The sequence below is a fragment of the Impatiens glandulifera genome, chromosome 6 (assembly GCF_907164915.1).
Source record: "Impatiens glandulifera chromosome 6, dImpGla2.1, whole genome shotgun sequence".
Lineage (NCBI taxonomy): Eukaryota > Viridiplantae > Streptophyta > Magnoliopsida > Ericales > Balsaminaceae > Impatiens > Impatiens glandulifera.
In genome coordinates this window covers 50,230,000-50,334,884 of record NC_061867.1, presented here as the reverse complement: position 1 = coordinate 50,334,884, position 104,885 = coordinate 50,230,000, and the positions used below count along the sequence as shown (strand labels likewise).

General features: G+C 29.9%; 10 protein-coding genes and 3 non-coding genes across 14 annotated transcripts; 7 read left to right on the top strand and 6 right to left on the bottom strand.

The window, feature by feature from the left end:
- Positions 1-10,333: 10,333 nt before the first annotated feature.
- Positions 10,334-12,341, bottom strand: LOC124942480. The gene is made up of 3 exons (XM_047482999.1): positions 12,123-12,341; positions 11,892-12,043; positions 10,334-10,650 (listed from the first exon to the last, which is right to left on the bottom strand). The coding sequence occupies exons 1-2, from the start codon at positions 12,272-12,274 to the stop codon at positions 11,902-11,904; spliced, it is 294 nt and encodes a 97-aa protein (XP_047338955.1). The 5' UTR covers positions 12,275-12,341; the 3' UTR covers positions 10,334-10,650; positions 11,892-11,901.
- Positions 12,342-13,245: 904 nt separating this feature from the next.
- LOC124942203 (ribosome production factor 2 homolog) lies at positions 13,246-15,363 on the bottom strand. The gene is made up of 6 exons (XM_047482663.1): positions 15,263-15,363; positions 14,971-15,174; positions 14,020-14,265; positions 13,686-13,931; positions 13,544-13,609; positions 13,246-13,462 (listed from the first exon to the last, which is right to left on the bottom strand). Exons 1-6 carry the CDS (start codon positions 15,329-15,331, stop codon positions 13,352-13,354), a joined length of 942 nt encoding a protein of 313 aa, XP_047338619.1. The 5' UTR covers positions 15,332-15,363; the 3' UTR covers positions 13,246-13,351.
- Positions 15,364-24,179: 8,816 nt separating this feature from the next.
- On the top strand, positions 24,180-24,524 carry LOC124943788. The gene has a single exon (XM_047484260.1). It carries the CDS (start codon positions 24,180-24,182, stop codon positions 24,522-24,524), a length of 345 nt encoding a protein of 114 aa, XP_047340216.1.
- Positions 24,525-26,338: 1,814 nt separating this feature from the next.
- LOC124942272 (probable E3 ubiquitin-protein ligase ARI2) lies at positions 26,339-33,273 on the bottom strand. 2 transcript variants are annotated; one of them, XM_047482739.1, is made up of 7 exons: positions 32,909-33,273; positions 32,722-32,754; positions 32,362-32,641; positions 30,968-31,448; positions 30,175-30,723; positions 29,930-30,097; positions 26,339-26,827 (listed from the first exon to the last, which is right to left on the bottom strand). In XM_047482739.1, exons 1-7 carry the CDS (start codon positions 33,029-33,031, stop codon positions 26,680-26,682), a joined length of 1,782 nt encoding a protein of 593 aa, XP_047338695.1. In that variant the 5' UTR covers positions 33,032-33,273; the 3' UTR covers positions 26,339-26,679. The 2 variants fall into 2 exon arrangements, with proteins under 2 accessions (XP_047338695.1, XP_047338694.1); XM_047482738.1 differs by lacking the exons at positions 32,362-32,641; positions 32,722-32,754; positions 32,909-33,273 and having other exon boundaries at positions 26,339-26,825; positions 29,931-30,097; positions 30,968-31,459.
- Positions 33,274-37,140: 3,867 nt separating this feature from the next.
- TRNAN-GUU lies at positions 37,141-37,214 on the top strand. Its single transcript has one exon. It is a non-coding gene; the product is annotated as a tRNA-Asn (tRNA).
- Positions 37,215-42,577: 5,363 nt separating this feature from the next.
- On the top strand, positions 42,578-50,606 carry LOC124943787 (mannose-6-phosphate isomerase 2-like). Its single transcript, XM_047484259.1, has 9 exons — positions 42,578-42,943; positions 43,138-43,305; positions 43,445-43,663; positions 45,573-45,839; positions 45,901-46,213; positions 47,625-47,698; positions 47,768-47,833; positions 50,338-50,427; positions 50,499-50,606. The coding sequence occupies exons 1-9, from the start codon at positions 42,578-42,580 to the stop codon at positions 50,604-50,606; spliced, it is 1,671 nt and encodes a 556-aa protein (XP_047340215.1).
- A 1,053-nt stretch (positions 50,607-51,659) lies between these two features.
- LOC124942605 lies at positions 51,660-54,034 on the top strand. The gene is made up of 3 exons (XM_047483138.1): positions 51,660-51,935; positions 53,117-53,186; positions 53,264-54,034. The coding sequence occupies exons 1-3, from the start codon at positions 51,886-51,888 to the stop codon at positions 53,834-53,836; spliced, it is 693 nt and encodes a 230-aa protein (XP_047339094.1). The 5' UTR covers positions 51,660-51,885; the 3' UTR covers positions 53,837-54,034.
- A 228-nt stretch (positions 54,035-54,262) lies between these two features.
- Positions 54,263-55,838, bottom strand: LOC124942613 (UPF0496 protein At4g34320-like). Its single transcript, XM_047483145.1, has 2 exons — positions 55,604-55,838; positions 54,263-55,511 (listed from the first exon to the last, which is right to left on the bottom strand). Exons 1-2 carry the CDS (start codon positions 55,755-55,757, stop codon positions 54,379-54,381), a joined length of 1,287 nt encoding a protein of 428 aa, XP_047339101.1. The 5' UTR covers positions 55,758-55,838; the 3' UTR covers positions 54,263-54,378.
- Positions 55,839-63,109: 7,271 nt separating this feature from the next.
- Positions 63,110-66,673, bottom strand: LOC124942162 (60S ribosomal protein L3-2-like). The gene is made up of 6 exons (XM_047482594.1): positions 66,547-66,673; positions 65,710-65,818; positions 64,530-64,640; positions 63,972-64,276; positions 63,460-63,869; positions 63,110-63,373 (listed from the first exon to the last, which is right to left on the bottom strand). Exons 2-6 carry the CDS (start codon positions 65,792-65,794, stop codon positions 63,115-63,117), a joined length of 1,170 nt encoding a protein of 389 aa, XP_047338550.1. The 5' UTR covers positions 65,795-65,818; positions 66,547-66,673; the 3' UTR covers positions 63,110-63,114.
- Positions 66,674-67,370: 697 nt separating this feature from the next.
- On the top strand, positions 67,371-67,454 carry TRNAL-UAA. The gene has a single exon. It is a non-coding gene; the product is annotated as a tRNA-Leu (tRNA).
- Positions 67,455-68,531: 1,077 nt separating this feature from the next.
- On the top strand, positions 68,532-68,613 carry TRNAS-AGA. Its single transcript has one exon. It is a non-coding gene; the product is annotated as a tRNA-Ser (tRNA).
- Positions 68,614-87,367: 18,754 nt separating this feature from the next.
- LOC124941890 (NEDD8-conjugating enzyme Ubc12-like) lies at positions 87,368-90,696 on the top strand. The gene is made up of 6 exons (XM_047482259.1): positions 87,368-87,493; positions 88,438-88,541; positions 89,131-89,239; positions 89,895-89,973; positions 90,204-90,320; positions 90,412-90,696. The coding sequence occupies exons 2-6, from the start codon at positions 88,439-88,441 to the stop codon at positions 90,547-90,549; spliced, it is 546 nt and encodes a 181-aa protein (XP_047338215.1). The 5' UTR covers positions 87,368-87,493; position 88,438; the 3' UTR covers positions 90,550-90,696.
- Positions 90,697-96,415: 5,719 nt separating this feature from the next.
- LOC124942086 (HVA22-like protein k) lies at positions 96,416-102,422 on the bottom strand. Its single transcript, XM_047482501.1, has 8 exons — positions 102,276-102,422; positions 101,814-101,872; positions 100,958-101,055; positions 99,815-99,866; positions 99,254-99,317; positions 98,629-98,724; positions 97,980-98,052; positions 96,416-96,733 (listed from the first exon to the last, which is right to left on the bottom strand). Exons 1-8 carry the CDS (start codon positions 102,294-102,296, stop codon positions 96,591-96,593), a joined length of 606 nt encoding a protein of 201 aa, XP_047338457.1. The 5' UTR covers positions 102,297-102,422; the 3' UTR covers positions 96,416-96,590.
- Between the last annotated feature and the right edge of the window lie 2,463 nt (positions 102,423-104,885).

Here is a 104,885-nt window from a genome sequence, read left to right as displayed (position 1 = left end):
GACTCACATATTTGGGTGTTTAATATTTGGTTTGAACTAAATATTTGGTTTGAACTAAATATTTGATCGAATATGAATTCACTAAATTCGAATTTTATTTTCGATTTTCGAATCGATTTTAAATTAATTTGAATTCAAATACGGTTTTCGATTAGATTTTTGAGTTGGAGTTTTAACTTGAAAACTAAATTGAAAACTAAATTCATTTTTTATGGATTGTGGTCAAAAAAAATTAATTGGGAATTTTTTTTTGACCACAATGGGTTTAAACACGCATATCCTAATAATAGGCTTAACCATTTAACAAACGCAGAATTTATCGACTTACGTGCTCGAACACAGGAAAAAATTATTATTTATTATTTATTTTAGTTGTATATTTTTGATAATCATTTTTTATTATTTATTTCAGTTGTATATTTTTGATATAATTGATTACATATAATTAAATAATTATATATAATATATAATATATTTACAAAATCAAATTCGGTTATGTTTTATTAGAATTTATTATAATTTAGTTCGGTTATCGAATTGGTTAAAAATAAAAATTCAAAAAGCTCGAACCGATAAACTCTAATAACCCGAAAATTGAATAGATGAACACCCTTAGTGGATTATCTAGTTTGAGAGAAATCGACGAATTTTCATTCATCGTAGTTGTTTGATGCGTATAATTAAGAAAAGTGATAATAGAGTGATTTGGGGAGAGAATGAGAGAAAAAATGACATTGCATCATTTAATTGGTCGAAAAAAAAATTGGTAGAAAAGAGAGAAAAGAGATGAATTGCATCATGTCATCTAAGAATTACAATTTGAAACCGTCAGGCGATAATCGAACTCAATTGCCCTGTTTGGAGCAGTTTTTCCGCAAAACCGAATGAGGATGGGGCGGAGATGATATTTGTGTCCCCACCCCGACCCGATTTCATCCCGATTTTATCTTGAACACTATAAACAGAATTAAATATATAAAATTATCAATATATTTATTTATTCATTATATTTTATAAGAGTGGTAATTTATTTCTTTATAATAATATAAAATTTTAATATATTACAATATATATATATATATATTAAAAAATTAATTTATATAATTTTATTGTATAATTTTTTTTTTAAATTATAAACGGTGTCTTGAGGGGATTCTTCGAAACCGAACGAGACGGGGATGATATTAAAAAAATCCCCGAAATAAAACGGGGCATGAATGCATCACCCTTAACTGCGCCCCCATTGCCATTCCTAACATCGTTCCCTCCCACAATCCCTTACCCAAATTTCCTCCCCAATCATTTCTCATATAATTAATAATGTTATAAACTATTATTACGACGTTTTCTGATATTTATTCTGAAAAAACGATGTAGTAAGTGAGAGTGTTATTCGTTCTTTTTAGATAATCTATAAACTCGATAATCGGTTACGTAACGTGTTTTTATTTATTTATTTTTTATTTTGTTAGGTAATATTTTGTTGTTTGATTAAATTAATTTCATCATTTTTAAAGTAATAATAATTTGATTAATAAAGATATTTGTTGAAATAATAATGATTGAAAATTAATAAATAAGCTTTCCCATACATAAAAGACTAATTTTATAAGTGATTGAAAATTGATGTTTGTCAACACCTTGTCTAATTTTGAAATCAAAAGGTAGTAATTTTATATTTGCGTTATAAAATTCAGTATTTTGTTGATTTTATAGTTATAGTATATTTAATATAGCTTACTAAAAGAACTTGGGTTAATTTTTTTCTTATATTTGTACTCTATTTAGGAAGGTAATAATATTCATTTCAAACTCAAATGTTCTAAAAATATTTTAGTTTTAGATTATTGTTATTTAAATTATCTTAGTAAATTATAATAAATAGAAATAAGAGTTGCAAATAAAATTGTGTTGTTAATTAAGTAGGATTCTAATTTAAGAAATAATATATTTTTTATATAAATAAATCTAGCTATTTTTTTGGTTGGCCTATATTTATTTATAAATAAATAAGAAAAAGTGAATTTAGAAAGAGGAGGCAGGCAGATATCACGTGGGCAATAGTGTAAAACCACATCATGTAAGAAATGAGCATGTCATGGTGGGGTCCACAGGCGAAGGAAGAGAGAAAGAGAGGAGAGAGAGACAAAGCTTTTATTTGTTGGTGGGCTGTGTAAGCCAAACAAGGAACAACATGGGGCCCACTACACGTGTCTTTTTGTTGGTTAGTTGGGCCCACATCTCGACACGTCAGCTTCTACAGCCTGGTTACGCGTTTTTATTTATTTATTTGGTATAGTAAATTTTAATTTTACTGTGGTAAGTTCTTCACATGTGATTATTGACTACCAAGATGCCAAAAAAGTAAAAGATAAAACTTTTGATTTCGATTTATTTGTGAATTCAGTTTGCTTAATTAGTTTAGTTTATTAGATTGGTTTCATTTTGTTCGATTTGATCGGTTTTGTTTACAATTTAAAAAAATTATTAAAGTCCTTCAAGTAAACCATTTTAAGAAATTCAGTTAAATTTAAGTTAAAATATTTGAAAAGATTTTAACCTTATATAAAAGAAATTATAAAAAGAAATAGTAGAATTGCGGGGGAAAATAAAATATATAAAATACATAACAAATGTGAATTATGGTCGAAAAAAGAGAGATCTACACAAAAAAAAAATGATGATTACACTCATAAATCACAATTGTTTTGAGTACATTAATTTTAATATTACTATTAATGATTTTAGGATCACAAATGTTAAGGTGGTTTTTGATTTTTTTGAAATATAACTAGATATTTAATTAATCTTTTCATATGATTTTAATACTTTTGTGTACATGGTGAAGTATATCATTGACAGAGAGTGATTTATATTAAAAATTAAACCAATTGTGATATATATCCACTTCACAAATCTCGGGGTAACTATCAAGATTTTGCAAAAACGCAAAAACACTAGTTTTACTTGCTTTTTTTTTTTTTTTACTTTAATACAAAATGCTCATTTTACTTCACTAGAAAAATCGAAGGCCAGAGTTGATTTCAAGAGTTTGTTGTTTGATTTGTTTCGACTAACACATTGTTGAATTGGTGTGCTGGCCTCGGAATTGAGATGAATTCTTAGAGTCATACCTTCTACAAGAGTCTCTATTCATTTAGAGGTCATGACACAACCGGATGTTTTTGAGACTATTCAATCCCCTTTTCTTGAGCTTGATCCGACAATTTGTTTAATGTCTGTTTTGACCGTGTTTCCTTCTATAATCGTTAAAGGTTTAAAATAGAGCGATGATTATTAGGTCGCATTTGTCTACACTATACTTGTGATTTTTTTGTTAATTGAAAACACACCTTTTATTGTTCTTATGCTTAACTTTTAACTAACTATACCTAACTTATTCATTTGTTTTATACATAATTAATGATTATTTTGAAAATATTATAAAATATTCTAAACAAAAGGGTAAAAAAAGATAGGGACAAATGCATGCATTATTGGAGAGTACCAAAGAAATAATTAATAATGTTTTTTTTAGTTGTACCTCTCTATGTACCAATATACTTCCGTGCAGTGGCGTGTACGTATGTAATATAATCAATTTCAAATACAATTTATTTAGAATAAAACTATATATTCATTTAATAAAATATTAAAGTTGACCTTTTAAAAAAAAAAATTATATATAATAATCCCTTCATATCTAATTTAAAGAGTTTGAAGATATAATCAAAATATTTTGATTTTTAAAATTTTATTGGGTTATCTTAGTAGGTTAAAAATATTATTAATATGAATATATATATATATATATATATATATAAATATATATATAAAATGTATTTTTATAAAATTATTTCAGTTATATAAAAGATTTGGACGAGATATTTTCCAAAAGGGTTTATAAATGTTTTTAAAATTTTTGCTATAGATGTTTCCAAACAAACCAATTTTGTGTTTGAAGAATTTTGAAAACTAACTTTTAGAATTTAAATTTATTCAATGTAAAATAAAAATAAGAAAAAGAATTATGGCTTTATAATTAATAAAAGACATACTTGTAAATATTAAAATCTCTAAGTTCAATTTTCCTAAAAATGAAATGACTTAAATTGAATTGAGTATGTAATTATAAAGCGCGTTGAAAAATGTATTAATAATGGTTGTGGCATATTTTCAGTTTGATATTTTTAAATTACTAAACCTCATATTGAAATTTTGAATTAGCTGAAAACTCCAAAGGATTAAAATATAAAAAGATTCCAATTAGTTGTTTCAAGTTTCAACTATATATGATTCAAGCTTATAAAATTGGGTAATCAATAAAATATTATTTAACCACTAATATAATGACAATTAATTATATATTGACACATGAATATGTCTTAAATTTTTAATAACCGTCCCAATAATACAACCTACTTAGGGCGAAAAATAATTTATTTTTTTTATTCTTTTACCGTACAAATGTAATATTATCTCATAATTTCTTAATTTTTTTTAATTTAATATACTATTTATTTATCTAATATTTTATTTTAATAAAAGATAATTTATTTTTATCCACCTCCCTTTTATCATAATTTTCTCGTGTTTTCTGTGTCAAACTTTTTTTTAAGTCCCATTCCAACTGAATTCTGAATCTGAACCTATCCAACATGTTTAAAAATTAAAACATACAAAGTGATTAAGATCAATAGTTAAAGTCTAGACCGAATAAATTTTATAAATATATTTTTGCTTACAATTTTATAATAAATTTTAAAATAAACAAATTCATATTTACATTTTTTTAATATCATTTTTTAAGTTAATTTTATACTTAGTTATATATATACAAATAATAATAAGTTCTAAAATCCTTATTTTCATGAACCCACCAGTGTAGTATAGAGGTAAGAGTCGACTTAAGAGACCAAAATATTACGGGTTAACAAAAAAAACGTTTTGCGTTGAAGCTGTTCGATTTCAACAAAAAAACAAAAAAACGCTTTGAGTTGAAACGGAAGGTTACGACTGTGGGGGTAATATCTCCTTATTTAAAAAAATAAAAATACATAATTAGATGCATTTTTGACATTAACTTCTATTTGAATTATTTTCTTAAATGAATTAGTTTTTAATCTGGTCAGCCATTGGCCCATGTGTATGAAACAATTTTATAATTTCTGTTTAATTCAGGTTTTTATTTTAATTTATTTATTTTGCTTAGAATTGTGGAAAGACTTCAAAAACTAATTATTGGCAACACAACCCATTTAAATTAAACTGACAACACTGCAGAAATATTATTTAGTTATTTAACTATTTAAATTGCATTATAATCTAGTGGAATTATTTTATTTTATAAGGGAAATCTAATAAGTATAAATTTAATCCAGGTATTGATAATGATGGGTCAATTGTTGCATGTGCAGAGGTGGGCTAAGTTTTATTTAATTAGACCTGAAGCAATTAATTTATATTTTATTTTGGGTAAATAATAGTTTATTTTTTATTATTTTACAAATGTTATAAAAAAATCACTAAAGATTGCCGACAATTGAAGCTTTGAAATTCACCTATTTATCATCTTTAATAGGTGTATAAATAAATAAATAAATTTAGAGGCCAAACTTATTTTTTTTTTCTTTCAATATTTTATTCTGTATAGAATACAAAAAAGTTTTTTTTGTCTATGAAAAGAAAATGAAATTCTAAGTTATTTCCTACAAAATAAATCAATTAAAAACTAAATTGGCATACTCATATCAATATTCGAAATCAACTAACATAAGGGCAACAAAGGATAAATATATATTAAATTATTTTAAATTATTTGGGCTTGTTCAATAATTATTCCTCAAATTCTTAAAAAAGTTTTTTTTTAAAAAAAAATAACAAAAAATCTCAAATTAAACCCAAATTGAACCAATCCTAAGGGCTTGTTTAATGTTAGTATTTGAGGGTTTTTAAGTTTTGTCAAAAAAAAAAAAACTTTGTTTGATGAAAAATAAGTAGTTGAATTACTATAACATCCCTTTCAATTTAAATTTTATATTTTACAAAAATAAAGTAAAGTATCTTAGTTGATAAAATGTTTTAGAGAAGAAGACCTTAACATGTCAAATATGTCGATGAATACCTTCGGCTTCCCCGAGGTCCTAGATTCAAGCATGTTGGACGATGCGCGTCTTGTTAAATTAGTTGAGTGTGATTATAGATTACGTGCTTAACTCGCGGAGATTAATCATATTCAGAAATAAAGAAGTGAATCTGATCGTTCTAAAAAATAAAATAAGTCAAATACTAATCTAAAATAGTTTTTGTAAATTGAGTATATATATCCACTTTCATGCATGATTAGAGGCTGTTTGGATAATTAATTATTAATGAAAGTTGAACATGATCATGTGTTGTAAAAAATAAGTGTTTTGGTGTTGGAATTAATTAGTTGATGATCATTGGCAACTAATATTGTGCTGTCATTAACACTAAATACTATAATTTTTAATTTATATTATTAATTATTGACCATACACAATATTAATTACTACTAGACCCCTCACATGTCTTAATCACTGTTCATCTAAAACATCTCAATTTTACTCATAATCAACCCCATGTGCTAGCTTTTAAAATTTTTGAATTGAAATTGATAAAAAAAAAGAATAAAATAATCCCTATATGTATTTTCGACTCAGAAGGATATCGGGTAACAATGAAAGAAATTCATAATTTTAAGTTAAAAATATGAAGAAATCGATAAAAAAAAATTAGAAACAATATCTTGCAATTAAATTAATACGCTTGAAACAAAAACCAAATGGACTTGAGCGAATGATTCATAAACGATGAGCGAAGGATAAATTGGGGTGCACCATTAGGTCTCGGGTATTCAACTTTTGCTCTAAATTCTTTATGTTGAAGATTTTTTTTCATCTACTTTTAAGGTCAATTGACTTTATTAAAGGCGACCATACGAAACTCAATCATATAAGAACTAAAGAAAGCGATAAATCAACTTCGAGATAAACCAACTTCATAATGAATACAAGATCTATCGAGGAACAAAAACATCAACTCCGCTTTCGGTTAAGACATAAGTAATGGTGATTTCAACAACACCTAAAACACCGAAAGAAAAAAATAAAGCAAGGAGAAAAAAAATCTAGGAAAAGACAATTGCACCCCTTTCAACTATGAAGAAAATTGTTCTTTAAATATAAAAAGACATGTTTGATAAATAATATATCTAAATTGGTTGAGACAAGAAAGATAACGTTATAAAGTTTTGTTAATAATGCATGTTTTTTGTTGGTTCATTAAAGAGATTGGGCATAGGCCAATAAAAGTGTTATTTATTATGGCCATTTTACATAAATCATATTAATAATGTTGTCTGCCAAATTGTCACACATAATTAGATCTAAGTTTATAAAAGTTCTTCGACTAGATTGGGCCGAACTCATCTAGCAATAAAAACATTCCAAATTTGATCAACCAAATGATTAACATGAAGCGCGAACCTAAAACGCAATCATCAACAAAAGGCAATTTTATTGAAATAATGAGAAAATTAAACAAAACTTTAATAATATTATGTTTTTAAGCCGACAATTTGGTTCTCAATTAAAAAATAAAAAATTGTTCAAAATCTATTAACAAACAGCTGAAAATTACATGATTTTTCCGGGATTGAAATTACATGATTTTTCCGGGATTGGGGAGTGAAAATGGAATCTTTGTCGGGTGGAGGTATGGACGGGTTAGTTGTCAAAACCCAACTCCAAAACTTATATAAAATTTCAAAACATAAATATATTTTTAGTATATTATTATTTATTTAGTTTGTAAGTGTCCAATATTTATAAATAAATTAAATAATGTTGAATGAAGTATACATGGAATATGTAAAGTGCTTTTAATCAAGGAAAAAAAGGAAACCAGTAATAAATATTCTTGTTTATAGCAAGGAAATAATATTCTCTTTTTTTAACATAAAATTTAAATAAATAAATATCTCATCATTAAAAAATAATGGATTATTCTTATTAATAAATGTAATAAAAAAATCTTTTCCATAACAAGAGTCAAAAGTGAACAAAGAAATAAACAACAAAAAGAAATATCCCTCAAAAGTGATCATGAGAATGTAAATCTTCCTCTATCTTTATCTTCATATTAATAATAATATATTTATTCCCAATTTATCATAAAAAATAATTAGGGCTTTAGTTAATTTTTCAAATTTATATATATTTGTTGACAACACTTCATAAAATTTTCTTTGTAAATAATGTTAATTTTTTAAAAAAAAAAGAATATCGTATCATTGTTATTATAATTATCAAATCATGAATTTAACAAAAGTGTTAAAATATTTCTACTATACATTTATTAAATTTAAAATTATTTTTTAACCCACTAATTAATTTAAGTAGTAAATATATCTAAAAATTAACATAGATTTTATAATTTTACAGTATGAACCAAAATTTTAAATCTACAAAATAATTTTTTAAGTAAAAAAAATGTAAAGTTTTTGAAAGAATTCAATATTAATATTGTCTGCCTAACAAACTGCATTTTGACCAATATATTCTCCATTAGAAATATTAAGCTACGGGTCAAAATGAAAAAGAATAAAATGTGTTCAATCTTTTTAAATACAACAATTATCCAAAAGAATAAGAATCCTAATTTGTTTATTTTTCTTTTTTAGTTACTAAGAAGCAATGAAAATTTATATTAAAGTAAACAAGAAAAAATAACTTATATCATTAACAAAATAATTAGAATCCGAAATTCAAACCCAAAAAAATTAGAATTAGTAATTTGGGCAAGTTATAAAATTTAAATTTTATAAAAATAACTTTTCATAGTATTCAAAAAAAAAAAAAAACTCATCTGGTAAAATTTTCTGGTGAAATTTATTCAAAATTCTTAGATCACCACATTGACGGAGATTTAGAGTGATAAACCGACTGTTTAACTATGTTGCATCGTTCAGTTTTGGACAATCTTCAGAAGAGATAATATGTAAACATTTACGGGAGAGTTAGTATTTAATATCATTTGTTTTTGATACATTTATTTCACTTTGTTGTCATTTTTTTTCAAGTTTCTTTTTTTTTGTTATATTGTTGTTGATATTATTAGGTTCTTTTCTCTTGGTCACTTTTATCTTTCATAAGAAAAGAAAACAAATTAAAAATTCATCATTTTTTTTTTATCAAAAATATAATTATTTACTTAATTGACTACAAACTCTATCATCGAATCGCACGTGACCAGTGAGTAAATTTCTTCAATGTCAGTTTCACGTGCAAATATATTTTTCTAGATTTTCTTGTCCCCGTTTTTAGTCTTGATCGTTGAAGTTATATATATATATGTTATTATACAAATTAAGAGATAAACTAATCATACTAAGTGAGTTTAATCATTTCATTCATTACTTTATAATAACAATATGTTAGATTCTTTAATGTTATACTTATAAATAATGACTAAAGAGTCTTATTCGAAAACATGTTATTTAAAAAATTAAGAGAGATAAAATAATAAAGAATGAGTGTTAAGAGATAATAATTTTTTGGTAAAAATACTTAAAAGATATTAATATATAAATAAAATAAATAATAATAATTTAAAATTTAAAGTATTTTAGTTAATGAATTGAGTGATTTGATTGATGAGAGGAAAGTGATATTATATTTGATTTATACGAGGTTATTTGAAAAACTCATACTAAAGTATATAAAAATTAAAGTTGTTATATATTTACAATAAAAAAAAGTTTTTTTTTTTTGTTAAATTATCTCTAGACACTTATTTTTTACTACCTAATTTTAGAACTCATATTTTTTATTTCAAAAATAATTAATTTTGAGTTATAAAATAAAAATAAAATAAAATAAAATAAAATGATAAATATGTTAAAATAATTTAATCTAATAATTATTTTGTATTTTATTAAAATATAATTATTTGTCTATATGATGAATGATAAGCTAATATATATATATATATATATATATATATATATATATATATATGATAAATTTTAAATAAATTTAATTGTTATTAATGTGTTATAATTTGTTTTTCTAGATATTTTGACAAAACAAATGGTTGGAAAGTAAACAAAAAAAGTGATCGGTCGGTTAGGACTCCGGGTAGGATTGTCAACACCCAGACAGGAGACTCAACTGAGCTCAGAACCTTGGCCCAGGCCCATGCGGACACTAGATGAATGCAAATGAAATTTGATTGTTTAAATTTGATAATTAACAAATTTCCTGCAATTTTTATGAACAAGATAAAATAAACCAAAAAATGACATTGGATATCGAAAAAATAAAAACAAAGCTTTTAAATTTAATCGAATTTCCAATGGAATTGCGATTGTATCACAGTTAGAACAAACAATGTTTATAACTTCCTCTGCTTGAATCAATAAAACAAAATCCCCAGAAGGATACTAGCAGTAATATATGCTTATTATGAAATATGCAGACACGAAGAAAACTAAACTGTCAATAATGTCGATAAAACCAACCAAACGATATTACTAACTTTTTTTCACGAGATTCCCCCCTTCATCACCTGCTAATGACCCACTGTAACATAGTAAATTTTTAATCCAGCCGCATGCTCATTAAGTACCTGCAAAGGGGAATAGCAGTAGTAGTGTAACTATCAAGAACAAAGAAACTGGTCACTGGTTAAAACTAATCAACCTCGATCAACTTGATGATGGTTTTAAAGGTCATAAACCGTTTATTTAAGATGATAATGTGTAATACAAATAAAAATCTAGATACTGAAAAGCAAAGTATTCAATGAAGTTATAATCAAGTTGCATTTCTGAAAAGTAAGAAATTGATTTAATAAGAAGAAGAATTAGGATTTCTTGAATCTTAACATGTTATTTTCTAGTATCGAAAAATTCATTTTCAAAAAAATCTAGAAGAGAAGCATGCGTGAGAAGAGCTCTTATGTTACTACAACAACCAAAAGTGACATACTATCAAAAATGCAAAAGTTATATTACCAATCTTAAATCAGCTATCATCGAATACAAGCCAAGATGTCCGCAAGGATGCTGTCATAAGAAAATTGGGGAAGGCTTGGTTTCAGCATTTTTGTCGTATAATACTAGGATTTTTATGCAAAATTGCTCTATTCAAGCATAAAAAATCCAAACCCATTTGGAAACACTTTCTAGTGCTAGAGTTGAACATGAGTTTGGACTGAGAAAATGTCAACAAATTTTCGAGAACATTATTTCATCTAATCAACATCCAAATGAGATACTTGACAAGAAAAGGTCTTTCCAAAGATATTTACTAGCGTTCTATTCTCTCTTCCAAGCTAGACTCAACTACAGTTCTAGAAAGTGTTTCCTTACTGACTAAATTTAGTTTTCAAACATTTGTTATGTATCCAGATACAGAAACAAAATTACTAAAGTTCGTTTCCAAACCGATATATATTCATTAGATAAACAAAACAAAACAAAAAAGTCATTCCAAATGTGGACATTGTCATACATTATATAACAGCTTCAAGGTCTCTAACGATTTGTTTTCATAGTTTCAATCTTCGTATTCAAATTGCTTAATTCTAAAATTCAACTAACAGTATGAAATAGCAGTAATAAAAGGGTCCATATTGCAATCAGTATGTAGTAATTAGTAGCTTATTAATAGTAAAAGTAAGTATTGTTTGAAGAAATGAATGAAATAGCTTTAAAATCTATCTCCTCAAAAACCCTAGAATTTTTCTTAGAACCAAATCAACAAACAAATAAAATCAATTTGAATTCTATACTGCCCATAGAACTACTAAATAACAGGTCAATCCTATCATTCATTGTTCATGTCCTAGAAACAGTAAAGACTCACAAATATAATACTAGCGATCCTGACAAGTGCGGAAGAAGGTACCATGTGACAGCTCGCAGAAAGCTCGCACGTTAGAAGATAGATGCGAAGTGAGACCCGTTCCAGCACAAAGCGGCATCAGAGATTGCGCGCATCCTAATTGCCCCAAATTCCTACGCCAAGAAATCAAAGACAAATTCAAAGCAGCGTAGACAGTGACTGAATGTGTTGGTTTGAGAGAGTAATACGTACCTGAGATTGGAAAATGAAAGGCGGCGGGATTGAAGTCCGGGAGTGGGAAGAGACGGTGGTCGTAGACGGGGAGCGGCGGCCGGAGATGATCGGATTGTAGAAGACCTAGCGGTTGAGAGTAGCGATCGGGAAAGAGAACCACGCCAAGCCATTGGATTAGACTGTAGACGATAGGCGAGCAAGAGGAGAGAAAGATTTGGGTGTTTTGTCTGTCTGTGATTAGGGTTTTGGGAGATGCATATTTTGGGATTCTTCTACTTGTTAAACTAAGCCCTTTATTTATTTCATGTTGAAGATTAGGCTCAATTTGTTTATTTTCTTTTAAATATATCCTATAACTTAATCCAATCAACAAATCTTTCCTTATTTAAATTAGAAGTTCTAAATTAAGACTCAATTTCTCCATTTAACTATCGAATTACAACCAAAATAAATAGGGTATGACTATCGAATTTCAATAAAACTCTTAATTTGCTAAAATTGGTGGCATGGATCTATTATTTATTTATAAGTGTCACTTAAATGTTAAGAATAAGAAACCTCAAAATTGTGAAATTTGAAAAGAGTTTTAAAATCTCTGTTGACCTAATAGAGCCTCAATTTAATAATTTAGCCAATATAAGCGTGTAAGTGATTCGGTTTGATCGATTTATTTACCGAAATGAACATCCAACCCATTGACGTCGGTTTATTAAATATCAAACCGTCAATTTGTCAATTTCATTGGTTTGGTTTGAACAGTTAGAAGACCGAATTGGTCGATTTAATGTTAAACTAAATTCAATATATATCAATCTATGCATATTTTGATGTAAACAAACAAATACAAATATATTATGAATAAAATCCAGTAACAAAACTAGTCTACTACGATGTTGAACAGAACCTGGTCGGTTCAATTTGATATTCAATTTAGTTAACAGTTTTAGTTCGATTTGGTCGTATATAGTTTTAGTTCGATTTGGTCGTATATACGTACACCTAATAACTATATTAATCTAATTTTTTTAACCGTAATTTGAGTTCCAATTAATGATGAAATAAAGAGTTATTTCATGTTTGAACAAAAACAACTAAAGAGTTCTAGTCAAAATCTTACTCAGAAAATAGAAAAATGGTTCAATCAAGTGTATATGTCATATACTATCTTAGACCTACCTGCCTATTCTTATAACCTAACTAAGAAATAATTATAGTTCAAGAAAAATCCTCAAAATTTATCGGTTTAGTCAGTAGGAGGCAAGTTTAAGCTTCTTATTCTTCAACTCTTCCTTCGTTTTACCTTCTCTTCGCTCCCGTTTCATTCCCTTTGCTTTATAAGGTAAAGTCTTCTCTCCAACCTAAAATAACAAAACCATTATTAACCAAACGAAAAACACTTTGAGAAGTGGGTCAAGTCTCAGGTCAGGGTCAGGTCTTACCTTTTGATCCGGAATATAAATCTTCCCAAACTTCCCTTGAATAGCATCCCCGGTCACATTTTTCACCTGTCCGACACAAAAATTTATAATATATCTACATAAGTAAATAAAGCAAATGGCTAAACACACAAAAAAGACAGACCTTTCTCTTCTTGTTTACTTCAGAAGGTTTCTTCATAGATTCTTTCCTTAAACCTTCATCAGGAAATCGGTTTCTTCTCATCACAAAATCCATTGAAGGCCCAACTTCCACAAGTTCCATCCTCGGGACTATGCTGCCCGATTTTTTTAACCGAATTGCACAATGAGACATGAATACTTTGTTTGGAGATACAGCAGTGCATACGTAAACGCGATCTAATCCAGCAAGATTTAAGTTTGACACAACCTGAAAGAATGAATGAAAACTATATCTCAGCACATTTGAACAGAGAACTTGAAAAAGTAAAAGTAAAAGTAAAAAGAAAAAGACAAACCTCGCCTCGGAAAAGATCAAGCAAAACCTCCTTCAAATGTTTCAATTCTTCGACATTCTCAAATCCTTCTCCGATAAAAGCAAAGAACGGTTTGGAACCTGTTTTGGGAGCTATTTTCCTATCGTACGAGAACGACTCCATGCTTTTGAAATTTTCCACCCCAACTTCAACTAGATTGTATATTTGGTGATCATATGTACGTCCTATGATGAGATTGTTCGGTCGCTTCTTAGAATGAGAACCAAACTGCAAGGACAACCATAAGAATATATCTAAGACAACCGAGTTCCATTGACTGATGTTTCCATTTTTTGTTTCAAGATTAAAATATCACATATATCAAATTCAAAGCTGACTATCAGGAAATGGCATGATGACTTATTTTGAAATAATCTGATTTCTTTCAACAAGAAAAAAAAACTTGTTTGATGTAAAAATTGATTTATTTGGGTTATTCCAATCAAATGACCAAAATATCATTGATATGCTATATTTTAAAATGTTATAATGAATAGAGTAAGGGTATTTTGGTATTTTAGTTGATGATTTGATTTCATTGATGTAAAAAGTTATTCATTATGTGATATTGATTTATTTGATTAATCCAAAAGGAACACATCAAACAAGGCCTTAGCTATCAGGAAAAGTGGATGCTAAGAAATGTGTTTCTGATGATCATTTCTTAAATACAAAACATGCAAAAACTAATCATTAGAAAACTTAGGGCCTCAGGGGAGATAAACATAATTTCAAAGGCAATATTGACCAATTAGGTATACTCCAGTAATTTCAGTTAGTTACTATCTTTCTTGCCTTTCGTCTAAGTACCTCACCCGTAGAGGGAAAAAAGTAAATAGCTCAAATATGGATTTGGATGTCAACTGATAAACGAGGAACTAAGATAGCTACAAGATCCTATCGAAGGCATAATTTCGAGATAAATCAGCATACCACAATAAGGCTGCAGTCAGTTTTCAGAGAGAAAAATGCCAAAGAAGTTTCACCACCAATCTCAAATGGTCTGATATTATCATTCCTTCTCGAGTACTTGATTGCATTACCCTTCTTAAGATGATAAATATCAGTCAACAATGCATTAATAACATTGCTCGTTTTCGTTCCATGTAGAATAAGAGTCTTCTTTCCATTTTCCTCCTGCAAAAGAACAGTAGCCCAACATTGAAAATCACGGTTGAGTATCAATCGAATCATGTATTTATATTTCCTACTATAAAACACTCACGAGTTTTGGGGCACGTTTCTCAACCTCCCTTTTGCCTCTTGCAGTTTTCGGAGTTTTTATGTCCATCATGATTAACTGCAACAAGGTCAACCAACCAGTATATGATTAGCTAAGATATTTAGACCCATTTCTTATCTATCCAAACTCTAACTAACAATCTTAGTAAGCACAAACAATCACATTAATTACTAAATTAAACAATAATTTTCAGTTAACAAAAAATTACTCTCAATTGGAGAAAAAAAACTAGGGTGACGGCCCTCACGGGGCTTACATCAGGAAAGAACCTGATTCACTCGTTTAGCTGTTTCATTTGTCTTGGTGCTGTTGTCAAAAATTGAGAAAGAAAAATGGAAGTGTAAAGGAAATTCTAGTTTACTGGGTCAGAATCCCATATATTTGGAAACATTTTTGTTTCTTGATTATGAACTAGATGAAAAACAGCCAATAACTTTTCTTTTAAATCGCGATATGATTCCATCTACCTCAACAACTCGATGAGAAATCAAATGGTGTTTCTAAATAAATCCATATGCGAGTTACTATCTTCGAGAAAACCTAATATTCTCTTTTAAAATCACTTAAAGGAAAAATGAATACAATGTTATCACTTACTCTCAACACCAAAACTAAAGTTTTAGCAGAGAAAGTATGTCAAGAACTATATGATTTGTCAAGGTATAAATATGCTAATCACCTTAATATTATTCCAAGAACAGATAAATTAATATATCACAATTTGAATAACTTATTTGTTGAAGAAGATTAATTCAATGTTCAATATATATTTCCGTAGAGAATCCATCTCTTAGACAAATCCAAACATAGGTAACAATATTTATTTTTCACCTCTTTCTATCCAATGAACATCATCAAGCTTAATATAATTTCAAATAAAATGCAACAAGCAAAATAATATTTCCGTCAAATCACATAATCAAACAAATATGTTACAAAGTAGAAAGCTAAGAATTCACAATTCTATACACTGCGTAAGCAATTCAATATTCAAGCTAGAATTCAATCCTATTAAAAACATAACGAATTAGAGAATTCGTATGAGAAGAAAGAATTCATCGTAGATAATTCCTGGAAACACAATACTAGGTTTCCGTAACTGTTGAGATAGAGTACCTGATAATGGAAATGAAGGCGCCGGAATTGGATTCCCGGAGAGGGACGGTGGACGGAATCGGAATGCCGACGGCGATGATCGGAGAATGCGGTGGAGAATGGCGAGATAGAGAAATAAAGATTTGTATAGGGTTTAAGGACAGAGAAACGTTTGTATATTTTTTGTTTACTTGTTAAATTAAGCCCTCAAATTTATTTGGTATGAGTATTTTGGTCACTTCTTTTATTTTATTTCCAATTTTGTAATTGGCTGATGTAAATTATGTTACTTTTACTATTATACTTTACTATCTCAAATTCATCATTAGTTTTTGTTTTTTACTTATTTATCTATTGTAAAGTTTATGATCCAATGCTATATTTTTGTTTTTAATTAGGACTTGTAATTTCTGACATGATAGGATTGGATATATATATATATATATATATATATATATATATATATATATATATATATATATATATATATATATATATATATATATATAAGTTTGGAACAAAATTAGATTCGTTTAACCTAATTAATAAATAGACTCTTAAAATAAGAGTTTAAACTAACTAATAAATAGACTCTCAAAGTAGACATGTGATCCCATTATAAGTATTTTGTATTTGTCATTTTATATTCAATCATTTTCTTTTAAACAAATTTGTGATTTAACTTTATTTATTTACTTGTGTTTATGTCATTTTTATTTGGAAAAGAGAGAAATAATATTAATAAGATCATTGGGTTGACTTTAGGTCAATTACATATACACGTGTCATGTTCATATTGAAAATTTTGATCCAAATTATAAAACAGATCAGATTTAGGCCATTAACGTTCAACCCACTAACTTCTCAACCTGAACCCGACCTAAATTGACACCCTATTAAATTTTAATGAATTCAATACTAACTTCTCAATCTGGACCCGACCTAAATTGACACCCTATTGAGTTTTAATGAATTCAATAAACCAACTAAAATAAAAAAAATCTTAATTAAAAAAAAAATTCACTCTCTATATATATTTAATTTTCAATGAGAATACAAATTAAAAAAATGTAACTTTTTAATTAATATATATATATATATAAGTAAACAAACAAACCAGCTTTTTAATGACTTTAAAAATCAATCTAATTAATAGTCTTAAAAGAATTGAATTTAAAGGTTTTTCAATCCATACTTAAAATCAAAATATATATATATATATATATTTTTTAAATGAGATGGTCTAAAAAAATGCATATTTTTATTTTAAGATATATAACTTGCCGTTCGAACCTAAGAACTTAGGGTTAGTATCCACCTCTTTAGAAGAGGGAATATCATTATTCATTAAGAATTGTGTAATTTCAACACCACGAGTAGAATGATTTTTAAACAAACGTGGAACTTGTTCATTTAATAAATAATGATCCGTAAACGTTGTTAAACAAATTGCGACCAAATAGTTCACAAAATCATTATCAGATAAAATACACGTCAATTTTATCAAAATTGTTCATTCTTCAAATTTTGTAAAGAGCATAAAATAATAATAATTAAAACCACAAAATGTTTAATAGAAAGGTGTGTTATGATTTATAAAAATAAAATCAAGAAACAATCAAGAAAAAGATGTGTTATATATTATATGTTATATATTATATATTATAATATAATATATATATAACAAGCTACTCGAGCTTAATTTTATAATCGAGCTACTCGAACACGACTCGAGTCTTGAGCTCGGTCAAACCGAGTTTTGACCGAGCTACTCACGAGCAGTTTGACTCGTTTACACTCTTAGGTGTGACTAGGGTGTAAACGAGTCAAGTTGCTCACGAGTAGCTCGGTCAAAACTCAGCTCAAACTAGATTTGACAGAGTTCGAGTCGTATTCGAGTAGCTATATTATAAAATCGAGCTTGAGCTTTATATTTGTTGTTCAAATAACTCACGAGTAGCTCGTTATATACATATATTATATTATACAATATATATATATACAATATACATATATATAACGAATCAAACCTTAATTTATTTGGGTCACCCGCCAACCACCACTTTCATTCTCAAACCCTCTATCTCTCTTTTCATTCCATTCTCAAACATCCAAACTCTTATCTCTTTTTTTTCTCATTTCATTCCCGTTTTCTCCTCCTTCCATTTCCAGCCAAACTCATATTTATTCTCCTTCTATTCCCAAACGGCCAAACCCCTATCTCTTTGCCTTCCATTTTCAAACGTTCAAACTCCTTTCTCCTTTCTCTTTTCTCATTTATTCAATTTTAGATTATTTGTCCATCAAAAGACTTTGAAGTATTTATTTTTTAGATTCTACTATTAACGGAGCAGTTTGTTCATTGCCTTATTATATCATATTTCGAATCTTGTAAAATTTGAAAATCACTATATGACCGATTTATCATATTATCAAACTTTTAATATTTGTGATTGAATGATTATCTCTAAATTATATGATTTTATTTATATTTCTTATTCTTAAATAATGTTGTGATTATGTATGTGTAGTTTGTGAAATATATATTATATTGAGATATTACTTAGTAGTAAAATATAATTTTGATTTAATTTTCGAGTTCGAGTTCAAGTAGCTAGAATTATAATCGAATCGAGTTTGAGTATTAATTTTGGTACTCGATCAAGTTCGAGTTCAAATATTTATAATACAATTCGAGTCGAGTTGAGTAGTATGGTACTCAGCTCAACTCGACTTATTTACACCCCTAGCCCTTAGGTGTGACTAGGAGTATAAACGAGTCGAGTCGAGTACCATATTACTCGAACTCGACTATAATTGAATTTTAAATACTCAAACTCGGTCGAGTACCAAAATGTATACTCGAACTCGGCTCGATTACAATTCGAGCTACTTGAACTCGAAAATTAAATCAAAAATATATTTTACTACTAAATAATATTCCAAACATATATATTTCAAAAACTGCACATATATAATCACAATATTATTTAAGAATAAGAAATATAAATAACATCACATAATTTAAAGATAATTATTCAATCACAAACATCTCATTTAAAAATTACTAACGGAATATTCATCACAAATATTAAAAGTTTGACAATATGATGCATTTATCATATACTAATATTCAAATTCTACAATATTGGAAATATAAAATATTGAAGGGCGGAAGATAATAAAAAAATTGTTCCGCTAATAGTAGAATCCAAAAAATATATGTTTAAAGGTTTTTAATTGAGAAAAATATGAAAGATGCATGAAGAAAAGAGAAGAGAGGGAGGAGTTTGACTGTTTGAAAATGAAAGAAGAAGATAAAGAGATTTCACCGTTTGGAAATTAAAGGAGAAAAGAGTGATGAGTTTGACTGTTGTGAATGGAATGATAAGAAAACTAGAATGAAAGGAGAAGAGATAGATGATTTGAGAATGGAAGTTTTTGACAATACAAGAAAATTAGATTTTTTATATATATATTTATAGATATAATATATTATATATACAGTATATTATATTATATATAATATATAACGAGCTACTCGCGAACTACTCGAACCACAAATATAAAGCTTGAGTTCGAACTCGGTTTTATAATCGATCTACTCGACTCGAGCTCGGTCAAACTGAGTTCGAGTCAAGCTTTGACTAAGCTACTCACGAACAACTTGACTCATTTACATTCTTAGTGTGACCTTGATTTCGACTTTTGTAGGACTCAATTATTATTATTTTTTTAGAATCTAATTCTATTTTTTTTTAAATGAACTACACTCCACTAATATTTATTAATTAATATTTCACTATATACTAAAAGAAACTAAATTAGAAGTTAGCTAAACTGAATTAAGAGTTAACAGAAGGTAAACCCAATAAGCACATTAGTTAGAATAGACTTCAATATATTTGTTTCTTCTATCTTTCTCTCTTACTTTTTTTTTTCTTATTTTTCTTTTCCCTTTCTCTTTTTTCTTACTTTTTTTTTTCTTTTTTTTTATTTATTTATTTTTTTTTTAATTGTACTCCATTATATATATATATATATATATATATATATATTAAAAAAATTAAAAAATTAAAAAATTCAACTACACCCACCATTATTTATTAATTAATGTTTTACTATATATAAAAAGAAAAATTATAAACTCAACGAAAGATTTAACGAAACTAAGTTTACAAATCAACGTGGCATGACATGTGTGTAGGAGAGAGAAAATTTTCAAAATGTCCTGAAACGTTTATAATGTCCCGAAACGAACTTTTTCTCCCGAAATGAGTGATTTTGGGACCCGAAATAAGTAATCTTTATATCAAAATATTGAACTAAGCGTTGGTCCAAGGATAATCCCTGTGAAAAGATTTTTTTTTTTTTTAAAAATTCCTTTATATGTCTCACCTTCTTGTCCCACATATCAAACTTCCCCGTTTTGAGTTAATTAGAAAAATAAATCCTCCATCTAACCAAACTGAAAACATAAAATTATGTCTATACTCTGTCACTCCAGATCTCACTCCTCAAGTATCCCTTAAGCTAGTTCAGATCAGCATTGGTTCGAAATTGGACAGGTTTTGTGGTAATCTAAGAAAACAAGAAAAAAAATACATAGAGTAAGACGAAGACATATGTCCCTTATATATGTAAGTGTCATTTTTAACAATTATGAAGTTTCGAAGGTTTAGAAAATATGTTAGAATGTAAACCTTATTTCGTAAAAATATAATATTACACATTATAAACGATATTATAATGGATAATTTAAGTGATTATATTTTTGTTGAAGGATATTTCACACTAAAACGCATGTCTCTTTATTTTCTGTTTTGATTGGTTATTTAATTGAAAATTAATAAATTATAAACGGATTACTAAAATATCATGAATTTTTTGGTATTACCTTAAATGTTATTAAATTCATAACCATGATAATTAGTTTTTTCTACTGAATACATTTACTTTTTTTCTTTCTTTTTTAAATAACTCTTGATTACCCAAATAACTAACCATCAAGAGGCCCAAATTATTTAGGATTCTATTCTATCCTTTTTAATTTTGTTTTATTTTATTCTTTAAAAATAAATACTTAGAATAGTTGAGCTATTTAGGGCTTGTTTGATCTTTGGTTAATGAGATAAAACTATATTTTTATCTCAAAATTCAACCATCATATAAACTATTTAATCAATTATTTTATTAATTTAAATACAAAAATTATTATTTACTTTTTTTTAATATAAATTAGTTATTAAAATAAGAATATAAAGAGGAAGGGTAATTTGGTAAAAAAAATTAAAAACTATTTTTTTTCTTAATTTTATTTAAACAAAAGTTTTTGAGAAAAAACAAAAACAAAACTCCATTAACCACTTTCAAACGAGGCCTTAGGAAGATTGATGGAATATTTTTGCCTTAAATAACTCTTTGTTAGGGGAGGCTAAGGCCTTTAGGCCCATAGCATACCAATTGGATTTGGCCCATACCTCCACAAGATGGACCCCACGCGGTATTGGTTGGTCTATATTTTTCTAACATTTAAAAAAAAATACATTTTTATTTAAATTGAATTTATTATGACGACCGATATATATATATATATATATATATACTTAAAATAAATCAGCATTACACTAATCTAATTTAATTAGTTTTTTTTTATTTTTTAATTTTAAATTTTAAAGATTATAAATATATTTTTTCTTTTCTAATTATTTTTTCCCTAGTTAATTATATATATATTTATTCTTACTAATCATAAAATATATATTTTTTTATTAATAATTTATATATATATATAATATATATATATATATTAGATGTAGTTTACTTTTTTATATATATATATATATATATATATAATATTTTCTTTATTAACATAAATAATTTTTTTTGATTAATATAAAAATTAACTAATTGATAATAAATATTAAATACAAAATATATATACATACACAAAATAATAAAATTATATCAACACTTTCAGGTGCTCTAACGGTTAAAGTATTCACATTTTATGTTTGTGACTAGGGTTCGAATCTCAACTTTTAAACAAATGATACAAGACATCTAAAAGTGTGAGGTCGGAATTAGTGGTTGGTTTGGCGAGCATTTGAAAATGTGATGTCACGAGATAAAGGTCGGGTGGTAGGTGGTTTATCGAGTGTGAAATCAAAATTAGTGGTTTGTTTGACGATCATTTAAAAGTGTGAGGTCACAAGATGGAGGTCGGGTGGTAGGTGATTTGCCGAGTGTGAAGTCGGAATTAGTGGTTTGTTTGACGAGCATTTGAAAGTGTGATGTTAGGTGGTGGGTGGTTTGTCGAGTATGAGATCGGAATTAGTGGTTGGTTTGACGATCATTTAAAAGTGTGAGGTCACGAGATGGAGGTCGGGTGGTGAGTGGTTTGTCAAGTGTGAGGTCGGAATTAGTTGTTGGTTTGACGAGTATTTGAAAGTGAGATCACAAGATAGAGATCATGTGGGTGGTTTGTCGAGTGTGAGGTCGGAATTAAAATTGGTGGTTGAGTTTGACGGGAGATAAGAGATGTGTCATTAATTGAGGTCGACTAAGATTAGTGAGTGGATTCCCAAAGGGATAAAAAAAGATATATAAAAAAGTGAGTCGCAAGATAATGTTCAATTAAGAGGTTAAGTGGGGTGTCAAGGGGATAAAATATATGTTAACATTAAGTTTAAGATTAAACTTAATTTTACAAACTAAAATTAATTTTAAATTAATTAAATTTTAATAATATTAATTTTATATAAAATATTTATAAATAAATAATATTTTAAATATATTTTTATCTATATAAATTTATGCCAGCTCAATTAATTACTGTTCATATTGGATTCAGGTTAACTAACTTCATGTTAACTTTAACCTGACCTTATTATTTATTTGGATCAAATCTCTAAAAATAACAAATAATTTGTGTATATTATTTCAAAATAGATTCAACTCAACCATTTTGTAAATGCATAAATTTTAATTTATTTAAAAGTAATTGAATATGTAGTATATATTTAATCAATTATAGGATTTCCTTTTAATGACTATTTTTTTTATAGATTGATGAATTCAACTTTAAGAACAAATGTGTGGATAAGGTTGCTTAGACAATTAAGTGTGGAAGCTACTTTGAATTTTGTGATATAATAGTGTTAGGGTGTAATTGAATGGTTATTGGGTATGATTTAAGAAAAAAACAAAATTAATAAAAAGAAGTCAAATCGAAAACTTGATAAAGAAGCCAAAATTTAAACAAATAAAATAAAAAACACACACCCACACCCACATATTGATTAGAAAACCATGAAATGATGAGTAATTAACAATGTTTTCATCGTCTAACAATTTTAATATGTCCAGTTGTTTTTTATCCGAATTACTTTGTTATAGACATAATTTCCGGTTTGACTAGTAGACCGGGATGAAATTTGTGTCCTGTTTTCGATCTAACCCCGTATACTTAATATTAATAATATATTTATTTAATCTTTATAACGGTATTTTACAGAAATTCGTAATAATGATAATTACACCAAAAATTTTGAAGTAAAATGAGTTCCTTATCCCCAATTGGCTTATAGGGTTTGGGTTAATTTATTTGATATATTTAATAAGAGTATTTTCAACCATACATATTTATGAATAAAACTAATGGGTCAATACCTTTTGTCTAATGGGTCAATTGAAGAAGTAGTCTATCCCCATTGTCTTCTTTCTTCTATAAATGTCAACAATTGTGACAATTAGACCATTATTATTTTTACACACCACACAAAAACAAGACAAATAATTGATCATGGGTACATGTTCATCATCTTCATCATCATCTAAAGCTCCTATCATCAAATCAAAAGTAGTAAAAAACTACAACCAATCGGCTATGGTGATAGATCTCGACGGTTATGCCCAAGAGTTCAAACATCCAGTCATGGCGCGACAAGTCCTCTCCAAGAACATCGGTTGTCTAATCCTATGCAACTCGGAAACCTTAAACATCGGTTGTTGGGCGCAGGCCATGGCCGAGGAAGAAGAACTTATGTCGGGTCATATTTACTTTCTCATGCCAATGTTGAAATCACACTCACCGGTTTCTTTACATGAATTGTGTTCTATGGCCATTAAGGCTAGCAAAGTACTTTAAGATATGTTTTTTTTCTGAGTCTTGTAAGGTTATAATATATAATCCGATTTAGCGCGATAATATAATTTATAAGCATTGTTAATCAAAAAAATAAAAAATTAATATTTGTAAATCTTGGTGAATACCAAGTTTAACTTCTTCCATAAATTTATTTAATTTAAAAATGTTTTTGAAGATTGTGGTTCAAATTATTTTAATATTTTATACAATGTTAGGATTATATTAACTAAAATGTAAGGCATCAAGTATTTTTTTTTTTAATATCACAGTGAATTGAATATTTAATATTTTTTATCCCTTAAAAGTGAAGTAAAACTAGTTGAATCCACTATTCTATAGAACCACCTTCCATACTTACAAATTTAATTTTAAGAAAAAAAAAAAAATAGGGACAGATACAAGTAATAATGACAATCGAAACCAAATTATCCCATTTATGGCAGTTTTTTCACAATTTGACTAGTAGTTAGCCTGAGATATGATATTTGTATTATCTCGTACACTTAAAAACATAATTAAATATATAAAATCACCAATATATTTATTTATTTATTATATTTTATAAAAAAAATTAAATTTATTTCTTTATAATAATATAAAATTTTAATATATTACAACATATATTATATTAAAAAATTCGTTTATATAATTTGATTATCTAAAAATTATATTTACTTTTTAACATATTATATAAACGGTACCCCGCAGAAATTTTTAAATACATTCACCGCCCCAAACCATTTACCTTTGAATTTAGCCTGAATTTAAAAATATTTAAAGAAATAGATAATTAGTATATTAATAAAGAAAAGATTATTTTTCCTCAAATTTGTTTTATATATAACTTGAATAATGTTAGAGCGATGTGGTGTCAGCGACTCCCCACCTGACAGTCACGCGGAAAAAATAAGATACGATTTAAAAATAAAATAAAATGTATTACGTAAAAAGTTACATATAGAAAGTTTAGACGAAGAAAATTATATTTAAAATTTTTTACAGACTCAAAGTTAGTCACTATCATTACTCATATAACTTTTAAGTAAAATTAATATATTTAAAAAAAAAAAACATATTTTATTATCTGTCAATCTTTTTTCTTTTTGTTTTAGTTAGTACATAGGATTGATTCACAGGTGTATAAATTTATATTTCTAACTTGCCTTCTTCATAGACAAGGGGAGGATTGAGAATCACTTGAACCCATGTAAAAACAAGTTTGACTAGGGTTTTAGAAATTAATAGGACAATTAGCATCTTAGCGATAGAAGATTAAAAATAAGTTATCGTTGACAAAATAGCTCTAGTGTCAATAAATTTTAAGCGATAAATCAAAACCTGAGGTTTGATTCTATTATACAAATTTTACATAAATCCTTTGTTGAGTATATGTAAAAAAATTGTCCCCCAAAAAAACCTCAAACTGTTTCACCGAAATTGTGAAACAGTTTCAATTTCTCGACCAAACTAATAATTAGATCTGCTCAAAAGTCTCAATTCACCCTCTCTATAAAAATTTTCGGTATTTAAATAAATTAACCCACCAGAATAGTTTCAAGTTCAATTCTCACTGAAAACGTTCTGATTTAAAAAAGTAAAAAAAATACAAATAAAACCGTAACATCAAACAAGCATAAAGAGTGCATAAAAACAATTTAGTTGACTAACCAATCAACAAATTTTGTTTATCAATCACATCATTCAAATCATCAAATCCAATCCTATATCTTTTTTTTTTATCAGTAATCTAAGACAGAAACCTTAATCAAGAAAAGTTAACAATAGTTACTCAACACTTGATTCTGCTAAAAAACTAGCATCAGAAATATTCAACATTTCAATATAAAAAGAAGAGTATTAACTCAACTGATTATGCAAACCATCATCCTTTTGCCAGCAATTTTCCACCCTCTGAAATATTCACATTCTCTCCATTCCATGGAGACATTTATTGCCAAATCAGAAGGCCATACTGATATCTTGACTAGCAAATACTAAAACTTTTCTTATATGTTTTTTTAGGTATCTTCAAATCAAGTTCTAAAGAGACAAAATTGTTCTAAATGTTTTCCATGTAGAGATGAGAAAGTCACCTTTTAACGTCAAATCTGTACATTCTGGTCATCTCCTTCACACAGGAGGAAAAAAATTAGGTTTAATTCCCATCAACAATCTCCGATGGCAAGTTCAGATCTATCATGCTTCTTTTAATACTTTCCTTTCTATTCCTTTTCCTAGATGAGCATCCACCATCTCCCGAACTTGCAGAGACCAAAAGGCTGTCGGAATCTGTTGCCTCTCCTACCAGGAAAAAAAAACATTTCTTACTGTGTTATAAAATGAACTAAATTGGCATGGTATTTCTTAATTGAGTAGTAAAGAAAACAGGCAAAACCTATTTGGAAACACGTATAATTTATGTTTATATGCATCATAATCAAAATCAACCCGACAAACAACATATAAAGTTTTAAATATGTCTCCCACTAAGTTTAGTTTTCAAATATAATCTCGTCCAAATATGTTTCTAGATCCAAAATGTGTACATCCAAAATATGGTCGACTTGATCCAATAACAGACGCATTATAAGAGATTAATTAGTATGTGATTGACTTAGACCCATTTTACCATTTGAGGATGAGCAATATAACTCGTCTCAATATCCTGAAGCCACTAAATGTCATGAAGTGATAAAGTATTAACAAGTTGAGATGTAAGTGTCATTGTGTATATAGGGATGACAATGGGCGGTTCGGGACAGAGAATGCATTTACCATCCCCGTCCCGTTTTTACTTTGGCCCGCCCCATTCGGTTTGGGGAATGCCCGCGGAGCACCGTTTAAACTATATTCTTAAAAATAAATAAATATTTTATATATAAACAGATTTTTTAATATAATATAATATATATTGTAATATATTAAAAAAAATTATATTATTATAAAGAAATAAACTTAAAATTCTTATAAAATATAATTAATAAATAAATATATTTGTGATTTTATATATTTAATTGTGTTTCTAGTATTAGGGGCATAATCTAGGTAAAATTGGGTGAATAGGGAACACAAATATCATCCCTACCCCATCCCCAGTCAACTACCGGTCAAACTGGGAAAAACCGCCTCAAACGGGACAATTCAGTTTGGTTAACACGGCGGTTTCAAATTGCCATCATTAATTGTGTAGTAAAGACAGAACATTACCCTGGTGTTGACCTACTATTCCATAGCCTCTTAGACTTAGACTTACTTGCCTAAGGCAAAACCTATTATTTGGAAACACTTCTAATTTATGTTTATATGTATCCTAATCAAAATCAAGAAAAGTGGGCACATTAATTATTAAGTTTAAATTTATTTTATTATCTCCTATTAGTTAGCTTTAATTATTAAGTTTTAAATCTATTTTATTTCTCCTAGGCACTAGTTAAGTTAGACTTGTTATTATCTCCTATTAGTTAGGCTAGTTAGTAATGAACTTTTCAATTATTTTCCTATTAGTGAGCTTTTCAGTTAATTATTATAAACATTATCAATTCAATAAATCACATCGGTTTAATCTTTCTCTTTAAGAACTCATCAACTAGTATGTTCTTCTTAATGGATATTTTGATCTTTTGTATGTTTTCAAGGTTAGAGTCATTTTGATTTCTAGTTGTAGATAGAAAAGAAGACAAAAATTTCAGGGATGAAGAGAGAAAAGAAGCCTTTAGAGAAGAACATAATTCATTTTATTTATTCAACATATCTAAGATAAACAGATTAGAGTTTTATTAGTAGCAGAGTTATGTAGCAACGATTTGGTAAAGAGAAAAAGTAGCACAATTACAATTTAAGATAAATACACACTTAACTACCTATTCAAACAAGTACTAACTATTTAATAATAAAGTAAATATTATCCATCACGTGTTGACCCACCAAAAATTTTCATTAAAATATAATATATATTCTCTTCCCTGTGCCAACTACCCTACTTTACTACCCTTGCCTTTAAATTTGCATTGGAAACTACAATAGGCTTTAATTGCCTCTTTCAACTTGCATATAACACATAGCTAAGCAACATTTGCGTTTACTATGGTCAGAAAGGAAAAAGGATGGATGCTTAAGGAGCACAAGCTACACTTCAAGATAATGAGGTAAGTTTTGTTGTTAATAAATTGTTAGACAATAAAGGGTATAGTAGTAATTAGTCACATTGTGAATAATGTTAGTAGAGGAAGCTAGCTTTTAGGGGTGGCCTCTACCAAGGGTTAGTATTGTTAGTAGAGGAAGCTAGCTTTTAGGGGTGGCCTCTCCTAAGGGTTAGTAGTGTTAATAGAGGAAGGAAGCTAGCAGGGTGTGGTTCTCTTAAGAGTTGTTACAATTGTAAATAGAGCCAGTTCACTGCGCACTGTCAGCCCTGATGGGTTAGGTCTATTAATCTGTAGTATTTATACTTACCATATAAGTATATAACAAACCCTAATAACTAACTAAAGGGATATAGGGTTAGACCAATTGCACTCTTTGCCTGGGCTAAGAGGAATAGCACACAGTTAGCCCTCATGGGTGACCTATTATCTTATAGCATTTATAGAGACCATATAACAAACCCTGATAACTAACTAAAGGGATATAGGAATAGACCCATTACCTGTAGTATGAGATAAAAATGTAAATAATATAATACTTAAGGACTAATTTACTGTTGTTTTTTTCACTTACTTCCACTATGCTAGCTAGATTCACTCAAAGAGAAGCAAAACCAAGACCAAAATCAAACAACTCCATTGTCTTTCCAAAAGACATTAACTCCAGTAGTTAGAGTTGTGTCTTCTGAATAAAATGCTAATTTATGCCTATCTTGGAGTTGTTTATTTAATTAGTCTCTTTTACGTTACCTATAAATTATAGTCTCCTTTGTAATAGTAAAATCATTCCAAATACGCAAATATATGAAATCTCACTTCTCTTCAAGATTCTACATAGTAATATAGAGAGCTCTAGGTCTATTTTCGATAGTCTTTCACTGCCTCTACCAATAGTTGGTGGAGGTTCCATTGAAATTTATCTTTACACATCAAATCTATGCATTCTATCTTTTTTCCTACTGTTCCTCTTTTAATCCCTGGATGAAAAGAGGCTCCATTTTATTCCAAGTTTTGCCCAAAGAAGAAAAAACAATTTGGTATTTCAAGTACTCCCACAAAACCTGAAGAAGAAATCGAGACTACAAAAGAGGACCCTTTGGGCCATATCTCGTTCGGGTGTTCGGGTAATCTCATTTGGTGGTAGGTACTTAATTTTTCAGTTCTATCAAACACACCTTATGACTACTAATTATGTGATGAAAATGACACCAGCAATTGCTATTCAGTAACTATTGATAGTAGTAGACAGTAATTTAAACTAATTTACCAGGTGTGTTATCATCATGGGCTGGACGCTTCCCAGCTTTAATGTCAGTAGGATAATGACATACAGAGAGTTCTGCAGCCTTCACAATGCCTTTTGAAAGGTATGGAGATATACTATGAGTACCAAATTGAAGTGTACCAAGCAAATCAGTTTCAATGCATTCATACCTGCAAAAGGGTTAAGGAAAACACATAACTACTTCTGAGTATTTCAAGGATCTTCACAGGTATAGTGATGTACTCACATTTTCTTGCAGAGATTATCCACAATAACCGATAGGTTTATAATTTCCATCCTTGTCACCAAAATTGTCTTCTCATCCTGCTCAGCAATTGGCTCTTCTATAAATTTTGATAGCTTTTCAACATTTGCTTCAAGTTGTTGCTGCTGGACCTCAAATAAATTTTGCTTTATTTCTCTTGCATCTTTTGACATCTCGTCCTTAAACAAATCATCTCCAAACATATAAAATGCAAACGGGTAAGAATATGAAAGAATCCTCCTTGATCTGAAGAGTCGGTAAAGCCCATTTGTAATCCAGGTAAAATCTCTGAGCTTGGAGTCTTTACTCTCCAGAATTGAAACATTCTCTTTTACAGTCTCCTTCAATTTAGATTCAAGTTTGAAAGAATCTGCATGAGCTTTATACCGATTATGATAATGCATGTAGCGACATAGCTCATTCTTAGCGCGCTCCGAGTTCATCTTCTCATCTTCTTTGTAACGGCCACAACTATGACCATTAATATTTGACCAGGTATGATTTCGCCCAGTGGCACCACCACAGAGCCAACTGCAGTAAGTAAAGACAGTAAATTAGCACTCAACCTAATACCTATGATAAAAGGAAACTATAATTTATATATATATAAACGTATAAACTTTGTTGCGACATCTGATCATCTTTGTTGACTAGAAGGAAACAATTATCCGTTTATGAAAGAAAACAGTGAAAGGATAGACCGATATAATAATAATTATACGTCTCCCTGAAAAAAATACTAAAATAAAAGTATGGTTACAGAAAAATATCTCACCAAAATGCTTGCCCGCAAATACAGCTCACAAGATTGCACCCACCATTCTTTTCCACGGGTTTGTGGCACTTAGGACAAGGCTTAGTATGAACAGTAATCCAATTAACAGTTTCTGATTCATCACGACACTTCTTGGTCCATAGTTCCCACATCAAACACGAACAAGGTGAATGTGCTTCAGATAAGCAATGGAAACAAAACTGTAAACTGCATGAACATTCGACCTCACAGAACTCGTCATCATCAATGCGTATGGCATTTCCACAATGAGGTGTGCTAGGGCACCATTTAACCTTCTTGTTATCTTCAATATAGGACTCGAGAAGAAAGCGATCGAATTTCTCTGTCAAATCAGGGTGCTTTTTACTAACAAGTTTTCTGACAATAGCTTCATCACAAATGGCATTGCATTTGTGTGCCATGCACTTAATTCGTTTGCTCTGACCTTCATTTATCTTCACAATAAAATGCTCTGTCCAACCTGTAAATAAGAAGAAACTGATGAGCAACCTGTTGTGAGAACAATTAATGCTGCATAAAATGCACCAACATTTCAAACAAAAAAAACATGTACCTTAACCTCAAAATGTAACAGAATTTCAATTTATGGGTGAGCAGCTAACCGCCTACCCGATAGGGTATAAACCGTTATATTAGGACCAGATAAAGGGTCTAAAGTATAAACCAAATCGATCCGAGATCAACATAGTTTGTACTCAAAACTGATTGAGATGGACGAATAAACTTTTGGAGATATAAACCGACTTTAAACTATTGAAGCTTGTAACATTTGCTCATTTAATTTTTTAGATAATATTAATTAACAATAACAGGTTAATTATTGACTTCTTAATACTTCTTTTGTTTGTTTGTTTCAGACATGAAAATAAGCATGCCCATCAATAAGGGATTTAGGTTTGGTATTGTTATCATATATTGTAGTCTTCTTCTAACACTTCAACTGTCTTGTTCAATTGTTAGACTATAATTGTCTTCAGTTATTGTTTATCTATATCTATTATATTAGAAAATTTTCTAATATTACTTGAAGTAGTTATTTCGTTGGTGTATTTGTACTAGATTTCCTTTGTTTAATTGCTTTGAAGTTAGTTCACAAGCAGCATGTGGAATGTGAATTCATGCATGTATATGGTCAGATATCCAAAAAAGTTGACAAACCAACATCATATATTATACATTCGACATATATAAAGTATAACGTGATTTATTAGGGGCGGATCTATAGTTAGCCAAATAACACAAAACCAACCCTAAACAGTATCAAAGTGGAGCATGTAATGTCACACATATGCAGATCATATATTGGTGCAAAACCTGATTCAATTAAGCACCATGTATGTATGTTGAAAAGAAGCAAAAGGGAGAATTCTTACAAGTGTTGCAAAAGTCATGACCACAATCCATCTTTGTTACTTCACTCCCAGGCATATCCTCCATGCAGACACTGCACATTACGATGAAAGAAGCATCTAAAGAAACAATATCAACACTATCAACGACAGTAACACCCGCTTCAGCAAACAAGAGAGTTTCCCCCCTCTCAACAAGAACAGCAAGCAAATTCTCCACATCCCATCGGTAATGAATGAGGAGAGTCCTCGCATGTTGTTCCCTTATCGATAGCATATCCATTACTTGTCGCAAACTTTCCCTCTATAGAAACCACCCAAATCAATTGTAAATATCCATATCATTTTTGAAATTTAAAGTAACATGTTAGTTTTTTCCTTTACCTGTGCTGTCAAAAGAGACTCTTGCGTGATTACCTGCAAAAAAACAAAAACAAAAAAACCCTAAGAAGTATGAACAACAGTGGTTCAAATTTCAATTATGAGAAAGAGAATTCGAAACAAAAGTTATATATGATCCAATGAATCGAAAATGAAGAATCAAAATTGGGAAACAATAGAACATGATGACCTTGATGGAAGAGCAATTGGAAGTGGCCCACTGCGTATCGGATTCTTCTTCGTTCTCGAGTCCGTTGAGAGAGTCACGATCAGAGTAATAGTAATTATCATCACTACTCGTGCAATCCCCCATTGATTGATGTGAAATTAAGAAGGAGAAGACGCGATGGATCTTACAGCTAAGATAGATAGATAGACAGACAGACAAAGATACGAAATGAAATCAGCAATTTTATTTATTGAATGTATCAGCTGATTGATCGACAGACAAAAACCAAAACAATTTATTAAAGGAGAAGAGGAAAGAAGACTTCTTCCTCTTCTTCTTCTTCTTCTTCTTCTTCTTCTTCTTCTTGTGAGAACGACGATGATGGTTGCTTGTGGCCCTGTGAGAAGAAGAGAGTGGTCATGGCCATTGTGGGCCTTATCTCAAAATAAGGTCAATGACACGACGTCGTTTCACCAATCTAAACAATTTTAAATTCATATTTTGTCTTCTTATTTTATTTGACATTTTCTTTTAATTTTATTCAATTATTTACTTGTCCAAACTAAAAATATTTATTTTTATTTTTTTATAAAGATAAATTATTTTATAAATCAACTAGAAATATCATTAGAAATAAGGATCGAAAATAGAAATGTCAGAAAAAATAATTCAAAAAGATGACATCAGTTATATTTTTTGCGTTAGTTTCAACTAGAACTGTTTTAAGAGTTATCGATTTCGATTTAGAGAGTCTCTATGGATTATACTTACTTCTGTTTGTGCTGCCAAGAGGGTAATTGTTAATTGATCTGACTCCAGAATGGTTGCGGAGTTGAATCTCATGTTTGTTTGTCATGATCCTTGATTAAAACAATTGTTTGAGCAGAATCTCTCTTCCACGTATGAGATTCATTTTTTTTCCTAAACACAACTTCATTTCTTCGTTTTAAAGAGACCAACACAGATTTGCTATAAGATTGAATGCAAAAATTCCGTAAGGAGTAAGGTGATTAGTTTCAATGATATTTAGGAACTATGTGTCGAATCTAAAAATATTTAAGTTAGTCGAATCTATAAATATTTGAGTTAGTTTAAAATTTATAATTCCTACCAAATTCCATATTTTAATTATATTGTATAAAATAGTAAATATATAATTCAAATATATAAATCAATATTTTAAACAGGGTTATCATGTTTTGGGTTTGGATTTTTCAACCAAATATATATTTAAGAAAATAATTCAATTATATTAAATTCAATAATAATAATTAATTCTATGGATTGTTGATAGAAATATATGTTCAATTAGTGATATTTGGATACCTAAATATATATAAATATTTAAAGTAAAATAAATTTAATAACTTAGTAACTTGCATTGTATTTATGTGGTAGATGTTTGGATAGACGGGATTAAAATATGCAACTTCCTCCCACAATTTAGGAATGACAATGAGTCGGTAATGCAATTTCGATTTTGAACATTTTCGAAGGTATCTTTTATATCATATTTTATATAAAAAAAATATTTTTATGATAAAATTATATATATAAAAAATATTTTTATATAATATATTAAAAATTTATATTATTATAAGAAACAAATTTAAAATTCTTATAAAATATGAAAATATATTTGTTATATTATATTTAGAAGAGTGTTAGAGATAAGGCTGCAAATTAATCGAGTCGAGCTCTAGTCAGCTCGAGCTCGACTCGATCAAATATTTATTAACTCGACTCGAACTTGAGCTCGAACGCGTTTAGAAATTTGAGCTTGACTCAACTATTTATCTACATTTTTGGTTCGAAAACTTGAACTAAAATTAAAATTTTAAATATTTGTGAATAAAAAATATTTCTTTTAAATTTTAGGTTTTAATATTAAAATATATAAAAAAATATATTATTTATTATCAAGATCGAAAAAGCTCGACAAACCATCGATCAAGTATTATATGAGCTCGAACTCGACTCGAATATTAAACGAGCCAGCTCGAGCTCGACTCGAACTCGGTAAAAGTCAAACTCAAGTTGAGCTTTGACCGAGCGGCTCTTGCGGCTCACGAGTAACTTGACTCATTTACAGTCCTAGTCAGGGGAATTGAAGATGGAATGGCGTGACATCTCGTCATTGACCGAAAAAATTTAAAAGTGTGAGGAGAGAGAGAAAAAATATAATTTTGTTTATTTTTTCAGTCAATCAGATTGCGTTACGTTATTCTCTCTTCATATCATTTCTCTTATATTTAATTATGACGGATTAAGTATGTAGTCCGCAAACACACTTAATCATTTAACCTAATCATTTAACTGGCGCATAATTTGTTGTCTGACGGGCTCAAACCCAAGAATTTATGGTTGATATCCATATCTTATTGCCGCTAGACTAGAAGAGGGGATTACTTGTGTTTATTAGTGTTGTAAGTGCAATTATGGTATAATCGAGACCAGAGACACAAATATTATCACTAATTAACTTCTTGTCAAATTGAGGATTTTTTTCCCTAAACAGGACAATTCAGATAAATAAAATGCAAGGCGGGTTATAATTATTATTCTTGCCGCAAATGGTAACATAAGTCTATCGAAAACATTGTGTTTTCTTTAAATTAAATGTCAATTGCTGGAATAGTTTCGTTGGTTAGAGCGTGTGGCTGTTAACCATAAGGTTGAAGGTTTAACCCCTTTTTCTAGTGTGTTTTTTATTTTTCACACACACATTTTTTTTTTAATTTACGACCTCAAAGTTATGATACAAAACTTCAACTTAAGTTTTTTTTATTATTTACAAATTTACCACACACTATTTTTTAATTTAATAAGTTCTTACGATCCTCAAAGACATGACACCAACTTCAACTTAAGTTCTTTATTTTTCACAAATTTAGCACACACTTTTTTTTAATTTAATAAGTTCTTAATATCCTCAAAGTTATGACACCAACTTCAACTTAAGTTTTTTTATTATTCACAAATTTAGTACACATTTTTTTTTTTTAATTTAATAAATTCTTACAATCCTCAAAGTTATGACACCAATTTAAACTTAAGATGTTTTTAGTGAAAATTTTACTCATAATTTTTGTTTATGGTATAAAATAGTAACTATATAATTCAAATAATAAAATATTTGTCAAACCTTTCTTTTTACATGTTTTTTATTTTTCACAAATTTAGCACACCATTTTTTTATTTAAGAAGTTTGTACAATCCTCAAAGTTATAACATCAACTATAATTTAAAGATATTTTTAATGAAAATTTAACTTCTACTTTTGTTTATTGTTTAAAATAGTATCTATATAATTCAAATAATAAAATATCAAAGTAAATATTTTAAATAAGGTGATTCGGGTTTTCGATAAAAAATAATAATAATTCAGTTATACTAAATTCAATATTCATAATTAATTATACGTTTAAAATTGATTTATTAAGTGTGTCGATTTATTCGGATACTTATATATCTATATTTAAATTACAGAAATTAGCAATAAATTTAGTAACATTTCTCAAATTTAGTATTTCTCTAGTGGGTCTATGTAGAGGGGTGGATTAAACCCCAGCCAGAAAAAAAAAAATATATATATATATATATATTCGTTTCAAATTTGACTATACTCGTTAATTTCTTCAAAACTTTCAATATAATTTATGTTTTTTTATCTAATTATTAAAAAAACGGTAAAATTTATCTTTATTTCGTTTTATTCAGAATTTTCTCGTTATTTTTTCAAGCCCACCCTAGATTATTTTTAAGCCCATCCTAACCCTAAATTCTGGGTCCACCCCGCCTCTCGCAATCTACATATGACAACAATGACCGGTGAATTCATTACCATCCATTCTTCTTCTTTGGAGATTTTTTAAGTTATTCTCTCTCATTAAAAAATAATTTTTTTATGATAAAATTATAAGGAAAAATGTTTTATATATTGAAAATTTATATTATTATAAAGAAATAAATTTAAATTTTTTATAAAATAAGAAAATAATATATTTGTTAGGTTATATTTAAAAGTATTTATTAGTGTTTTTGGTGTAATCAATATAGAATCAGAACGGTAAACACAAATATAATATCCGATCAACAACTAGTTAAATCGAGAAAAAATTGTCATAAACGGGATAATTTGGATAGAAAATTATAAGGCGAATTATAATTGTCATACTTATCTCCACAAACGGTAACATAAATATATTAAACAAATTTTATTTTGCTTAAAATAAATATCAATTGCTGGAATTGCTGGAATAGCTCAGTTGGTTAGAGCGTGTGGCTGTTAACCACAAGGTCGAAGGTTCAACCCCTTCTTCTAGCGTGTTTTTTATTAGTCGCCTGCCTTCAACTCCTCACATTTGAACTCGTTATTTTTGTTTTTAGTCGTGTTTTTGTTATTTGAACTACCTAACATAAAATGTAAAACTAAATAAGAAAACACTCATTTTAGCGTGTTTTTTATTTTTCACAATTAGTGTATTTTTAATTTAAGAAGTTGTGAGTTATGACATTTATTTTTATTTAAGGTGTTTTTCAACTCATTCTTCTAGTTATGACATTTTGCACGTTTTGACACGTTTAACAAGTTTTTCACATATTTGGCACGTTTAACACGTTTTTGACAAATTTAACACATTTTTAACACATTAAACACGTTTATCATATTTTTGGCATGTTTAACACGTTTTCAACTCCTCACATTTATGACTGAAAATTGAACTCGTTATTTTTGTTTTTAGTTGTGTTTTTGTTATTTGAACTACCTAACATAAAATGCAAAACTAAATAAGAAAACACTCATTTTAGCGTGTTTTTATTTTTCACAATTAGTGTATTTTTAATTTAAGAAGTTGTGAGTTATGACATTTATTTTCATTTAAGGTGTTTTTCAACTCATTCTTCTAGTTATGACATTTTGCACGTTTTGACACGTTTAACAAATTTTCACATATTTGGCACGTTTAACACGTTTTTGACAAATTTAACACGTTTTTAACACATTAAACACGTTTATCATATTTTTGGCATGTTTAACACGTTTTCAACTCCTCACATTTATGACTGAAAATTGAACTCGTTATTTTTGTTTTTAGTCGTGTTTTTGTTATTTGAACTACCTAACATAAAATGCAAAACTAAATAAGAAAACACTCATTTTAGCGTGTTTTTTATTTTTCACAATTAGTGTATTTTTAATTTAAGAAGTTGTGAGTTATGACATTTATTTTCATTTAAGTGTTTTTCAACTCATTCTTCTAGTTATGACATTTTGCACGTTTTGACACGTTTAACAAGTTTTTCACATATTTAGCACGTTTAACACGTTTTTGACAAATATAACACGTTTTTAACACATGAAATACGTTTATCATATTTTTGGCATGTTTAACACATTTTTGACACGTTTAACACATTTTTTTACGTTTTTAACACGTTTACCACATTTTTGACATGTTCAACACTTTTTTCACATTTTGGTACGTTTAACAAGTTTTTCACATATTTGGTACGTTTAACACGTTTTTATGTTTTTAATACGTTTAAAACGTTTTTAACACATTAAACACGTTTAACACGTTGTTGACACATTTTTACGTTTTTGGCACGTTTAACACATTTTGGTATGTTTAACACATTTTTGGCACGTTTAACACGTTTGATAAATTTTGAACATTTACCACATTTTGACATATTTAATACGTTTTGACCCATTTAACACACTTGTGACATGTTTAAAACGTGTTAATTATGTCAAAAATATGTTAAACATGCCAAAACGTGAAAAACATGTTAAATGTGCCAAAAATGTGTTAAACTTGTCAAAATGTGTTAGACATACCAAAAACGTATTAAACATGTTAAAAACGCGTTAAACGTGCCAAAAATGTGTAAAACGTGCCAAAAACGTGTAAAACGTGCCAAAAATATGTCAAACGTGTGAAAAACATGTTAAACGTGTTAAATATGTCAAAACGTGTTAAACGTGCCAAAAACGTGTTAAACTTATCAAAACGTGTGAAAACATATTAAACGTATTAAAAATGTCAAAAACGTGTTAAACGTGAAAAACGTGAAAAATGTGTTAAACGTGAAAAACGTGTTAAACATGCCAAAACGTGAAAAACATTTTAAACGTGTCAAAAATGTGTAAAACGTGTGAAAATGTGTTAAACATGCCAAAAATGTGAAAAACATGTTAAACGTGTGAAAAACGTGTTAAACTTGTCAAAACGTGTGAAAACATGTTAAACGTATTAAAAATGTGAAAAATGTGAAAAACATGTTAAACATGTGAAAATGTGTTTTAAGTGTGAAAACATGTTAAACATGTCAAAAACGTGTTTAAACGTGTCAAAAACGTGTTAAGAATGTAAAAAACGTGTTAAACGTGTAAAAAAAACATGGTAAACGTGTTAAACATGTCCAAAACGTGTTAAACGTGTTAAACATGTCAAAAACGTGTTAAACATATCAAAAACGTGTTAAACGTGTTAAACATATCAAAAACATGTTAAATGTGTTAAACATGTCAAAAACGTAATAAACGTGAAAACATATTTAAGAAGTTAACATTTTTAACCGATATTTTATTTTACAAACATAGGAATTGGAATTGAATTACAATTCTATCATTTCCCCAAACATATGAATTGAAATTGAATTACAATTCTATAATTTTTCCAAACATAGGAATTGAATTGTAATCCCAATTCTAATTCCCCCTCATCAAACACACCCTTAAGGTGTTTTTCAACCCATTCTTCTCGTAATTTTGTTATTAGTTGCATTTTTGTTATTTGAACTACCTAACATAAAATACAGAACTTAATAAGAAACCCCTTTTTCTAGCGTGTTTTTTCTTAGTCGCGTTCAACTCCTCACAGTTATGACTGAAAATTGAACTCGTAATTTTTGTTCTTAGTCGCATTTTTGTTATTTGAACCAACTAAAATAAAATGCAAAACTAAATAAGAAACCCCTTGTTCTAGTATTTTTTTATTTTTCACAAAAAAAAAAATAATTTAAGAAGTATGATCCTCACAGTTATGAAATTTATTTTCATTTAAGGCGTTTTTAGTAAAAAATGAACTCGTAATCTTTGTTCTAGCGTGTTTTTTATTTTTCACAATTATTTTTTTTAATTTAAGTATGATCCTCATCGTTATGACATTTATTTTCATTTAAGGTGTTTTTATTAAAAAATTGAACTCGTAATTTTTGTTCTATCTCCTTCTAACTTGTTTTTTCTAATAAGGTGAATCTATTTATTCAATTATAATAATTAAGCTTAATGTATTTAATCATTATTCTAAAAAAATATTCATTGAGTTCATAGTAATAATTTATTATCACGTTTCAATTTAAGAGGTAATTAGTGTGAATTTTTTTTCAATAATTAGTAGTACCGGATGTATATGATTTAATATTAGAATCATTCATATATTTTAAATATATTTTTAATAACGTAATTCCTATTACTTTATCAATATAAATCTTAATATAATCATAATTTTTTTTATTTAAATATACATCCTTCTATAATTACTTTAAATAGATTGTTATTTATATTTAATTAAATGATAAATAAAACAAATAGTATATTTAATTTATTACAAAATAAAGATTTTATTGTAACATAATGCGATAGATGATGTGGTTCACCAAGATAAAACTTGGACGTGCACCAGAATAGGGGTGAGCATAATTTGGGTTTACCCAAATCCAAACCCAAAATATTAATTTCGATAAGTTAATTTGGATTGGGTTGAGTATGGATTGGGTTTAATTTGGGTTGGGTTAGGGTTATCCAAATTACTCAAATTATATAAATTTAATTTAATTCTCTATTATTAATCCAATATAAACTAATCATCTTTCAACTTTAAGTCGAACACGTCTTTAACATGTTTAACACATTTTTTACACGTTTTCACATGTTTAACACGTTTTGGCACGTTTAATACGTTTTGACATGTTAACATGTTTTCACACTTACAAGTTACAACACATTTTCACACGTTTAACACGTTTTTGGCACGTTTAACACGTTTTTAACACATTTAACACGTTTTTGACATGTTTAACACATTTTCACACTAATAACACGTTTTTTCACACGTTTAACATATTTTTCACATTTTTATCACGTTTAACACGTTTTTGACAGATTTAATATGTTTTTGACAAGTTTAACACGTTTTTCACGTTTTTGGCATGTTTAACAAGTTTTACACGTTTTTGACAAATTTAACACGGTTTTCACGTTTTTGGCATGTTTACACGTTTTTGATATTTTAACACGTTTTTAATATGTTTAACATATTTTTCACACATTAAACACATTTTTCACATGTTTAACATGTTTTTCACGTTTTTGGCATATTTAACACGTTTTTGATATGTTTAACACGTTTTTCACACGTTTGCACATTTTCACATGTTTTCCACACGTTTAACACATTTTACACAATTCACACTAATAATACGTTTTACACGTTTTTGGCACGTTTAACACATTTTCACGTTTTTGGCACGTTTAACAAGGTTTTCATGTTTTGGCACGTTAAACGTGTATGTATTAAACGTGTCAAAAATGTGAGGAACATGGTAAACGTGTCAAAACGTGGAAAACGTGTTAAACATATTAAAAACGTGTTAAACATGTCAAAACGTGTTAAACATACCAAAAACGTGAAAAACGTGCTAAACGTGTTAAAAACATAAAAAAACGTGAAACATATGTTAAACGTGTCAAAACGTGAAAAATGTGTCAAAATGTGTCGTAATCGTGAAAAACGTGTCAAATGTATCAAAAACGTGTTAAACATGTCAAAAATATGAAAAACGTGTTAAACGTGTCAAAAACGTGCTAAACGTCTCAAAAATTTTTTAAACATGTGAAAACGTGTTAAACATGTCAAAACGTACTAAAACCTTGAAAAACGTGTTAAACATGTTAAAACGTGTTAAAAATGTCAAGACGTGTTAAACGGGTGAAAATGTGTTAAATGAGTCAAATACATGTTAAATGAAAAAAATAAAAAATTAATATGGGTTACCCAACCCATATTAGTAAATAATATGGGTTGGGTTATGGGTTGAGTAAATTTAATTTGGGTTGAGTAATATAAGTTGTGTTTACCCGTTTGCTCACCCTACACCAGAAAGAGAGAATATTATTAAGGAGATCAATACATAAATTAAATTAGTAAAGAGTAGGGTTATGACACGAGTTTATATAATACTCAATCCTCTGAAACTCTAACAGATATAGAACTAAGACTAGAAACGATACTCTGAAGGCAAAGACTTCAGCTTTCTAAAGTGACCGACTGCACTTTTAAATAAATTTCAACTAGGTCAACACTAATATTTTGACAAAAAAATCTTTAAAGTATTATTAAAATACTTTCTTAGTTATATTATCACAATCACATCTCTTTTAATGTTAATCTTATTTCTTAAATCAAGATTACCCATCAAAAATATATACTCTATTTTTTCTTTTTTTTCTTTTTTTTATATGTTTTCTTTCCTTGCATCAAGTTATAAATAAAGAAATGTCATAAATGTAAATATAAACATTTCTCAAACAGAATATTTCAAACTTTCAGTTATAGTCTCCTTCATATTCTGAATCTCTCTTTTTCTCTCTCTTAAAACGGTTAAGTTGATAAATCTGAGATGACTGTAAATCATTCATATTTCTCTCTAATGGAGGTGAGTAACCGTTCGCCGGAGAAGACTGGTTACATCTGCAAACTAAGATGTGCAGTTAAGAACTATAATTGGGGTCGAATCGGTAGCGATTCACGAGTTTCCAGATTGTTCTCCAAGAATTCTGGCCTTTCCGTAGAAGATGACGAACCTTACGCCGAGTTCTGGATGGGAACACACGATTCTGGACCTGCGTTTGTAGTTGAAAGATCTACCAATGGTTCTAAGAACGACGAAGAAGAGACTTTGAAGTCTTATATATCTCGAAACCCTAGCGTGCTTGGAGATAAGGTTATACAGAAATGGGGAAATGATCTTCCATTCCTATTCAAGGTATGTTATCTCACGATTCATTGTATTTCAATTCCGAAAAACTTTAGTTCCATGATGATTCGATGAATGTATGTTCTTATTTGTGTTGTTATCTCACGATTCATTGTATTTCAATTCGGAAAAACTTTAGTTCCATGATGATTCGATGAATGTATGTTCTTATTTGTGTTGTGTTGTGTTGATATCTCGTTAAGGTACTTTCAGTAGCGAAAGCTTTATCGATTCAGGCACATCCAAATAAGGAATTAGCTAAGCAATTGCATAAGCAACAACCAAATATCTATAAGGATGATAATCATAAACCTGAGATGGCTCTGGCGATTACAGAGTTTGAGGCCTTATGTGGATTTGTTAGCATTGAGGTATGATAATCATTTCTCGTCTAGATTGTTAGAATTGTATTGATTGATTGAAGCTGATGATGTTGACTCGATCTACATCTTCATTTCCATGTTTGAATAGCAAGTTGTATTGAATAAGAGATTTAGTGTTGATTTGCAGGATCTTAAAGAGGTAATTCTGAATGTCCCTGAGATTGAAAAAGTGATTGGAAGTTCATATAAGAAGCTAATATTAAATATCAACAACCATGAAGATGTGGAAGAAGAGAATGTGAGATCGATTTTGCGTTCAGTGTTTACCCAACTTATGTCCGCTACTAAAGATGCAGTCTCCGCAGCATTGTTGGAGATGAGAAGTCGTCTAAACCAATCAAACAAGGTTCATTTTTTTACTAATTTATTTATACTCATATCTTGTTTTGTGTTTGAAATTAGTTCACTATTGATCACCATAGAACAAACTAGGCATTTGGACAATCGGGTCACCCTCGATCCGAGGAGTGGAACTAAGATTTGAAATCTAACCGAACTAAAAACTTTTCACAAATCTATCCGAGCCAAATCTACCTAAAGTCACCAAAAGGTTGAAGTCTCATTTTAATTCTCATTGAAAACATGTTTTGAAGTTGGAATCATGACATGCATAAAGTGTTGTGTTAGTCTCTTCACACAATAAAAAAAACTCTCCATAATACATGTACTATTTAACCCACTAACTTAATATACTAATTAACTTAGCGCTCTTGTACTACTATACTAATATATACTTTTGAAAAACTAAAATCATTTCAAAACTATTTTATTGATCCAAAATATTTTCAAAGATCGCAAAAGATGGTGAAAACCTGTAAAAATCGATGAAGTACAAAATAGGTAATATGGTTAAGTCTTAAAAAAATCACTAATATACACTAACTTTCTAAAACAGTGCAATTTCATGAATGATCGCAAGGAAAAGAAAAATGAATTTTGTTTCTTTTTCTAAGATGGGTGCACCTGAATTGTCCTAATCCATAGTCTCGCCTCTCAGTAGAATCTATATATATTACATTTTCAAAAGGGTGCAATCTTGTAAAAATTGAGCATTTTATTGTCATTGGAGGTGGGAGTGGAGGTGGAATTGGAGGTGGAGTTCCATTGGTTCTCCTCTGAGCCGACTTTATAGGTGGAGGTTCACTGGTTCTCCTCTGAGCCGATTTTGTAGGTGGAGGTGGTGGTCCATTGGTTCTGCTCTGAGCCAACTTTGTAGGTGGAGGTTTTTGTTCTAGTCCATGGGCTCGCCTTCCAAAACGGTTCAATTTTGTAAGTGGAGGCGGGAGTGGTGGTGGAGGTGCCAAATTTCCAAAACGATCTAATTTACTAGGTGGAAGTGGGGGTGGAGATGGAGGTGATCGCCCTACTCCATAATCTATCCTATGAGCCGACTTTGTATATATTACATTTCCAAAACGGTCAAATTTTTTAGGTTTAGGTGTAGGTGGAGGTGGTGGAGGTGGTGGAGGTGATCTCCCTACTCTATAAGCTAGCCTATGAGCCGACTTTGTATATATTACATTTCCAAAACGGTCGAATTTTGTAGGTGTAGGTGTAGGTGGAGGAGGTGGAGGTGGTGGAGGTGATCGCCCTACTCCATAAGCTAGCCTATGAGCCGACTTTGTATATATTACATTTCCAAAACGATCGAATTTTGTAGGTGTGGGTGTAGGTGGAGGAGGTGGAGGTGGTGGAGGTGGTGGAGGTGATCGTCCTACTCCATAAGCTAGCTTATGAGCCGACTTTGTATATATTACATTTCCAAAACGGTCAAATTTTGTAGGTGTAGGTGTAGGTGGAGGAGGTGGTGGTGGAGGTGATCGTGGAGGTGATCGCCCTACTCCATGAGCTAGCCTATGAGCCGACTTTGTATATATTACATTTCCAAAACGGTCGAATTTTGTAGGTGTTGGTGTAGGTGGAGGAGGTGGAGGTGGTGGAGGTGATCTGCCTACTCCATAAGCTAGTCTATGAGCTGACTTTGTATCTATTACATTTCCAAAACGGTAGAATTTTGTAGGTGTAGGTGGCGGAGGTGGTGGAGGTGGAGATTTAGGTGATAGCCCTACTCCATGAGCTAGTCTATGAGCCGACTTTGTATATATTACATTTCTAAAACGGTCGAATTTTGTAGCCGTGGTGGAATGTATTTGAATTTGTTTCCCAAAATTCATTGGATATTTAAGAGGATACTCAGACAATTTCTAAATTATTTATGAAAAAAAATCCTTAGATTATGTGTTTTGGTTTTACAGGATGGGCAATTGACAGAAAAGGAAAAACTAATTCTGAAATTAGAAAAACAATATCCAGAAGACGTGGGTATAATTGCAGCTTTCCTATTAAACCATGTACAACTCAAGCCAGGCGAAGCTCTTTACCTAGGAGCAAACGAACCTCACGCTTACTTATCCGGCGAATGTATAGAATGCATGGCAACATCCGACAATGTTGTAAGAGCCGGTCTCACACCAAAAACAAGAGACATCCAAGTCCTTTGTTCCATGCTCACATACAATCAGGTTCTTTCTTCTTTTTTCAAAAACATATATTACAAACCGAAATTAATTGGAAATTTTACAGGGATTTCCCAAGATCTTGGAAGGAATTGAAGTGAACCCATATACAAAGAAATATCTTCCACCATTTGATGAATTTGAGGTCGATCATTGCACACTTCCAATAGAGACATCCATGGTTTTTCCTATTGTTGATGGACCGTCCATTTTTGTGGTGACCGAGGGAGAGGGAATGTTTTGTGGGGCTTCGTTTGAAGAGATGGTTATGGAAGGTGATGTTTTGTTTGCAGGTGCTGGAACCGAGGTTTCTATAGCCACTAAATCGTCCCATATTAATCTTTATAGGGCTGGAGTTAGTAGTAGCTTTTTCAATTTGAGTAGTTAAGTTTAAAAAAAAATTAGATTATTTGATTTCTTAATTTATTTTTATTAAATTCTAAGTGATTTTGATGGTTATAATATAATGTTATGATAGGGTACCATTTAAAATATATATTAGAGTTTATGTTTTCTTAATTATTAAAATAATTTCGTAATATTTATTTCTTTATATATTTTAATAACATTTTGATGTTTTTAATAATTATATTTATAATATAATTATTAAAAAAAATATAATTATTTTTTATCATAATAAATTTATAATATTAAAAAAAGTAAAAATAAAATTATTATCTTGAAATATTTTTTATATTTAATTTAGTAAATATTTGAGTAGTTATTTTAAATAAATATAATATATATAAAAATTAAATTATTAATCTTATTAAAATTTAAAATAAATTTATAATTTCAAAATATTTTATTATTTATTATTGGAAATAAAATAATTAAGTGAATAGGAATAATGGGTTTAAAATATAAACTAATATATAATTTATAATTAGTTTTCATGCATTCTCAATATTTATTTTTGTTTCAAATTCTTATTTGTGTTTTTAAGGGAGATAAATATAGAGGACGAAAAAAAAGAGAAATTGATGTGGCATCACTTCATTGATTTGAAAAAAGGAAAAAAAAATATGAGGAGATAAAAGAAAAAATGTGAGTGAAAAAAAAAAGATAAATTATTTAATTTTTTCAGTCAAATTGCGCGTCATTTCCTCTTATTTTTCGGAAAATTTGATGAAATAACCCTGATAACTGGGTTATTTCAAAAAATAACAGGGAGTAATCTTTGAAAAACTAACATTTTACCCATGGTAAAAGATCTGGGTTATTTCAAAAAATAACAGGGAGTAATCTTTGAAAAACTAACATTTTGCCCATGGTAAAAGATCGTTATACCCCTAAATAAAAATATTCATATTTCCCTCATTTCTCTCCCTTTCCTCATTTCATTTTCCCTTTCTGTTCTTTCTCCCCCGACTGTCGATATCCTTTCTCTCTTCTTCTCCCCCCGACGAACCAAATGAACCAACGAAACAAAGCCGATCGATCAACTCCCCGAGGCAACGCAACGCCGTAACGCCTTCATCATTTCAGGTGAGTTTTTCCTATTTTTCCGTCATTTTCCTCTTGCATGCATGTTGAATGGAAGAAATGGTTTAGGGTTTTAGCATTTTAGAGTTTAGGTTTAGGGTTTTAGGGTGGCTGGATGGTTTGAAAGGGTTTTACGGTGGAAGATGCATTTTTGCATGCGAAAAATGCATTTTTGCATGCGAAAAATGCATTTTTGCATGCGAAAAATGCAATTTAAGCTTTGAACTGAACTAACTAGACTTATCCTATTATTTTATTATTCTCAAACTGGACTGATGAGAATTTTGAATTTTGTAAATTTGAAAGCCTTGATTTTAGTTAGTTGTGAGAGCTTGACAACTGATGGCATTGCTGCCATTGTTTCCAATTGCAGGTATATGGTTCTATAAACTTGATTTGTTTCTCTTTTTGTTGTTTTTGTATAAATTGTGATGTAATTATTGTTTCAGATTTCTCAAGCTCCACAACTTGACAAGATTGAATCATTCAGTGTCTTGATGCAAGCTCCACAACTGGTTGACCTATGACTGATGCCCCTAATTTTGTTTGGACGGTCCTGAATGATGAAGGCGTTTCAGCCTGCTTAGCCCACGATAACTAGTGTTTTTTTATTGTTTAAGTTTGTGGTTATTTAATGCTTTTAGGAGAAAAAATGTACCTTTGTATGTGAAATGTGAATGGATTTAGCTTGGAAACAGAGATGGTCTCATGGTTTCATCTTATTATAATCATTGTTTCAGTTCGGAAAATATGATTGTTTTAAATTTGATTGGTTCAATTAATTAAGTTATTTTACATGAACCATTACATAAATTAATTTAGAAACAATACCATTTCAAACCAAATTGTCCTAAGAAATAGGCATTTGATGGTTTATTAAACGGTTTAGGGTTGGTTGCAAAATTATATCTCAATCAATAATTTCTCAAAATACCTCAATCCATTTGGTTGTACAATTGTGTGCTAGAAATAAAACTCTAATGACGAAAATAAGTAATCATAATCATGTAAGTTATAACAACCCAAAATGAGTAAAATTGTGTTTTTTTAATTAGTTATAACTAAAACTTTAACCAAAACACATACAAAATGTTTAAACACAACACAAACATAAAAAAAGATCTAACATCTTGTTCAGCTTCCTCTGTTGGCTCAGCATCAACTGGAGGAGTCTCATCAACCTCAACTTGGGCATTTTCCACATCATTAGGCTGTGATTGTGGTGTACGAATCCTACCATTATCGGGCAATTCCTTCTCCATAAACTTTGGTTTTTCTTTTTTCCTCAAAATTTTTAATGGTCTGATCTTCAAAGAATATCACATCTCTGCTTCTAATGAGTTTCTTGTTAATTGGGTCCCAACATTGGTACCCAAATTCTCCGTGGCCATACCCAATAAAGATACATTGTCTCGTCTTGTTATCAAGCTTAACTTTCTCATCACAAGGAACATGAACAAACACTTTACAACCAAAAACTCTCAAGTGATCATAAAAGACGTTTTTACATCTCCAAACTCTTTCTGAAACGTCGACATCTAAAGGAGTTGAGGGTGAAAGGTTTATCAGATCAACCGATGTCTTCATTGTCTCTCCCCAAAAGGATTTTGGCAACTTAGTGTGAGACAACATACACAAAATTCTCTCATTGATAGACTTGTTCATCCTCTCTGCGACTTCATTCTGTTGAGGTGTTTTTTCCACAATTTTTAAAAGCTTGATCCCATGACTTCTATAGTATTTCACAAATGACCCTCTGTATTTGCCACCATTGTACGAACGAACACATTTCAACTTCTTCCCAGTTTTTTTCTCCACTTCAGCGTGAAACAACTTGAAGTAATACAATGTTTGATCCTTAATCTTCAAGCAACAGGCTCACACCTTCCTTGAGCAATCATCGATAAAAGTGATGTAATAATGAGCACCACCTAAAGTCAAGGAATCCATAGAATATATGTCTGTGTGAACCATATCTAGGATATTGTGCTTCCTAGATGGAGAGAAAATCTTGAAGAAAACTCTATGTTGCTTATCAACTAAGCACTTTGTGTATGTCTTCAAATCTGTGGACTTCAAGCCCTGAAGATCAATTGTTTTGGAGAGAACTCACATGTCATTCTAACTTAAGTGACCAAGTCACTTATGTCAAAGTAATGTTGAACAATCATTAATTGCATTTGTTTCTCCCCGTAAGACTTAGCCTCTGTCACATAAAGAGAACATATTTTCATTCCTTTAGCTACCACCAAAGACCCCTTAGTGAGTTTCCATTTTCCTTCACCAAAGTGACTATGATAGCCCTCATCATCAAAAATGCCAATGGAGATCAAATTCATCCGAATATTGGGAACATGTCGAACATTCTTCAAAAGTAGCTTGCACGAAGTGTTAGTATCCAAATAGACATCTCTTTTTCCAACACTATCGAATATTTTCATCTCCTTCAAACCTCAATATTATTTATCAGAGATAATTTTGAAAATGGAACAAAACAGATGTATCGAAATTGAAGAAGTTATCTAAAAACAATGATAAAAGGATCCCACAATAAACTTAGAAGAATATAATATAGATATACCATGTATATGTGAAATTTGAACATATTTTCAACACAAATTAACGGTGTTATAACATTTAAATTGTTTCAAACAAAAATAAAGAATGTAAATAAAACATTAGGTTCCAAAATGAATGTCTTGACATACTCTAGGTTGTATTTTAACCTTTCATTTCTTCCTATAATAGAATAGTTTGAAGTTAGTTTGCTTAGCAGGGTTTATATCGAATTCAGAGTTAAAGCTTCATTCAGACATTCATCCTTCAGACAAAATTCACGAAATCCTGCAGTTTCAGATCCTCATTCAGATCGAGTAGGTACGTTAATTCTATCTCAACTAAGGAGGAATCATCTGCTGTTTCCATCCATCCAATCTCTAGGTTTTTTCCTCTAGAAAGAGCGAATGAAAGCTGCGAAATGCTATAACTTGTTGAAACACGTAAATTAATTTCTATTTAGGGTTTTGGAAGGAAGGTGATTCAGTTGCACGAGTCAGTGGAGTTGGACAAATCCGGAAAAAGGAGGAAAGCTAAAGCTGTTTTGATAAAGGTTTGCTATTCTTGTTATGCTTTTTCTATTTCAGTTGAAATAGGTGGTAATCTATCATGTTTTCCATTTAGGCATTGTTCATTGTTGTAATACTGAAACTAGTCTGTGTTCATGTTCAATACAAATTGCTCATTCTGTTTTGGTTGAATACATTGGAATTTGGAAAAAGAGGAGGATGATAAACAAAATTTTAATTCTTCACAAATGGCACAAGACTGTATATTTATAAACTAACAATTTGGTCAATTTGTGGATCTGTGATTCTTTTCTCCACAGACAATTTTTTTTTTGTTTTAAATGTATGTATTCTCTTTTATCTGTTTTGCTGCATTTATTGGACATAATAATCAACATTTGTGTTATAGCTGTGGATTGAACTGATAATTGTTTTGGATTTTATAGCGGGTGAGCTTTACTACATTTGGATTAGCCAAACCCAACATTAATAACCTCAGTTATCATCAAAGGTTTTATTGTCATACTTTTGATGTTATTAGATTGATTAATGTTTAGTTGTCGTTATGACGACTTCTAATAATACAAAAAATGTCCATTGCAAAGTCATGAATACGCGACTTCAATGTTGTTAATACCTTAACCATCAAACCTCATTGAATTGGTTTGAAAATCAACTTCTAATGTTACATCTATATGGTAAGGATAAATTACATCTCAAAAGTATGTCATTAAGAAAGATCTTTCATTGAGCCTATTTAGAAATTGGTGTTTGTCACAATTTGTTGCACATTCACAGTTTTATTGAAAAATCGGATTGTTTTTTGGATCATAATTCAAATTATAGTGTTACTCTTGGTTTCATTTATATAAAAATTATTTTTGAATTCCCGGGTCTCCTGAATTCTGAGCTTCTAGTGTAACAAGTGATGATTCTTTTGTTGTGAGTTGTTTACATTTGGTCTCTTTAGGCTGATCACAAGTGTTGGTGATCTTTAGATGTTGTTTGAATATTGATAACTTTTGGCAAACTATGTCATAACTTGAGCTTAATTGTTTTTTATGGATTTCACCATATTTCGTGCAACTTTCGCGAAAATATTGATCAATTAAAATTGTTTTATCCTTTAATTTTTTTTAAGATCATGCTATTTTTGAATCATTGTGAATTTTGGCTAACATAACAAATATAGATTTTACAAGATCAATAAATATAACTGGGAATTTTTAATTTTGGTCTTAGAAAAACAATCTAACCTATGAATAGCTTTTGAGGAAATTTCCAAACGACAGATAGGGTCACTGTATTACCCAATTACCTCTCAGTTTTAGTATAGTGAATGAACACTGTAGAACAATTAAAAACATTGTATTCTACATCTATTTCAGTTGGCGGAGAACTTAGCAGCCTCCATCCATCAAACATCAAATTCCGATTGAAAACGACTCTTTACAGATTGAAATTGGTGATAAAACTGACAATAATACATTAGAATACAAACTATGGTGGCAACCACACGAAGCAAGAGGAATAAGCTCCAGCATTTGACGAGGTTAGTACACAGATAGCAACTTTTCTGTCTTCTGTTGTTTTTTTAGAAGAGACCTAATCTACTCTTTGTTTGAGTTTGAACTTTGAAGTAACCTGTTGTCTTTGCATATGATCAGGAGCTAGATAATAATTTGATGTAATTACTCTATTGCAAATCAAAACATTTAGCAAAAATAAACAAAGTTGGATTGTATATAGGGTAAGAGTAAAATGGCCTGAAAGCAACAAATGACTACTAAAAGGACTTTATGGAAAAATAAAATAGTAGGGAACTACAATAGGTTTGAATACTTTGTCCCTGGTGCACAGAATTAATTTTGATGAAGTACAGCACAGTACACTCCACTCAACAGACTTACTCAAATATGATGGAATCCTTTTGAAACGCTTTCGAAACTATCATGAAAAATCCCAATCTAAGAAACAAATGGGGTCACCTCATTTGGGGATCTCACTTGAGTTTGGAATCTATCTCCATATAGTCCAGTGTACTCTAATGCTATTTCGTGAGAATCTTGACACCAACCATATGTTTGTCAATTGTCCTTAAATTCACTAATCTTGAGTTGAATTAAATTCTACCAGCCTTTCTCATTTGGGCTGAAATATACTGCCTATATTGAGTGGGATTTTGGAAATAAAAATCTAAGTTAGTCCCACAATTTGAATATTATTAAGTCCCATAAGTTAAACTCATGGCATTTACCAAAAGTTTACTTGTTTTACTCTTATCAATGTTGCTTGTGTGGTTTTACATGTATTTATGTGGCTGTTTACCCAATCAAATATATAAGATGGATGAGAGAAAAAATAAAACTTGGGCTGAGAGGAAGCGTTCATAATACATAGTGAGATAAATTAGGTTCGTAAGAGAGGTGTAAAATTCATGGCTGTTTCGACGAAGGATATGGAGCTGGGTTAGTTTGTTTCTGCTTACTTTTAAGTTTTTTTTTTAATGCTACACTTGGTGTTGTCATGTATATGGCAATTGTTTAAATCTCAGTTTTTCAAAAAAAATCTCCCTCTTCTCAATTTTTTAAGATAATGAACACTCCGCTTAACAAATTTACAAGAATATGATGGAATCCTTTTGAATGCTTTCAAATTTATCATGAAAATTCCCAATTCAAGAATCAAATCGATACAAATGTAAAGTTTATCTAAGACAACCCAATGTGTTAGTGGTGTAGGGTGGAACGAGGAAAGAAACACGTCAGATGCTTCAAATAAGTGGTTGAAGAAAAGTTGTAAGGTATGTGATTCTTGTGTTAGTTGTATCTCTTCGATTTCCCTAACTTACACTTGATCTTGTTTAACATGTTTTTTCAGTTATTGAGTAAGTTGCAAAAGGTTTCGCACGAAGGCCTCACAAACGAACATGAAGAGTTGCATAAGAAGTTAAATAGTGTCAACATTGCCAATGACCAGAATGTTGGTACAAAAGGAGAAGATATTGATATGGAATTAGGCGAAGAGTTTGATGCTTCTATTAAGTCTTGTCTTGAGAAAGACATGTCATTTGGGACGGATATCCAAAGTAGTAGAAATAAACGACCATTACCTTATTCAAATGAGCGAAATACACGTAAGTGCCTAGATGTGAAACTATCAACTGGGACTATGACGTATGAATTTATTCGTGTGATCAAGGTTGCACATGTATCGTCGACACCAAATGTACAACAAGTATTGGAAATGGTAACCGCTAAGCTAGGTTTGCAAAGTGATAACCCTTTCTATGATGCGGTTGCCTTAGCCATGCGCGATGAACAAAGACGAATGATGTTCAATGTGTATGAGAGTGACCCTCTAAAATTGCACACATGGCTTTCCGAGATGGTTTCTCGGGACCAAATGAGAATCGCTGTAGGGAATTTGGGTACCGTTAATGGCTTACAGTAATATCACCGGACCCTCTTGTAGTTCTATCTTTAGGGGGCAGCCCTTTGTTGTTGTAGGTTTATTGATTTTTTTGGAAGATTAGTCACTCCTTATTTTAAGTGGCATTTTTTTTAAACTATTTGTTTGATTACTATCATGTCTATGTTTGTATGTGACTAAATTTTAGTGGACTTAATTGATGAAGTTGTTTGTTTGACATTTTTTTATGTTGTAATTTAGTTTTGATTCATTTTTTTTGTGTTATATAATTTAATTAAGACATACATGATACAACACAAACATAATCATAAATAGAAATTGAACCACATAAAAATAACATGTATTTGAAAAAGTAAAATAAAATACAATCTCTCTTTAAACAACATTCATATTATTCGAAACAAGTATTACCAATTTTAACATTACAATATTTAAAATTATTTTCAATGTGCTATGATCTTTTGAATTTGGTACATTATTAATGCAAATAAACATATTTCATATACAACAAGGATGAAAAACATCAAAACTTGATAGAATTCAATGCCTTCAACCCTTTTCAATCAATGATTTTGTGGTTTTATGATCCTTTGAAGAATGACAGTTCTCGCCCTTCGAACATCTCGACTACACATATCCGCATGCAATCCCAATTCCTCGACGTTCTTCATGAACTCATCGAGTTTCTTCCTTATCTCCTCAATTCCAATCCTCACTGCCTTTTCATTAATCGCGAAATCAGCCGCTCCCAATAGCGATCCAATCTGAATTTCCACCTTATCGATTAAAACCCGAATATTACTCAAATCCTTAATCGCGATATGAGTCCCAACTTGCATAGAACCGATAACTTCCTTCTCCCCTTTCACTGCATTCTCATAGTTCTTCAACAAAGAATTGATCCATTTCCCCATAGAACCAAACGGAACGGATGAGGCAGCCGCTAAAGCGGCTGCCACAGGAGGGGCAGCCACAGCAGCCGCCACAACCGATACAATCATGATGGCGGCGAATGTAGCCGCGAATATCATGCTCGAAACCTTCCTCCACGAATGAACATACTTAAGCTTCTTATCGAGTTTCATCTGTTTTAACCGCAGTTTTTCAAGCATCGCAGATTGATGCAGATAAACCGATTGAAAGATTTCAACAAGTTCTTCAGTAAATGGATCGCCAGCAGCCTTGAATGCCTTCAATTCGTTCAAAGTATCAACATACATATCGCCATCTTCGTGTTCATCACGCTTTTCATCGAACACCTGGAGTGCAATCGAAACTAACAATTGACTGTCTCTAGCATGTTTGAGACATCTCTCCAATGCAGTACAGAAATCCAACGTTTGAAGACTGTTTTCAAAATATTCCTCAACAAGTTCAAACAATTCACGGTTCTTCCATATATCTTTCTTACATTCCAATATAACTCTCACAACTTCTTGATTCATTTCCAGTAGACATTCGGTTACCTGTCTGAATGAATCGAAAGAAAGTGATCGAATTTCAGCTTCATCCGCCAGCGTGGTGATAACCCTGTTCGTTCGTGATTGAAGATTGTTATCGAAGGAAATCAGATCATTGTCTACTCTACATGCATCCTCGTATGAGTTTAGATCAACCATATAACGTTGTTTGTTATTGAAAACTGTCGTGATTGTTGAAGGTTCGGATTTCTTGCTCATGTTGTGTCCCATTTTGTCTATGAACAATTGAGAAGAACCCAAATCAGATCTAAAGGTTATTATGAAGAGAAGCGATGAAAAAATGAAAATCAAGGGTTTGGAACAATACCCAGAAAGGTAAAAAGCATTGTTCGTTCGATTTCTTCAAATCTGAAATCTTGGAGAGTATTTGTATGAAAAAAAATGGAGAATTTGAGAGCAGTAATGAAAAAAGATGAAGCTTGAAGGAGGTGGGTATAGAAAAGAGAAAGCTTGCACGCCATTTGAAATTCAGATTTGAGGTGGATAAAGCGGGAAGCAAATGGATTGCTTATTTCAAAGTTTAACGGCTTGTTTGATATTTTTTTTTTAATCTAATTACACTTTTTTTTTTATTTAGTATAAAATGTATAATTAAATTAAATAAAAACATTTTAAGTTAAAAGTGGATGAAAGTGATTTTTTTATAACTTTTTTTAATATTATTTTACATCAATTTACCAAATATGTTTTTATTTTTTGATTTATAATTGAAATGAAAATTTTGAGTTAGTACAAATAGGTTTATAATTTATATTAAAAAATTAAATATTAAAAGTATTTTGATAATAAAAAATTTTAATAGGATAATTCAAGTGGTAAAAATCGGTGCTTAAAAAAATAATGATCACGTTTTCAAAATTTTATAGATTATAACTCTCATTTTAAAGATTAGAACTCCATGCAAGGAATTGGATTGGAATGTTTTGCAAGTCCTATCCAAACCTTAGTTGTGTTGTTGGTGTGAATGTTAAGTGAATAAGTGTAGATATTTGTCAAGTTATGATTAAGGAATGTGAAATTCTCGTTGGTAAAGTTTTCGGTCTAAACACGTGAATACGACTTGATATGTTGCTCTTCAAACGATGGAGGAAGAATGTATTAAAAAGGATGTCATTGTGGTCATAGATAAACGTAAGAGGTCTCATCGTACCAAACAATACGTCGTATGGATTGGGAGCCTGTCACAATGGAGACCCTAGCCAACAATCCCATGATAGTCATGTGGAAGTAGAAACAACATATTATAAAATTCATGAGATGATAGTCGAGGAGATTTATATGAAGTTGGTATGTCTTTATTTAATATAAACAAATATATTTTTGTTGATGCTATTAAAGTTAATAAAGAATAATGTTACAACATTATTATTATTTATTCCTCTTATTCTTTTTCTTTATTGTGTAATTTTTGAAAGTTTAAAAGTAATAATAAAACATATTGAATTGTGCTTATAATTCTATTATTTGCTTATTAGATTTCAACAAGTATATACATTTCAAACAAGCCCTTGAAGCATAAGCTAAACGAATTCCACGTTAAGTAAAAAGACAAAAAACGGTAGGATTCTTTTGGTCACGTGTTCTATTGTTATTCCATTTTTTTTACAACAATCATCAATTAAATTAACGTGAATTGTCTATTTTAGAAGAAAAAAAAAAACTTGTATACATTTTTATTTTTCTAATCCTTATAAAACCATTTAAAAAACGGTTAAAATCATATAAAATAAAAATTAGTTCGATGTTTAAAATCGTAAAATATTAACTAATTTAAGATAATACACTTTAACCGATCTAAAATAGTAAAAAGTCACTAATTTTTCTTTTGTTTCATTATAAAGATTAATTTTACAATAATGTTTATATAGTTGTATAATTTTATTTGTTAGATTATAATTTATTGTCTTTTTAAGTGATTAATAATTATTTAAATAATAAAATGCCATAAAAATAGACTCATAATTTGATTTGGCAAATTGAAACTTGCACACTATATTTGCATTTGAACATCTATTTAGATTTGAATACAAATTAAGATATGTTTGGTAAAGAAGGTGTAACTAAGATAATTAATACACAATAAGTCATTTTCAAATGTCTCCACAATAATTATTATTGACAATTTGTAGATGCAATGAACACTATTTCGTCGCCGATATTACTTTTCTTGAAGATCAATTTTATCGTCGTTTTTTAAGCATATCCAAATATGACCATGACTTACATCAGAATACATCTCTTTAGAATTTATGCACTTAAAAATTTGGCCGAGTGTTCGAAACTTGCTATAATAATTGTTTGTATTATTTCACATCAACTTAATTAATACAAATCTCAACGAATTACAAAATATAAATATTATAAGATATTTCAAATGAAACATGAAAGTTCTTACAAGTTATAAGAGAAAAAATGTGATTCAATTCATTTATTTTTATTTTAGTAAAGTTTGATTATTTCGTGTTTGATTTGTTCTATTATTCAGTTAGCTTTTTATCTGTTTGGTCTTGTTGAGTTAGCTTTGTTTAGGATCTTTGATTCATGAACCGTTTTCATATAAGCAACCTTAGTTAAAAGTCATTGGCCAAGGTAAACGTATTGCTTTATGATGAACCGTTTAATGCAGATGTCAAACTCGATGAAGTTTTCACGCATTCTACATACGTTATCCCTAATTAGTGAAGCTTTTTCTCTTTCGGTTATATAAGTAAATATATTCAAAGGCATACATTTCTTTTTTTTATTATTTTATGACATTTGTATCCAATTTGGTATGTTGTTTTTAAGTTGAAAATGTATGAGTTTTTTAATTTGAAGTGTAATTTTGGTAGGGTGAAAAAGGATATATATAATATTAGTCTATTATTTTTTCAAAATAAATCAATAACATCTCTTTATACCTTGGTTGGATTATTAGAAGTTATTATCACATTAAGTCAACAACCCTACCAAAACCAACTAGGAGGTATTTTTTTAAGTTGTATATGAGTATTTGGGTACAATCTTTGTTTGATTTTTTTTTGAAAATTAGTTTTTTAATGTTTAATGATTATTCTATTTTCTAAATAGATGAGATAGAAAAATGAGAAGAAAAATATTAAATAAAAAGTATTTTGATAAGAAAAAAGAATAATAAAATAGATGAAATGAAAGAAGGAAATTATTAAGCCAATATAAGTGAAATACATATAATATTGATAGTACAAAATTTAAAACATGTCAAACTAATTACAATATTTTAATAAATAAATAAAATTATCAGCATATATATCGATTAAATAACTATTAAAAATTATAACCAACAATTTTAAATAATAAATTAAAAGAATAATATTTTAAATAAATTAACAAATATATATAATATTTCACTGCCATTCAATAAAATCAACTTTAATTAAATTAAATAAAACTTAAAAAAAAACAAATGAAAATGTTGACATACACTGCTCAAGTAACATAGACAAATCGAAATTAATGCTTTAGGGGAGTTATATCTTTCTATTAAAATAAATGAATAAATAATATTTTGAATATGTGTCATCATATAAATATAAATCTCTCATATTTGTACTTCAATTTTGAATATGTGTCATTTCTATAAATATAAATCTCTCATATTTATACTTCAATTTGGAATATGTGTCATTATATGATAAGAGGATTAATTATTGCTTTCCTATTCTAAAGAAATCCGAGTAAGTAGCTAACTACAACTAATTTGTTATAAAGATTAGTTTTGAGATCATATTTTAATTTTGTGATTTATGATTTTATTTTTTTGGATAATGATTCATATATATTATTTTTTTAATAATTGTGATTTTTTATAAATATAATAAATATTTATTTATTTTTAATATTGATAATTAATTCAAATCAAAATAGACTATTTGAATTGGTAATTTGAAACTTGCACACTATTTTTGCATTTGAATTTTTATTTAGATTTGAGAAATCAGTGAATAACTTTTTGGTTATAAATTGAGATATATTTGTTAAGGAAGGTATATATAATTGGTTAAATATACCTAAAATTACTTCAAGACAATTTTTTCTACTTATAATCTTAATCATTAAGGTCTTTAGGGTTTGTTAGGCATATCTTCTATATGAACATGACTTGAGTTTTAATATATCTCATTTTCAAACATGAACTCATCTAAATTAAACTAATAGATATCAAAATTTTGTCTCAATATCAAGTCATAGTTTACCTAACATTGTGTTCTTTGTAACAATATGAGACAAGACTATTAGTAATTATAAAATGACTATTATTATTTTCACAATGTTAAGTGAATAAAAATTAAACAGTCATGAAAAATTTAATATGCTTTAATAATTGTGTTGCTCTGTCAACTTTTATTTATGCGTTATACTATCGTACTATCCTGCGACTTTATAGTATGTATAATATGTTTCTTTGTTAACATGACTTATCTATTACTTTTATGTATGTCTAACTGTCTCTTCGAGACATCTATCTTGTTTGTAAGACTTGTCCAATTCCCAAATTTGGTTTTGCATTTTGAGAATCATGGTTGAGGTATTATGTGACATTTTTCATATCTTCAACTTACTTTAAGTAGAATGCTTTGGTTGAGTTTTTGTGTTGTTTGATGATTGGATGATTGTTTTGCATGTCTATGTCCTATTGAAGCTGATTTATGATGTTTGTCATGGAACCGTTTTCGTAGAAGCTACCTTAGTTGAAAATTGGCATAATTTTGGCACATTCGTCGGCCAAGGAAGACTTATTGATTTTGTTTATGGAGACGACGGTTTTTTCCTTGTTTAATGCAGATTCCAAGCAAGATTGATTACGTTTTCACGCGTTCTACAATACGTTGTCCTTAAATTAGTGAAGTATTTTCTCTATCGGCTATATTAGTAAATGTCTACAAAATCCATACATTTGATCTTCTTCTTGTTTTCTTTTTTGGTTTTTCTATGACATGTGTGCCCAATTGGGTATATTGTTTTTTAGTTGAGAGCCCCCTTACTTGAAATGTAATATTAGTCTTTTAAAAGTCCTAATGTAGTGTGTAATTGATTAATCTGGTAAAAAAAGGATATATATCTAGTATTAGTGTTTTGTTTTAAATTTACTTATAATACTCAACTCAAATAAAAATATATAGTTCTTATGATTTTTTTTTTCATGTCTATCTTTGTATATGATTGATGGTGCCTTCTCTAGGTTTTCAAATCTTATCTTGAATAGAAATGCATTTCTAGAGTCACCTTATTTGGAAACAATTTTTAAAGTTAGATTTGAATTTAAATGAGAAAATATGAATAATTATTTTTTAAAATAATATTCTTTAGTCATATATTTTATTCCAATGATTAGATAATATTTTAAATATAATATATATTTAATAAAAATTAATTATATAGTTTAAAAAAAAAATCAAATTAAAAATCTTTAAAATAAAATAATAAAAATATTTAACTAACTTTCAAAATTATATTTAAGAGAAATCTTTCAAATTTATTTGTTATATGTTGCAAAATTATACATTATATACTTTAAATATTGTCCTGATTGCTATTTGAAGTTTGAATCTTAGTTGTTTCTTTTTATGAATTGAGACTTGAATTTTGAATTATGTTATATTGTGCTCGAATTATCATAATTTTAATTATTTCGTCTTAATATGATGTATTATTTGTGTGTGTTTTTTAATTTAAGTTGTCACATTTTTAAAGTATACGTGATAAAAACAACACAGTTGGTTCTTGAAGCTTATACTATTTATATTTGCTTTGTGTTTTGATTTTGTGAGGGAAAATAATTTTTACGTGATATCGAAAATTAAGTGTCAAAAGAGAGACTTTATAGGTAATTCCATAATTTACCATTTCGTCAAATCTGTGAGAGATTGAGATTTTAATGGTAAGTTACCATAGATCTTTTTAGATTTTTCTATTACAACTTCACAATTAGTGTGTCGCCACCTAATTTTTCTAAATTAGAAAATAATCTAGGCGTATGCACGCCACAATTAGAGATTCTTTCTGAGTTCGACACTTGTATATGTGCGGGAAAATGGTCTAATGAATGACAACTATGTCTCACAACGTCCGTAGGTCTTTACTAAATCAATTTTTGCCTTTAAAATATGTTTTACGCTTTATATTTAATTTTTTTTATTTAACCTAGAGCTAAGGGTGATTGTCATCTTTGTGTGAATCTTTTGATTTTTTTTATTGTTTACAAGTCTACAAATATACCTACCGAGTATTAAATGAAAAGAAAGGGCTTAAGGCTGGTTGGGTCAAGTTTAGGGTCGACCTTGGTCGACAGCATCATTCCACGGTTGGCATCAGCATTCCTTGGTTACTCCTTCGCTCGCCCCAAAAACACAGTCAGACGGTCTCTCCTGACCATGAACGAATACACAAGTAACGAAGAACAAAAATTAAAATAAAAAATATTTCTGTGGGCTCAAACTTGTATTTTCATAACAACATCACACATTAAAAATCTAATCCTAACATTAACATTCCCTCTTCTAGCCTAGTGGCAACAAGTGGTGGATATCCCTCAGGCCTCCATGAGGTCTTGGGTTCGAGCCCGTCAGGCGGCGAGTTCTGCGCCTGGTTAATTGGTTAAGTATGTTTGCGGACTATATACTTAACACGGCACTCCATATCCATATGAGTAGTGGAACCAGCGTTCTCAAAAAAAAATACGATAAAATTATCAAGATTCTTCAAGATAGTTTTTTATTTTTATTATTTGATTTTTGATTTTTTTTAATCATATCAAATGGTATTTTCTAAAGTTATAATTATTTTATTCAATAAACATACATCATTCAACATCATTTAATAATCACATTTCTACAAAATTAAATGTACTTAATTTCAACAATATTCAATCAATTTAACAATCAAACCATCGTATAATCATTCAAATCAAAGAAGATGAAGCTGAATATTGTTGTAAATTGAAAAACTAAATTAACAAATTATGAAAGAAAAAACCTTACAATTATTACAGAAGTCCAATAGAGTGAAACTATAAAGTTTCAAAACTCTTTAACCTAGTTAAGGTCAAGACTGTCAAAATCGAGAGTTTGCATAAAATCGTTAGTAAGTTGTAAACTCGTAAAATCTAGAATTTACGTGATTTATCTTAAGAGTTTAATTTGAAAAAAATAATAATTATATATTATTATTATATATATATATATATAATAAAGTATTTTATACTTAGTCAATTTTAATTTTAAAAAATTATATATTTTAATATAAAATTAATTAAAAATTTAATTTAATTAATTAATTAATTTAAATAAATAATAACTTTAATTTTTAATTTAATTAATATAAATTTATTTATTTATTTTAAGTAAAATCATATATAATCGTAAAATCAAAATTATTTATAAATTCGTAAAATCTTATTATCGTAAATGTAAAATCGTAAAAATTTCACTATTTAAGAGTTTACTTTTAACCATACATGAAATTGTAAAATCTTAAAATTTTAAAAGTTGACTCGAGATTTTAAAAGTCTTGATTAAGACACGTCAAAACATTTAACTTAAAAAGAACAACCCATTTTTTCAAATGGAAATTTAAAATTTAACTACAGACAATTGAGTATTTAAACTAAACAAACCAGACAATTAAGACTTTTATTGACCAAAATAATTCAAAACATAAACTAAAAACTTCAAATGTAAATACTCCAAAGCAAGGAAATGAGTTAATTTTCAAACATCATAAACACCGAAATTCAAACTAAAAAACCATGTAAATAGTTAATCAAAATTATTCAAAACTAAATTTATTCTTCTCCTTTTTCTATGCCTTAACCCTTCCATAAAACTTTTGCTTTTCTTCGGTTGTCTGGAAACGACCATGTCCAAATTTAGAAGAAGTGTCAATGAATTTAAGCTTAATCTCCTCCAATGCAACCCTAGAAGTCTGTGTGAGTAACGATTGTCTTAAAGTAAGAACACGCTTCTTCGTTCCAACACAACCTCCCTTTATCATCAAATAATCTTCTTTCACGATTCCATAGTGTGGGAATCCTCCAATTGGTGTTATATCTTTCTCAGTCCTATCATCACAAAATTTAAGTCAGATCGACATTTGAAAAACACAACAATAATAGAAAAGGAATAATAACTAAGGGAAAATGTTTACATGTCAAACTCGGTAATGGCGGTGTGAGACTCCTGACCAGATTTCCCAACCTTATAAATCTTCTTATTCAACTCAGTTCGATGATGGTATCCATTCTGACCAGCCCTAGCAACTGTAAATGATACTCTAGCAGGATGCCATGCACCAATACAGGCCACTTTTCGAAGACCACGATGAGTCTTGCGAGGAAGTCGGCTAACACCCCATCTAGTAACAACACCTTCATATCCTTTACCCTTTGTAACGCCTATAATGTCAATCATCTCATCCTTCTGAAACACGGCGTCTACAGGAACTTGCTTCTCAAAGAAACTGTATGCATAATCAACCTTTTGATGTGTATTTCCACCGTTAACTTGAATTTCCATAATGTCGGCTTTCTTTTTCTTCAGTCCCTTCATCTTTCGAATCTGAAGTTTGCAAATGATCATGATTGTGACAAAGTAAATAGGATGTTCTCAAATAGGACAATATAATCTTAAAGTTATGACCAATTCAAGTGCCTGTAATACCTGAGTATGGGCCAAAACACGAATTACAGAGCAGTATTTCTTCAATTTCTCCAACTGAGTTGTGATATCTTTCTTCCCTTCCTCAGTTTCATACTTCTTTGAATACTTTGTGAAAGCCTTCTTCTTTGATTTGCAGTAATTTTTGTAGAATCTCCTTTTTGCCTCCTCGCTCAAATGCTGAGCCCAGACAGTGTTTAGACTGCGGAGGCCACGTGAAGTTTTGACATAGCCTACTACACCGACAATAACCATTGGAGGTGCTTCAATGATGGTCACAGCCTCACATGCTTCCTTCTTGTTGAGCTCTACGAAATAAATAAAAAATCCATGTAAAACTATGAGCAATTCATCACTGACACCTCAATTGAATTAGGATCTCGATCGCTGATGGGTATCAAATCAATTAAAATAATTGAACATTAATGAAAAAAGATATTTAAGTCATGCAACCTAAATAATCCAATTTCATCAAACAATATTGAATAGATGATGTAAATGAATCTCACAATTCACAATTTCATTAGTACAAACTTTTAACTTTGAAAATAGAAAACTCACTTGAACCGGGCTTCTCAACATCTCTCACTATGTGGGTCATTCCTGCTTTGTAGCCTATGAAAGAAGTCAACCTGCATGGCTTTGTTGGATCGTCCTTGGGAAAGGCTTTCACTAGATAAGAAAGTATTAACAATATGAGAAAAGCTGTAACAGTTTCACTAAATTAAATGTAGAACCCTTTTAACTCATAGTTTTGGTCCTACAATATAAAACCCTTCAATATGCTTTGAGTATAACACCTATTAGCATTATCATTAATTACATACATCAGCCAAGTTTGAATGAATTTAAAAACACAGTAGAACATCAAAATCACAAGAAAAGAGTGATAGAAAATGTATAATATAAACTCAAAAATGCCTTTTGTGATTGCAAACATGAGATGCAGCCATCATTCCAAGCAGAAGACATAGAAATGCTTCCTCACCACAGGCCTATGACATTTTTACGTGTCAATTCTCAGGGGCTCATTTGTTTGCCTCTTGCAAATACCCTAGATTCCCGGGGTAAATGCAAACAAGCCCTATCGAGACTCCAGCCTTGGTTAAGTATGGGAGAACATTTCTCTATCATCCGTTGAAAACAGGCCGGCATGAACATATCGCAAACGAAAAGGCATATAAAAATAATATATAAGATAATCAGAACCTTTATTTACCACAAAAACATTGATTAGATAAAAACACGTAGAATCAGCGATTCAGATCTGATTAAACATTACCCCAATACAAATGATGCGAGCTAGTTAGCATTATGAAACCAGCTGAAGAATTCAATAGAATAAGGTTTCACTAAATTAAATGGAGAACCCTTTTTACTCATAGTTTTGGGCCTAGACTTTAAAACCCTTCAATATGTTTGATTATAACACCTATTTGCATTCAACAATTCATTAATTTACTTCAGGAAAGTTTGAATGAATGTAAAGATGTATTTTGAATTATCTTATTCATATACAATTTATTTAACCTCTTGATGGACATAATATATTTCAAGTTTCAACAAATCTACAAGACCACTGAATCTACCACAAAGATTTGTAGGTTAGTCAAAGACATTGGCTTCAAAAGCTATTACATCCTATCAAAACTAGTACTAAAATATGAAATTTAGCTTAGTGGAAACACCATTAAAACACAATCAATTGTAATATTAACGATTGCATAAAATAGAAATCAACCTTTTCCTCGTTGTCTGTTGGCCCTTTTCCTCGGAAGAAACCCCAAGGAGCCATGTCTAGGATGCTCAAACTTGCGGTGAGACATTTCTGTTTCTTAGTTAAAGCTAACCTGCAAAAGATTTAGTCCTAAATATTGTATCTTTTTTCATAAGCATGTTCAATATATACAATATATTGATAAATGTGATCAGTCAGAGAGCTTTTACCAAAAAAAATACAAAGATTTGGAGATTAAAACGTCAAACACAAAATAGAACATCAAAAAAGAGTGATAGAAAATGTATAGTGACAAAATATGAACACAAAACTGCCTTTTGTGATTGCAAACATGAGATGCAGCCATAATTCCAAGCAGAAGATAGAGAAATGCTTCCTCACCATAGGCCTATGACATTTTTAGGTGTCAATTCTCAGGGGCTCATTCGTTTGCCTCTTACAAATACCCTAGATTACCAGGGTACATGCAAATGAGCCCTATCGAGACTCCAGCCTTGGTTAATCTGAATGTGTGGGAGAACATTTTCTATCATCCGTGGTAAACAAGCCGACATCAACATATCGCAAACGAAAAGGCATAGAAAACCCACATATCACATATATATAAGGTAGTAAAATAATCAAAATCTCTTAGATTAAATGATTTCTGAAATAATAAGAAGCAGATGAAATCGATCAGAACCTTATCTACCAGAAAAAACAATGATTAGATCAAATAGAATCGGCGATTCAGATCTAATTAAACATTACCGCAATACAAATGTTGCGAGCATTATGAAACCAGCTGAAGATTTCAAGAGAATAATACAATAATCAAATCGAAAAATTGAACAACACTACCTCGGAAGAACAGAAGAGAGAGCTCAACTCGTGATGATATAAACTGTAACCCTATAAGATCGATCAAATTGTGTATTTATATAAAGAGACTTTGAAGGATGCTTGGATTGGTAGATCCGCTAATTTAGGATCCTTGATTGAAAAACCCTAATTCCCTTAATTGCACATATGTAAAGCCCACTAAGACTTTCTTCTTTTAAAGCCCAATACAATTTACAAAGAACTAGATGAATAATCGTTAACTTAACCGGTTAATCGTTTCGGTTAACTCCAATTTGGGCGTCTTTAACCAACTCATATTGGTATTGGTATTAATTTTGCCTTCTACTAGTTCCGGTTAATCGAATTTAACCAAAAATTGGTATTTTAATTTTTTTTAATTAAATATTAAATGATTTTTGTTTTTTAAAAAATAATTGTAATAATATATTTTAAGAGTCTCTATTTTTTAATTAATATCTATATAAATTATATTTATTTTAAAAAATATTTATACAAATTATACTTTAAAATTTAAAATTTAAAAATAACTAATATATATTATTAAATACTATTTATAATATATTTAATATTTACAATATAAATTATAAAATATAAATATACAATTAAATTATTATCGATTTATCGATTAAACCGTTAAAAAAAATAATTTAATCAAAAACCGAACAATTTAACCGGTAAAGAATCGAAACAGTTAAAATCGAGTCAAATTATCATGCATATATTATAAACAATAGCCACTTAACAATATATATTTACATCTTAGCCACTAAAAGACTTATATTATATATTGCCAATTTAAACTTTCAATTTTGAAACAAATGGCTGGTTTGCCCGAGAGGTTAAGGGGGAAGACTTAAGATCTTCTGCACTCAATGTGCGCATGGGTTCGAACCCCATAGCCAGCAATTTAAACCTTGTTTTTATTTTCACATTTTTGTTGAGGCAATCTAATGAAAGTAGTTTTCATACGTCGTCACGTTAATAAATTTTAATTCTTAGATCGATATCATTAGGAAGACTCTTATTGCGATGAGTGTAGGATTTAAAAACAAATACAATGCAAGATTTTAAATGGTAAAACTCAATGTGGACCTAGTCATTTGATTCAACAAATTGGTTTATTGTTTAATATCACTTTATTTTATGATAATTACAAAAATTGAGGTCAGATTGAACACAATTTAGAACAATCTATAGAGTATGTAAAGTTAATATGTTTTCTATTGAAAAATGAAAAAAAATAAAAGGTATAAAATGCCTCTTAGGTTCCCACTTTTCTCCATAGTGTTGTTTGTCCTCATGTATGGGTTAAAACCCATAACCACCAGTTTTCAATAAGTCATAGTAACACATTTTAATCTTTCGGTTCGATTTCCCTATAAATGCCCTTATTACAGTGATAGGAGTTTAAACCCCTAATTTTAAAGAAAAATATAATGCAAAATCCCAAATGATAATGTGGACCTAGTTGTTTGTTTCAACAAACTATTTTACCATTTGATATCACTATTCATTTTATTTTATGACTTCTCAAATCATTATGAATGAGTGATGTACTACGGGTGTGAATATTGATATGTTTTCTAATGGAAAAAAGTAAGAAAAAAAAGAAAAGATATGAAATGCATCATTGGATTGAAAGAGAAACATGCATGTTTATTTTGTTGGAAGGTCAATTTTGTGCGAGAAAAATATGTAATATTGCTAAGATCATGATAATGATAATTACTAAGTCAGTGTTTGGAATTTCATTTGGCATGGGAGGGGTACGTTGATTGTTTTGTTCAAGATTCAGTCTCTCTATTTTACTTTGATAGAGTTCGTGAAATTATGATTTATGTTTTTAATTTGATTAAACTTTTTAGTTCAGTATTTTTAGTTGTTATATCCCGTCTTTTGTTTGTATATTGATTATTTTTGTGTATTATTTTTAATACACGTTTAAAGGGAATATTTAAACCAACTAACTATTTTAACATGAGGTGGTCGTGCCGGAGTGGTTATCGGGCATGACTAGAAATCATATGGGCTTTGCCCGCGCAGGTTCGAATCCTGCCGACCACGAATTTTTTATAACCAATTTTTTTTTTTTACTAAGATTGGTTCATATGTATTTCTCTTATATTTTTTCAATCATCCCTACCCATTTTATGGATGTATTATTATGGCCAAAAAAAACAAAAACTTAATGGCATAGGACTTAGGGACAAGAATCTCTAATTTTAATTCAAACCAAGTACCTAATTATCTTCAGCCTCATCAAGGGGCTTTATGAATTGACTTATCTCCGACATCATTCATTCTTGCTTTTATGATGTAAAGGCTCATCTTGGTGGTCAAGAAGAAGGTGGCTCATTGATGATCCGGTAGAGGTGTAGCGAGGAAACGTTTTAAATTCATTTTTATTAATGGAAAGATTGAAAAATAATGGGAGCAAAGAATAAGTTGAGGCATGAAAGACACAAATATCCAAAATTATACAACTTACCATATTTGACTTATGTCAAATAATTCTTCATAAAAAAGGAGATTCTTCATCTCTTAATTCCTAAGTATATTAAATCAATTTATGTTTCTTTTAAATCAAATATAAAGCAAAACTATAATGGCTTATCAATTCCTAATGTAATCGAGAGAAAGGTTTGCTTCCAGTTCAACATATTTTAATTTTTTTTATTCTCTGAACTTGTTGTGCTTCTTTTCCAAAGTTAATATAGTTTTAAATAAAAAAAAATGTTTATAACATATCAAAAAGTTAAGGTAATAGTAACCTTGAAAGTTGAAACTCTCGGTCAAGTAGTGCGTTCAAGCATCCACTCTCAATGTTAATGTGTCATTTCGTCTGGCTTGTTTGTTTTAATTATTTCTAAAGTTCCCTAATGTATTGAGATTTTTTGAACATTAATTTCGTGTTTTTACCCCCATATCGTGTTTTCATATGTTTTAATGTGGTATCATGATAATTTTGTATGTCTTTCAATGAAATTTGTCTTACAAACTTATAATATTTCATAAAGATAAATTGAAAATGAAATTTAACTCACAATAACGGCTTGACACATTATCTAAGGTTGAAGAAGATAACGAGTTCTAATGAAGTGTGCAATGTGGAATGATGTGATTTTCTTTGACTATGACCCTAAGTGATGACTCTACATCCCCTGTTTTTACAGCATGACTTTCCGTCAACCAGATTGAAGATAACATGTATCGATAGCGCACTCCAACAATAAATAAAAAGATCTTTTCTCCATTTCCATACATTCTTTCAATCAAAAATTCTTTTTTCTTTAAATAAAGATCCTTATACATTATTATTTATATAATTATTTGTACAAACTATTATAAATGGTGTACAATGTAATCGTATATAGTTCGATTGTGAATCGCATTATTTCAATATCATCCGACTCTAGTTGTGTGGATTGTGATGCCATAATATTCTCATCTAATCTTGTAATCGTCATTTCATGTTCAAGTGTATGTGGTAGATAGGTGGACTCGGATTCAGATACAAGATTAATTTTTTCTTTCTCAGAATTCATTTGAGCTTATAAACTTTCTGGTTGTACACTATATTTGTTAGCTTGTGGCGCTATATTACCTAAAATAAAAAATGATGTGTTAACAAAATAACAGAGGTTTATAAACATTTGAAATTTAAAAAATAATATTAAAATATTAAAAATGAAAAACATAAATATTTTAATTAAAAATATTATTCTCACATAGATTATTGTGCCATTTTAGAATTATCTTTCACCTAAAACACTTGTTTTGTTTTGCTTGAGTGGACAATATATAAATGAATTATTTTTATATCGAGAGTTAAGGTACCAAAAATGCAATTCTTGGGGTTTTCCTTAAGGAATTCGAAAATAAAGGACTAAAGGGTTTTGGATCCCGTGGGGTGTTTTTTAGGATTTTTTTTTGTCGGTTGTTAGTGTCTTCCTTTTGTTATCTTCGTACCCTTAACCTCCTTTTCTACTCATCAGAGTCATTGACCTAGAATTTCTATATTTAAGCCTACTCGATTTTGGTCTGTCTGACTTCATCATTTAAATAATTAAAAAAAAAGACCAACAAAATCAAATAAATATATTAATCATAAATTAGTTATTTCAAAATCAACTATAACTAATATATCCATTAATTCCAAAAAAAATATTTAATCTTCTTTCAAAAACAACTCCACAATCTTTTTCAAAGATCACCTACAATTGACTTCAAAATATTCGCTGGGGTGAACCAATTATATATGGGTTTAAAAGGCTCTCTTTGGAGTGTCACCTTCTGGTCTTACTCAAATCTCATTTTATTGGAGACGAGTAGAGGCCTTAGATCTGGTCGGTGACCGATTCTTTGTGGGGGGAGTCTTCAAATTTGTTGCGATCTTTGGAGCTGGAACAGAAGCCACTGGTTAGTCCACCTTCTTTACTGCTACCTCGTCATCACGTCAGCTAGATGAGATGGAGGGAGGCAGAGTCACTGAGAAGGTCGCATCCAAAATTTCCTCAATGACCTTTTCGGTGACTCTGTCTCCCTCCACCTCAACTGACCGACATGATGACGAGGTAACATCGAAGAAGGCGGGATGATCCATTGCTTCTGTTTCTAGCTCCGAAGATCGTGGCAGATTTGAAGACTCCCTATTGAAGAATCTTTCAACGATAAGATCTAAGGTCTCTACTCATCCTCCCCTATAAAAGGAGATTTAGCAAGACAGAACGGACACCCCGAAGAGAGCTTTTTCAACCCTCATATAATCGGTTCACCCCGACGAATAAAGATCCTTTCAAACCCAAGAGAAGAAAATAATTGATTTATGATTGATATATTTTTTTTTCGATTGTGGGTATCATGGGTACATTTTCTTTGTAGCCCTTGGCTTCCTTTTATACTAATAAAAGTCATTGACATAGGGGGATTGGACTTTTCTATTTAAAAAAAAACCTGCAAAATCAAATATATATATTAATCATAAATCAATTATTTTAAAATCAAATATAAGTAATATATCCATCCATTAAAAAAAAAAAGACTTTTTTCCAAAATAACTTTATAATCTTTTTTAAAAATCACCTATTGATTTCAAAATAAAAATTATTTAATGTAAAATGAAAAGGCAAAGTCAACCTTAGTTATAAAACTAATTTGTTAAAACTAATTTATAAATTAACTATTTATTTATTTCACCTAAAATATATTTTAAAATTTTAAATCAATCTCAAAGTTTAATTGTAAAACGATTTTTCACCAAACTAATTAAATATAATTTTTTTATAGATCTTAAGTTTAATAATAGCTCAAATTATTTCAATTTAAACTATTCACCTTATTAATTTTTTATTAAAAATATTAAATCAACTATTTTCGAAATCCGATAGACATCAATGGCTCCAAAAGTAATTGTTTATTTAATAATATGTGTAATGAGCATGTATATGAATTTTGTATAGCGATAGACTCAGGGTTTATAAAAACTATTAACTATATAATTGAACAGTAAAAATGAGTGTCTACAAAATGATAATTTATAGATATTTTGAACGTATATTTTTTAAAATTAAATATTTTTTTTTGAGATCTATGCATTTTAAAATTGTCGAAGGTGGTTCAACAACCCATTAGAGTTTTTAAAATTAAAAAGGTCAAAACTTTTATTAAATCTTAATATATATTTTATTAATTATTAACATAAAATTTTTATTTATCTACAATTAAGGTAACTATGCAATGTGAGACATATAAAAGTTTTTTCTTCTTCTAAATATGAGACTATGCAGCCTAATAGATATAATCGACTATGGGTACAGTCTATCAATTTGATCGTATTTGTTTTTCAAATAAAGTTATTTATCATGATATACATGTTTTAAATTGTCGAATGTGAATTGAATGCCTTAAAAATGTGTGATTTGCAGAGAGTGTTTGAGAAAAATAAGAGCAAAAGAGAAAAATTGATATATATATATATATTTTTTTATTTAAATGCGATAAATTAGTTAAGAAACACGCAAAAGAAAGTAAGAAGAGAGTGCTAGTTTGTTTAGGACAAAATTTAAATGTGATAGTCCCAATATACTACCATTTAATTTTCCCATTTGATGAAAACTACTCTAGATAAAAAAAATCACTATTGGGCCTATTGACTTTGTTTCTTTTAATTCTAATTGAGACGATTCTAACATAAAATTAAAGAGTTATAATAGTTGAAAGATGATATTTTCACTATAAAGATTTTTTTTCGAGTAATCCGTATAGTTGAATACCTACCAGAAAATAGTCCAATTGAACTAATTGTCTTGGTTTAGTTGGATTTGACTGATTCTTTCTTTTGGCGAGACACTTTTCTCATATGTCCACCTAGAAAAACTAACTCTATTTTGAATTATCCTGAAATCATTCTAATCGAAATATGTCACATGGTTTGAAACAAAATTTTACCCTAATATATATCTTATTTTGAATTGGTATAAAATTGATTTCAAAAAAGAATCATGATATATGTTGACTTTTTGGCACAACTGGAATCCCACAATTGATGATGATGGAGTGGAGAAAGTTTATTAATCAATAAAAGAAACTCTTCTACCTTTGACTTGAAATACTCAATATTTGTATATTTTCTTCCTTAATAATTGATAGCCTTCTCCAAGATGTAGGCAATTTTTTTTGTCAAATTCCGTTATCAAATTCTTGAGTGTGTTTTCTTCTTTCGTTTCTTCTTTTATTTTTCTGTTTTCACAAGTGGTATCAGTGTTGAATGTTCGTCCTTGGCATTACGATGGTGTGATTGAGACAGTAAGAAGAGAGTGGAGAAGATTGTTAGACAAGAAAATATTATACCAAATAGAGAGATGAGAGATTAGAAAATTGAGTCTAGCTCATTCATTACATAAAACATTCCAACTGGAAGGAAATCTCAGGATATACCCTAAAATTCCTTCAGCTATTTGGCATAGGTCATATTAGACATAAAATAAATATAGGTGTTCAAATAGAAATTAAACAAAGTTCAAGGATGAAAATAGTAAATTTTAAAAACATAAAAACTAGTCTTCTCATGGTTTCATCTTCAACATCCACGTGTCGCCTTTCTAGCCATTCGATCAAATATCATTTTTATCAATATTCCCCCCTTTAAACGTTCGACGTCCTCGTCGAATGGAGCATTTCCTTCGTAAGCCCCAATCTGAAAGAACTTCCGGGTAATGGATTTGAAGAGCATCAACTTCTTCCCACGAACTATCCTTTAATTCCCTGTCAGCCCACTAAACCAATATCTGGTGTCGACGCCTCCCATCAACCACCACATTTCTCTCATCTTGTATCGTCGATGGTATATGGTTCTGTTTGTTTATGAGATGAATAGTTTCAATAGCTCCGGTTGTGCCTTGGTAGCGTTTCAATTGTATTTTAGCTCCTTCTCCCAAAGCTAAACGGTAAGCCACTGCACCCACTTGTTCCGTGACTCGAAAGGGACCAAAGTACTTTGGTGAAAGTTTGTGACATCGTTTACGCACAGACAATTGGCGATAAGGTTGCAGTTTCATTAGGGCCCAGTCCCCAATGGCCAATGTAGCATCCATCATGTGCTTGTCTTGCGATTGTTTCATTCGATTTTGAGCTCGTTGCAAGTGGAACTTAAGCAACTGTAGTGTGGCCTCTCGCGATAACAAAGCATGGTCCACAACTTCTACCTTTGAATCCCCTGCCAAGTATGGAACATGGATCGGTGGTTTACGCCCATAGACAACTTCAAATGGAGTCATCTAGATAGCTGAATGGAAATTGGTGTTGTACCACCACTCTGCTAAAGGAAGCCATTGAACCCATTCGTGTGGACGTTGACCTGCCATACAACGCAATTAAGTGCCCAAATATTTGTTCACCACCTCCGTTTAACCATCTGTTTGTGGGTGGTAAGCGGTTGAAAGTGATTGTTACACCCCTTGAAACTTCAAAAACTCTCGCCAAAAAGCACTTAGGAAAATCTTGTCCCTGTCACTGATAATAGATAAGGGCATGCCATGGAGCTTGAAGACGTTGGCCATAAAGATCTCAGCCACTGTTTTGGCTGTGAACGGGTGTTGTAGTCCCATAAAATTAGCCATCTTTGACAATCTGTCTAAGACTACAAAAATCATTGTCTTCCCTTTAGACTTGGGTAAACTTTCAATGAAATCCATGGAGATTGATTCCCAAAGTCCATTAGGAATGGGTAACGGCTACAAGAGACCTTTGTAAGTTGAGTTGTCCCCCTTGTTCTTTTGATAGATTTCACACGTTCTAACAAACTCCCTGACTTCTCTTGCCATTCTAGACCACGCATAAACCTGTTGGAGTTTCTTAAGAGTCACCAAGACGCCCGAATGACCTCTTGTCGCGCCGGAATGCATGGCTGCAATTAGAATGGTTCTCAATTCAGGGTCCATACCCACCACCATTTTCCCCTTTTTTCAAAGAACACCATCAATAAATGTGAAATTAGGATGAGCCTCAGGGTCAGCTCGGAGCTCACATATGAGTTTCTTTATATTTATATCATGTTCCTAAGTTGTCTGAATGCGTTTCAAAACTGGAGAATGATATACAAAAATTCCAGCACATTGTACTTCAACATTTCTTCTAGACAATACATCAACAACAACATTTTCCTTTCCTCGTTTGTATTGCACAGTGAAGTCATAGCCTACCAACTTATACAACCATTTCTCTTGTGCAGGAGTCTGCACTCTTTGTTTTAACAAGTACTTAAGTGCTTCATGGTCAGTCTTTACAGTGAACGACTTATAGCGTAAGTAAGGTCTCCACTTTTCCACAGCAAAGGTGAGAGCCATCAATTCTTTTTCATATGTAGAGGATGAAGTCTTTTCGATATCAATTGCTTTGCTGATAAACGCAATTGGTTGCCCTTTCTGCATAAGTACAACTCCAATTCCTTGACCACTAGCGTCTGTCTCCACCACAAAGGGTGTGTTAAAATCGGGTAATGCTAAGACTGGTGGTGACATCATTACCCGTTTTAACAGTTGAAAGGCTTCTATAAATTCACTATCCCACCTGAAATTACCTTTTTTCAATATATTGGTTAGAGTCTTAGCCAGAATTCCATATCCCTTGATGAACCTACGGTAATATCCCGTGAGACCCAAGAATCCCCTCAGTTGTTTAATGGATTGTGGAACCGACAAGTGTCCATAGCTTTCAGCTTATCTGGGTCTGCTACAACTCCTTGCTTGTTTATAATGTGACCTAGATATGAAATTTGTTCACAACTAAATTCACACTTTTCCTTGTTCAGGAATAAATTGTGTGTCCTTAATGTCTCCAAAACATGTTTCATATGAGCCAGATGGTCTCTCAATGTTGAGCTGTACACCAAGATATCATCAAAAAATTAGGACAAATTTCCTTAAAAATGGTCTAAGAATGGAGTTCACAAGGCTTTGGAAGGTAGAGGGGGCGTTAGTGAGTCCAAAAGGCATCACTAGAAATTCATATATCTTTCGTGAGTTCTAAAAGCTGTTTTGTGACAATCAGGGGGATGCATTCGAATTTGATGGTAGCCAGACCTCAAATCCAACTTCGAAAAGAACTCTGAGCCATTTAACTCTTCCAATAACTCCTCAATGATGGGTATAGAAAACTTATCCTTGACTGTGACTGAATTTAGCTTTCTATAATCAATACACAACCTCCACGATAAGTCCTTTTTTCTGACTAAAACAACAGGGGCCGTAAACGTGCTATGACTGCGGTGGATGATTCCCTTCTCCAACATTTCGTCCACCATCTGTTCAATCTCGATCTTTTACAGAGCTGGATATCTATAGGTTCTAAGACAGATTGGCTCAGTACCCTCTTTAAGAGGAATATGATGATCTTGTTCTCTCACTAGAGGAAGTTCCACTGGCTTTAGAAATAGATCTCTAAAATCCTGCAGCATCCTTTGGAGTTCAGTGTTTAATTTCCCTGTAGTTGTTGCCATCAATGAAAAGAATTGTCCTTCACCACTGTAATCCCTCATTTGTACCAGTGCAACATTTTCCCCCCTTTTTAGCAATTTAGATAGTTGTGTTCCCTGCATCACCTCAATCTGAACATGACTGACACCCTGCAAAAGAGTAGAAGTGCCATTCCTGATGAAGGATAATGTTAGTTTCTCAAAATCCCAGCAAAATGGGCCTAGAGTGATCAGCCATTTTATTCCCAAAACAATATCATAACCGGTCATGGCCAACACTTTCATGTCTGCAATATATTTTTCTCCATTCATGGTCCATTACAGATTATGATAGTAGCATGTACTAAGTATGTTGGAACCATCAGCAACCTTCACGGAAAGGGCTTGGGTAGGTTGTGTGGGGTGGTTAATGTTTTTTAGAATCCGGCTATTTATAAAATTGTGCGTACTTCCAGTGTCTATGAGAACGATCACAGGAAGAAGACCCACTAGGCCTGAAATCTACAAGGTTTGATAATGCTTAGAACCTGTCAAAGCATGTAAATAAATGGATGGTTCATCAATTGAGGCTGGTTGAGATGGGTAGGCAATAGAACCAATTTCATGGTTTTCAGGTATAGCTAAATTCCAAGCCTCTAGATCGCTAGTCAAGACCATAAATAATTTGGTCTTGCATTGATACGTTCTATCCCATTTTTAGTCGCAAGTATATCATAAGCCTCTTTTTCTCTTCTCATCCATACTCAAGTGGTCCAATGGTTTCATTTGATCTGGTGGGAATGTTTTGGTTATAGGATTATAAGGTGTGATTACTTTTTGGCTAGAATAGGTTGATTTAGAAGGGTTTGGCTAGGCTGATTTAGAGTAAGGTGGTTTAGGCAACAAGGGAGATTTAGGGTTGTATAGGTGACCACTGTTCATCAGCGATCGGTATGTAGTATGTATATTCCTACACTTTAGCTATTGCCATGGCTTCATTCAGGGATTGGGGAATCATTAGTCTTATAGAATTAACAATTTCTTCTCTTAGGCCACTAATGTAACATTCAATAACATACTCTTTAGGCATCTGTATTAACTTTTAAGAGATAGACATATACCTAACATTATATTCTTGCACAGGAGCTGTTTGTTTCAGGTTCATAAGTTGATTCATCGGCGTCTCATGAACTGATGGTCCAAATTGCTGCAACAGATCACTCCTGAAGCTGTCCCATGTAATGGCAACTGTCAATGACCTCGTTTGTAAGTAAGAACCATACTAGGTTCTTGCATCACCACTAAAGTGGATTGAAGCTATGTCCACCTTCGTTGCATCTGAGGTGCGATCGACTCGGAAGAACTGCTCGGCGGAAATCAGCCAGCCTTCCACGTCCGATCCATCGAATTTTGGGAAGTCCACCTTCGTTAGACGAGTTGGAGGGATATATTGTCTTTATCTTGGTAAAGGTCCTCTCGACGATCCTTCTGAGTCGAAGGTAGGATCTCGATTGGGTTTGGAAGAGAGTGATTCAAGGCATTCTTCAAGGTGTCCAAACTTACCTTCTAGTGAGTCCACTCGATGATTGAAGTTGTTCTGCATTTCGCTTAAGGGTTGATTCAAAGTTTCGAGGGTAGCGCGCAACGTCTCGTTATCCGACTGATGGCGAATCTCAACCATCGTAGATCGTTAGCTCTAATACCAAATGGTGTGATTCACATTAAGAAGAGAGGGGAGAAGATTGTTAGACAAGAAAATAGTATACCAAAGAGAGAGATGAGAGATTAGAAAATTGTGTCTAGCTCATTCATTAATAAAACATTCCAACTGAAAGGAAAGCTCAGGATATACCCTAAAATTCCTTCAGCTATTTGGCATAGGTCATATTAGACATAAAAGAAATACAAGTGTTCAAATAGAAATTAAACAAAGTTCAAGGACAAAAATAGTAAATTTTAAAAACAGAAAAACTAGTCTTCTTATGGTTTCATCTTCAACATCCACGTGCTGCCTTTCTAGCCCTTCGATCAAATATCATTTGTATCAGACATCGAGTCTTCAAAAGGGGCATCAATTTCTTCGTCATTCTAGACGAGGATCCCAGTGTCGAATTTAAAATTTGTAATGAAAATATTTGATGGTACTGGGCATTTCGGCATGTGGTAAGGTGAAATTCTAGATTTTTTTCCAATTGGGTTTAGTTATTTCTATTGAGGTCAAAAGGCTAGATGATATAGAAGAAAAAGAATGGAGTATCATGAATCGATTGACATGTAGAATAAATCGATCGTATTTTTCTAGAGAGCAAAAGTATGCCGTCAAGAACGAAACTTCTACACATAAATTATGGCAAACATTTTGGCCGAACTCCGTTATCAAATTCTTGAGTGTGTTTTCTTCTTTTGTTTCTTCTTTTATTTGTCTGTTTTCACAACTAGTGGTATCATCGTTGAATGTTCATCCTTGACATGGTGACCGAGTCTTCAAAGGGGCATCAACTTCTTCGTCATTCTAGACGGTGACCCCGATGTCGAATTTAAAATTTGCAATGAAAATATTTGATGGTACTAGGCCTTTTGGCATGTGGCAAAGTGAGGTTCTATATTTCCTTTTTTAAATGGGTCTAGATGTTATTTAGGTCAAAAGGCCATATGATATAAAAGAAAAAGAATGGAGTATCATAAATTGATTGACGTATAGAATAATTCGATCGTACTTGTCTAGAGAGCAAAAGTATGTTGTTAGGTACGAAACTTCTACACATAAATTATGGCAAGCATTGTAGAACCAGTTTCTGAAGAAGAGTTGTAAGAATAAGCTACTTATGAAAAAAAAATTGTTTCGGTTTGGTTACTAGTTAGATACCACCATGAATGAATACATCACTAAGTTTAATCAATTAATAATAGATCTTTTAAATATTGATGTAAAATTTGAGGACGAAGATTTGGCTTTGATGTTATTATCGTTCCTTCTTGATGAATTTGAACATTTAAAATAATGTTACTTTATGGGAAGAAAATGTATCTTTTGATGTTATATGTTTTATTTTATATAGACATGAATTGAGAAAGTATGACAAAACTAAAATAAAATAGCTACATCAAATGAAATATTTGTGGCAAGGGGCTGTCAGCAAAATAAACATAAAAGGGAGAGGAGAAAGATCCAAAAGTAGAGTTGCAAAAAATGAATGTGCTTTATGTCGTGAGAAAGGACATTGGAAGAAAAACTGCCCAAATTGAAGAAGAAAGGGAAAGATCCTAAAGATTCAAATGTTGCATAAAATAAAAAGTGATGTAGATTCAAACTTCACTTTGGCTATGTCACACACACCATCACATCGTGACACAAGAATATTGGACACGACATACACTTATCATATGACACCATTTTGAGAGTGTTTATTTGACTTTAAAGAACTGGATGGAGGAGTTGTTTACATGCGAAATGATAACACATGTAAACAAAAGGGATATGTTCAATCAAGCTAATAAATGATGATGGATCCATTCGAATTGTTAGAGATATTTGGTACATACCGAATATGAAAAAGAATCTCATTTCTTTGAGGGACCTAGGAGTGAAAAGGCCTAAATGTGAGTATGGAAAATGAAATTCTTAAAGTGGTCTCTAGAGTACTAGTGATGTTGAAGCCATCAGGAAAGTAATACTATCTATTACTATCAAGGTAATATAGTTAATGTGACAACAACATTTGTGTCATCTTCTAGCAGCAATAAGGAATTAGAGGCAACAAAGCTATGCTATATGCGTTTGGGATATACTGGTGAAAAATCTATCCAAACTCTTGTCAAACAAGGATTGTTGAAAGATATAAAAGTTTGTAAACTAGATTTTTGTGAACATTGTGTTATGGAAAAACAAAGGTGAGTACAATTTGACACTGTTATCCATAACATTAAGGGTGTTTTAGACTCTGTGCACTCAGATGTCTAAGGACCAGCCAAGACCCATCTCTTGGAGATAAACATTATTTTGTTACTTTTGTTGATGATTTTTCCAGAAGAATATAAGTGTTTACTATGAAGAATAAAGATGAAGTGTTTGAGATTTTCCTTAAATGGAAAACTCAAGTTAAAAACCAGACAAGAAGAAATATCAAAATTCTCATAACTAATAATGGTAAAGAATACAAGAACGATCCATTTTAGAAGTTATGCTAAAAATGTGGCATAGTTCGACACTTCACAATTAGAAAAACAACATAGTTGAATGAAGTATCAAAACATAGGGGTGGTCAAACCTACGGAATACGATCCAGTATTTCGGATCGGATATCCGTTTTTAATTTTTTCAAAAATTGCGATCCATATCCGATCCGGTATCCGACCACTATCCGATCCGAAAATACCGGATCGGATCGGATCGGCCAGCCGGATACCCGCTGGTCCGATTTTTTTTCATATTTTAATTTTTTTCATATGCTAGAAAATTGAAATTATTCTATTAAGGATTTCAATTATGAATAATGACGATTTGAGAACAGATCTAAAGGGAAATGGGAAGAAAAACAAATGAAATAGACATATTTTTGTTTGGGTTTGTAAAGGAAAATGGGAGAAAACATAAGGAAGATGGAGATTTTATATTTTGTTTGGGTTTGTAAAGAGAAGAAAAGAAGAGATAGATTTTTGTTTAGTTTGTAATTGTTTAATAATATTTTTATTTGGGTTTGTAAAGAGAAACATGAAAGGAAAATATTGGAAGAGAGAGATTTTTGGTTGGGTTTGTATTTATTTAAATATATTTTTGTTTGGGTTTGTTTATTTAATAAATTTTAAAGATGACCGGATCAGCTTTGGATATCCGAAATCTTTTTTGCCCGATCCGTATCCGATCCAGAAATCCGAGAAAAATATCGGATCGGATCGATATCCGAATCCGATCCATCGGATACAGATTTTTTCGGATCGGATTAACGGATCGGGTCTTTCAGATCGGATTTTTTGGCCACCCCTATCAGAACATATGAACAAGACATTGGTGGAGAAAGTTCGTTGTATGTTGTATAATGTTGGGTTAAATAGGAAATTTTGGGCAAAGGCTATGACATACGCTCAACATTTGATAAACCGCTTACCATCTTCTGCACTTCGTGGCAAGACTCCATTAGAGGTATGGTTTAAAAAATCTACAATTGATTATGATTCTTTGCATATTTTTGTTTCTATGGAATATTATCATGTTGTTGAATCAAAGTTAGATTCATGAGCAAATAATGCTCTATTTATGGGCTTTAATACTAGAGTTAAAGGATATTGCCTCTAATGTTTGGATGTAAAGAAAACAATTATCAATAAAGATTTTATTTTTGACGAATCTTCCATGTTAAATAGGGTTATACTAGACAAGAATGATTATACTCCGAAGTAGGTGGAGTTTGAGCATATAAATATAAACTCAACTACAAGTGACTCTTTGACGACAAACAAAAAGTTAGATGAGGAAGAGGTTTTGACCCATGAACCTTTAAAACAACATGAATTAGTTGCTGGGAACAGACAAAGAGGAGTTATTCAAAAACTAACTCGGTTTGTTGGCATGGAGGTCTATGCACTTCTAGTCGTAGATAAAGTTCCATCCACAAGAAATGATGACATAGACACAAAACATCAATGAAAGAATGACATGGTCATTGAAGAAGATCCTAAAAATAATAAAAGATGCATTTTAAATGGTGCAAACCACAATTGGAAATAGAAGAGAGGTACTATTATGGCATGATCCTTGACTGGAAAATATTCTCATTATATTCAAAGAAGAAATGCAAGGAAACATGGTTAGAAGAGAATGCATCAAGTACTCATTAAGAGACGTCTATGAAGATAATTGTGATTCACTTTTGAGGCGTATTCTAGAAGGTGGTAGAATCCTAAACCTAATGAGGCAAAAACAACTTAATGAAAGAAATGATAAAATATGCTGGAAAACAGAAAGCAACGAGAAGTTTATTACATGAAAGACATGGAAAATGGTTAGAACAAGAAGACAAGATGTATATTGACATAATATGGTATGGTCTCCAAAGATTATTCCTCGTCACCAATTTATTCTCTGGATGGTATACATGAAAAATTCGACAACAAAAGACAAAATTCAAAAATACATAAACATTCCTGATATCAACTGTGTCCTATGTTCGGGAGTTGAGAAAAGCATAAACTATTTATTTGGGGAATTCTCTTTTGTAATACAAATTTGGAAGAGATATGCTGCAAACATGAATATCATCAACTTTCCAAGAATATGGGAAGACATCCAAGAGTGAATGAAGAATAAAGCAGAAGGAAGGTCATTTTATGTAAGTATGCTGAAATGCTATTTTAGAGCAATAATCTACAATATCTAGAAAGAAAGAAATTCAAGAACTCATAGTGGAAGAAGTAGAACTGTTGAACATATTTGGGGAGATATAACTTTAGATGGAAATGTACTCATTCAATCTTGGAGAGTAATCGAAAGGAATGAAGAGAATAAAAGGCTCTAATATATATTTGATATTTCGTTTGAGAAAGTCATAAGTAGAATCAAAGTAAAAACGCTATAGGCGCTAATTGATTATTGTTGTTGTCTATAATTCAATTCTTGTTTCATTGTCAAATCTAGAAATTATCTAGATCTGATCTTAAACTTTTGTATTTTTTTTTCCTCTTTTGGATTTTTTTTTAATGAAATGGCACTAATCTGTTTCCCCCCCAAAAAAAATTTCCATTTACTTTTTCAGATGACATTCGAAGTACTGAAAATGGAAAATGAAAAGGTGTTATGGTAAATAAGATGCAATATCTTCAGAAGAATGAGACATGAAAGTTGACACATCTACCAAAAGGAAAGAAGGTTATTGATTGTAAATGAATCTTTGCAAAGAAAGAATGATTTTTTGATAAAAATGATGTCCGCTATAAGCTAAGATTGGTATCTAAAAGGCTTCGCTCAAAAATAAAGAGTTGATTATAATGATGTATTTTCCCTGTTGTTAAATACTCTTCTATTAATATTTTGTTGATCTTGGTAATACAGATGAATTTAGAGGTAGCTCAACTAGATGTTAAGACCACATTCATACACGATCATTGAAGGAGAAAATCTACTTGTCTCAACCAGATGGATTCAAAATTGCTGATAAAGAAAATTGGGTTTACAATTTAACCAAATCATTGTACGGGTTGAAACAATCGACGATGCAATGGTACAAGTGATTTGACAAGTTTATTATGGACCACAAGTACACACGAAGTAAATACAATCCATGTGTGTATTTGCATAAACTACAAGATGAGTCTATATTTATTTACTCTTGTACGTTGATGATATGTTTATAGCATCAAAGAGTCAAGATGAAATTGACAAATTGAATCCTCAATTGAGTAAAGAGTTCGACATGAAATATTTGGGAGAAGCCAAGAAAATTCTCGACATGGAGATAAACAGGGATAGAAAAAGAGAGAAGCTTTTTCCAACACAAAAACATTATTTGAAGAAGGTACTACAACAATTTGGCATTGATAAAGATACAAAACTTTTAAGTACTCCACTTCCTCCTCATTTGAAACTTAACAAACATTTATCTCCAAAGACAGATGTAAAACAAGAATACATGGCAAAAGTCTCATATGCAAATGCAGTTGGAAGCATGATGTATGCAATGGTATGTACAAGACATGATATTTTACGGGTAGTTGGTGTTGTGAGTTAGTACATGCACGGTCTATGTAAGGATCACTAACAAGCGGTAAAATGTATTCTATAATATATCCAAGATATTGTAGATATTGGTTTAATTTTTTAGCAGAATAAATCATTTGGTCAATGTGTAGCTGAATATTGTGATTCTAACTATGCAGGTGACTCAAATAAAAGACGATCAACAACTGGTTATTTGTTCACGTTAGCTAAAGTGTTAGTTAATTGGAAATCTACTTTGAAGTCAATAATTGCTTTGTCTACAATATATGCAGAGTATATGGCGATTACAGATGTTGTGAGGAGACAATTTGGCTTCAAGGATTACTAAAAAACTTGTGAATTGGTTAGGAACACTTATGACAGTCAGAGTGCTATTCACTTATCAAGGAATCAAGTCTTTCATGCAAGAATGAAGCATATTGGTGTTCTCTATCACTTTATGCAGGAAATTCTTGAAGAAGAAGTTGTACTTCTCCATAAAATTTATATTATAGAGAATCCTAACTAAGGTAGTGACAAAAGCCAAATTTAAACATGGTTTAAATTTGGTAAATATCTTGTGCTTTTGAGTCGTGCTGAAGAGTGCCAAATTTGATGCACTCAAGAAACATTTTTAATGATGAAAATTTGTATTGGATATTGTGCCAATGTAGAAGTTTGTTGACTTTTTGACACAATTAGAATCCTACATCGTATAATAATGGGAGAGGGAAAGTTTCTTAGTCTATAAAATAAACTCTCCTCCCTTTGATTTGAAATACTCAATATTTGTATCTCTTCTTCCTTATTAATTAATAGTTTTAATGTTCATAGACGTTGATAAATTTTGACCAAACTGCGTTATCAGATTCTTGAGTGTGTTTCCTTATTTTATTTTATTTGTAAATAAGGATCTTTTATAAATTTCAAAGAAAGCCAATATATATATATAATTACTAAATAAATATTTTCCCACCAAAATATATAAAAACAAAATTACCTTAATTATTGTTTGGATTATATTTTATTTTTTCTAACTTTGATTTTGTTTTATTTTTTCAAGTTTTCTCGAGATTTGATCTTATCCTACATATACCTTTCTCGAGTCCCATTTATTTATTTAAATTTTCATAACCTAGACACGTGTCCTAGGGACAAATTCGATATGAACTTTAGTCATATACTTATGATTGGACTATCTTTAGATGTACAAATTAATACGTGATAAATGGACGAAGTGTAAACAAATATTTTTATAAAATGACCAAAAGTTCAGAGTAGAGACCGTCATTTGACGGACACATAAGGCATAACGTTGATGCTCTTTCTCACGTGTAATCAAACATAGAACCAAATCAAAATCTCTAAATTGTGTTCAAAATGCAAAACATTTTTCTTTTCCCAATTTCACTAGAAGTAAATTGAGTGACGATTCTAAAAAAAACAAAACTAGTTTATTAATTTAACTTTATTTTCAGTTGTTCACCTCACTTAAAGCGAGACGACTTTTGAGAAAGTCATTCTGCCGTTTTACTTTACGAGATTGAAGAGGAAAATAAGCAATGTGGTACAATGCAATCGACTTCAAAATTTTCATTAGTTTAGTCTACCATTATGGTTCATCATCCCACTCGGGATTTGAGAGTAATGTGAGTTATAGGGCGACAATTAATCTAGTTTTTCAAATGTCGATTCTAGAAATTACACTAATTATTAAAATGATCCAAATTACAATATTTAATAAAAAAAAGATTCAAGAGCTTAAAAGTCAGGAATCTCTCTATATATAATGATGCTTAATTTTTAAAGTGTCCAGATTGTCGGGTCGAAAACTGTGGTTAATTTGAATATATGTGAGAGTAAATGAATACTTGGGTTGGATTGTGGGTTGACCAGCCCATAATCTTAAAACGGTTAAAAATAAAATTAAAAATGCTATAGGTATGGTTCGAAAAACAAGTATAATCTTTTAACCAACTAGGCTAATAACACTTTATATTTTAAATTTAACCCAAAATTTGATAAACGCGTGACATTTTAACAATATAAGTTCAACTTTTTAACTAACTAATATATATATATAATGATGCTTAATTTTTAAAGTGTCCGGATTGTCGGGTCGAGAGCTGTGGTTAATTTGGATATATGTGAGAGTAAATTGATACTTGGGTCGGATTGTGGGGTGACCCGTCCATAAACTTAAAACGATTAAAAATAAAATTAAAAATGTTATAAGTATGGTTCGAACTTGCAACCTAATAAAACAAGTACAACCTTTTAACCAACTAAGCTAATAACACTTTATATTTTAAATTTAACCCAAATTTGATAAACGCGTGACATTTTAACAATATAAGTTCAACTTTTTAACTAACTAATATATATATATATATATAATGATGCTTAATTTTTAAAGTGTCTGGATTGCCGGGTCGAGAGTTGTGGTTAATTTGAATATATGTGAGAGTAAATAGATATTTTGGTCGGATTGTGGGTTGACCCGTCCATAAAATTTTTACCGTAATATTTTTTTCACGGTTTTTTATATTATTACTCGTGCAAATGTACGGGATACATGCTAGTGGTTAATAATGGACCTTAGTTAATTCTCATTTAGAAAGACATAAGTTGATTGTAAAAAAAAATTGTTTGGAAAATTAAATTGATCCATTGTTTTTGTTTGGAAAATTAAATTAAATCTGAACATTACCACTTTTTCGAAATTTTTGTTTCTCTCTATATGTTCTGGACAAAATCTCCTCGCTATTTTTCCAATTTTTTTTTCTCTTTTTTCGAACATAGCCATGTTGAGGACAAAAATCTCCCGAGTAGGGCTAATAAAATATTTTTTTTTCTTTTTTTGTTCATATAGCAAATTCGTGATTTTACTTTTGTTATAATTTCCTTGTCTAAATCATTTATTTAATTTAATATTTGTCAATAATAATTAAATGCTGATTTATCCGTCATTATTTTTTTTAAAAATACTTTCATTTCATTTTGCCTAATAAATCAAATCTATGGTACCAATCTCCAAAAAAATCATGCCATAATTAAAAATAAGTTATAATTTGTGTCTAAAAAGTTGAATAAAATAAGCCAAACTAATTTTCTTCCTCTTTAATAAAACATAGCAATAATTAATAATTAAGATGAATCAAACTAATCATAACCCAAACCCTAACCATTAAAGACGCATCAGGCAAAATAAAAGCAAGCCTCTTGAAGAAAATTCAGACTCTCTCTCTGTAGGATGATTGATTTACATCAGATTGATATGAACCTCAATTTCTAGTTGCAGTCAGGTAAGATTCATCAATTTCGATCTGATTTCTTCACTTGGCTAATCTAGGATTCTCTTTGTTATCCGTTTCTTCCATTCGCGATCTTTTAGAATAGATTTTTTCGTTCCCTTCTTCGTAAAAACCTAATAGGCGCCTTTTGCGATTAGAGGCATCTAGGTTTTTGAGATTTTCGTTAAACGTTTCTTCTTAGGCATATTATTGATTGACCTCTTGATTTCGTTTGCGAATTTGCTTAGTTCTCGATTTGCAATGAATTTCTAGCGATGAACGTTGCTAAATCATGGATTTGAGCCGTGGGATTGAATTTGTTGCTGCCAGTTTCTGAATTTTGCATCATTTCTAGGATGTATCAGTTAATTGTTTATGCTGCTTCCCTACTTGATACATTATGCATGGCTGGATGTTGCCATTGAGAATGTTCTGATATGAGTATGGTTTGTGTAACTGCTTCTTTCCTTGTTCAACTCAGACAATTTTCTCATATTATCGAAGCTTGACCGGTTTGTTTTCTTTCGATTTGTTCCTTCTTGTTGTATGTACTTTCAACTAGTTAAATACCATCAATTGCTGCGGTAATTCTCTGATAATCCCAAAGAATTTATACATATTTATACTTCTGGATATAATTATATACTTTGTACAAGAATACCTCCTTCAAATTTGTCGAAAAGTTAGAATTGAATAATGTTGTTGTGTTATTTTTAAGATGAGACTTAAGCATTGAAATTCCCAGGTTGTTGTTGGCTCTGTTATGTAAATTGCTATCTTTATCCATGAATGTAGTTCCTTTCCACTGTGATTCTAATGTTATGAAAATCAAGCTGCTTGTTGCTAGACAGCATATTACAACTATTTCAAAGTTTTATATTTACTGAAATTGATGTGTCTATATAGTTGTATTCCTTTTTATAGTTTTTTCTTGAATTAATTCTTCTACTTAAAAGGATGATTAGGATATTTAAAGTTAAGGAGAAACAGAGGGCAGAAAGTGCCCTTGGAACAACTCATGTGAAGAAGCAAAGTGCTGGAGAATTGCGTCTCCACAAAGGTACATATTCTTTGGGTTCTTTTTTCCTGTCATATTGTTTTGGTTTGTATTACTTCCTGTAGCCATGATCTTTTATTTGACATGAAGTGAAGATATATTGGCGTGTTAAAGGTCTCGGTCCAACACGCCATCCATTTTTTTAAAGTCAGTACAAACCTGTCAAACTATTTTATTATTTTTTATAAAATGTAATTAAACAAAAGAATGATATTAAATCATTTTCTTAAGAATTATAACTCTAGGTGAAGGCTCGTTTAGCTTGGTGGTAGAATGCAAGGCTCATGACCATTTTCAATAATAATAAAAAGTGAAGGAATTATAATTCTAGGTTTTTCCAAACATAGGAAATATGAATCTGAATTTAAATTCTACATATCTAAACATAGTCTAATGTGTTATCTTTGAAGATGACTTTCTGTGCCTGCTTCATTGTGTTGGAGAAATTTCTGTACTCTTCAGTTTTCTTTTGAGGTCTTGACAATTGATTCTTGCAATATTTATATTCACTGTTTATGCATATCAATGTCTATGAACAAGCCCAACTACGATAGTTTATTGACCAGATTTTCATGTGTTTTCCATGTTGTAGATATTGGTGAGCTGAACTTACCTAAGTGTTGTAATGTTGCATTTCCCAATGGTAAGGATGACCTGATGAACTTTGAATTCACAATTCAGCCTGATGAAGGATATTACGTGTAAGTAGATTTTTGGGAATCTTTATGCTTCTTTTGCACTTCTTGAAATTTTTTAAATACAATAAAATAACTGTTGTGTATCCACCTGCAATAAGAGTAGATTTTTCACTGATTGAAACTTCTCAAATGACTGCAGTTTCGAGACTAAGAAATAACTGTGGGGTAGCCACTGCAATAAGAAGATGCATATTAAAAGATTTTACTTTCTTTCCAAATGCCCCATTTAGAAACACTTTTATTTTTATTTATGTTTATTCTTTCCAAATACAGTACATTCAGTCAGATAAACCATTAATTTGTGTTTTTGTATCTGGCAATGTTTCCAGATATAAAATACAAATAAATTTTGGTTTATTTATCTTAATTTTCTGTATTTGGAAAGAATAAACAGAAACAAAAGTCTCTCAAAAAAGAAGAAAGAAACATAAACAAAACTGTTTACAAATGGGGCCAATCTACTATTTGCACTAACCAATTCCTTAAGGCCTTGTTTGATCTAGGGTTATTTGAATAACCAACTTGTTATTTCCAAATAATCTTGTTTGGTGTAAAAACCAAAAGGTAGATTATTTAGGTTATTTATGTAAATGATCAAGATGTTCTTATAACTAATATTTCAAAATGTCATAAACTTTCCTTTATTTTGTCCTAACAGAGGCGGCACCTTTCTTTTCTCCTTCCAAGTTCCCCCTGTATATCCCCACGAGCCACCAAAAGTCAAATGCAAGACAAAGGTAATCTCTGGCATCCAATTTTCAGACAAAATTTCATATTTATTCTTCTCTTAGTGCCTGTACAATGAGTAAAAGGAAACTTGGACACTATCATACCTACAACCAATTCAATGTAGCCTCGATGGTTGAGTTGTTCCATGAAAATGTCATGTTTCCAATATAGACATTGTTTATATTATAAAAAATAGTTTTCATGTCAACACTCTATGTATTAAACTACAAACTTGCAGGTTTATCATCCTAACATTGACTTGGAGGGAAATGTTTGTCTTAATATCCTGAGGGAAGATTGGAAACCCGTCCTCAATGTAAATACAGTTATTTATGGGCTCTTCCATCTTTTCATGGTAATTATTTTTTTTCTCCATTTACATGATAAGATAGGCCTTTTCAAAATCAAAGGATTTAAAAATAGCTCTCATGTTCTGAAATGTGCAGCAACCTAATCATGAAGATCCTCTGAATCATGAAGCAGCCGAGGTTCTGAGAGATAATCCAAAGTTGTTCGAGTCAAATGTGAGAAGGGCAATGAGTGGCGGATATGTAGGCGGTACCCACTTTCTCAGGTGCATTTAGCTTCTTGGCTTTGCTCAGGTTTGTTCGACAATCTTTCAAAATTGTTGATTATCAAACAAAATAATTGTGTTTGCCATCAATCATCCTATGTATTTTGTTGTAAAACTAACTGCATATTATAATATCATTGATCAAGTACACTATGAAGTGAAAGAAACTTATGCAGCTAAGAACCCCAAATATTTAGTTTTTTTTTGTGTTCATTTGATCAAAAGAAGTTGTTTATTATTAGGGTTCGTTGCAAAATCTGTGTTAATCTGAATGAATCTCATATTAAGTTTGTGATTCTTCTTTTGCATGGAACAAAAGGTGAAAAAACAACCTTGTTCTGAGTAAACCTAAGATCTGAAGGTTATTGAAATTAAGAAACATTCATTCCAACCAAGGCCTAAACTTGAATGTAGAGATTCAAAGCATACCAGAAAAAAGATTTATACAATGTCTCCAAATTTGATTTAGTCCATTCACAGTTAAAAAGAGAAGATCTTAAATGGTTTCAGCTTTGGTTTGATATGGTGGGCTAATAGGGGGACAAGGAGACCTTGATGATGATGAGAAGAGGAAATTGGGTAAAACTGCCCGGAACCGACGATTTATGAAAGGGTCAAACCGAACTCAACAACCATGGTTAAACTGATCTATATGGTTAAAATTTAAAAAATATATGAGTTGGTTATAACTCATAGTTATATTAAACTTCTTTTTTTTTAACATTTTTAATCGAATTATAATATTTTAAATATAAGTTTTTCAAAACAAATTTTGTGTTTAATTATATTATTTCGCACTAACTCTTGTAGAATGAAACTGACTAAACTGATTTTCTAATTCAACCGACAGTTTGAGATTTTCTTAAACTGACTTTAACGGTTTTGTTGTCCATTTTGGAGTACAAATTGACCAAATCGAACATGTTTCTACCGTAAAAATGTCATCTTTTGAATATGACTTAACAAATTTGTCTACTATTAAACATCTACAACTGAGCTAATATACTCAAATTTCCTCTTTTCAACCATCATTGGCTTCATTGCCATACAAAAAAAATTGCCACTTCTTTTGACAATATTTTTGTTACTTGTGAATCTCTATTTCTACCTAAGGTCTCCTTATTCCTTATTTGCCCAGTATTTCAACCATAGTACATCTTTTTAATTGTTAATGAAATAAATCAATTTGGGGCATCATATGAATCTTTTATATGGATGATATATGTCTCTTACATTTGGGTTGCCTTGATAATTTTAAGTAGTTGGTAGTAAATAATGATTTTTTTCATATGAAATATGCCAATTTTATTTATACACAAAAGGTGAATAATGATACTTAATGTTATTTCATTTTTTCCCCATTTTTTTACTAATTAATATTTTTTATTTTTCCATAATTTTTAAATGTCCATTTTTATTCACCTTCTCCCCTTCCCATCTTACGTCAACTCTGCTATTATCAACATAATCTTCTATTCTTTATTTTGGGCAACAATATGGTTCAATTTTTAAACAATAATTATATGTATGTTACTTTTTTTTAATAAATTTAGATGAAGAAACTATGGAAGAAAGAAAAACTTATACACATGAGTTGATGGAGAATAATAATGATGCTCTAAAAAGATTTTTTTGACTAGTTTAAATGAGGCCAGTACTCTTAATATTATAATAACATTTTCATCCGAAGATGAAGTACACAATTTTTATAAATTTTATCTGCAAAATGTTTGTTTCAGTATTATAAATTAAGTGGTAAAAATGGAGACGATGAAAAACAAAAATATTTTTCTATTGAATGCGTTAAAAGTCGTAACAAAGTATCAAGGTTATTAAATGTGCTACACCCTGGATTTTCCATTAAAACAAATTGTAAAATTAAGATTAATGTTGTTATTCAGGGTTATAAAATTTTAGTAATAAGTGGTATACACTTTGAACATAATCATATATTGAGTCTAGAAAAACTAAGACAATTTAGATCTAATATAATATTAAATTTAACTAGAGAGAAGATTAAAACTAAATGATAAAGTTGGAATAACATTTAAGTAGAAAAAATTCAACCATTTGTAGTTGAGGTTGGAGATGAATAATTTTTCTACGGTTTTTCTCATTGAATTTTATCATGGCCTCCAAGTCTCAAATACAAATGATTGAAAACTTATACTTAATGTTATTTTAAAATATTGTGAACTCAATATATGATTATGTTCAATGTGTACCAAATTCTCTTATCTCTCTGAATAAAAATATTAATATTAACTTTATAATTTATCTTAGTCAAAAGTTTAAGATATAGAACATTTATTGACCTAGATACTTTGTTACGAGTTCACTATTCAATACAAAATATTTTTATTTCTCATCCTCCCCATTTTTATTACTTAATTTGAAAATACCAAAACTAACATTCGGCGTATAAGATTTGTAAAAATTACGTACTTAATCTTCGAATGAAAATGTCATTCCTATTTAGGAGTATAAACCTCTTTTAAATTTATCGAAAACCCTTTTACTTAGTGGAGATGGACCTGATGTGCATTGTTGTTATTCTCATCATCAAATGTGTATCATTTCTTCATTTTCCTATAGTTGTGTTTGATAACCCTGGAATTGGTATTGGCATTGAAATGGGAGGGTCCAATTCCAATTCTTATGTTTGTTAGACACTTTAATATTAAGAATTGGAATTAGAATTAGAATTCCAATGGAATTCAATATAGTGTAATTTGATAGTTCTCAATTCCAATCTTTTTAGTTCGGAATTGTAATTCCAAATTAACACGTTTTTCATGTTTTTGAAATGTTTAACACATTTTCACACATTAAACACGTTTAACACGTTTTTAACACGTTTTCACACGTTTAACATATTTTCATATTTTGGCACGTTTAACACGTTTTTGACATATTTAACACGTTTTTGACACGTTTAACACATTTTTCACGTCCTTGACACGTTTAACACGTTTTGACACGTTTAACATGATTTTCATGTTTTTAACACGTTTTTGACAGTTTAACATGATTTTCACGTTTTTAACACGTTTAACACGTTTTTGACATGTTTAACACGTTTTTGACACGTTTAACAAGTTTTGACACATTTAACACGTTTTTGACACGTTTAACACGTTTTTGACACGTTTAACACGTTTTTGACACATTTAACACTTTTTTCACGTCATTAACACATTTAACACATCCTTGACACGTTTAACACGTTTTTGACACGTTTAACATAATTTTCACGTTTTTAACACGTTTAACACGTTTTTGACACGTTTAACACGTTTTTTTTACATTTTGGCACATTTTGCACGTTTTGGCACATTTAACACGTTTTTGACACGCTTAACATGTTTTCACGTTTTTGACACATCTAACACGTTTTTTTTACGTTTTTGACACGTTTAACACGTTTTCACATTTTTGACATAATTAACACATTTGTTTACATTATTGACACGTTTACCACATTTTTGACACGTTTACCACATTTTTGACACGTTTACCACATTTTTGACACGTTTAACACGTTTAACAAGTTTTTCACATGTTTGAAACGTTTGACACGTTTTCATGCTTTTTACATTTTGGCACATTTTGCACGTTTTGGCACGTTTAACAAGTTTATCACAAATTTAACACGTTTTTGACACGTTTAACACGTTTTTGACAAACTTAACATGTTTTTTTTATGTTTTCACGTTTATGACACATTTAACACATTTTTTATGTTTTTGACACGTTTACCTTATTTTTGACACGTTTAACATGTTTTTCACGTTTTGGCATATTTAACAAGTTTTTCACATGTTTGGAACGTTTAACACGTTTTGACACGTTTTCATATTTTTAACACGTTTAAAACGTTTTTAATACATTAAACACGTTTAACACGTTGTTGACACGTTTCACATGTTTTTTACATTTTTGACACGTTTGACTCATTTTTAACACTTTAACACGTTTTTCACGTTTTTGCACGTTTAACAAGTTTTTCACTTATTTGGCACGTTTAACACATTTTTGATACGTTTAACACATTTTTTACGTTTTTGAAACATTTAACACGTTTTAAACTTATCAAAACATGTCAAACATATTAAAATGTCAAAAATGTGTTAAATGTCAAAACATATTAAAATGTCAAAAATGTGTTAAATGTCAAACATATTAAAATGTCAAAAATGTGTTAAATGTGTCAAAACGTAAAAAACATGTGAAAAACATAAAAAAAATGTGTAAAAAACGTGTCAAAACGTGTGAAAAACGTGAAAAACATGTGAAAAACGTGAAAAATGTGTGAAAACGTGTGAAAAACGTGTTAAAACGTGAAAACGTGAAAACGTGTGAAACGTGAAAAACGTGTTAAACGTGCCAAAACGTGAAAAACATGTTAAACGTGTCAAAATTGTGTAATATGTGTGAAAAACGCGTTAGACATACCAAAAATGTGTTTAACGTGCCAAAAACGTGAGAAACATGTTAAACGTGTGAAAAACGTGTTAAACGTGAAAAATGTGTGAAAATGTGTTAAATGTGTCAAAACGTGAAAAAATATGTTAAATGTGTCAAAAATGTGTAAAACGTGTTAGATATGCCAAAAACGTGTTAAACGTGTGAAAAATGTGAAAAAGATGTTAAACGTGTGAAAAACGTATTAAACATGTTAAGCATGTTAAAAACGTGCCAAAAACCTGAAAAACGTGTTAAAATTGTTAAAACGTGTGAAAAACATGTTAAACGTATTAAACATATCAAAAAAGTGAAAAACATGTTAAACGTGTGAAAATGTGTTTTAAGTGTGAAAATGTATTAAACATGTCAAAAACGTGTTTAAACGTGCCAAAACGTGTAAAAATGTGTAAAAATGTGTTAAACATGTCAAAAACGTGAAAACATATTTAAAAAGTTAATATTTTGAACCGATATTTTATTTTACAAACATAGGAATTAGAATTGAATTACAATTCTATCATTTTCCCAAACATAATAATTGAAATTGAATTACAATTCTATAATTTTTCCAAAAATAGGAATTGAATTGTAACTCAATGTTAATTCTCATGAAATTAGAATTAGAATTCCAATTCTAATTCCCCTCATCAAACACACCTCTTCCCACTTAAATTTATTGATAAGTGCTTGTTTAAAAATTGAATCATATTATTGTCCAAAATAAAGTTGGAATTTACCTCACTAGAACAATTTGTTATCAACAATTTGTTGATAAGTAAAAAAAGAAAAGAAGGAGAAATTCACTACGATCCCAATTTTGCTTATATGATCGTGATCATTTTTCAACGAATCGATAAAACATAATAAGATGGGTATAAAAAATGGGTTGCTAATGTATAAAATGTTAAATGTAAATAAAGGTTAATTTTAAATAGTTTATAAATGAAATTTTAAAAAATAATTAAATAATGTCAAACCCTACATAAATAATTTAGTAACAAATACTTTTACAACTAAAGTTTCTGTCTCTAAACATATATAGAGTGTAGTAAGGGTCCATAAAATAATTATGATTTTATGGTATGGACAGTTCCTCCATATATTGTTCATTCAGAATAAAATATTTTCATATAATCATACCCAAGAAAGATATAAGTTACTATAAAATCATCCAAACTGAAAGCTTTATAACCACTTAACCAGTATATATGGTCATCATCCCAAATTCTCGATTTTGCATAGCTATATCTTCGTTGGAGATAACATTTGAAAGGATTTTTTCCTGATTTAACTGATTTTTTTTTATCGATTTCATTAGCCATTATCAGAAATGGGATAAAAATAGACAATATAAGAGACTAATTTTTGTTTTGAAAATTCTTAAGAGTTCACAATCATGTACAATTTCCTTCAGTATTCTCTATTAGGTTGAATTGCATTAAATATTTTACAACACAAACATCAAAGCAATTTGTTTCTAAAGCAACCAAAATGCGACGCAAGTAGTGACACAAAGAAACTGTCAGAAATGAATAATCCACCCGAAAAGAATAGAAGGAAAAGGAAAAAAAACTGCTGACATGTTCATTCTTTATCGTCAGATTCCGTATTCTGTTCCACAGATGGAGAATTAATGTCGTCATTAGTTTCTTCTTGCACTTGTTGTGTCGCGCCTTCAATTGTTCTTGCAATTTGCCTCGGCTCTGATGGCTGAATGATATCTTTGCCTATTTGATTCAAGGGGATAACATAACATCATTTTAAATGAAGCAGGGTTTGGAACTTGCCATTACTGCTTTAAAACATAACAGATCTAATGATTTAAGTATGGATCATCATATCTCATTTTGATGAGGTACACCCTATTTATGTATCTAATCCATATAAGAAACCGTTAATAAATTTTGAATTTGTGTGACTAAGGATTGTTCTCTATGCAATTTTTTTATCTTCATTATGATACGGAAAATCTACATTTGTTATGTTTCTCAAAATTTACGATAATTTTGAAAATAATCTGAATCATGATTAAAAAATAGCTATCAAGAAAATAATCTGTCCTAAATAAAACGAAAAGTTATAATATAATCTAAATCAATTTATTTTTTGTTATAAATTTTAGGAAGCTAGCACGAACCCTACCGTCATGCCCCCACTTCAATCTTAGTGGGTTTGAACCTGTGACCTTTGGTCTCTTAGGTACGACTATTGTCACTTGAACTACCCTAGTGGGTTTGTTATAATCAAAATCATGATTCAGAACTTGTACAAAAGAACTTCCAATTTTGACGATTTTTAAATAGGCTCTAAGTTCAGTTTCTAAATGTGATTCCATCTGGATTCACAATCGGTAGAGAAAAGTCCGATAGAAATAGTGTTTCCAAATGAAATAGCAAAAGCATTGCATATGTGCAGGATGAAATTTTCAAAATTGAAGTTGAAGTTAAAACTATGATACAGCAAAGGGAGCTAAAATCGGCAAGGATCGAAGCCCCGATCTTAGCTAAGGTTGGAGGTTGTGTACAAATATATTAAGTTGAATCTAAGTAGTAGTTGCTATAAATAATATTTAGGAAATAAGTTTATTTTGCTTGCTGAACTTGTATTGGCTCTTTATGTTTCCGCAATTAATAAAAATGGCTCAATTACATATTGTTGTCATTGTTTTTGTTAAGTTCTTGTTATGCACTGTAGATCTTGAAATGGCATTGAGTAGGAATTGTAATTTAACAAAAAATTGACTGTGGGAAGTAGTTTGAGCCATTTTTAAAAGTTCAGGAAGGAAAATAAATTCGACACTAGTGCAACAAGAAGAATAGGTTTTTGAATCAATTTCAGGCTGCAAAACGAGTTTTTTTCCTAATATTTAATATATGTGAGAGTTCAAATTCAAAAAAATAGGAAATAGAAACATCCGGTTCCCTAGGTTTTCAAAATAAGGTCATAGGTTCTTGTGAATTGAAGCATACTAACCTGCTACTAGGATCTTCAAGAGTAGTGTCTTCACAAATTGCAATTCACGTTTGTGTAAGCTAACAAATTTAGCCTGCAAATTCAAATATGAATCACAAACCTTTAAATTTGTAAGCAGATGACTGATTGCTCAAAACAGGAGCATAAATTTTCTCATGGAAGTAATGGACTGTTTCGGTATGCATTTTTTTCATCTCATGGAAGTAATGCATTTGTTTCGGTAATTTTCCAATGGAATGTGATTGTGACAAATGACAAAATACAAGTTTCCAAATAGGCTTAAAGACACACAAGTATTTTGGCAGCAATTGATTATGTTGTAACTTGTAATCTAACATACGGCTTTCACCTAGAGTAATTTGCACAACTTTATTTTTTTCAAGAAAAAAATGACTGGCAAAGATTTTAACCTGGGTCAGAAGAGGGTATGGTAATTTGCACAATTTCAACCATTGCATTCAAATAGGTTCAATTGCCTAAGAAGTTCTTTTTATATTCTAATGTATATGTTACAATTAAATTTGATAACTTTTTCCTCCAACTTCTTTTTCTTCTTTTATCTGTTCTCACCCAACAAACAGTCAAAGATCTCTCAGAATGCAAATTATTGAAGTAATCAAATCTGCTATCGGGACAAGAGATGCTTTACCAATTCAGAATATGCAAACCCCGCAACTTGATCCAGTCTTCCTTGATGTCTCCTAAAGAATGGCTGTAAATGTTTCTCGTATATATGCTTTGCTCCCTGTAAAGTATTTCAAAAAGAATAAACCTGTTGAATTTTTTTCTAAATAATGACATTGTACATCTTTAAGACACCATCAAGTTACTGACCAGAGCCATACGACTATCATGTTTGGCATTAATAGACAGGATAAGCAACATTTTTTAGAATATTAATAATAAAATAGAACATATTTGCTAAAACTATGTGATTATGCTAAGAAGAAAACCCTGAAGAGAATTTATCCCCTAAAATGGTTTGGATAGATAATGCTCAACAAAATCATCCTAATAAGTTAACAGACAAATGGCAAATCACGTGCCTGAAAGGAACAATATGCGTCACGAAAGAAACTTACAATAGTTGATATTGGACTTCATTCAAGAAAAGTTTTAATGACCCATTTTACCAACATTAGCTTATCTATCCATCAAATACGATCATAACCATTCTTGATATCCAACTCTTTTATAGTAAGAACAATGAAAAAAGGAGGAGAAAAGCGCGTGAACAATGAAATAGATCCAAAAAGAATGTTGACTACACTTACTTCAGTTGATGGAATCTGGAGCCAAACAAGAAATGCAAACTTCATGTGATAATAGAGAGGAATCCTGATGAAAAAAAGGAGAAAGAGAAATTCAAAACTATACACACTGTTAATTTAATACTAGAAGAGGTTGTCTTTGATAAACTGAAAATGAAGTGTTGAATGTTGAATACAGAATTAAGTGTCGAATGAGTTAAGTGTGTGGAAAATAAATGCTAAATAAACAAAATAAAATATCTAAATTAAGTTCTTGGTATGTAATTTGATATGATTAGTGTGGAACTAATGTCGAGAAAGTATTTAAAGACTATTTTACCCTTATAATAATGTAATTTGATTAATTTTCAGGGGCTAAATTGACATTTGTACGCTCTTGCTAGATACCGAGTTTAAATAATTCATAGTTTACTGATTTAGGTTAGATATTTTAGTTTAATTTGAGCTGAACTAAATAATTAGGTGGTTTTAAAAAACAGTGAGCAAATGAACTGATTCAAAAAGAATAAAGAACACACTAATCAAGTAACTTAAAAGAGAGGGTCATAAGGGAAAAAGGTATACCATGAGATTAACGTGTCCGTAAAAACTTCCGCAACAGTAAAAGATCCAAAAGCTGCAATAAAATTCAAGTACTCTGGTGTGATGATCTAAGAGGAATAAACTGAAAAGGCATGATTTACTTAAATATTTACGAGTATCAGAGGGAAATGCAATAGGTAAAGGTTAGGAGTTTCCTATAATGTTACTGAGAGATTAGTCAATATCGGTCAAAAACTTTGTAAAATGTGATAATAAAGGCAATAAATCAAAAGTTCCATAACCAAATAAGTCAGAAACCCCTCCCAGATCAGCCACTGATAAGCAGCCCAGTGATAGAGAACTCCATACAGATATCATATTCAATTTCTAGATCATCCACAAAAACAAAACGTGGGGTCAAGTACACAATACAGATCTCAATCGGATTTGGATGAGGATTCGGATTAGGATGGGCAGTTCTTACGGGCAGGGCATTTTAGTTCCATAATTTCTTTATATTTTAAATGTTTGGGTATGTGTAATGGCTAATAGTCTTTTAGATTTATTAGTTGTTTACTTGTTATATTTGCTAGTTTGCTAGTGAAATCTAGAACAGGACTTCTTAGTAGTTGAGGGGGACTTCCATAGGGTAACACAGCCACTCAAAATAAAATAAAATTAATGATTCAGTTATAATCTTCCACAACTTGGATTGATGGAACATCCAATTGAAAAAGGTTTTAGTTGATTCTGGAACTTCAGATGTTGTCCTAGGACGGGTGTTCTGGTTTATCAGAGGACTTTGTAGCAATAAACTCCACAAACAAGCACTGCAATCTAAAAAAGTAAATTATGTATCTTATCTGCCAGGAAAAAGAAAACCAACAATCTGAAATTGATTCTTTCAGTCAAAAAGAATTCCAACAAGCATAGATTTTTCTACCTCGTTTGTCTCTGTTTTAATCTCAGCTCTTTCAAATAAACATAATTCTTATGAGAATAAGAAGATTATTACAGTATAGAACAAAGAAGTATTGTATCAAGTAAAATGATCTTCAACATCTTTTACACATGTTAAGACGAGGTTAAGATTTTTAAAGTGTAAACTAGAATAAAACATATAACAGAGATCTTTAGAGATGACAACAAAGATCTTGAAGAAACTTTTAGCATGTGTTTACTAACCTGCCCAGTACATAAGCCATCTCTCTTTCTCCTTTTGGTTTTTTGTCTCAATGGCTTTAAATGTTGAATATACCGGTAAAACAACTCCAACAGAACAACTACATAACCCATACAACGTTTGGGATCAGTAGTATTATAACTTACCTAAGCATGACATACAAATTGGTTTTCATTTGTACAAAAAACTAATTAACGTCTTAGCTGCAGTCTTTTGAACGAATGCAAGGGTAGTATGCAAAAGGGAACTGTTATAGCAGCAAAACTTAGCACTACAATGTTCTGGCAGTTAAGGTCAGAATAGTTAGATCTTTGGCAAAGAACTATGAGAAACTCTTACATGCCTTTTGGGTTCTCTCTTGTCTTTAAATATTATGACTTTTTCTAAGTGGTAGTATTCCTCTACAGCTTAAGCCTATACTTACCCAACAAATAAAAATGTGACATGATGATAAGGAATAGGAAAGTAGCTCGTTTTACTTTACGAACTTATATCAAAATCTTATTTTGTTTCCTAAACTTGAACCAAGCTCGTTTCATTTGCTCAAATTACTTCCGGTCATCATTTTTTTAACTCCATTAATGTTTTGATGTGCATTTAAAACAATTGAGATTAAGGAGCTGCAGAATTTGTACAGAGATGATTTAAGAACTTAACAAAGTTAACCAATAACACTATCTCTTAGAAGTAACTTGAGCCTTTTTTATAAGTATATAAAGCAAAAACGAGCGTTTAATGCAAATTCAGGAAGCGAAATGAACTTCTATCCTAAAAAATATAATAAGCACAGAAGATTTCATCACGCTTCTTCAGAAGCTTAAAACATAAAAGACAATATATATGATTTTTCTAACTCACCAGGCAGTACGCACTACAATGTTCGAACCAAGAGGGGCAAGAAGTAGTTTCAATCCAGCCTGCCTCAGTTTTGAAAGAACATCAGCTTCTCATATATATATGTTATCAGTAGCTAAAACTTAGTTGTAAATATGATCATACATTTCTACAAATTAACATGAGACAGTGGAATTAGAACTATGAAAACTTCAAATGGTTGAAATCATGTATGTGTAAGTATGAGGAAAACTCGATACCTTCAGAATTCAGTAGTAACCTAATTACTAATTCTACGCTACAGTTCAGTAAACGATTGTAAATTCTAGTAGAGACATGTCAAACGCAGAACGCGATGAACATAATTTCATTCGAATCAGATTTCATATTCGAGCATAACAAAATCAAAACAGATCAAGCAATGGAGTATTGTTTAGGGAATCGGATGATCATCATCAAAAGTATAGAGGAGAAGAAGAGGATTACCTCGCTCGCAAAAAGATCCATATGAGAAGATCGGAGAACCTGAAATCAATTCGCCGGTAATGGTCCGGAGGAGAACGGAGGAGGAAGATTTCTTCTTCCTTTTTCCGGTGAGTTAGGGTAACAAAATTGAAAATCCTACATGAAGTTAGGGTATGTTTGGTTTTTTATTTTTGGATTATTGTATAGTTTAAATTATTACAAGAATACATATTATAAACATTATTATTATTATTATTTTCTTATAATAATAATATTTATTTACTGTTATATAATATCATTAATATAAATTTATAATGTTATTAGTAATAATCGGTTAAATTGTAGAGTTTAGATTCTTTATTTTAGGATAGTTAGGATTTAGAACTTTTTCTTTCTAATCTTACTATTTAAAACTTTTTATTGCTAAAGTTATATATTTATGTAGTTAAAACTCTCGCTTCATTAATAAAATTAGGGACACATAAATAATAAGTTCTAGTCAAAACTTAATATTTTATTTATTAATTTATAAATATCATGTATATAATAGGTTAATCGCGTTTAAAATAGTTAAAAGAATATTTTTTATAATTTTAACAATAAATAGTCTAAAATTATTAGATTTTAAGGCTTTTTTAAGTTTTTAAAAAAATCAACCAAAATTAATTTTTCAATCAATCACGAATCACATAATTTATTTCATTAACCAAAATACTAAAATACCCTATACTTTAAATTATTATTTTTTATTTTATTTATATATATCAATACTATTTAAATATTTTCATCAAAAATAATCACCACTTTCTTAAAATCATTATCAATTATTATTTTTTTTCCTCTAAATTTTATAAAACCTAGATCAGAACAAAATATATAAGAGAACGAAATTCTAATAGACCTCTAAGGAGGTACAATTTGACAATTTGGTTATTAATAATTAAACTAAATAAAAATAATTTCATATTTTAGTATATTAAATAAAAATATTATATTATACAATAATTATTTTTTTTAAAATAATTTGAGTATAAAGACTCAATAATTTGATCAAAATTAAATTTAAAATGCTACAACAACTATATATATCTTTATATTTATAATCAATTAAAATATCAATTTCTTTATGATATATGACTAAATGGCTAAAGAGATAGGAAACTTCCTACCAAGTTAATACTAAAAATTCAGGAAATTTCGTATCAAAATTACATGATTTTACGCCGTATTAAATTGTATGGTCTAATATAACATTATGGTTTGGTTTCTATCTGGGTTACAAAATTTTAAATAAGTAAACATTTTAATCGTTTATATATATATATATAATTAAAAAATTATAAAAAGAATGATTTATACCGCTAACAAAAATTAATTTATTTAATTTTGACTTTTATCAACTCCATTTTTTTTCAACCTCTCAAAATATATATATATATATATATATATATATATATATATATATATATATATATATATATATATATATATATATATATTAGAAAAAAAAAGGAATTAGTTAAAAATTTCGTTAACTTTTGACTTTAGTATATTTACCTATTATTTTATCTTTGGTTAATTAACTTAATATAATTATACATTAAATTTTAAAAATATTTTAACTTTAATCTTTAATTCAATTTTTTAAATAATTTATTACAAAATTATTTTTAGAGAAATAATTGAGAGAGAAAATTTGAGAGGATGAACTGGAGTGAAATTTATGTGGCAAATATGATTCACTAAAAAATTAACAAAATTTATCTCTCTTTTCTCTCAACCACTCTATCTTTTTTTAGTGATGTGGTGATTAAAGTTTCACATTTTAAATTTGAAACTAGAATTCGAGTCTCAATTATACGAATTTGTAATTAATGGGAAAAGTAAAAATTAAGGAAAATATATGTACAAATTACTCGAATGAAAGTCTATAATTAGAGATCATTAGAGCACTTTATAAGACAAAACAAATCGAGTTAAAAAGTTCGTTAACCCGCTAATCATATAAACGAGTTATGTAAACGGATTATGAAATAATACGAAGATATCAATAGATGAGATTTTTTAGATTATTAGTTTTCATATTTATTAAAATATTTATTTTAATTTTAATTAAAATATAAATTTTTATTTTCTCTTCATATTGTTATATACACCATTATTTAAATTATTATTTTTAATTTAATATAATTATATTTTAGATTTTAAAAATATTTTATCTTAATCTTTATTTAAAATTTTTAAATAATTTATTAATAAAATAATTTTACATTTTTATAATTAATTAATTTTATTTGTTCATTACATCTTTTATCTATTTTTCATTATTTTAAATTTAAATTAATATAATTATATATTAGATTTTAAAAAATATTTTTACTTAAAACTTTAATTTAATTTTTCAAATAATTTATAAAAATAATATTTTTATACTTTACCTTCATATTTATTATTTATATAATTAATTATTATTTTTTTATTCATTATATATTTTATCTATTATTCATTAACTAATGATTATATATATATAACTCCATATTTATTATATTCACTATTATTTGTTTTTAATTTAATATAATTATATATTAAATTTTAATTTTTTACTTTAATTTTTAATTAAAATTTTTAAAT

Bases quoted from the DNA above. Each gene is read 5' to 3' on its own strand.
- LOC124942480 (XM_047482999.1), bottom strand. From the start codon at position 12,274: ATGGCTTGGCGTGGTTCTCTTTCCCGATCGCTACTCTCAACCGCTAGG. The intron at 12,044-12,122 runs GTACGTATTACT...TTCTTGGCGTAG, and splicing joins CTTTCATTTTCCAATCTCAG to GAATTTGGGGCAATTAGGAT.
- LOC124942203 (XM_047482663.1), bottom strand. From the start codon at position 15,331: ATGATGGACATAAAAACTCCGAAAACTGCAAGAGGCAAAAGGGAGGTT. The intron at 14,266-14,970 runs GTATGCTGATTT...TTGTCCTTGCAG, and splicing joins CTGACTGCAGCCTTATTGTG to TTTGGTTCTCATTCTAAGAA. The intron at 13,610-13,685 runs GTCTGTCTTTTT...TGTGTCGGACAG, and splicing joins AAGTAAACAAGAAGAGAAAG to GTGAAAAATGTGACCGGGGA.
- LOC124943788 (XM_047484260.1), top strand. From the start codon at position 24,180: ATGGGTACATGTTCATCATCTTCATCATCATCTAAAGCTCCTATCATC.
- LOC124942272 (XM_047482739.1), bottom strand. From the start codon at position 33,031: ATGGGGGATTGCACGAGTAGTGATGATAATTACTATTACTCTGATCGT. The intron at 32,642-32,721 runs GTAAAGGAAAAA...TGGTTTCTATAG, and splicing joins AGTCTCTTTTGACAGCACAG to AGGGAAAGTTTGCGACAAGT. The intron at 30,098-30,174 runs GTGAGTACATCA...ACCCTTTTGCAG, and splicing joins GATAATCTCTGCAAGAAAAT to GTATGAATGCATTGAAACTG.
- LOC124943787 (XM_047484259.1), top strand. From the start codon at position 42,578: ATGACTGTAAATCATTCATATTTCTCTCTAATGGAGGTGAGTAACCGT. The intron at 46,214-47,624 runs GTAGTTAAGTTT...TAAATTTGAAAG, and splicing joins TAGTAGCTTTTTCAATTTGA to CCTTGATTTTAGTTAGTTGT. The intron at 50,428-50,498 runs GTTTGCTATTCT...TTTTCCATTTAG, and splicing joins CTAAAGCTGTTTTGATAAAG to GCATTGTTCATTGTTGTAAT.
- LOC124942605 (XM_047483138.1), top strand. From the start codon at position 51,886: ATGGTGGCAACCACACGAAGCAAGAGGAATAAGCTCCAGCATTTGACG. The intron at 51,936-53,116 runs GTTAGTACACAG...CCAATGTGTTAG, and splicing joins AAGCTCCAGCATTTGACGAG to TGGTGTAGGGTGGAACGAGG. The intron at 53,187-53,263 runs GTATGTGATTCT...ATGTTTTTTCAG, and splicing joins GGTTGAAGAAAAGTTGTAAG to TTATTGAGTAAGTTGCAAAA.
- LOC124942613 (XM_047483145.1), bottom strand. From the start codon at position 55,757: ATGGCGTGCAAGCTTTCTCTTTTCTATACCCACCTCCTTCAAGCTTCA. The intron at 55,512-55,603 runs GTATTGTTCCAA...AATTGTTCATAG, and splicing joins AATGCTTTTTACCTTTCTGG to ACAAAATGGGACACAACATG.
- LOC124942162 (XM_047482594.1), bottom strand. From the start codon at position 65,794: ATGTCTCACCGCAAGTTTGAGCATCCTAGACATGGCTCCTTGGGGTTT. The intron at 64,641-65,709 runs GTTGATTTCTAT...TTTCTTATCTAG, and splicing joins CAACAGACAACGAGGAAAAG to TGAAAGCCTTTCCCAAGGAC. The intron at 63,870-63,971 runs GTATTACAGGCA...TGCAAACTTCAG, and splicing joins GTGTTTTGGCCCATACTCAG to ATTCGAAAGATGAAGGGACT.
- LOC124941890 (XM_047482259.1), top strand. From the start codon at position 88,439: ATGATTAGGATATTTAAAGTTAAGGAGAAACAGAGGGCAGAAAGTGCC. The intron at 89,240-89,894 runs GTAAGTAGATTT...TTGTCCTAACAG, and splicing joins CCTGATGAAGGATATTACGT to AGGCGGCACCTTTCTTTTCT. The intron at 89,974-90,203 runs GTAATCTCTGGC...ACAAACTTGCAG, and splicing joins AAGTCAAATGCAAGACAAAG to GTTTATCATCCTAACATTGA.
- LOC124942086 (XM_047482501.1), bottom strand. From the start codon at position 102,296: ATGGATCTTTTTGCGAGCGAG. The intron at 101,056-101,813 runs GTGAGTTAGAAA...TGGGTTATGTAG, and splicing joins ATTGTAGTGCGTACTGCCTG to TTGTTCTGTTGGAGTTGTTT. The intron at 96,734-97,979 runs GTTAGTATGCTT...TGAATCAAATAG, and splicing joins CTTGAAGATCCTAGTAGCAG to GCAAAGATATCATTCAGCCA.